The 136,697-nt window shown below is 37.4% G+C and overlaps 12 protein-coding genes and 1 pseudogene across 13 annotated transcripts; 7 read left to right on the plus strand and 6 right to left on the minus strand.

Moving 5' to 3' along the window:
* The first annotated feature begins 364 nt into the window (after positions 1–364).
* On the plus strand, positions 365–22,687 carry LOC131789904 (uncharacterized). The gene is made up of 5 exons (XM_059107087.2): positions 365–1,128; positions 3,326–3,519; positions 11,497–11,587; positions 11,987–12,934; positions 20,157–22,687. Exons 4-5 carry the CDS (start codon positions 12,002–12,004, stop codon positions 21,129–21,131), a joined length of 1,908 nt encoding a protein of 635 aa, XP_058963070.2. The 5' UTR covers positions 365–1,128; positions 3,326–3,519; positions 11,497–11,587; positions 11,987–12,001; the 3' UTR covers positions 21,132–22,687.
* LOC131789895 (allatostatin-A receptor-like) lies at positions 16,224–32,600 on the plus strand. Of its 2 annotated transcripts, none has more exons than XM_059107078.2 (2): positions 16,224–16,348; positions 31,364–32,600. In XM_059107078.2, exon 2 carries the CDS (start codon positions 31,379–31,381, stop codon positions 32,315–32,317), a length of 939 nt encoding a protein of 312 aa, XP_058963061.1. In that variant the 5' UTR covers positions 16,224–16,348; positions 31,364–31,378; the 3' UTR covers positions 32,318–32,600. The 2 variants fall into 2 exon arrangements, with proteins under 2 accessions (XP_058963061.1, XP_066030414.1); XM_066174317.1 differs by lacking the exon at positions 16,224–16,348 and adding an exon at positions 26,678–26,809.
* Positions 32,601–37,991: 5,391 nt separating this feature from the next.
* LOC131789896 (orexin receptor type 2-like) lies at positions 37,992–38,913 on the plus strand (annotated as a pseudogene).
* Positions 38,914–49,267: 10,354 nt separating this feature from the next.
* On the plus strand, positions 49,268–50,486 carry LOC131789894 (allatostatin-A receptor-like). The gene has a single exon (XM_059107077.2). The coding sequence runs from the start codon at positions 49,268–49,270 to the stop codon at positions 50,228–50,230; it is 963 nt and encodes a 320-aa protein (XP_058963060.2). The 3' UTR covers positions 50,231–50,486.
* Positions 50,487–52,389: 1,903 nt separating this feature from the next.
* LOC131789943 (allatostatin-A receptor-like) lies at positions 52,390–54,976 on the plus strand. The gene is made up of 2 exons (XM_059107126.2): positions 52,390–52,545; positions 53,368–54,976. The coding sequence occupies exon 2, from the start codon at positions 53,373–53,375 to the stop codon at positions 54,321–54,323; it is 951 nt and encodes a 316-aa protein (XP_058963109.2). The 5' UTR covers positions 52,390–52,545; positions 53,368–53,372; the 3' UTR covers positions 54,324–54,976.
* Positions 54,977–72,006: 17,030 nt separating this feature from the next.
* Positions 72,007–75,070, plus strand: LOC131789905 (small nuclear ribonucleoprotein F). Its single transcript, XM_059107093.2, has 4 exons — positions 72,007–72,117; positions 73,000–73,125; positions 74,180–74,244; positions 74,760–75,070. The coding sequence occupies exons 1-4, from the start codon at positions 72,112–72,114 to the stop codon at positions 74,824–74,826; spliced, it is 264 nt and encodes an 87-aa protein (XP_058963076.1). The 5' UTR covers positions 72,007–72,111; the 3' UTR covers positions 74,827–75,070.
* A 789-nt stretch (positions 75,071–75,859) lies between these two features.
* On the minus strand, positions 75,860–87,400 carry LOC131789893 (cilia- and flagella-associated protein 100). The gene is made up of 21 exons (XM_059107076.2): positions 87,091–87,400; positions 86,304–86,387; positions 85,413–85,513; positions 84,359–84,554; positions 84,060–84,127; positions 83,707–83,760; positions 83,130–83,239; positions 82,385–82,465; positions 82,126–82,201; positions 81,972–82,013; positions 81,812–81,854; positions 81,339–81,403; positions 80,584–80,612; positions 79,884–79,950; positions 79,278–79,429; positions 78,849–78,947; positions 78,405–78,441; positions 78,118–78,197; positions 77,462–77,558; positions 76,620–76,739; positions 75,860–76,195 (listed from the first exon to the last, which is right to left on the minus strand). The coding sequence occupies exons 1-21, from the start codon at positions 87,134–87,136 to the stop codon at positions 76,082–76,084; spliced, it is 1,761 nt and encodes a 586-aa protein (XP_058963059.2). The 5' UTR covers positions 87,137–87,400; the 3' UTR covers positions 75,860–76,081.
* A 110-nt stretch (positions 87,401–87,510) lies between these two features.
* Positions 87,511–104,254, plus strand: LOC131789899 (probable imidazolonepropionase). Its single transcript, XM_059107082.2, has 8 exons — positions 87,511–87,823; positions 88,729–88,793; positions 89,298–89,575; positions 90,050–90,275; positions 90,725–90,887; positions 91,707–91,762; positions 92,293–92,453; positions 103,195–104,254. Exons 1-8 carry the CDS (start codon positions 87,574–87,576, stop codon positions 103,286–103,288), a joined length of 1,293 nt encoding a protein of 430 aa, XP_058963065.2. The 5' UTR covers positions 87,511–87,573; the 3' UTR covers positions 103,289–104,254.
* On the minus strand, positions 94,624–102,669 carry LOC131796971 (uncharacterized). The gene is made up of 3 exons (XM_059114587.2): positions 102,654–102,669; positions 96,904–99,497; positions 94,624–96,828 (listed from the first exon to the last, which is right to left on the minus strand). The coding sequence occupies exons 2-3, from the start codon at positions 99,490–99,492 to the stop codon at positions 96,295–96,297; spliced, it is 3,123 nt and encodes a 1,040-aa protein (XP_058970570.1). The 5' UTR covers positions 99,493–99,497; positions 102,654–102,669; the 3' UTR covers positions 94,624–96,294.
* A 6,406-nt stretch (positions 104,255–110,660) lies between the features above and the next one.
* Positions 110,661–119,215, minus strand: LOC131789940 (allatostatin-A receptor-like). Its single transcript, XM_066174056.1, has 2 exons — positions 119,095–119,215; positions 110,661–111,626 (listed from the first exon to the last, which is right to left on the minus strand). The coding sequence occupies exon 2, from the start codon at positions 111,621–111,623 to the stop codon at positions 110,661–110,663; it is 963 nt and encodes a 320-aa protein (XP_066030153.1). The 5' UTR covers positions 111,624–111,626; positions 119,095–119,215.
* A 994-nt stretch (positions 119,216–120,209) lies between these two features.
* LOC131789924 (uncharacterized) lies at positions 120,210–120,754 on the minus strand. Its single transcript, XM_066174057.1, has 2 exons — positions 120,715–120,754; positions 120,210–120,580 (listed from the first exon to the last, which is right to left on the minus strand). The coding sequence occupies exons 1-2, from the start codon at positions 120,752–120,754 to the stop codon at positions 120,210–120,212; spliced, it is 411 nt and encodes a 136-aa protein (XP_066030154.1).
* A 199-nt stretch (positions 120,755–120,953) lies between these two features.
* Positions 120,954–123,322, minus strand: LOC136284210 (uncharacterized). The gene is made up of 3 exons (XM_066174058.1): positions 123,049–123,322; positions 121,886–122,856; positions 120,954–121,490 (listed from the first exon to the last, which is right to left on the minus strand). The coding sequence occupies exons 1-3, from the start codon at positions 123,320–123,322 to the stop codon at positions 120,954–120,956; spliced, it is 1,782 nt and encodes a 593-aa protein (XP_066030155.1).
* Positions 123,323–127,263: 3,941 nt separating this feature from the next.
* LOC136284350 (uncharacterized) lies at positions 127,264–130,970 on the minus strand. Its single transcript, XM_066174570.1, has 3 exons — positions 130,548–130,970; positions 130,098–130,442; positions 127,264–128,575 (listed from the first exon to the last, which is right to left on the minus strand). The coding sequence occupies exons 1-3, from the start codon at positions 130,648–130,650 to the stop codon at positions 127,806–127,808; spliced, it is 1,218 nt and encodes a 405-aa protein (XP_066030667.1). The 5' UTR covers positions 130,651–130,970; the 3' UTR covers positions 127,264–127,805.
* Between the last annotated feature and the right edge of the window lie 5,727 nt (positions 130,971–136,697).

Below are 136,697 nucleotides of genomic sequence, written 5' to 3' on the forward strand. Positions count from 1 at the left end.
CATGACAGCTGTTGTAATATTGATTTTTTTGTCATACTGCAGGCTTTTAATTGTGGCTGATTATGAAGTCTTCTTCCTGTATTTGCAGAAAAAATATAGGTCCTATTGAAACCAAGGTCGTGGTGGTTTCCGACGTGGCGCGCCGTTGTAAAGAGTACTGTTTCTACAAATTTCCTTATTTCCTTTTTACTCTTCTAACACCTGCGCCTAATTTTGCATGCCATACTAAATGATCTACAACGAAAAAACCGCCAGTCCGTTTTCATGTATTATAGAAGGCCCGTGTTTGTTCATTGACAGGGAAAATCTTTCGAAATAGTTCCGCACGGACTGATGACACTAAACCCCACGCCAGCAAACGCAACATACTGTAGTCTTCAACGCAGAAGCCAACTTTGATAGTGATTCCTGTGTCTTGAAGAGGTATGTGGTATAAGCTTTACTTTGAGCTTTAGAAAGGTAAACATCTGTTGTGTCGAGTCCCCATCACTTAAATTAATTCGTCCAACAAAATCGTGCAGTAACAAATGGCAACTCTTAGTTCCAACGTAGAAGATTGCCTTTATTTCTCTTTATTTTTCCGTCCTTCAGCATTCTTTCGTGCCATCCTTGACCTGTAATGTGATGGGATATTGCTGATACTATAACGTACAATTATTAGGGGCCCTTAGCAGTCAGGAAGACAACGCCAAGAAGAAGTCGCCTGAAAATGAATTTATATTTTTATGTAGATTTCGCGAATGCCTGCAGGTGTTCCACCGTCTTTTCTTTTCGGTGCCATACCTTAACTTCAGCGTATTGTTTGAGAGTAGCGTTACGTTCCAATAAAAACTCACATAGCCTCCGTTCTCAGACCACGCAAATTTAGGTGATTTCACATTCTTATTTTGAAAAGTTGAAGTTTTAAAACGCACGTGCTGAACCATTGTTCTGCCCAGTAGATCTTTCGCTTTGCCACTTTCTCGTTGCTGTTGTCGTTGTGGTTTGCAGGTCCCTGTCACTATCTCAACTGAGGGACTGATATCACATTTAACTAGATGATACATCAGAGATTGCGTCGGGTAGAACAGTGCGGGCTGAGTACGTAAGACTCTCACTCGACATAGATCTTAAACTAATTAATTTGAGGTAAGGAGGAGAAAAATAGAAACTATTGATATAGTAAGAACACCTTTTCAATCGATATAATATGGTGTTCAGTCAAAGTATTTAACTATTAAAGTAACAGAAAAAAAAGATGTCGATGTAGTTAATATTTTTAAGACAAATGCACCCATTTAAAGCAAAAAAGAAAATTTTGGGAAGGAGAGATGATAAATGTAAAGAAATAGATAAAATCTAAAAAAAAAACAAAAACAAAAGAAAAATTGTGGTATGCGAATAACCATGATGAAGAACAGTGTGAATGAGTGCAGTATAATTATTTTGGTATTGAATTGGAAAGAAACTATGATCAGAGGAAAATCACAAAAAATATATTTTTAGAAATAAAGGTGTAACACAGAAGCTCCCCAGCAAAGAAACTCCTCTTGAATAATTTATTCAAAATCAACAGTAGATCGATAGAAAGTCGTTCTTTAGCAGTTTTTGTGGGTGTCGTTTTTTATCTTTTTCTACCTATTGTTTTGTTCCTATTGGATAACACATAACTTTATTTTTTGTTCATTCACGTATCACGATGGTTTGTTCAGGCGATTAAGAGAAGAAAAAAAGCCAAAAAGTAAGCATCGAAATACGGAACTGTAACAGACACTCAAATAGCGACTTTGCAAGAGAGCCTTCTTTCCTCGCGTCAAAATTGTTGAAAACCTATTAAGGCAGTTTCACTTCTGCATTGTAACTGGAACATAGTTTTGTAGACATTCTAGAGGCATGCTGTGAGATTTGCGGTATTCCCAGATCGTAGGGTTTTTCAATCAAAGGCTTTGGAAGTTGAACCAACACTTTCGAGTTAAAAATAAATTAATTAAAAAACATGCTAATATCACAGAGGTTTCCAAAAAGAAAAGCAACTTAAATTGAAATTAAAACACACATCGCTTGTTATCAATAGAGTTATAAAACATTACTTTCATTCCATAAGTGGTTCGACATGAGTAACATAACAAAAAATAATTATGAGGATTTTTGATAACTTTTCAAGCAGCCGGACATTATCACGCAACGATGCGCTGGAAAACAAGAGAAAAGATTATTTTTTTTCATGACAGTAAAAATCTTGACTCCAATATGTTGGCTGATACTCAGAGAGTTCAGTATTTGACCTTCATGTGGAAATAGAATTTTTCAAACCAAATTGCAAGCGTTTTGTAGATAGGTTCGTGGGGAGAATTTTAAAGTTTAGGATGGGAAATTAACTAATACAAGTGTAATCGGACAAAAATCAATATTTGGTTTGCTTGATGCACTTGGCCAGTGTATGCATTTTGTGAGGTTAGCGATGTATTTATACGCGACGCGTGACTAAGTACAAGGTTTAAATATGACGAGAGAATTTTGCAAAACGGCAAGGTTTGGTGACATTTTAGGTTTTCCCTTTTCAAAACTCGTGACACGTGAAATACTGTTTAAAATGCAAACGCTGTGACAAATGAAGTTTTTGTTGCGAGCGAGCGTAGCGAGGAAACCAGTGAGTATCTGTGGAGGTAAGAGAAACCAACAATTAGTGGGTGAAAAATCCATACATTTCGCATGTTATATGTTTACGCCTTATTTTTGTACTTTTATATATTTTTCGTTATTCGGTTATTTTTGAAAAGCATTACATAATGAATAAACCACCCCTTGGTTTCTTTCCTTCATTAATATGCCATACCCCACAGGCTCAAAGTACATTTAGTTTACCTCGCAGCACTGCACTTTCTATCAGAAACTGCTAGTTCTAAAATTTATGCGTGAAGCCTTCTTTGCTGCCGTCTTTTGTTCGTCGTCTGCTCTTTTATTAGAATTTTCTATACTAAAACAGCTTGTTCTGTACTTTGTCCTCAAAAATACATCAGGGAATGCTCTAGCGACGACAGGTAGTGATTCGTGACCAGTTATTTTGGCGGCTTCCTGTCGTTAATCATGTCATAAAAATTGCTAATGAGGTAGTATGATATTTCATATTTCACTTACTTCATACCTCAGCGTGCGGTTTTGAACAGCAATGGGCATAGACAATTTGACTCTGTTTACTAACATGATACAGTTAGCTTACTAAGTTATTTACTACTAACGCCAAGCAGGTGATAATTGTAGATATTTCCGCTGAAGTGTGAACAACACCTATTTACCGAAGAGGTGAACGGCATTATTCATTTCAAATGTTGATTCCCCTCCACAGACGATACGTCAGTGCAGTTCTACATATCTCGTGCCGTGTTTAACACCCATCCTGCCAGTAAAACATCACTAATATAAACTCGTTGTTGTATTCACAAAGTGATTCGTGAATTATCATTGGAATTTGACGGAACTACAGCAAAAGGACAGTCTGGAAGTTATGCAACAAAGCTTCAATTGATAGTCAGCTGTACGGTAAGGAAACATTTTCATGTGTTTCTGTTTGCATGCCTTGCTAGTCTAGCAAGTTTCCCTCTTAAGAACACTTTCAACCAACGAGTAAGTGAAGTATGAATTTTATCGATGAAGCAATTCACCTTCTAATTACAATGTACGAGCTGTAAATTTAAACTATTGTTTCTAAATCGAACGCGCGTCTATGCGACTATGCTTCAATCTCTCTGTGTCTCAGGTCTTCATTAAAGAAAATATGAACTAATCGTGCCTATGCTTGTCGAAAATGTGGAAATCACGCACCTTATAAGAAAGGTAAACCTATAGCCTCAAGTACACAACTTTATGAAACTTTCTACCTGAAAACCTCATTTGTGAAATGCAAATTTTTGAATCAGTTCTCAGAATCTTGTTCTATTGTTAAGAAAAGGTTGTCATCGCATACCATATTGATTCTCTGACCCTGATATTGACCCTTGCAAACTCTGTGCCCTCAATTGCGTTACACAGCTTGGTTTCGTTTCGTTTCGATTAGTGCATCTTGATATGTTCTCAGTTTGAAAAATTGGGATTTTCTTCAAGAACTTTTGAGTCTTTGTGTAACACAGGTGTAATTTCTGGAGGTAATCCGTGCGTGATAAGAGAGTTTTGGGATCGGGATGTTTAAGAGTCAGGACGGCAACCGCTTAAGATGTCGTCGATCAAAAAATTAATTTCCCGAATAGCTGAATGTGTTAGGACGCCACACTTCAACTTCAGCATAACATATTTGAGCAGCGTTGAGTTCCAAATTAAAACTTAGATAATTTGTCGCTGAGAATTCCCCTCTCATACCACAAAATTTCACGTTACAGTTATGCAGATGAATTTAAACGCACGCACTGAGCTATTGTTCTGGGCCCAGTTGTATAAAGGGCGGATAACACTATCCAACGGATAAATCGCTATCCAGCGGATAAGTAATAGCATAACGTATGGCGTTATCCTCCGGATAGAGATTTATCCAGTGGATAGCGTTATCCAATCCTCGAACAACCGGGGCCTGTCCATTAGATCTCTTGTTTTGCCACGTCTTGGTTGCCTTCACCGCCGTGGTTGCTCAGGGTTCTTATCTATAATGGTCGCAATTGAGTAAAAACGTCGGTCGTCAAAAAGTAAAGATTTCTGCCGTAAGTCGTCAAAGATGCAAATCAGTATCAACCTTTAAGGCACAGCTGAACGAATGCAACATCTTGCAACATTGTTGCGCGCAACGTGATGCACACGTTTGGCCACTCAGTAGCAACATATTGCAAGATGTTGGATGGTGTTGGATCAAGTTTGAAAATTTTTGTGGCAACATTTTTTAATGTTGCAAGATGTTGTACGCGTTCGGTCAGGTCCTTCACAACATCTCACAGCACGATCCAACAATGTTGCACGATGTGTTGAAATGATACGTGCCTTTGACTGGGCCTTTAAATAGTTTAAAAAATCTCCATATTTTAGCCGCTTGCTAAACTATTCACAAAAATTTTGGATCTGGAAGAATGTTTACAATGGTAACTAGTCTCCAGACTTCAAAAACTGCTCAGTTCGTCGTCATTTTCATTGATTTTTGTCTAGAAAACTGGTAATTTGAAAATATTTTGATATTTAGCTTAATACCTTAAAATTAAAGATAGCTGACTTCATTAATGAAACGAATGAAAAAGAATCATAAATGCGCGTGAGAAACGAACGTAACATTCAGATAGAAGAAAATCCTAAAAGTGCGCGAGATACTAACGTAACAATCCAATGAAAGCCAAGAATCCTAAAAGTGTGCGAGGTACTAACACGTTAACGCAACAATCGGATGAAAGAGAACCTAATGTTGCACGAGGCATGTAGTAATTCAATGAAAGCCGAGAATCCTTAAAGTTCACAAGATACGAACTAACTTTCCGATGAAAGAGGCTCTTAAATGTGCGCAAGATACAAACGTAAAAATTGAATGGAACTGAATCCTGAATATGCATGGCATGGCGCGAGGGAGGTACAACGTAACAATCCACTAAAAGCTGAGAATCCTTTAAGTGTGCGAGGTACTAGCGTGTTAACGTAACAATCAGATGAAGGAGAACCTAATGTTGCGCGAGGCAGGTATTAATTCAATGAAAGCTGAGAATCCTTACAGTTCACAAGATACGAACTAACTTTCCGATGAAAGAGGATCTTAAATGTGCGCAAGATACAAACGTAAAAATTGAGTGGAACTGAATCCTGAATACCCATGACAATTGACGTAAAAATCGAAGGAAAGATAATCCTAAAAGTGCACGATATACTTAAGTAACAATCCAGTGACTGAGAATCGTTAATGTGCACGATATAATGACGTAATAATCCAATGAAAGAAAATCCTTAAAGTATACGAGATACTAATGTAGCAAGCAGAAGGAAGGGAATCGGAAAGTGCTCGAGATGTTAACGTAGCAATCCGATGAAAGGGAATCCTAAAGGCGTGGAAGGGCTAACGCAAGATTCCAATGAAATCCGGAGAATCTTAAAAGTGCACAAGATACTGACGTAACAATCGAATGTGATTCAATCCTAAAATGCGCAAGATACTGACGTAACATTCATTTTAATAATTAAAAAAACAAAAAACTTAATATTTGTTTTAATACGTAGAAAAATATTTTCAAATGTCAACCGTTAAAGGTGCTGATAGTTTGCCATCAATCGTCAAAAGCCTTAAAAATTAACCGTCAGCCGTCAAAGTTATCGATCCCCATTGAGGTCCTCTAGATTGAGTCTTGTGAAACCAAAACCACATTAATCACAACGGCTAATCAAAGGAGAGGAAAATTGATTGTTGGTACAATGGCGGTACTATTGATTTAGGTTCCTTTATTAGAACAAAAATACCTTTGGTTACCATCATTTTTCCTCAAGGTATGACGTAATCATACTACGTAGGGTGTTTACATATGGACGAAAGAATACATGTTATCAACATGACCCAAAGTCGTCTGTCGTATCACGGCCGTTTGCTAAAGTGATCAGTGTCATTTTTCCTTCTATTTCCTCCATCCTTGATGAAAACATACCTGTGTGGACCTCACAAACGAAGAGCAAACGTGTAGAAGGATACCCAACTGGAAAAGGATGGGCTTCAAAGTCTTAAATAGACGGTGACTTAGGTTCCAATGATAAATATGGAAAAATGTTATCTCAGTGGCGAAGAAATTATTTAAAAGTAAAAAACCACAAAAATCTGATTTGAAAACTTTCTGAAGGGGACTCATAACATGGATCCTTATGATAAAAAATATATTTGATCAGCTCAAAATTGTACAAGGAAAAGGCAGCTGTAAATTCACGTTCGGCCACTCCGGAAAAAGACCTATGTTTTTCTCCTCGGGATGGCCGTTGATGATAGAACTGTTCAACGGTAATTTCATCCCTTCCGTTTTGCCCCAGGCAATGTATTTCAAGGAGATCTTGTGGCCATATGGCCTCAAAATTTGAGGTTTAATTCGAATCTGATGACAGACACAACAGCGGTAATCTTCCAAAATCGTTTGCTGACCTCAAAACCCGGTGAGTTACCTGGTTCATGAGCACAACATTCGCCAATTCTCAAGACACGGATTAGCGGAGATGATAAACTTTTTTAAGCGTTCATGATCAGTTATTTAACCGACAGAATCTTTACATTGTTTATCACAAACTAAAACTCATCAACGGTAAGTACTCCATGACAAGTTTTGGTTAAACAGAGAATGGCATTAAGATCAAACCGAATCACGGTGAAAGTTCATTTTTTGTATTCGCAGCGAAGGATCTAGAGCGCTGCTCTTGAGGGCGTGAGTGAATTCTTACAATTAAACAAACATTACGTTCTTTCACGAATGACTCATGTAATTGCCATTTTTCCTGACAAGGACTTCCCCTTTAGAGGCATCTCTACAGGCATACATCAAAATCACTTCTGCTCACGTCCTTCCTTGAGCTGAGAATTTATCACATTAACTTCCGTGGAATGATAATCAGTAATGTTATATCAGGAAATTACTCAATTATTATGGATCCACACTAGATTTGGATCTTTTTTGCTTTGTAGAAAATTCCGCGTAAATCGGAATTATTGTTTATGAACTTCCTCATAATGAATCATATTTTTCATGCCAAACTTCCTCAGGAAATCGCTATTTTGAGGTTGAACGGAACCGATGGTTGCACAGCAAAGAACCTCTGTTTGTACCTAGCAATTAAAGTTAATGATCTGTGTATTTGCTAAAAGCAGTGATAATCAATGATAAAAGATTCCTTCAAGAAAAGGAAATGGTGGAAGAAAATCTTTGGAACGAAGGGACTCGACAATTGATTTTCAAATCTCTCTTCCTTAATTTTCCGAAGAGAAGATAGAAAGGTGGAGATAATTTTGTCACACCTCCCAGCAGTCAATTGGCTTAGCACCTCTGTTAAAACTGCTGAGAGGACTACTAACTGTTTTATTTGCTGATTGCATGTTTTTTCCTTCGGTCTTCGGGAACATATTTTGTTCTTCGATACGACTGACAAATCCGGACCTTTTTAATAGATCTCATGTTCATACAGCAGAAATTTCACATGGAATGAATAGAAGTAATTTCCAATTTTTTAAACTTGTTGAGGTTAAAAACGAGGGGAGTGACATGAAGATGACTCGTGGATGAATATACAAATAGTACGGACGGAAATGTAGCATTGAAATATATAACCTGGAGTCTTCTCGGTATTTGAGTTCACAAATTGAAAATGGAGTTGTTTATGAGATCATCTTCCGATATTTTCATCAGTTGTGGTTACTACTGTTTGTGTAGGAAACAGCTGCCTTTATTTTAAATACAAAATTGGCATTCAGCAACAATTTTCTGTACATTTTTTTAACTCATTTAAGTGTTCGGAAAATGAATGGAAATAATATATTACCATAAACTATTCAGTAAAAACAACTTATAATAAGGAAGTTGATCATTTTCTATTCCTTTTGGTGGTCTTATCCTTTTGGCAGTCTCATCTTACTTATTGCGATCGTGAACTTGACATTGAGAAAGATGTTTCTATGTAAACTACGATTTGCGGCTAAATATTGGAACATTTTCAATATATTGCGAAAAGATGTTCAATTACGAAGAAAATGACTTTACCTAATAAAAATTGATTCCGTACAGTAATTTCTTGGAAATAACCCTTCTCATATTTTTAGCCTCTTTCATATTCTTGTTTTGTTAAGTTAATTCCATGTCGAATTCCCGATTAAGAAAATAGTTATCAAATTTTTATTTAGCGCGCTCGACCGGTTCTTATTAGAGGTGACCTCAGATGTAAACAAGTGATACTTTTCATCCTCCGCCCTAAATTTATAATCAGGTAACTTGTACGAAAAGCACTTAGCTCCTTTAAAGGCAGTAACTTGGGTACGCTCTTTCTTCTCCGAATTTTATGTTGTTATGTAACAGTCTTCGAGTGCTATTTCCCTTAAGATATCTTTTTAAAGTATGATTCTGATTCTGTCAGTAAGTTATTATACTTTTTATATTGTCAATCTTGTTTTTGTTTTGCCTGACCTTGACCGTAAGAGTAAATAATTTAAGGTAGAAAATGATTTTGTAAAGCGTCAACATCTCGTAGGTACATACTTAGCATGCAGGAACTGTTTCTCCTAAGTTAACGTGATTCGCTAACTAAGTGAGAATTGATGACGATACATGAAGATTGACAGCTTAGTAAGTGTCACCTTTATAAGCTGGTGACCAGCATTCTCACTCAGATCTGAGCTGGTTCCTAAGGCAATAAGTTATGCATCTAACACCTTGGAAGCTCGTTTAGAAAAAAAAATTTAAGCAACGAACAGAAAACTGACCACGATAGAAAGATTGCTTCTATAAATTGTTTTGGTGTTCAGCGGTGTTTGCAGTTTGAAGATCAGATGGCCCGTTCTTGATCGTGATCAGGACATCAATGATTAAAATCCTAACGATGGGTAACTGAATGGTTTTGGCGAACTTAATAATTCAACTTACGTCACTTGCAACATTTTTTGCTTGGAACTGATGCAAGCAAATGATAACTTTCTCGCAATTGCGGAAATCCCTGGAAAAGTTTCTGCAAATGTTGTTTATTTCTCGAGAAACGACTATTTCCCATCGAGGATTATGTTAAATATTACCGAGATCTGAGATCGGTGAGGCAGCGCAAAAAAGTAAATTCCGTCAAAATAACCGGATAAAAAGGTAGTTTGTCTGAAATCAATGGCAAACAAGGAGGAAAATTATAATCATAGATATCGGACAAAAGAGAGCTCAAAGCTGCGTTCAGAGCAGTCAATCATAAGACTTGAGCGTTGTTACTTTTGGTACAGATTCTATAGAATTTTCTTCTAGTTCACCGCCATAACACGTCTTATCAAATGGTGAGCAGATAAATACACTTTATCACATAAAATACGGTGTTATACTAGGATTTCCACGTCACTCGCACAGCTCGGGCAAGTTAATGAATGAGTGTTGATAACAAAGTCGCCTTCACCATTCTCAATCCAAGGTTGTTTGTCGAAATATTTTTGGATTATGGCCACTGAAACACTGAAAAATCCGTATCGCTTACAGACAGTGACGTTCAAACTTTCCTAGGAGGGGAAGGAAACCAAAATAAATGCGAAAAGAAAACCGAAAATTACGTATTCAGTAGCTTTGATAATGGCATATCTCGCCGCTGAGAACGAAAATCGACAACTGGAAGATTTGCTACAGTCCGCTTTTGGCAGTTTAAAGATTTCTTCTGTCTGTAAGGACCAAGTCAAACACTGAGAATTTTATATATTGAAAATTAGGCCCATTGTTCGTTTTTGTAGTGATTCAAAGCACGTTTTCATCTTGAGTGCGCCAACGCACTTTACGATTTTTATTTGGGGATTGTCAATCCTTAGATTTTCAGCCATTGATAAAGTCAACTTTGCTTATCAGTTAACTGGGGGCTATTGTGTTTATATGATTAAGAAAATAATATATGCTTCCCATGTAGATATGAAATTACTCTTCTCGTGTTCAGCTAGAAATCTCACTGGTTTGGTATCAAGTTAAACGCGCGCCTAAGTATTATTTTCTATATCCACCACATATTTCAGGCCGCTGGTTATCGTTTAGGCATTATGAAAAGATATTTTACATTCGCAAAAAGGTGAACAAAGACTTTAGCTCGACATCTAATAAATAATGACCCATTAGACCACTTTCTGAAAATCAAAATTATTATTTGATTCTCACGAACTTTGCGTTTCTTGTATCAGAAGATTACGCTGTACCCGAGGCTCGTGAAAATTTTTCCAGTATAGAGAAATTCATTCCGCGCGTGGCAACAATACCACAAAGTACTCGCTTAACTATGAAAGTTTGTTTTATTTTTTAGGTCAGCGTGTTCACTTGTATGTATCTCATACAGTATGATTCTTCCAGGCGACCAATACGAACACTGTAATTGTAATTCAAACACATGCCAATATGCATTTGAAGAAAAAACAAGCACACAAACAAAAACTCAAAGGCGGCAAAATTATTCCTAACCGCACACTTTAAACTTTCCAAGTCTATGCAACCACCCGCAATAGGAGAAAAGCGAACTCTAGCCAACATAAATTGCCTAAGTAGATTTAAGTACGCTTGCAATTTTTACGCGCTTATAAAAAATATTCCATAAATGGCTGGTATAACTAGAATATTATTTTCGGTAAGTGAAAAAAGGAAACCCTCCAGGGTTCATTTTGCACGTTTTACTGGTTAAAAGTGTATTAAAAAAGAGTATATATGTATATTAAGATGTTTATCGCAGAAGAATAACAAGGCCTGGCATGTCAGAAAAGAGCTTCAATATTATTTATATGAAAGTGGAACTGATACAGACTTACACTTTCACTTTCGCTTTTACTTTCAATTTCTCTCTCGCTTTCTCATCTGGGTAAAATTTGACGAACACTTGTATTTTTTCCAGAGCCGAGACAAATTGTTTTCTTCCAAGGGTATCAGCATGAAATTCGTGCCCTGAGCGAAAAGTGGAACAAAATTTTTATGTTTACCTGCAGGTAAGGAAAAAGGATTTATCTACTTTGATTATACAGGGACGACAAAGCAATAAATGTAATGGTTTACAACTTGAATATTCTCTTCTATTTAGTGATAACGAAGAAAGGAAATTGCTAGTCAAGAAATTTGTATTAAATTTCCATTAAACCAATTTCCTGCACCACAACGATGTAATCGTCGACAGGTTGTTTCAGAGATTCTTAGATTATCACAATTAGAAAAAAGCAAACATTAACTGAAACTAAATTAAATGGAATTGCTAATGACACCATAAAAAGAAAAATTTTCTGTTCTGTCCCTTGAGAATAGATACACAAACCGTGATAGTTGTACGAAAGTGAGAAAGAAGCATCTCGAGGTTAAATAAGAGTCTAAATTTGTCATTTTTTTATACACAGAGCTTGGATTCAAATATGGAATTGGGTTTCACCTTGGTATATGTCGTTACAATGATCGTTGCTTTGCAAGGAAACATTTTGCTGATTTACATCGTCTGGAGGAAACGTGAGACAAGAACTTTGACTAGTTTCTTGTTTGTCAATATGGCGATTGCCGATTTACTGATTGCAGTATTTCAGATGCCCTTCTCCATGGCGCACTTCTACGTCTCTGAATTCACTGGTGCGGTCGGGAATCTATTCTGCCGATCTGTAATGTATCTTGTGAATGTGTCCATGACAGCCTCGATCTTCAGCCTTGTCGTGATGGCATTCGATCGATATTTTGCTGTTATACACCCTTTGAAGCGAATGATTTGGTTCCGAAGAGCCAAAATTATTCTACCAGTCATTTGGATCGCATCCTGGACCTTAATGGTCGTCACGCCATTTTCTTACATGGCCGAGGATAGCCTTGGAAAATGCTTTTATACAGAGGAACATATCCCGCGGGTGCTTTTTTGGACTTACCTACTGCTCATCAACTACATCATGCCTCTTGCCATCATCTCTGTCCTGTCCATCGTAATTGCGCGAAAGATATGGTTCCACGAAATTCCTGGTCAACTTGAATCTTCCAGACTCCAGCCAGATGAACAGATTCCAAGGAAAAAAGTTGTTCGAACGCTCATTATTGTCGTGGTGGTTTTTGCGGTCTGCTGGTTTCCCATGCAAATTCTTCAAATGAACATTGCAGTGACAGCTGGAATGACTTGGCACCCCATTGCTATCTACTCTATCTATTGGCTTGGTCAAGCTAACAGTGCCATAAACCCCTGGCTGTACATCGGTCTTAATGGGAAAATGAATGCAGCTTTCAAAAGAATGATCCGATGCCACGGGCAGGGTAACAATTTGTCACACAGACCATCTACCGCGACTTTACGTTCAAATACAGCCGTTACCACAGTATGAAATCCTCCAGCAGCTTATGATTGAGCTGATGAAAGCATTGCAGATGACATTTTCTAGTTAAACGATTGCAGGCTTGAATGCACATGCTCCATCCAGGATTAGATGAGGCGAAGGAGAAAGTGTATTAGGATCAGTAGACGAAGGCAAGGCCATCAATTGAGCGCTGCGCCTCAATATAGATTGAAACTTTAACTCCCTAGCTTGATATAATGGGGCAGAAAATATCATTTCCAGTGTAAGTAATTTACTTCATGAACAGAAATAGTCAAAAAAGAAGTCATCACTGTTAAATAAGAAGCAACATTAATTTGTTTTGACTAATGTTTTGACTCCTTTACCAGAAAGACAGAACCGACGAGATGGCTTTTTTTCTCTAGATAATGACTAAATTCAAATATAAAAATTGTATTAAGGTTATCATTATCAATGTCTGACAGTAATTGCCTGATTTGAAATGCAGATTTCTTCTTTCTAAGGTTAACCGTGACCTTTAATGCAACGACCATAACGATCGTTTTTCATTTAACAACGTTTATCCTTAAGCTGATTGACTACTACACCGCTTTTTTCAAAATTTTTCGTTTTGTTACAGAATAACGTCGTTTCCTAACGGCGTTCAACTTAGCGTGTTTATTTTCTTTTAAAAACGATATTGTCAAAAAGTGTCTCAGTCGCAATTCTAACTTAACAACTCATAACTTCATATGAGTCAGCAAGGATGTTTTGATTCTGCGGTTAAAACGTTACAGAAAGCTGACTAACCAGGACCACTTTGCCATCAACTGCTCGTTAGAAAGCAATATTATCTAGAACGGTTCGTTCGTACATTTTTAATTCTTAAAGTTCTGGTTTACCTTTATAAAATGAATTCAGAGTTTTCGAAAAATGAAACAAATAAGATATTTTGTTCAAATTCACACATACTTTTTATTGGGCGCTGTTTTTAGAGTAAATTTCGCGGATGCTGTTTACCTGTATCAAAACTTTACCACATTGTACGTCAAAAGTGCCCAAAATTCAGAATCTCGTGATATAAGCCGGTAGTCGAACGAGTGTAAATATGGCCGACATCTTCCCCGTAGCGACAATGCTTCTTCTTTGCTTTTTACATAACATTGTATTTTATAAAAGCGTGGGGTAAAGAAAATAAGCAAAATTTGTTCCAGAAAATGCAATCTTTTTACCGGGTACTGCTTTTTATTTTTAGATTCGTGAATGCTGGGTTAGTCTGCATTTAAAAAAAGTCATTCATTTAAAACGTAAAAGAAACCAAATATTGTGCGTCAGTGCTGCCCCGGATGTAGGAATTTTGCGTTTACTTTTATTTATTGGCCAAAATTGAGTATAGCGTGAAAGCCTTGTAGTTCACATAAACGTCAGCTGTAATAAACATGATCCGGCTTATTCACCCATGGAAATTACGCAAAATATGAAAATATATAAAGATTCAAATTGTTCATGCTGTGATCGCTCCAAGGAGGCCGGTATGCCAAAGAAGGGGCTAATTAGAGTGGAGAAGGGTGCTTATGAAAAACTCACAGAAAGCCACAATAGGAATCATATTTCTTTTGTTTCAATGCAATCCAAATTAGATCCAACTTCAATGAATACCGTATACAGCAAGCGTAGTTAAAACGGAACCGATGGAGGTTCTGAAATAGAGGATAATGAGTGCTTTTTGAAATGACCTACCCAAGTGCAGAGCCGCAATATGGATAACCATTTTCATACCATTATCATAACAGTATGATTTTGCAACATATGTTTATTTTGAAGTTTTTCTGTTTATATGAAAAGGGTACCGAGAGTTATTGCAGAACGGAGGGCTTATCAGAAACTTAACACCATTGACGGGAGGGTTATTATCGTGTTAGAAACTTGACAGCGCGTTTACAGTACAATAATTAACGAAACAGCAGTCAAAAAGCAAATAATACACACCTTTTATGAGATATCTCCTTTAAACCAGGCATATTCAGTTTCAGGTATAATGCGAGAAGAAGTTGTCCAGCATGACAGATATTAGGCTTAAATGTTTCTTATGTCGTTTGTGTTTAACGACCAATTCGAAATTCGTCCACATTTGGTCGTCATTTGGTCAAAATCGAGAGTTAACAGGGAAAATTACCTTGAAAATTTCCCTTCTACTGACCTTAATGGCATCAGTGTTTTTTAATGGTACTGTTTTATATAATCCGTTTTAACGTAAAATAAAATGGCTCTAGCCCAGATACTGATATTGATCCGGGAAATCGATGTGTTTTACCGAAATTCGGACGACGAGAAGGCTAATGACCCGTGTACCGTACCGTAGATCTAAATTATATACATGATGATACAATAATAATAATAATGGTTTCTTGAATGTGCTTCCACGAGGTGGCTCTTCGCCCTCCAATCACCTAACTGATAATCACATTTAATGAGCTTTATTTACAATAAAATGAACGTAACTGACAGATAATCCTAAGCCTACCGAATATACAAAAAGTTTGCTTAACTGTATATCTAAACTATAAGAGATCTCTGAATGATCATGAGACATTAAACTGTTTCTTTCGTTTTGCAAGAAAATTTTGTGCTCTAAAATTTTTCTTGCGTAAGGGATTACCTCAAAATTCCTTTTTTGGCAACTAATCATATGTGATATAGGGATATTACGATGTAAATATTGTACTTGTTATCGATCTATGTAATTATGTAAATAACTTTTAAATCAAGCGGCTCTTCAGAAGAACCGAAAGGTAATTGTAATGCTTGGCTTCGAATTTAGCTGTCCATGAGTTTCTGTCTTTACTGTTATTGTTAAGGTGATCAAATATAAAAAGAAAAATTAAAAAATAACGAAAGTTATGAGTCTCGAGAATTTCATGTTTATAATCGACAACGTTAACTTCTCAATCATTTCCTTCTTCTTTGTTTTTCGCTCCGACTTAGCCTCTTCCGATCACTTTTTCACGTCCGCTCCTGATTAGCTCAAAAAACGTGAGTCACACCGATCTATTGTCCGTATTCTACGACATGATTGGTACTCTCACTGCGAATTAGACAAATCTTAATGTTTATCATTGAGGCTGGGGAATTTTTTGCCTTCAGATATTGAAAGCTGATGTACTAATTCTAATGCATCTTGATACCTTTTCAAAGCGAAAAACACATGTAAGGTGAAGTATAGGTAAGCGATAAAATTGAATTTCAGGCACGATAGTAACATTTTCAACACCGAAGATCTATTTAGTAAACATTTAAGGATCTCGTCGTCCAAGAATTAGTTTAGAAAATTTGTCTCTAAATAGAGCCCATTAATCGAGGACATTATTGAACAGCTGCCTCTTCTCTGTACTGTGTGGTATGGTTTTGCATCTTAAAACAATTTCAAAGAGGAAACACACATCAGGTGAACTATAGGTAAGCGATAATTTTGAATTTCAGGCACAATGGTAACATTTTTAACACCGAAGATCTATTTAGTAAACATTTAAGGGTCTCTTCGTTCAATAATTGATTAACAAAATTTTAAAATAGAGCCAATTATTTGCAGCCATTCTTGATCAGCTGCCTCTTCTCTGTTCTGTGTATTTTGGTTTTTCATCTTAACATATTTTCAAAGAGGAAACCTCCTCAGGTGAAGTTTAAGTAAGCGATAATTTTGAATTTCAGGCACGATGGCCGGGTAACATTTGAAACGCCGAAGATCAATTACGTAAAAATTTGAGGATCTTGTCGTCTAAGAACTTGTCAATAAAATTCGTTTGAAAATAGAGCGCAGCAATCGCGCAGTTCTTGGTCACCTGCCTCCTCTCTGTACTTAGTAAAATGGTTTTTCTGCGTTTTTCAAGGTTCTTAGTTCTCTTTCCTTAAATATAAGGTCATTCGGTTTTATCAACCGATTTGATAATGTAAATTAGCCACCGTAAAGATTTGCTACAGGTGACTTTGTCACAAATATATCTGCTAACTCAGTTTAAAGGTTTTACTGCGAAAAGCCTGACAGAATGGGAAAACTATATTTATATGAAAGTATAGCTGATACAGACCTTCACTTTCACTTTCACGTTCTACTGTGGGTAAAATTTGACGAACACTTGTATTTTTTCCAGAGCCGAGACAAAACATTCTCTAAATATTTTTGAAATTTCGAAAAAGAACGTAATGTTTGAATATGATGTTGGTTTTCTCACTATTTTCTGGATCTAGGAACGTATTCTAAGCGTCCCTACTAGATTTGGTCTGCTGAAGCGAAAAAAAATGATATAAAATAATGTTTTTTTTGTTTTTAATTCAAACTGATAACTCATGATCACACCATTGAAGAGTTTTGATATCATGAGGATACTGATATAAGTTCGTCTTTCCTATTATAAACGTAATGGCAAATTTTTAGAAATAGATTTAAGACCTACAGAGCTTTTTCTATGCAATTATTTCATTCACCACCAAACATTGCAACTCTCTGATCAAGCCTAACAGCCTGCTTATAAATAAAATAAAATATTATTTATCATCTTTAATTGATAATGAATACTAACAAATTTGACGTTTCCATGACAACTTTATTTGAACAAGTGCTTTTGATATAAGCCAGGAAGTTGTGTACTCTGAAAATAGATATACAAACCGTAATAGTTGTACGAAAGTGAAGAGAAAGAAGCATCTCGAGGTTAAATAAGAGTTTAAATTTGTCATTTTTTTAACTCGTGAATTGCGCGCATGCGCAAGAGCGAGTTGTAGATGTGATGTGGAGAATGGCACTTGCTCGCTCGCTTGGTCGATTCCTGTAAACTTTTTTTTCAATTTTAGGCTTTTGAGTGCATTTGATAGTTTTTGGCGAGTAATAAACAAAAGAAATGACGACCTTTACTGCTAAGAATAGTGGTGAGGTGAAAAAGAAGCCAATGATAATCTTAAAAGAATTATTTTTTTTCGTTTTAGTTTCAACAAGCGGTGCTACCGACTGGCAGGCGTGCGAGGATTCACACTGAAATAAGAGAACAACTTTCGTTTTCCATAAAATTGTAATTTACAATCCTTGAACTTGAAAACAATCCGAAGATTCACTAAAAATATCACTTACTCCGAAGCGCTCGGAGTTTTACAGGTGTTCAAAAGCTTTTTCTGTTATGGCGTGAGATTGGGGACAAAATTGATCATTATATTTCGTATCGTGTGTTTTTCCTGTGTGAAGCAACAAAAGGTGCCGGCGACTGACGAAATTACAGGTTAACTCGAAAATCAAATAATACCTAAACAAAAATTTTGGCCACCGATTTCCAATGAATTTTTAAAGAACAATTATCTTTCTTTTTCTTTTTTTTTTTCAAGATTCTAAATAGATATTACGTACCAAAATGCAAAACTTATACACCACAAAATGGATAAATAGGCCTGAAATGAAATTCTATCTTGTTCTTGATGATACTTTGCCTAGCACGTGACCAAAACCTATCCAGGTGGAAATCCAAAATGACGGTGGCAGTCTTGGCTTAGTTACGTCACTCAAAACTCGTTCCCGTTTGTCTCATTTGATAAATAGGGAATCATTAATGTTTTCATTAAGACAGTATTGCCTTGATTTTCCAATATTTACGATGATAGACAGTAAATTTCACTTTTCACCCACATTTACTTCCAACCTTCTCTTTTGAACCAGAAACACAAATGATATATGTGTGTTATTTGCCGGCTGGGAGGTCCGTATGGTGAAAAACATTTCAAGACCGAGGTCACAGTTTTTCACCATACGGACCGACCCTTAGCTGATAAATAGCATATTTTTTTAAACTTGACGAAATTCTTTCCGAAAGAACACGAATGATTTGGGGCTGTAAATATGGCAAGATCTTTCATAAACTGAACAATTTTTGAGCGAGTAAATGGTAGTTAAAATAAAGGTGATGCAAATTAAAGAGAGATGCCTCACCGAAACATTTTCATTTCCGTAACGATAAAGGTGATTTAAAAGGCTTCCAAATAAACTTTGAACATTATTTTTACAAGTATCTGTCACAATCTGACACCTGTCAATTAGGGAGCGCATAAGAAAAAAAAAAAGCGCAAGAACATTTGAAAAACAACGGAACTAGTTTAGCTAGGACTGTCACGAAAATGTTTTCTTCAAAAACAGTTAATGATCTGACGGAAAGTATTATTCACTCTTATCGACGATTCATTCATGAACAGAGATTTACCTCTGTTCATTTAGTAAACGGCGAGGAAAATAAATGTGAGTAAATTCAATTTTTCTATTTTGAAGTTGTGAGAGTTTGTTCGTTTGTTTGCTGTAATGGCGTGTGTAAATCTGGTCTTTCCTCCACGAAAACTATATTCGAATGGCACACTCCAACGAAACAAACGGGGATTTAATGCGGCCTTTTCTCATTGAACTCCTTCAGTTTCTATTGTGCAATTTACGGTACAAATGTCCAAATTGAATGGACTTGGAAAGACTCACCGAGAGTGTAAATTTGTTGTAGAACTTAAATTAAAACTTCGCTCGCTCTTTTACTACGAACAAATTGTTTGAGAAAAGTCAGATATCAAATGAGTAAAAGTTACATCGTTCAGTTTAACTGTAACCAAATACTTCACGTTTCAACTTTCTATGTACTTTTTGTGAACGATTAAAGTTAACTGCAGACGGTTTTTAGGCCGCTTGTCAACCAACGTAATTGACACTATTTCTTCTACAAATTCATTCTGAAACCAATATTCTTCTGTCGACCAAAGTGGTTTGAGACAGAGAAAAGAGAGGATTCATAAGTTATTTATTGGTTTGAGGTAGTGACCGAAGTGTTTGCTTAAAAATACTGCCCAGCCGGAAAAACGAGATATATTTATGAAAAATGGCAACGAAAGTTGGGATGTACTTGGCGACTCACGAAAGCGTTACCGTGGCCCGTGGGCAGAGATAGGAAAATACTGACCGGGTAAAGAACCAATCAGATCGCAGGATTCGTTGTCGTTCCCTCTAAAAAAAAATAAATGTTTAAAACACATGACATCATTCTCCCTTGTCAAATGTAAAAGCATGATCATTTCAATTGTAATGCCTTCTTATCCCAACGTTACTTTGTTTCTTTGCTACATTAGCGAACACTGAACTACTGCTCGTACTCTAAATATGACAATCAACCACAAAATTCCCTATGCCAGATAACCTTAAACATAATCCAAAAAATTATGTAAGTCATCTGTCAATTCACAAGTTTGCTCACAGAGCACTTTGATTTATATACATAGCTTGCATTCAAATATGGAATTGGGTTTCACCTTGGCATATGCTGTTACTATGATCGTTGCTTTGCAAGGAAACATTTTGCTGATTTACATCGTCTGGAGGAAACGTGAGACAAGAACTTTGACTAGTTTCTTGTTTGTCAATATGGCGATTGCCGATTTATTGATTGCAGTATTTCAGATGCCCTTCTCCATTGTGCACTTCTACGTCTCTGAATTCACTGGTGCGGTCGGGAATCTATTCTGCCGATCTGTAATGTATCTTGTGAATGTGTCAATGACAGCCTCGATCTTCAGCCTTGTCGTAATGGCATTCGATCGATATTTTGCTGTTATACACCCTTTGAGGCGAATGATCTGGTTCCGAAGAGCCAAAATTATTTTACCAGTCATTTGGATCGCATCCTGGACCTTAATGGCCGTCACACCATTTTCTTACATGGCCGAGGATAGCCTTGGAAAATGCTTTTATACAGACGAACATATCCCGCGGGTGCCCTTTTGGACTTACCTACTGCTCATCAACTACATCATGCCTCTTGCCATCATCTCTGCCCTGTACATCATAATTGCGCGAAAGATATGGTTTCACGAAATTCCTGGCCAACTTGAATCTTCCAGACTCCAGCCAGATGAGCAGATTCCAAGGAAAAAAGTTGTTCGAACGCTCATTATTGTTGTGGTGGTTTTTGCGGTGTGCTGGTTTCCCATGCAAGTGCTTCAAATGAACTTTGCAGTGACAGCTGGAATGACTTGGCACCCCATTGCTATCTACTCTATCCATTGGCTTGGTCAAGCTAACAGTGCCATAAACCCCTGGCTGTACATCGGTCTTAATGGCAAAATGAATGCAGCTTTCAAAAGAATGATCCGATGCCACGGGCAGGGTAATACTTTGTTACACAGACCATCTACCGCGACTTTACGTTCAAATACAGCCGTTACCACAGTATGAAATCCTCCAACGGCTTATGGTTGAGCTAATGAAAGCATTGCAGATGGCATGTTCTAGTTAAACGATTGCAGGCTTGAATGCACATGCTCCATTCAGGATTAGATGAGGTGAAGGAGAAAGTGTATTAGGATCAGTAGACGAAGGCAAGGCCATCAACTGAGTGCCGTGCCACAACTGTTTCGGTTGATATCGACAAAATAGCTGAATATAGATTGAAACTTTAACTCCCTAGCTTGATATAATGGGGCAGAAAATATCATTTCCAGTGCAGGTTATTTACTTCATGAACGGAAACAGTCCAAAAAGAAGTCATCATGGCTAAACAAGAAACAACATTAGTTTGTTTCGACTGCTGTTGAAAATTTAATTTCTTATGTCTTTACTAGAAAGAAAGAACCGACGAGATGGCTTTTGGTCTCTAGATAATGACTAAATGTAAATAAATAAAATTATGTCAAGGTTTTTATGACAATTATCCATGTAGGACAGTTATTATCTGATTTGAAATGCAGATTTCTTAATTTTCTAAGGCCAACCGTGACATTAACTGCAGCGACCATTAAAGATCGTTTTTCATTTAGCAACGGATATCCTTTAGCTGATTGACTACTACACCACTTTTTTCAATTTTTTTTTTAGTTTTTATAGATCTACGAGTGCTTTAGTTAGCTAACAGTGACTGTTACCTTTCGAATTTCGAAGCAAGAGTGATTTTTCGCGGGCTTTCTGCTAAATCTCATGACATTTGTCAGTTCTCTGCACGTGCAAATGTGGTGTCGTTTAGTTGTTCAGCTTCCACGATGAAACGGCAGCAAATGATGCTGTCGTTTCTGTCCAGTAACAAAAGGTCATGAAGAATGGCTAGTAAGCTTTACAAGACGTTAAGGGGTAAACAAAACAAAGGTTACGTACTAGCGATGGAAAAGCAGTCAATTGCCAGAAATAACCGCCTTGACAGCTCTACAATTGCCGGCTGTATAACGAACACGTGGGGACAACTCTAGTCTTCATCGTGAAATCCTACTTGAAATGTGTTTCAAAAAACGATTTGAAAGAAGCCTTGGAAATAAAATCTCTCTCGACAGCGTAAAAGTTCTGAATTTGAGACGATTAGAACACGAATTCAGCTTTTCGATGTGATTCGATTTCGTGGCGATGGGATTCGTAGCTGACACCGCTGATTTTCCAGCGATATGCTATGTAAGTGACGCCAAAGATATCACCCGAAATCGAAGGGAGACCAGTTTACGTTATAAGCAGTTTGGAAAGTGCATAGTAAAATATAATGCTTTTAAACAAAATTTTACTTTGTTTTGTTCAGCCTTTGTTTTGTTCAACTTTGTTCACATTATGAATTTTTCGATGGAAAATTTTTGACAGGTGCGATGTACTGCATGCTTTAGGAAATGACAAAGTTGAGAATGACCAGCCACCTGACGCTGCAAATGTGCTTTACTAGTTTGAAAAGGTCCCTTACCTGTTGAGCTGAAAATTACAGAGAACCCTAAAATAATGCATTTTGTTCAATTCATGCATACTTTTTATTGGGTGCTATTTTTAGGGTAAATTTTTGCTGTTTACCTGTATCAAAACTCTAGTACATTGTGCGTCAAAAGTGCCCAAAATTAACAATCTCGTGATATAAGCTTATGGTCAAACGAATGTAAAATTGGCCGACATCTTCCCCGTAGCGATAATGCTTCTTATTTGCTTTTTACATAACATTGCTTTTTTTAAAAGCGTGGGTTAAAGGAAATAAACAAATTTGTTCCAAAAAATGCATACTTTTTACCGGATGCTGCTTTTTATTTATAGATTCGTGAATGCTAGGTTAGTCTGCACTTTAAAAAAAGTCATTTCGTTTAAAAAGTAAAAGAAACCAAAGCTTGTCATTTCTCACGATCGAACACGATTTGAAACATGAAATGAGCAGGTCTTATTTATTATTATCATTTTTTAATTTATCGTTAACACTATTATTAGTCTTCACGTAGAAAATTCGTCTGCCAAAAATCCCTTAAGGCATCTCCACACTATCTTTTAATTCTTCTTTATTTTTAGCTTTAGTCCGTCATAGTCTCTTGAATTGAAGCATTTCAAAGTCGACCTTGTCACTCTTCCCATAAAATTACTAATGAAAGACAAATGTAAATATCGCTGTTTCTTAAACACTGATGTTGGGAACCCAAAAAATGTGTTGTTCTCGCAGACGTAGCGCCTGCCACGTGAAGATATTGAACCGGGAGTGAAATTGCCGATTTGCATTGAGATAACGTAACTTGGAAACAACATACTGTAGTGAAAGCCATTAATACCAAAATGAAAAATAAGAACAATAAAAGTTAAACGCATTCTCAACCACTTGTTTTCGGGTTGTAAAAAACTTCAAATAAATAAAGAATTATAACACTTAAGTGCAATCTTTGTAAGAGCGGTCCAAGGCATTTTGCATTGGAAAAAACGTTTCGCCCCAAACTTTGCCCATTAAACTATCTTCGATAGTAAGTAAATAAAACCACATTGGTTTCTGGAAAAAGATTTAAAAAATTTTGAGAGCTATTAATAATCAAAGCTGGAAAAGGCCCTTTTTGACCTCTTGCGACATAATTTCCTTCGCTCTAGTGACTTCAAACTTTTGGTAATTTTGTTAGAGTGACCGCAGAATTATGCAAATTAGTCTGTTGACAACCTCCGACCGTTTATTTTGCTATCTTCATAAATCTTAGATTTTAACCATCTTAAAAAAGAAAAGATACTAGGGAAGAGCTTTTATAACATACTTATTGATTCTCTAAACATTTTAAACAGCTAAACTCTGGCAAATGATTCTGTCTCGTGACGAAAAAGGTGAACAAAACGTATCGAATATCATATTGATTAGCGTTTGTTCAGCGTTTTCATGGAAACTTTTAAAAAAAACTTGGTTTCTGTTCTTTTATATTTGAGTTCAGAGAGGTTAAGCTATTCAAACCTATATGAACATTTCAGAACCAAACTACAGGATTTTATTTAGTCTTCAATTTAAATAAGACAGCGATAACGTGATTTTTTGCTTGGAATTCAAGCCTAGTTCTTCCAGGCTGTCAGCCGTGTTTGCGCTTGATGGGAGCAGAGAAATACAGGACTTCAGATCAGCGAGAGGAAATATCCGAGATCCAGTGCAAGGTTTCAATGCATGCACTGACAGCGTTACTGACGCTGTACAAAAGCTCTGCTCTTATGCGTTCTAGTTCGTCTATAATTCGGAAAAAATCTTAAAAATCTACATTATTTTCTAGATTCCGCACTGATCTCCTCTGTGTGTCCTCTTGAACTTCAAGGACTCTCCACGTGGTTGATTTACTCATCGGTTGAAATTCAGCTTCTTTGTAATGACCATGTATAATTAATGATGGTACACTTGGCTACGGTGCGCACGACGTTAGGGGTGACAAACTCGTCACCGCTTTTAAGTTTGAGGGTGCAAGTGCCTCACGCTACGTCTTGACAGCAGTATGGCCTCATTGTGAAATCTAAAAGTGGTTCAGCTGAAGCTGTTCCATACGGATTGTTTTACAGCGGGACTTTTTCAATTGGCACTCCGCGCCTCTCACTCTTCGCTTGTGTTAAGTGCCTTCTTTATTTGTTTTTCAAAGAGGTTTTTAAATGACTGATTTATGTGTTTAAGCGCTTTGGCTGAGAATCTTTTGGCATAAATACTCAGGATTTTAAAGAGATCTTTCTGATAGGCGACGAGAGGGGTTTGAAGGCCAACATCGAAAGCTGTCTAACAATTCTGCTCATGATCTACGACCGCTTGGAATAATGTTTTAATAATGCTTTCTGAAGTCCTGCTGTTCTCTGCTCCCATCAAGTTCAAGCACGGTTGATAGCCCTGAATAACTAGGCTAGAATTCCGAGCATCACTGCCGTATTTAGATATACAAGACTAGTACATAATCGAATTACGTGACCGAGACGCTGGTCACGATGAATTTTAGTCACTTCAACCTCACTTGAACTCCAAAACTAACTTGAACTTGAACCTCACCAGTTTGATTTCGCGCTCAAAACGCAGGTTGCAAATTATTTGCTTACGCGGCTTCACATCCACTAGCCCACGTGAAACCCCTATGCAATGCCTAGCCATGTGCCCGCAGTACGCTACAATGAAGCTCGACACTCGAGTATGCGCACTTTATTGTCATCTGCCGGTGTTTCCAGGCGCACACTAATGGGGTATACAAGTTACGCGCGCAATCGCGCCTGCGCATTACCATCTCCCTCGCCCTTCCATTACGTAACGGCTAAGATAGTGCCCGTGGTACAGTTCGCCGCGCACACTAAAAGTAGCACCTTGTACGGTCGGTAGTACGGTCTCAAGTCCAAATTTTTTCGGCTTGATGCTATACTATTTCGTATAATTATGGGGCTATGCTGCGAGCTCCGCTATAATGCGAGAAAGAGTTGTCCAGCAGGATTCAGATGTTCGGCTCAAATGCTTCCTATGTCGTTTGTGTTGAACGACCGATTCGAAATTGGTCCACATTTATTGGTCATCATTTAGTCAAAATCGAGAGTTCACAAGCAAAATTACCCTAAAAGTTTCCCTTCCACTGACCTTAATAACATAAGTGTTGTTTAATGGTGCTGTCTTATATTGGCCGTTTTAACCTGAAATAAAATGGTTCTGGCCCGGATACTGATATTGATCTATGAAATCGATGTATTTTACCGAAATTCGGACAACGAGAAGGCTAATGACCCGTGCATTAACATGATGATAATAATAACTATAATAATGATGGTTTATTGAATGTGCTTCCACGGGGTGGCTCTTCGCCCTCCAATCACTTAACACATTAAATGAGCTTAACACTATTTACAATAAAATAAATGTAACTGACAAATCATCCTAAGCTTACCTTATACACAAAAAGTTTGCTTAATTGTGCACCTAAATTAAAAGAGATCTCTGAGTGATCGCGAGACATTGGACTGTTTCTCTCATTTTGCAAGAAAATTTTGCGCTTTAAAATTTTTCTCATGTAAGAAATTACCTCAAAATTCACTTTTTGGCCACTAATCAGATATGATATAAGCTAGGATATCAAAATATAAACAATGTACGTGCTATCAACTATGTAATTGTGTAAATAACATTTTAATGCCTGGCCTCGATTTTAGCGGTCCATGAGTTTCTGTCTTTACTATTATTGTTAAGGTGATCGAATATAAAAAAATAATAATTAAGAAAATTAAAAAATTAACGACAGATATGAATCTCGAAAATTTCATGGTTATAATCCTTTCTCTGTTATTCCGTTCCATTTTTTTATCAAGCTTTTTGTTTTTCGCTCCGACTTAGCCTCTTCCGATCGCTTTTTCACGTCTGCTTCTGAGTAGCTAAAAAAAAAACGTGAGCCACACCGATCCATTGTCCGTATTCCCCAACATGATTGGTACTCTCAGTGCGAATTAGACAAATCTAAATGATTATAATCGAGGCTGGTGTATTTTTTGTCTTCAGATATTGAAATCCGAGCTTCTAATGCATCTTGGTACCTTTTCAAAGTAAAAACACAGCTCAGATAAAGTCTGGGTAAACGATAATTTTGAATTTAAGGCACGATGGTAACATTTTCAACATTGAAGATCTATTAAGGACAACTTTAAGGATCTCGTCGTCCAAGAATTAGGTAAGAAAATTTGTCTCTAAATAGAGCACATTAATCGCAGTCATTACTGAACAGCTGCCTCTTCTCTGTGCTGTGTAATATGGTTTTGCATCTTAACACATTTTCAAAGAGGAAAATAAATAAATTGAAACTTTAACTCCCTAGCTTGACATAATGGGGCAGAAAATATCTTTTCCAGTACAAGTTATTTACTTCATGAATGGAAATAGTCCAAAAAGAAGTCATCACGGCCGAACAAGAAACAACATTAATTTGTTTTGACTGCCGTTTTGACTTCCTTTACTAGAAAGACAGAATCGACGAGATGGCTTTTGGTCTCTAGATAATGACTAAATCTAAATAAAAAAATTATATTAAGGTTATTATGATTATTATCAATGTCTGACAGTAATTGCCTGATTTGAAATGCAGATTTCTATTTCTATTTTCTATAAGGCCAACTGTGACGTTGAATGCAACGACCAGAATGATCGTTTTTCATTTAACAACGTTTATCATTAAGCTGATTGACTACTACACCACTTTTTTCAAAATTTTCCCTTTTGTTACAGAATACCATCGTTTCCTAACAGCGTTCAACTTAACGTGTTTACTTTCTTTTAAAAACGATATTGTCAAAAGTGTCTCAGTCTCAATTCTAACTTAATACAACTCATAACTTCATATGAGTCAGCAGGGATGTTTTGATTCTGTGGTTAAAACGTTACAGAAAGCTGACTAACCAGGACCACTTTGCCATCAACTGCTCGTTAGAAAGCAATACTATCTAGTACGGTTAGTTCGTACATTTTTAATTCTTAAATTTCTGCTTTTTTATTATAAAATTCATTCAAAGTTTTCGAAAAATGAAACAAATAATGTATTTTGTACAAATTCACGCATACTTTTTATTGGATATTGTGTTTAGAGTAAATTTCGCGGATGCTGTTTACCTGTATCAAAACTTTAGCACATTGTGCGTCTAAAGTGCCCAAAATTAACAATCTCGTGATATAAGCCTATAGTCAAACGAATGTAAATATGGCCGACATCTTCCCCGTAGCGATAATGCTTCTTATTTGCTTTTTACATAACATCGAATTTTTTAAAAGCGTGGGGTAAAGAAAATAAACAAAATTTGTTCCAAACAGTGAATAATTTTTACCGGGTACTGCTTTTTATTTTTAGATTTGTGAATGCTGGGTTAGTCTCCATTAAAAGAAAAAGTCATTTTATTTAAAAAGTAAAAGAAACCAAATATTGTGCGTCAGCGCTGACCCGGATGTAGGAATTTACGTTTACTATTATTTATTGGCCAAATTTGTCTACAGCGCTAAAGCCTTGTAGTTCACATAAATGTCAGCTGTAATAAACATGAACCGGCCTATTCATCCAGAGAAATTACGCAAGGTATGGAAATATATAAAGATTAAAATTGTTCATGCTATGATCGCTCAAAGGAGGCCAATATGTCAAAGAAGGGGCGAATTAGAATGGAGAAGGGTGCTTATGTAAACTCACATAAAGCCACGGTAGGAATCATATATCTTTTGTTTAAATGAAATCCAAATTAGATCCAACCTCAATGAATACTGTATATAACAAGCGTAGTTCAAAGGGAACCAATAGAGGTTCTGAAATAGAGGATAATGAGCGTTTTGTGAAATGACTCACACAAGTGCAGAGCAGCATTATGGATAACCATTTACATACCATTATCATAGCAGTATGATTTTGCAACATATGTTTATTTTGAAGTTTTTCTGTTTATAAGGAAAGGGTACCGAGAGGTATTGCAGAACGGAGGGCTTACCAGAAACTTAAAACCATTGACGGGAGGCTTATTAGCATGTTGGAAACTTGACAGCGCGTTTACAGTACAATAATTAACGAAACAGCAGTCAAAAAGCGAATAATAAACACCTTTTTATGAGATATCTCCATAAAACCAGGCATATTTAGTTTAAGGTATAATGCATAAATTGTCCAGCACGGCAGATGTTCGGCTAAAATGTTTCTTATGTCGTTTGTGTTTAATGACCAATTCAAAATCAATCCACATTTGATCATCATTTGGTCAAAATCGAGAGTTAACAGAGAGAATTACCCCGAAAGTTTTCCTTCTACTGACTTTCATGACATAAATGTTTTTAACGGTACTGTTTTATATAAACCGTTTTAACGTAAAATAAAATGGCTCTGGCCCAGATACTAATATTGACCCGGGAAATCGATGTGTTTTACCGAAATTCGGACGACGAGAAGGCTAACGACCCGTGCACCTGTCCTTCCGCAGATCTCAATTATAATCATGATGTTGATAATAACTATAATAATAATGGTTTCTCGAATGTACTTCCACGAGGTGGCTCTTCGCCCTCCAATCACCTAACTGATAATCACATTTAATGAGCTTTATTTACAATAAAATGAATGTAACTGACAAATCATCCTCAGCCTACCTAATATACAAAAAGTTTGCTCAACTGTATATCTAAACTATAAGAGATCTCTGAATGATCGTGAGACAGTGAACTGTTTCTTTCGTTTTGCAAGAAAATTTTGCGCTTTAAAATTTTTCTTACATAAGAAATGACCTCAAAATTCCCGTTTTGGCGACTAATTATATGAGATATAGCGATATTACGATGTAAACATTGTACTTGTTATCGATCTATATAATTGTGTAAATAACTTTTAAATTAAGTGGCTCTTCAGAAGAACCGAAAGGTAATTGCAATACTTGGCTTCGAATTTAGCGGTCCACGAGTTTCAGCCTTTATCATTATTGTTAAGGTGATCAAATGTAAAAAAAAAAAAAAAAGAAAAAAAACTACAGTTATGAATCTCGAGAATTACATGGTTATAATTGACAACGTTAACTTCTCAATCATTTCTTTTTCCTTTGTCTTTCGCTCCGACTTAGCCTCTTACGATCGCTTTTCACGTCCGCTACTGATTAGTTCAAAAAGCGTGAGTCACACCGATCTATTGTCCGTATTCTACGACATGATTGGTACTCTCACTGCGAATTAGGTAAATCTAAATGTTTATCATTGAGGCAAGGGAATTTTTTGCCTTCAGATGTTGAAAGCTGATGTACTAATTCTAATGCCTCTTAATACCTTTTCAAAGCGAAAACACACCTCAGGTGAAGTATAGGTAAGCGATAATTTTGAATTGAATTTCAGGCACGATAGTAACATTTTCAACACCGAAAATCTATTTAGTAAACATTTAAGGATCTCGTCGTCCAAGAATTAGTTTGGAAAATTTGTCTCTAAATAGAAAACATTAATCGCAGCCATTATTGAACAGCTGCCTCTTCTCTGTACTGTGCAGTATGGTTTTGCATCTTAACACATTTTAAAGAGGAAACACACCTCAGCTGAAGTATAAGTAAGCCATAATTTTGAATTTCAGGCACGATGGCCGGGTAACATTTGAAACACCGAAGATCTATTACGTAACAATTTAAGGATCTTTTCGCCTAAGATCTCGTCAATAAAACCCGTTTGAAAATAGAGTGAATTAATCGAAGCAGTTCTCGGTCAGCTGCCTCCTCTCTGTTCTTAGTAATTTGGTTTTTCTGCGTTTTCTAAGGTTCTTACCTCCTCTTTCCTCAAATATAAGGTCATTCGGTTTTATCAGCCGAGTTGATAATGTAAATTAGCCACCGTAAAGATTTGATACAGGTACATTTGTCTCAAATATGTCTATTAACTCAGTTTAAGGGTTTTACGGCGAAAAGTCTGACAGAATGGGAAAACTATATTGATATGAAAGTGTAGCTGATACAGACTTTTACTTTCACTTTCACTTTCACTTTCACTTTCATTTTCACTTTCATGTTCCTCTGTGAGTAAAATTTGACGAACACTTTCCAGAGCCGAGACAAAATGTTTTCTACAAAGAGTATCAGCATGAAATTCGCGCTCTGAGCGAAAGTGGAACAAAATTATTATGTTTTACCTGCAGATAAGGAAAAAGGACTTATGCACTTTGATTTTACAGGGACGACAAAGCAATAAAATTAAGTATTTACAACTTGAATCTTCTCTTTTATCTAGTGATAACGAAAAAAATAAATTGCTAGTCAAGAAATTTGCTTTTCAACTAAACCAATTTCCTACATCACAACGATGTAATCGTCGACAGGTTGTTTCAGAGACTCTTTGATGATCACAGTTAGAAAAAAGCAAACATTAACTGAAACTACTTAATGGAATTTCTAATAACTCCATATCTCAATTGTAAAGTTCTAACTGAGTAAAATACCATAGAAAACGGTTTTATTTCCAAAACGGACAAATTTGCTAAAGGAGAGAGTTTCTTCAAAAACCAGCTGCATAATATTCGGACTCTGATTGAAAAAGAAAAGTATAAGAAATGAATAATAACAGATTTGACGTTCCCACGACAACTTTATTTGAATAAGTTCTTATGATATATGCCAGGAAGTTATGTGTCCCGAAAATAGGTATACAAACCGTGATATTTGTGCGAAAGTGAAGAGAAAGAGGCATCTCGAGGTTAAATAAGAGTTTAAATTTGTCATTTTTTTTTTCTACAAAGGGCTTGGAATCAAATATGGAATTGGGTTTCACCTTGGTATATGTCGTTACTATGATCTTCGCTTTGCAAGGAAACATTTTGCTGATATACATCGTCTGGAGGAGACGTGAGACAAGAACTTTGACGAGTTTCTTGTTTGTCAATATGGCGATTGCCGATTTACTGATTGCAGTATTTCAGATGCCCTTCTCCATGGCGCACTTTTACGTCTCTGAATTCACTGGTGCGGTCGGGAATCTATTCTGCCGATTTGTAATCTATCTTGTGAATGTGTCCATGACAGCCTCGATCTTCAGCCTTGTCGTGATGGCATTCGATCGATATTTTGCCGTCATACACCCTTTGAAGCAAATGATTTGGTTCCGAAGAGCCAAAATTATTTTACCAGTCATTTGGATCGTATCCTGGACCTTAATGGTCGTCACACCGTTTTCTTACATGGTCGAGGATAGCCTTGGAAAATGCTTCTATACAGACGAACATATCCCGCGGATGCCCTTTTGGACTTTCCTACTGTTGATCAACTACATCATGCCTCTTGCCATCATCTCTGCCCTGTACATCATAATTGCGCGAAAGATATGGTTCCACGAGATTCCTGGCCAACTTGAATCTTCCAGACTCCAGCCAGATGAGCAGATTCCAAGGAAAAAAGTTGTTCGAACGCTCATTACTGTTGTGGTGGTTTTTGCGGTCTGCTGGTTTCCCATGCAAGTGCTTCAAATGAACTTTGCAGTGACAGCTGGAATAACTTGGCACCCCATTGCTATCTACTCTATCCATTGGCTTGGTCAAGCTAACAGTGCCATAAACCCCTGGCTGTACATCGGTCTTAATGGAAAAATGAACGCAGCTTTCAAAAGAATGATCCGATGCCACGGGCAGGGTAATACTTTGTTACACAGACCATCTACCGCGACTATACGTTCAAATACAGCCGTTACCACAATATGAAATCCTCCAACAGCTTATGGTTGAGCTTATGAAAGCATTGCCGATGACATGTTCTAGTTAAATGATTGCAGGCTTGAATGCACATGCTCCATCCAGGATTAGATGAGGTGAAGGAGAAAGTGTATTAGGATCAGTAGACGAAGGCAAGGCCATCAATTGAGTGTCGCGCCTTAACTGTTCGGTTCATATCGACAAAATAGCTGAATATAGATTGAAACTTTAACTCCCTAGCTTGATATAATGGGGCAGAAAATATCATTACCAGTGCAAGTCATTTACTTTATGAACGGAAATTTTATGCCTTTACTAGAAAAAAAAAAAGAGCCGACGAGATGGCTTTTGTTCCCTAGATAATGACTAAATGTAAATAAAGAAAATTATATTAAGGTTTTTATGATTATTATCAGTGTCTGACAGTAATTAACTGATTTGAAATGCAGATTTCTTTTTTCTAGGGCCGACCGTGACGTTAAATGCAACGACCATCAATGATCGTTTTTCATTTAACAACGGATATCCTAAAGCTGATTGACTACTACACCTCTTTTTTCAAAATTTTCCCTTTTTTTACAAAATACCATCGTTTACTAACGGCCCCCAACTTAACGTGTTTATTTTCTTTTCTGACGATAATGTCAATTCGATTATTTACTAGTCCTATATATTATATAGGACTTGTAAATAATCGAATTACGTGACTGAGACGCTGGTCACGATGAATTTCAGTATGTGCTCTTAAAGATTACGTGCAGTCCCTCCTTTTAAGCGGAGTTTAAAAAATCAGAGCTAATAAAAGAAAAAAAGATGTCAGCGCTGCCGGGAGCTCTTGGAGTGAGGCACCAACATAAATTTTTCTTCATTGATTTTTTTCGACATTCGCCATGGACTTCGCCGAAAAAGAGGGACTGCTGTTATCGCCGGTTACTCAAAATAAAATCCTATAGTTTGTTTCTGAAATGTTCATACAGATTTGAAAAGCCGTAGTTTTTAATATTCTGGTCTGGACTAGAGAAATATAACCCAAGTTCAGAAAGCAGCCTAGCGGGTGTTTTTAAATCAATTATGGTGAACCTCTGAATCAACACACATCAGAATTTAAATCCTTTCCAAACCCCTTATATATAACACAATTTAAGAATACAAACGATTTCTTGCTGCGTGTATTGTGTAGCGAGGAGCGAGCTTGTCAACTTTAGAAATTTTCGATGTCGCAAGACGTCAGAAAGGGTCTTTTGCAGCTTTGATTATTAAGAGCTCTCAAAAATGTTTTTAAGTATTTCCAGAAACCAATGAGGTTTTATTTACTTACTACCAAAGATAGTTTAATAGGCAAAGTTTGAGGCAAAACTCTTTTCCAATGCGAAATGCCTGGGTCGCTCTTACAAAAATCGCCACTGAACTCAGTGTTCACTTAAATATTTATAATTCTATACTATCGTGAAATGAGGTTGTGTAGTTCGCATAAACGTTAGCTGTAATAAACATGAACCGGCCTATTCACTCATGGAAATTACGCAAAGTATGAAATGTATAAAGATTCAAACTGTTCATGCTATGATCGCTCCAAGGAAGCCAATATGCCAAAGAAGGGGCTGATAAGAGTGGAGAAGGGTGCTTATGAAAAACTCACAGAAAGCCACAATAGGAATCATATCAGTTTCTTTTGCTTAAATGAAATCCAGATTAGATCCAAGTTTAATCATTACAGTGTACAGCAAGAAATGACTTACCCAAGTGCAGAGCATCAATATTGATAATCATTTTCATACCATTATAATAGCAGTGTAATTTTGCAAAATATATTTATTTTGAAGTTTTTCTGTTTATATGAAAAGGGTATTGAGAGGTATTGCAGAATGGAGGGCTAATCAGAAACTTAACACTGCTGACGGGAGGCTTTTTAGCGCGTTGGAAACTTGACAGCGCGTTTACAGTACAATAATGAAACAAACAGCGGTCAAAAAGCAAATAATAAACACCTTTTATGAGATATCTCCTTAAAACCAGGCATATTCAGTTTCAGGTATAATGCGAGAAGAAGTTATCCAGCACGATTCAGATGTTCGGCTGAAATGTTTTCCTATGTCGTTTGTGTTTAACGGCCGATTCGAAACTGGTCCATATTTACTTGTCATCATTTGGTCAAAATCGAGAGTTAACAGGGAAAATTACCTTGAAAGTTTCCCTTCTACTGACCTTAATTTGGACAATGAGAAGGCTAATGAACCGTGCATTAACACCTGTCGTACCGTAGATCTCAATTAGAATCATGATGATAATAATAACTTTAATAATAATGGTTTATTGAATGTGCTTCCACGAGGCGGCTCTTCGCCCTCCAATCGCCTAACACATTTATTGAGCTTAACACTATTTATAATAAAATAAATGTAACTGACAAATCATCCTAAGCCTACTTATTATACAAAAAGTTTGCTTAACTATGTATCTAAATTAAAAGAGATCTCTGAATGATCGCAAGACATTGAACTGTTTATTTTATTTTGCAAGAAATTTATCTCAAAATTTCCCTTTTGGGTACTAATCATATGTGATATAAGCTAGGATATTAAAATAAAAAAATGTACTTGTTATCGATCTATGTAATTGTGTAAATAACTTTTCAATTAAGCGGCTCTTCAGAAGAACCGATAGGTAATTCTAATGCCTGGCCTCGATTTTAGTGGTCCATGAGTTTCTGTCTTTACTATTATTGTTAAGGTGATTGAATATAAAAGAAAAAAAAATTATCGATGAATCTCGAAAATGTCATGATTATAATCATTTCGTTCTTATTCCGTTCCATTTTGTTATCAAGCTTTTTGTTTTTCGCTCCTCTTCCAATGGCTTTTTCACGTCTGCTTCTGATTAGCTAAAAAAAAACGTGAATCACACCAATCCATTGTCCGTATTCTACAATATGATTGGTACTCTCACTGCGAATTAGACAAATCATAATGTTTATCATCGAGGCTGGTGAATTTCAAGCACGATGGTAACATTTTCAACACCGAAGATTTATTAAGTAAACATTTAAGGATCTCGTCGTTCAATAATCTATTAACAAAATTTGTTTTTAAACAGAGCCAATTATTTGCAGCCATTCTTGACCAGCTGCCTCTTCTCTCTACTGTGTAGTATGGTTCTGCATCTTAACACATTTTCAAAGCGAAAACCTCCTCAGCTGAAGGTTAAGTAACCGATAATTTTGAATTTCAGGCACGATAATAACAATTGAAACACCGAAGATCTAATAATTAAAAATTTAAGGATCTCGTCGTCTAAAATCTTGTCAATAGAATTCGTTTGAAAATAGAGCGCGTTAATCACAGCAGTTCTTGGTTAGCTTCCTTCACTCTGTACTTTGTAATATGGTTTTTTTTCTGCGTTTTTCAAGGTTCTTGCGTTCTCTTTCCTCAAATATAAGTTCATTCGGTTTTATCCACCGAGTTGATGATGTAAATTAGTGGCCGTAAAGATTTGCTACAAGTGCTTTTGTCTCAAATATGTCTGCTAACTCAGTATAAGGGTTTTACGGCGAAAAGTCTGACAGAATGGGAAAACTATATTTATATGAAAGTGTAGCTGATACAGACTTTCACTTTCACTTTCACGTTCTACTGTGGGTAAAATTTGACGTACACTTTCCAGAGCCGAGACAACATGTTTTCTACAAAGACTATCAGTATGAAATTCGTGCTCTGAGCGAAAGTGGAACAAAATTATCATGTTTTACCTGTAGATAAGGAAAAAGGATTTATGTACTTTGATTTTACAGGGACGACAAAGCAATAAAATTAATGATTTACAACTTGAATCTTCTCTTTTATTTAGTGATAACGAAGAAAGTAAATTGCTAATCAAGAAATTTGCTTTTCCACTAAACCAATTTCCTACATCACAACGATTTAATCGTTGACAGGTTGTTTCAGAGACCCTTTGATGATCACAGTTAGAAAAAAGCAAACATTAACTGAAACTGCTAAATGGAATTGCTAATGACACCATATCTCAGTTCTAAAGTTTTAACTGTGTAAAAGACCATAGAAAACGGTTGTATTTCCAAAACGGACAAACTGCTAAAGGAGAGAGTTTCTTCAATAAACAGCTACAGTCTGATTGAAAGAGATAAGTGTTTCACTCTATCGTTTGCGGATATGGGAAAATAGTTAGTGTGCTCTGCTTTCTCAAGGAGGAAAAACTTTGAAATGACTGGAAGTTTAAATTTCAAGGCTTGGATATTTTTTTCTTTAATATAACAAAGATCTTTCCAAAAACTCGTGAAATTCGAGAAAAAGCTAGAGCTTACAACAGCGCTTCAGCTACGTTTAGCTTCTAATCTGAATGTATGTTTCAACCGTCAGTCCATTTACCAGGGTTTTTGCTCATGAAATCCTTATCTCTTAGGCTTTTATTGCAAGTAAATAATGCTAAAATGGTATTATGTTTATAGCCGTCTAGCATATGGTACCTGATTCTGACTTTTAAAGCCAGGCTGATGACTCAAAAGCTCTAGGAGAAAATGCTGTTTGATTTTTTGGCAGACACAAAAAGTACTCTTTATTATCATGTCAAATAAAGGTACGGCATGTTTTTTAGAGCATAGTTTAGAGATAACATTTTTTTTTTATGGGCAACTTCTGAGAAAATTTTGTCCATCCCCATTTTTAGCACGTTTTTCGAAATTTCTGAGGGTAATCTATATACACCCAGCTACAATAGACTACTTTGAATTTAACCTTTGCTGTGATGTTGATGTGCATTGCGATAACATAAGTCAAAATTGTGTCCAGTGGCAAAATTTCAAAAGTGAATTTGATCTATACTAAATGAATTTATGAGATTTCCATAATTAAACTAACATTTTTAACTCGCAATTATGTTTCTTGGTAATCTAATCTCAAGAAGATTGTAAACATATAAGAGCAAGCCGGGCACCATCCCAAAATACCCTAACATTACTTGGACTAAAAAAACCTAGATTCAAGTTTATTATCGGATTTGAAGAGAAATTTTAAAATCTCCGGAAGATCATTGAAATAAGCAAAAAGATTTTTGAAATTGCTCAAAAAAAAAGAACGTAATGTATGAATATGATGTTGGTTTCCCCAAATTTTTGTGGATCTGGGAACGTATTCAAAGCGCCCCTAGTAGATTAGGTCTGCTGAAGAGAAAAAAATTATATAAAATAATGTCTTCTTCTTTTTTTTTTTATTCAAACTGATAACTCATGATCACACCATTGAAGAGTTTTGATATCATGAGGATACTGATATAAATTCGTTTTTCCTATCATAAACGTAATGGCAAATTTTTAAAAATAGATTTAAGACCTACAGAGCTTTTTCTATGCAATTATTTCATTCATTACCAAACATTGCAACTCTCTGATAAAGCCTAGCGGCCTGCTTATAAATAAAATAAAATATTATTTATCATCTTTAATTGATAATGAATACTTACAGATTTGACGTTCCCACGACAACTTTGTTTCAACAAGTGCTTATGATATAAGCCAGGAAGACTAAACCTGCTCGAAGAAATGTTTTCTGTTGTGTATCCCGAATATAATTACAGAAACCGTGATAGTTGTACGAAAGTGAAGAAAAAGAAGCATCTCGAGGTTAAATAAGAGTTTAAATTTGTCATTCTCACACAGAGCTGGGAATCAAATATGGAATTGGGTTTCACCTTGGTATATGCTGTTACTATGATCGTCGCTTTGCAAGGAAACATTTTGCTGATGTACATCGTCTGGAGGAAACGTGAGACAAGAACTTTGACGAGTTTCTTGTTTGTCAATATGGCGATTGCCGATTTACTAATTGCGGTACTTCAGATGCCCTCCTCCATAGCGCACTTCTACGTCTCTGAATTCACTGGTGCGGTCGGGAATCTATTCTGCCGATTTGTAATCTATCTTGTGAATGCCTCCATGACAGCCTCGATCTTCAGCCTTGTCGTGATGGCATTCGATCGACATTTTGCTGTTATACACCCTTTGAAGCGAATGATTTGGTTCCGAAGAGCCAAAATTATTCCACCAGTCATTTGGATCGCATCCTGCACCTTAATGGTCATCTCACCATTTTCTTTCGTGGTCAGGGATAGCCTTGGAAAATGCTTTTATACAGACGAACATATCCCGCGGGTGCCCTTTTGGACTTACCTACTGCTCATCAACTACATCATGCCTCTTGCCATCATCTCTTGCGCGAAAGATATGGTTCCACGAGATTCCTGGCCAACTTGAATCTTCCAGACTCCAGCCAGATGAGCATATTCCAAGGAAAAAAGTTGTTCGAACGCTCATTATTGTTGTGGTGGTTTTTGCGGTCTGCTGGTTTCCCATGCAAGTGCTTAACATGAACATTGCAGTGACAGCTGAAATAACTTGGCACCCCATTGCTATCTACTTTATCTATTGGCTTGGTCAAGCTAACAGTGCCATAAACCCCTGGCTGTACATCGGTCTTAATGACAAAATGAATGCAGCTTTCAAAACAATGATCCGATGCCACGGGCGGGAAAATACATTGTTACACAGACCATCTACCGCGACTATACGTTCAAATACAGCTGTTACCACAGTATGAAATCCTCCAACGGCTAATGGTTGAGCTGATGAAAGCATTGCCTATGACATGTTTAGTTAAACGATTACAGGCTTGAATGCACATGCTTCCTCGAAGATTAGATGAGGCAAGGGAGAAAGTATATTGGGATCAGTAGAGGAAGGCGAGGCCATCGATTGAGTGCCGCGCCTCAACTGCTTCGGTTTATATCGACAAAATAGCTGAATATAGATTGAAACTTTAACTCCTTAGCTTGAAATAATGGGGCAGAAAATATCATTTCCAGTGCAAGTTATTTACTTCATGAACGGAAACAGTTCAAAAAGAAGTCATCACGGCTAAACAAGAAACAACACTGATTTGTTTTGACTGCTGTTGAAAATTTAATTTCTTATACCTTTACTAGAAAGAAAGAACCGACGACATGGCTTTTGTTCTCTAGGTAATGACTAAATGTAAATAAACAAATTATATTAAGGATTTTATAATTATTATCAATGTCTGACAGTAATTACCTGATTTGAAATGCAGATTTCTTTTTTTCTAAAGCCAACCGTGACGTTGAATGCAACGACCATTAATGATCGTTTTTCACGTAACAACGGATATCCTTAAGCTGATTGACTACTACAACACTCTTTTCAAAATTTTCCCTATTGTTACAGAATACCATCGTTTAATAACGGTGCTCAACTTAACGTGTTTATTTCCTTTTACTAAAGATAATGTCAAAAAGTGTTTCAGTCTCAATTCTAACTTAATAACTCATGACGTAATATGAGTCAGCAGGGTGTTTTTATTGTATGGTTTAAAACGTTACAGAAAGCTGACTAACCAGGACCACTTCGCCATCAACTGCTCGTTAGAAAGCAATATTATCTAGAACGGTTAGTTCGTACATTTTTAATTCTTATAGTTCTGGTTTTTTATTATAAAATTAATTTAGAGTTTTCGAAAAATGAAACAAATAGTATATTTTGTTCAAATTCACGCATACTTTTTATTGGGTGCTGTTTTTTAGGGCAAATTTCGCGGATGCTGCTTACCTGTATAAAACTTTAGTACATTGTGCGTTAAAAGTGCCTAAAATTAGGAATCTCGTGATATAAGCCTATAGTCAAACAAATGTAAATCTGGCCGACTTCTTCCCCGTAGCGATAATGCCTTTTTTTTTGCTATTTACATAACATTGCTTTTTTCAAAAGCGTGGGGCAAAGGAAATAAACAAAATCTGTCGCAAAAAATGCATACTTTTTACCGGGTACTGCTTTTTATTTTTAGATTCGTGTATGCTAGGTTAGTCTGCATTTAAAAAAATCATTTCATTCAAAAAGTGAAAGAAACCAAAGTGGGTCAGCGCTGCCTCGGATGTAGGAAATTTGCGTTTACTTTTATTTATTGGCCAAAATTATCTATAGCGTTAAAGCCTTTGATTCCAGACTCATTTCTAAAATATGTCACCAGGAATGTTTTTACGGTGATTTTACAACGTTACAGAAAGGGCATTAACAGGGACTACTTTCGATCAATTAGCTGTGTTTTGCCTACAAAAGCGACTGCAATGTTATCTTGCAAAGTTAGTGCTCATTTTTTTCGTATAGTTAGAAAGTAAAATGGAAGAAAATCATTATGCGTCAAAGGTGCCACGAATTAGAATTTCGTGACATGAGCCTGGCCAGACGATTGAAAATACGGCTTTCATCTTCCCTGAAGCGATAAAGCTCGTGTTTGCTTTACAAAGAAAGTGAAAAGAAAATCCGAGAAACACGCTTTCAAAATGCTAAAACCCATGGTTCCTTGTCGAACGAAGGCTAATTCACACTCAACCGCGTGGTAATGACTTGTCATTTCTCGCGATAGCACACGATTTGAAACATGAAATCTGCGGGTCTTATTTATTTTTTTTTTTAATTTATCGTTAACGCTATTATTAGTCTCCACGTCGAAAATTCGTCTGCCAAAAATCCCTTAAGGCATCTCGCCACTGTCTTTTTAGACCGTTGCTAGGGCAGATTTAGCTGACTGTAATCGGTGGTTGTGGTTCTTAATTTTTAACATTAGTTTGGACAGAGTTCTTAGAACGAGATAGCAAGTCCAACGATAATGTAACCGGGGCACGCCTAAAGTCACATGACCCATGACGAAAGAGTGAACGGTTTCCAAGAAGCAAACAGTTTTATGAATAGTTTTCAAAATCAGCACGTTTAACGCAAGAAATCAAGCATGCACTTTAATACGAATAATGAACACACAAAAAAGTGTCCCGTCCAACGGGAATTTTTTTTAGCATAAACTCCTTGTTTTATCTTCATGACATGACTTCCATGCTTGCATTTTAAACAAAACAACATTTCTTTCGATTACTCCAAACAAACATGCTGCATCTTTTTATTGTCGAGAACAGTGCGCGTGTTCGTATGCAGCGGAAGTAGTAAATTATGGCTGCTGATTGGATAAATATCATGTCATTGACAATTACGACGCCGAAAAGACTTCGCTGTTGCTCACGTACGCTTCATTTTTAACATGAATCTGAGCAAGAAGGATAGACTCCCCGTTTACAACAAGTCCCTCCACACATATCAGAAAAGTTTTAACGTGAGTATCGAATGAATATTGAATGTGCGTCTTTACTTTTACCTTTTAATTTGGTAAAATACGCGTTAAAAAGGTAATCGTCTAATTTCGAGCCCGAAATTTAGTTCGAATGAATGAATAAATGTCTTACGCTATAATTTTTTCGGAAAAATAGTTTTCGAAGCCATTTGTTTGATATATAGACAATCGCAGGCGTGCAGAGAGCTTTTCAAGGCTCCAGACAAACCTTTAATACTTACAGTTTGTGTCTAACCATCTTTTGCTGCCTGATTAAAAAATTTCCAACTCAGTGTTCGCTTTTCAGAAAGAGTCTTTCGATGTATCAGCGACTCTCAGCCATGACTGCAGTTCTTTCGTTCTTTTTAGCGCTTTCCCTTTGCCGTTAAAGACTGTCAAATTGAAGCATTTCAAAGTCGACCTCGTCACTCTTCCCATAAAATTATTAATAAAAGACACAGGTAAATATCGCTATTTCTTACAAACTGATGTTGGGACCCCAAAAAATGTGTTACTCTCGCAGATGTAGCACCTGCCACGTGAAGATGTTGAACCGGGAGTGAAATTGCCGATTTGCATGGAGATAACGTAACTTGGAAACGACATATACTGTAGTGAAAGCCATTAATACCAGAATGAAAAATAAGAACAATAAACGTTAGGCACATTCTGAACCACTTGTTTTCTGGTTGTAAAAAGAATTATAGCACTTAAGTGCGATCTTTGTAAGAGCGGTCTAAGGCATTTCGCATTGGAAAAAAAGTTTTGCCTCAAACTTTGCATATTAAACTATCTTTGGTAGAAAGTAAATAAAACCACATTGGTTTCTGGAAATACGTTTAAAAATTTTTGAGAGCTCTTAATAATGAAAGCTGCAAAGGGTTCTTTTTTGACCGCTGACGACATAATTTCCTTCGCTCTAGTGACTTCTAACTTTTGGCGATTTTGTTAGCGTGACAGCAGAGTTATGCAAATTAGTATGTTGGCAAACTCCGACCGTTTATTTTGTTCTCTTCATAAATCTAAGATTTTAATCATTTTAAAGAGAAAAGATACTAGGGAAGAGTTTTTATAACACGCTGTTTGATTCTCTAAACATTTTAAACAGCTAAATTCTGACAAATGACGGCTGATTCGGTCAACGTGTTTATGAGAAACTTTTTGAAAAAATTGGTTTCTGTTCTTTTATATTTGAGTTCAGAGAGCTTAAGCTATTCAAACCTATATGAACATTTCAGAACCAAACTAAAGGATTTTATTTAATGTTTAGTTTAAATAAGGCAGCGATAACGTGATTTTTTGCTCGGAATTCAAGCCTAGCTTTTCCAGGCTGTCAGCCGTGTTTGCCCTTGATGGGAGCAGAGAAATACAGGACTTCAGATCAGTGAGAGGAAATGTCCGAGATCCATTGCAAGGTTTCAGTGCATGCAATAACAGCATTACCGATGCTATACAAAAGCTCTACTCTCATGCGTTCTGGTTCGTCTATAATTTGGAAAAAAATCTTTAAAACCATCGGCACCCTCAGCTACATTATTTTCTAGACCCTGCACTGATCACCTCTGTGTCCTCTTGAACTTCTAAGAATCTCCTCGTGGTTGATTTACCTATCGGTTGAAATTCAGCTTCTTTGTAATGGCCATGTATAATTAATGATGGTACACTTGGCTACGGTGCGCACGACGTTAGGGGTGACAAACTCGTCACCGATTTTAAGTTTGATGGTGCAAGTGCCTCACGCTACGTCTTGACAGCAGTATGGCCTCATTGTGAAATCTAAAAGTAGTTCAGCTGAAGCTGTTCCATACGGATTGTTTACCGCGAGACTTTTTCGATTGGCACTCCGGGCCCCTCAGTCTTCGCTTGTGTTCTTGCCTTCTTTATTTGTTTTTCAAAGAGGTTTTCAAATGACTGATTTATGTGTTTAAGCGCGTTGACTGAGAATCTATTGGCATAATACTTAGGATTTTAAAGAGATCCTTCTGATAGGCGACAAGAGGGGTTTGAAGGCCAACATCGAAAGCTTCCTAACACTTCTGCTGGCCTACGACCGCCTGGAATAATGCTTTACCATCTCTTAGCGCCATGACATCGCACGCCCGCTGGCAAGCTTCTCTAACTTTTTGAACAAACTCAGATTCTAAGGAAAGGAGCATTTTTCCCATCAATCTACTTGGGATTCCAAGTGTGTAATCTTGGGCTTTTGTATAGCGTCGGCGATGCTGTCATTGCACGAATTGAAACTTTTCCTACCACTGATGTGAATTTCTGCTGTTCTCTGCTCCCACCAAGCGCAATCATGGTTTATATCCTGAATAACTAGGCTAGAATCCCGCGCATCGCTGCCTTATTTAGATGGGACTAGTACATAATCGAATTACTGACTGAGACGCTCGTCGCGATGAATTTCACTATGTGTTGTTAAAGACTACGTGCACTTCCTCCTTTTGAGCGAAGTTTAAAAAATCAAAGCTGAAAAAAGCATCAGAGCTAAAAAAAGAAAAAAAAGATATCAGCGCGCCGCCGAGAGCTCTTGGAAAGAGGCACTAACATAAATTTTTTCTTCACTGATATTTTTCGACCTGCGCCACGGACTTCGCCGAAAAAGAGAGACTGTTGTTATCGCCCGCCGGTTACACTAAATAAAAATCCTGTAGTTTGTTTCTGAAATGTTCATACAGGTTTGAATAGCTTGAGCTCTCTAAACTCAAATATGAAAGAAAAAAACCAGTTTTTTTCTAAAGTTTCTCATTACCACGTTGATCGAACGCTAAGTAATAAGATATTCGATAGGTTTTTATCACCTTTTTCGTCACGAGACAGAATCATTTGTCAGAATTTAGCGTTTAAAATGTTAAGAGAATCAACCCTAAAGCTCTTACCTACTATCTATTCTTTTTAAAATGGTTAAAATCTAAGATTTATGAAGCTACCAGTATAAACGGTCGGAGTTGGTTCAACAGAATAATTTGAATAATTCTGCTGTCACGCCAGCAAAATTACCAAAAGTTTGTAGTCACTAAGGCGAAGGAAATTAATGAGCGCAAGATGTTTTTACATTTCTATGCTTTCCCACATCTTATTAGAAGAGATCAACCTTAGTTTTCAATAGTCTGGTATGGACTAGAGAAATATAACCCAATTTCAGAAAGCTGCCTAACGGGTGTTTTTAAATCAATTATGGTGAACCTCTGGATAAACACATATCAGAATTTAAATGCTTTCCAAACTGCTTATGTATCACACAATTAAGAGTACAAACGATTTCTTGCTGCATGTAGTGTGTAACAAGGAGCGAGCTTGTCAACTTTAGAAATTTTCGATGTCGCAAGACGTCAGAAAGGACCTTTTGCAGCTTTGATTATTGAGAGCTCTCAAAACCTTTTTTTTAGTATTTCCAGAAACCAATGAGATTTCATGTACTTACTACAAAAGATAGTTTAATGGGCAAAGTTTGAGGCAAAACTTTTTTCCGATGCGAAATGCCTTGGACCGCGCTTACAGAGATCGCCTCTTAACTCAGTGTTAACTTAAATGTTTATAATTCTATACTATCGAGAGGTGAGGTCGTGTAGTTCACGTAAACGTCAGCTGTAATGAATATGAACCGTCCTATTCACCCATGGAGATTACGCAAAGTATGAAAATATAAAAAGATTAAAATTGTTCATGCTATGATTGCTCCAAGGAGGCCAGGATCAGGGTTCTTATGAAAAACTCACAGAAAGCCACAATAGGAGTCATATTTCTTTTGTTTAAATGAAATCCAAATTGGATAAAACTTCAATGAATACCGGATATAGCAAGCGTAGTTGAATAGTTGTTAATAGAGGGTAATGAGCGTTTTGTGAAATTACTTTACCCAAGTGCAGAGCAGCAATATGGATAACCATTTTCATACCATTATCAAAGCAGTATAATTTTGCAACATATGTTTATTTTGAAGTTTTTCTGTTTATAAGAAAAGGGTATCGAGAGGTATTGCAGAACGGAGGGCTGTAAAATTTTTCTTACGCAAGAAATTACCTCAAAATTCCCTTTACTAATTGTATGTGATATAGGGATATTACGATATTAATATTATACTTGTTACCGTTCTATGTAATTGTGTAAATAACTTTTCAATTAAGCGGCTCCTCAGAGGAACCGAAAGGCAATTGTAATGCTTAACTTCGATTTTAGCGGTCCATGAGTTTCTGTCTTTACTATTACTGTTAAGGTGATCGCATATGAAAAAAATAACGACAGTTATGAATCTCGAGAATTTCATGGTTATAATCGACAATATTAACTTCTCAATCGTTTCTTTCTCATTCCGTTCCATTTTGATATCAAGCTTTTCGTTAGACCTTTGTCAGAGCGAATGACGTTTCGTATGAATTTATTATCATGAGATGAATGTCGCACGCTCTTGTTTAAATTCTCAGTCGAATGAAGCGCCTTGTCTGACGATCACGTGATCAGCGTGCATGTGACAGAAACGCCAGAGGATTGTCAATTGCAGTGTTATTTAGAGGATGACTATATGTCGATCAACATCGGAGTAATAGGGGATGGAACGTGCTATTGTGAATTGAGTGACTCAGACCATGTTTTACATCCTCGAGATCTCGAAAATCAGAAAGACATTATTTACATATCAGTACAGGTGAGAATTTCTCGATTCAACTGACGGATCAATTTTTCTGTCAATCTTATTCCGTAAGGGAATGCATTCAGATTAGTTTTAGAACTCTTTCGTTTCCGAAGGCCTGCAAGGATTAAATATAAATCTAGAAAAATGAACGAACAATCCTCTCTCGAGAATTAACTCATAGAGCAAACACGAGTTCTAGTTACTATTTGTTTACAGTATTTTGTCATGAACAATCGAGCAAATCTGCTCGCGATCGAGGCATCGGTTTTGCATCACTGAAAAAACATAGATACTACTGGTCTTCAAACAAGCAATGGCCAGTCTCAACCTCTTAGCGAGATTGTCGCTCGTGTGAGTTCAGTGGACTTCTGATACAGAAACCTTCGATATGATAGAAGAACCCCCTCGTATGAAATGACGACTATTTTAGCCTCCTGATTGTAAACATACATGCGGTATCAAAAAAGCCCCTACATAGCCTACTCCGGTCTGCCACAACGGCAACGTTTACTTCCAAAGGGCACATAACGTTGCTAATATCGGGATTTCAGTCGACTGAAACTTGAATGACAAGTAGCTTATGGGTGTTAAAAGCATAATACAATTGTTGACTTGTAGAGAGCTCTGAACGCGACATTTATGCAATACCCAACTTAAAAACGTCTTTTGATTGGAGGGCTGAACATGTCGCGAGTCGTGAATTAAAATACACTTACTTTCTCGGATAAACAAAATTCACTAAGCCCCCGGGGAAACAACGACTTGACTTTCGACTCTCACATGATGCAATGCCCAAATTAAATACGTCTTTTGATTGGAGGGCTGAACATGTCGCGAGTCGTGAATAAAAATACACTTACCTTCTAGGATAAACAAAATTCACTTGGCCCCCGAGGAAACAACGACTTGACTTACAACTCTCACATGATAAGGTCGTTCACCGTGAAACCGCAGCAAATACGTGTGCCAGCCTGCGTATAAAAATTACCTTTTGCAGTCATTTTCGAGTTGGGATGTATGAGAAACACTTTAAAAAATTAAAATTGAAGTGACTGGCCCCACAGGAAGCAGTGAGGATTGCTTTACCTTGCCCTGCCAGGGCAACAAAACTCACTATATCCCTTGGAGTCGGTCATTAGTCACTTATTTTACCAACTTTGCCAGGTGTCTGCATTATAATTGTCTGGAAGCGAAAGTAAACACTATTAGTAGAGTAGCTAGAGGGCAAAAGATGAGAAAATAATTAGAGCAATAAATAAACTAAGTGATGAGAACACGAAATACGATTGTGTTGTTTTTCAAGGATTTGAGCGCTCCGACTTAGCCTCTTCCGATCACTTTTTCACGTCTGCTTCTGATTAGCTAAAAAAACTTTAGTCACACTGATCCATTGTACGGCTTGTTGAACATGATTGGTACTCTCAATGCGAATGAGACAAATCTAAATGTTTATCATTGTGGCTGGTGAATCTTTTGCTTCAGATATTGAAATCCGACATACTCTAATTTTAATGCATCTTGATACCTTTTCAAAGCGAAAACACACCTCAGATGAGGTATAGGTAAGCGATAATTTTAAATTTCAGGCACGATAGTACAACATTTTCAACACCGAAAATCTATTAAGCAAAAATTTAAGGATCTCGTCGCCCAAGAATTAGTTAAGAAAGTTTGTTTCTTAATACACTACATTAATCGCAGTCATTATTGAACAGCTGCCTCTACTCTGTACTGTGTAGTATGGTTGTGCATCTTACACATTTTTAAAGAGGAAACACACCTAAGGTGAAGTATAGGTAAGCGATAATTTTGAATTTCAGGCACGATGGTAACATTTTCAACACCGAAGATGTCTTAAGTAAACATTTAAGGATCTCGTCGTCCAAGAATGTAGTAACAAAATTAGTCTTTAAATAGAGCCAATTGTTTGCAGCCATTCTTGACCAGCTGCCTCTTCTCTGTATTGTGTAGTATGGTTTTGCATCTTAACACATTTTCAAAGCGAAAACCTCCTCAGGTTAGGTTTAAGTAAGCGATAAATTTGGATTTCAGGCGCGATGGTAACATTTGAAACACCGAAGATCTATTATGTAAAAATTTAAGGATCTTGTCGTCTAAGATCTTATTAATAAAATTCGTTTGAAAACAGAGCACATTAATCGCAGCAAATGTTGGTCAGCTGCCTCCTTTCTGTACTCAGTGGTACGGTTTTTCTGCGGTTTTCAAGGTTCTTACATTCTCTTCCTTCAAATAAAAGGTCATTCGGTTTTATCAACCGAGTTGCCAATGTACATTGGCCACCGTAAAGATTTGCTACATGTACCATTGTCTCAAATATGTCTGTTAACTCTGTTTAATCAATTTTAATCAATGCGACCTACTGATATTAATTTTTTCATTTTGAACTGGGCAATATCAACATCTGCTTTAATAAAGATCCCAAACTAACGAGAAGCATCATATTGAATATGAAAGCGATTTCCGCAGTAATGAACATTACTTTACCAGTAGAGAAAAAAAGGCCTGACAAAAATTAAGGCCCGCACGAGATTTAAACCCATAACCTGTGCGACACCGATGCCGTGCTCTATCAACTGAACTAACAAGCCATCTGTGAGCTGGTCATTATGTTGTTTTATAATAAGCCCGTGAAGTTGACAATAATCCGCGGTTCACTAGGATGATTTTCGTACATTCACAGTCATTGAAACATTGTTAACTGCTCTAGTGCTCAGCGGGACCATGAATTGTTTCCTGTTTTTTTTTTTTTAATCTCTCTGAATCATACTTTAGAACTTGCCTGAAACGCCATTAGCGCTAATCATTGATTTATTGAAGAATGAGTCAGACATTATCATAACAGTGTCGGTAAGAATTGGAGATACTCTCTAGCTACGAAAGATCACAATCATTTTTCTTTTTATAATCCTCATTTGTCAATCCTAAACCATCCTTGTTCATTCTCTTTGTTTGTTATCATCGTTTTAGATATCGAAAACCTCGCATGTTTACAATGGTTGGTTATGGTTTACTCTCATGGTGATAATTAAAAAAAAAAAAACGAGTCAGTATCAGGCTGAACATGTTGAACTACAATGTTAAAATCAACACTGAAAAGTTGTTCGTTTTTTTCACCCACAGAGCATGGAATTAACAACAGAACTGGGTTTTACCATAGCGTTTTCTATATTCATGATCTTGGCATTGTTTGGAAACCTGTTGCTGATATACATTGTCTGGAAGAAACCTGAAACGAGAGGTCTGACAAGTTTCTTGTTCGTCAATATGGCCGTGGCCGATCTACTAGTTGCAGTATTTCAGATTCCTATCTCCATGGCTCATTTTTACGCAACTGAAATGACTGGTGTAGCCGGTGACCTGTTCTGTAAGTTTTTTAACTACATTTTGCAAGTGTCGATGACAGCCTCCATTCTCAGTTTGGTCGTGATGGCATTTGATCGATACTTCGCTGTCATACACCCTTTGAGGCGAAAGATCTGGTTCCGAAGATCCAAGGTAATTCTACCTGTCATTTGGGTCCCATCCTGCACTTTAATGGCGGTAAATTTAGTCTCTTACGAGGCTCATTATGGGAAGTGCCTTTATACAGAGAAGCATATTTCAAGCGTTATCCTATTTACCTACTTACTGGTCATCAACTATGTCTTGCCTCTCGCCATCATTTCTGCCCTTTACATCAAAATCGCGAGGAAAATATGGTTCCACGAAATTCCTGGTCAAAACGAAATCTCTCGAAACCTGGCAGATGATCAGATTCCTAAAAGAAAAGTCCTCCGAACGCTCATCATCATTGTGGTTGTTTTTGCAGTCTGTTGGTTGCCCGCCCAAGTGCTCCAAATGGACTACGTGGTGACAGCAACAATAAGATGGCATCCTGCAGTCATCTATTTTTCCTCTTGGCTCAGTCAGGCTAACAGTGCTATTAATCCCTGGCTCTACATCCTGCTCAATGGTAAAATGAATGGAGCTTTTCGCAGAATGATCCGAGGCCAAAGTGTGAAAAGCAAGGCATCCAGCAGAACCAGCCAATCGACCACGGCCGTGAGCTTACTCAAAAATTCCTTTCTTGACAATTCCGTAGTTTAAGGGATCAGCGCAGCGCTCTACTGACTAAAACAATAGAGGATTGGGTTTAGCCTTAGGATATATGTAGGTTTGCGTGATTGTGTTTTCCTCCTAGTAAATAGATCGATGCTGCAACAAGAAAGTGCCTTGAGATTGGTAAGGTCACTAGATCAGTCCTACAAGAAAAAGTATTTAAGATCATCACATAACAAGTGTAAGGGATCTTGATGTTCCGCCATAAGATTACAGGTTTTCTTAAATGTATTACCCTTAAATAGTTAGCTGCCGCCGTGAACAGAGCTCCTAAAGACCATAAGGCAATACCACGGTCATCAGATCTGGTCTATGGGACATTTTGTGAACAGTACACCACAATAATTAGCAGCCTTGATGGCACTTGCATGAATGTATTTACCCCAGATGTGTGTTCGTTGCCTTTATCTACCAGTTCGAAAAAAATATTAAAGTGAGTTTGTTAGTAGTCCTGGCAAAATCCTTCTATTTCTATGAAGTAAAAAACCCAAGAGAACTCACATTTATCCAGTAGTAGATTGATGGTAAATAATGATATCTGTGCTTCTCACCGGAGAATCGCTTCATGGTAGAAGCGATTGCAGCTTGTGGTACGCCATTCAATCGTCACTTTTTGTTTTTGAATTCGTAGTGGGATCCAGCTGAAGTTGATAGCTAGTCAATTTATGCGACAAGTTTTAATTCAGGTATGTGAGGCACCGAAGTACATGTTTTGTACACTGAGTACTTTTTATCAAAGAGGAAAATTTATTTCAATCTGGGTGATACTGGATAAAGAAAGAGAACGGACTAATCATGGAAAAGGTTAGAAAAAAGAGAAAAAAATAGAAAAGCATAATCAAGATACGTTAAGTCGTGGTGGGTGGCAATGTATAAATGCAGTTGCGAAAAGAATGTATCTCATTAGTTACGTTTTCCTCCATATTTTCTAAGTCTCCTTTCATAAACACGGCGGTAAAACGTCTACGCACCTGCGAATGTTGTAGAGGCTCTATGAAATACTTTCAGAGTCTTCAAAACCAAGTTGTCTTTGAGATAACTACTCGAGCAAGCAAGTAGCGGCGTTCAAAAACCGTGTAAATTATTTTATAATGTTCAAAATAAGTGTTGTGAAAAATTGCATACGAAGTATCGAGTTTTCCTTTCTTCTTCCTTTTTTTTTTATTTTCAGATTTATATGAAAAGATCAATGTTTTTGTTTTTGTTTTGTTTTTTTTTTTCGCATACCTGTGATAACACTTGGCGATTTAGAAGTTAAACTTGTGCGATTTATATATGTCAAAAGACTTTGATTCGGGGATTAATAAATCGGTAGTCGACAAATTTTGCTATTCCGTAGGTAACAATTATCTTATGCATAGAGAATAGGAACGGTTAAATGATTGTTCAACACTTGGCGCCTCAGATACAGCATACTGCATTTTGTCGAAATTTAAAAGAAATTTAACTTTCCAAATGCGACTGAAAGGCGACAATTTTTTAAAATAAAAAATGACCCACCACAGCGTTTGACTCTAATATTATCATTATACTATAATTAAAGCTAAGACTGACATATTTAAGTTCTCTCCGTAACACAATCAGTGAAAGGTAGAATCCTAATGGCGAGAAATATTTAATAAAAAGCAACAGTTAGAAGTGAGTTCCCAGGATTATGTTTCGGTCAATTCCATTTCAACAAAACAAATTATAGCTAGATAAAAACTTATCATAAAAAATGTTAATGGCGAGAAAAATTAAGTAAAAAAGCAATAGTTATAACCAAGCTCACAGGATTATGTTTACGTCAATCCATTTAATCGAGAACAAGATAGATTTGAAGTTATCATAGGATTTTGTAACGAGGGAGAAAAAAGAGAATTAAAAAATAAATGGTAATCATCGTGTTGTGGTCTCACTTCAATACTTTGTATTCCTCCCGGTCTAGCATGAGTTCTAGTTGGCCATGTGGTGAGAGAGCTTTAGTTACAAATGGAAAGTCTTCAAACTCACAACTCAGACAACCAGGCTGTCTAATTTTCGTCCCATATTACCTTCAAGCTAATGCATTCTAATGGTAACCAAAACGTCAAATACGTAACATTTTGTGGTTTCAGATAAAAAAGCGTCACGTTGGTGGAAAAATCATTTTAACACATTGCCTTTTGAACAAGATTAGCGATTCGGTGGATTTGTTGTCGTCCGCACTGCTCCTTAAATTCGGAAACGGAGAATTAAGCCTTTAAAGACAGATTCGCTGTTCTACACAACTCAAAGAAAAGAAAAGAAAAGGAAAAGCAATTTTGCTTCTCCACTTTCAACTGGTAAGTAATTTATTATTTATCGCTGACTGTTTTTCCGCCCTGAATATTGTACGATCATCACACGATTTCGCTAACATTATCTAAAAACCTAAATTGTGATATTTCTTAGAGAATGCAATTTTATTGCCCTTAAGATCTGTTCAAATATGATTTCAAACTAAGCCATCGGCTTTTGAGATCATGATCGTGTATCTCTTAAATAATTCATATGAAAGGTTTAAAAACATAAACAAAAGGGGAATAAAATGTGTTAGCGGTCAATGATCGGAGGCACTGAGAGAAAAAAACCTCTGAAAGCAACATGCAAGTTCTACATTGATCAGAAATATCTTCAGTTTGAGAAAAGCTTCCAGAAATGAGCTAAAAATTAGTTAAACAGGAATATCGCGGAACTCTTTCAACTTCTTTCCATTAAGCTAATATTTTCAAGGCTTATTCTTACAAATGAAGGCAACATCTGGGAGTTGAAATGCACGAAAATAATTTAAAGGTTTCGACCTTTTAGACTTAGGATTTAGCTCGAGGAAAAGGAACACTAATGGTTTTTAAATATTTAGGGTGCTCGTCTTTACGGTTAAGATAATTGGAAATCGTTTGAAAATACCTCTACGGCATTGGTTTAAATGAAACAATGAGAAAAAAGTTATAACATTATACCAATGGAAGCAGAAACAGGAGGATTGACTTCCTTGGTGGCGACTGGGGTCGAGTCCAGACCAACGACACTAGGCTAGGACGTAATGAGAGCAAAACTGTAGAAAAAGTTATCTGAGGTTGGGAAAACACCGTTGTTTAAATTTTTTGTTTTCCTCCTTCATTTAGAGAACATGGAATTCACCGCTGAAGTAGGGTTCACCATACTTTATTTCATAACAATGGTCGTGGCGTTGCTTGGCAACACGTTGCTGATATACATTGTGTGGAGAAAGCCTGAGACAAGAAGTCTGACAAGTTTCTTGTTCATTAACATGGCAGTGGCTGATCTAATGGTTGTTGTTTTTCAGATGCCAATTAACTTCGTTAATCTGCATGTATCAGAAATTCCCTCCGAGGTCGGTTACTTTTCGTGCAGATTCCTTTACTACCTCGTCAACATTACGATGACGGCGTCCATCTTTAGTCTTGTTGTCATGGCATTTGATCGATACTTTGCCGTTGCACATCCTTTTAGGCAAAGCATTTGGTTCAGGAAAGCCAAACTAAGTATTCCGTTCATATGGATCTCATCAGTAGCTTTGATGGCGATCACTCCTTTTGCCTTTAAGCTGGAGAATGGACGGTGCTATTTTGCAGAGGACAAGATGCTTCCACTGGCCTTCTGGACGTATCTCCTTCTTATCAGTTACATACTTCCTCTCGCTGTCATCTCTGTTCTGTACTTCGCAATTACCCGCAGAGTATGGTTTCACGAAATTCCTGGGCAACAAGAAAGCATTCGAGACCAGCCACAGGGTCAAATCCCAAAGAAGAGAGTCATCCGAACGCTCATCATCATAGTGGTGGTGTTTGCTCTTTGCTGGCTTCCCCTTCAAGTATTCCAAATGGACTTCGCGGTGCGAAACATGCTCACGGACTGGCATCCCATTTCTATCTACTTCTCTTATTGGCTCAGTCAGGCTAACAGTGGAATAAATCCCTGGTTATATATCGGCCTGAATGGAAAAATGAAGGCAGCCTTCAGCAAAATGATTCGATGCCGCCAAGGAGAGAGTGGTCGGAGATACAAGGCATCCACTTCAACTTTACCTCGTGAGTCAGCAGGAAGCACACGTTTGTAGTCCAAGTTGTGAAACCAGTTCGAAACCTGCAGAATCAAGTCAAGCCTAGTGTAGATAGCGTTATAAATGCTAAGTTGTGTATATACTAAAGAAGGTTTCGAGCTGAAGTCATCATATTGCAATAGGTGCTAAAAGCTACAGTAAATTACGGCATAGATATAATCAAATTTATCTGATTTGCAAAATCACCTTTAGCTTCTGTAAGATCTAAGCGCTTTTTCATCAGTTTTAGAATTATTTATTTTTTCTTTTCTTTTCTCATAACGCCTTGTTAGTGTTTTTTGTTCAGTTTGTTAGATTTTTCGTCAGTTACACTTTCAGTTTTGCACGCTTTCATACCACACGTAATTACCCCAGTCCTCTTTTCATTTGCATGAGGACCTATAAACCCAGTTTCTTTATAGCTTGATCGCTTTTTTTCTCCGTGAGTTTCTTCCGAAGTCATACTAAGCGCGGTTTTCTGATTAAGAAGTCTCTATCATTTAGTTATTTGCAGTTGCAGTTATTTTTAGGCGCTATTAATTTTAGTATTTTTCCGTTTCATTTTGTTTGTATTTCTTTGTTGTTGTAATTTTTTTTCCATCCTATGTGAGTTACCTTTTCTCCACCTTTTTTAGCTGCAGCTTGTTATCCCCTTAGCTCGTTTAGGTTTAATAAAGTCAGTCATAGAGTAACTTTGGGGTCTTGTCTTCGCCTCAGTCCATTAAAACACGCTCAAAAAAGAACTCGACCAGTATACCGCCATCCTAATCTCATACTTCGTCAATAATGCACGAGAAGTGGGGAATACAGATCTTTGCCGCCATATGTTAATGCAAAAGCTTGTTTACCATCGCAAATTTCTCTCATCCTTAAAGCTTTGATTGAAATCTTTTCCCTGTATTCAACAGGATCAAGCGTTTCTTTTGGACATATTAGGCAAAGTATGTCAAAATGAAGCCTATGTTACAAAGAAAGCCTAAAACAGGAGAAGCTGGTAAAAAAAAACAAAAAAACAAAAACAAAACAAAAACTCATTAAGCGGCTGCAGACCCCAAGTGGATACGGACATGACAGGTAATAGACATTTTATCTACAGAATTAAACTGAAAGTATCTTTTCTTACTTAAGGGATGACCACCTTTAAGTAGTTATAACATCATACAATATCCCTACCTGTTACGCATCCATTATCGTGAGTGGTTTTACAGCCAAAGGTACATATAACAAGTCATTGAGACTGGAGTAAGTAGCCTTACACCTGGTGAGAAAATAAAAATGGTTTAATTTCACACCTTTAAAAGTATTTTGACGATGTAATGATATAAAAGAGACATTCGCGTTTAGCTTATGTCATAAATCAGAACGTGTCCTTGATAACCGGCCGGTATGACAGACATTGTGCAGGTTTTCTGTGGTTCCAAATATTTTCAAAATTCATCCTACATTTTTAACAGAACACAATTTTAAATCGGTCAAATCATGAGGTGAGATGCATTACGTGTATTTGATGGGGTTGTCGACTCTTTTCACAGACTAACTTTGTATGATACTACAAATCTTGGCCCAACTACTTTGCTTTTTAGGACGCTGTTTCGCAATTTTGGTCAGAGAGGATGTTGAGGAAAATTTGCCTGTGAATAGATAAAATAACAGCTTGCTGGGGGAGATCAGTGATACAAAAGAGCCGTACGGATTGCAAATGACGAACTCGTACAACTTCGGCCGACTTTAAAGTTACTTATCACGTTTACATACCTCGAGGGTCGTCTTGCTTTTCATTGTCCTCCAGAAATAAACCTTGTTTAGATTTCTTTTCAGGCCGGGCAGGTTTTCTCTGTTGCAGTATTCCCATCACATTGAAATAGAATTTTAAGTAAGAGCAGCCTCGTCCATCAAATTTAAACTTGAATGTGTCGTTTACACCCTCAGATAACCAGTCCCGGACACATGTATAACTAAACCGGAGATTACTTTTACAAAGCTCGATGGGATTGTTTATCATGAATATCGGGGGAAAAATAGAAAGATGAGGGAAACCAAACCTTGTTGGTCAGTTCTTAATGGAACATTTAGCTTGCACTGTAAGTCCGTTGACAGTGGGCAAACTCTGGAAAATTTTCGGCCGCCATGTTGGATTTTTTAAGGCGGTGGGAAGTCGGCGAGAGGAACCAATTTCTACCAAGGGGGTGTTCCAGGGTGAGATGAAGGAGGGAGATTGCTCACCTATGCACGTAAAACTTTGGGCAGTTCACACGGAGTAGATAGCTTGGTTATAATGGAAAAGACTCAATCTGACAAAACACATCAATTAAATCAACATTTGCAGCACGCTAATTAAATTGACGTGTATTCTGGAAGATAACTTGACTGTATTTTATTGAGTGCTGGATGTGAGATATAAAAGTGGACGAATTCATTGAACAAACCCTACAGAGTCTCAAACTGTTGATTGTTAATTGTAAATTGTCTTCGACTACGGAAAAACAAGAGTATGCTGCACACGTAAATACATAGAAAACGCGAGAAGGTTGCGTTGCGTTTTGAAACGTAAGGGAGGGGGGATGGGAGGAGGGAAAGGAGGCTCATTAGACATCGAGCTATATATTAACTCCACCTTAACTTTACAAATTTTCTTTTGTTTAATTCGTTGGCTCAAGCAAATCTCTATGCAGTGTTCACATTGCCCAAAGTATCCGTGATCGACTCTTCTGACATGGGGACTCATTTTTTGCTTTCTCCGTCGCTCGTGAAACGACTAATATAAGCTATATACATCCCTCTATGCATAATAGGGTGGTTCGTAAAAATTCACTGAACACATCATTATGTCCGCCGCCTAGGGGATCGAGTGGCTTTAGGGCAGCTCTGCTTTTCCTTTAATTATATTATCTAATTATTAAACCGATTCATCGTGCTGAAAATTTGTAAACTTTTCCTAACTTGGAGAATTAAATTTTGCTTGTTAAACTACACATAGTGTTTGGGTGATGCCATAATGCTGTGATCTACCACTAAAAATTCCTTACAAGTATATCATGAAAATCTCCAGCCACAGGAAATAGCAATACCTTGCTCATTGCAAAAATCGTCTATAAAATTCCTAGATTCGCAACTGCAATGATGAAACATCATAAATGTTTCCGTCGACTGAATCCAAAGGAACAGTACCGCTTCACTCGTCCAGGCTTTTGCGAAATCTTTCATTCGTAATTCGACATAAGCATGCTGATCTTATGTGGGGTGAATCATTTATTAATCACTAAGTGCAAGAGATATTTTAAACTTCAGTTTATGATATCTTGCTATGATGATGGTATCTACTCTCAAGCTAGTCCACAAAGCTGTTGTTACAACAGTTCAGTGGGGCAGGTAACCGAGATCCTGGTCAAATCAAAGAACTTTCCTGCCATCTAAGTTTTTGCTAGTGGGAAAACATTGACAAAATACTTTCTTTACAACTCAAATAAGGGGGTAGCACTGCATCCCAGTGCAGACCAAAGTATTGGGAGTTTTTCAAAGTGGCAAAAATAACAACCTAAGCAAAAACGCTTCGGGAGTACTTGTCGGTAATAGCTACACAGTTATGGCCAACAGGTCTACAGTCACAGAGTGCAAGCAGGTCGAACTTTTCTCTGTGTCATAAACGTACATCTTTGAATCTGGGTCTTGCGTGAGCGCCACGTCATAAAAACAGCGCCACACTTTTCCAACTTGATTAAATTTTCTGTCAAATAAGGCCATTAGGGTCGTACCACATGCACTTTCCGGGTTACTGGGATATCTTTCGTTACAGAGTTGATCCCTTTTTGCCTGTATTACAGCGTCTAAAAAAAGAAATACAACATCATTTTAAAGATTTTGCGTCCCCTTAAGAGTACGTCGAGAGAAATCTGAGATCACATTGGGTTAATTCACTTCGTCTTTTGATTGGAAACTCAGGCGACCTTCTCAACCAATTAGCTGCAATTCTACAGCCGTTAGTGACTAGATCACTTGCGAATTCGCACACTTCAAGCTCTTTACTTGTTTTTAAATTGAATTCTTACCACCATGTTTTGATACCAATCTACTGCCCTCTAGTTGTCGTATAATTGATGCCTTCCCCCTAATTTTTGCTATCATAGTCCAAAGTGAACCGTACAACCTTAGTCTCTGTTGGTTTACAGTTAAAATATTATTTAAAAAAAAATGAAAAAATTAATCGCTTTGTAGAACTATCACGCAGATCTCATTCCCACCTGCCAATGAACATGACGAGGGCGTGACAACTTCTATATTTCCATAAAAGTTCTTCCTAAAATTATACCAAGCAACTGCATCTCCATTCCATGCTCCACACCCTCTGTACATCTCTTTTATCTGTTCACCAGATTGCGCAAAGCTCCATACATTCACCCTACTCATCGTCCCTTCAAAAGACTGAGCAGTTTGAAAGGAACCGCCTTGAGAGTGAACAAAACATAAAATGTCGTGAGTTGAATTAAACATACATTTTGATTGGTTCTTAGAGGACAAACGCAAATATGACGTTACCAGCAAAAACTTCTGTTCATTCATTCATCAGTGATACACTTTTTTGCTCTTGCAATAGCCACATTTTAACGTCATCTGTGATCTATTACTGAACACATGTACGGCAAGTTAGATTTTATTGACACAATCATAAGAAAGAAAAGCTGAAATACCATGAGAATCTTGCTCTTGGCCAAGAATGAACTTCCCATTCCCGTCGACAATCAGTCCGGTTGCGTAATTATCGTTGCACCTGACAGAAACGCCATTGTGATACACACAAAACTTTCCATTTGAGTTTTTCCAGGTCATGCAAACATGATGCCAGCCATTGTCGTGTAAAGGATTACTTAAAAATGTTTCTCTAAACAAGGAACACGGGGAACAGAATTATTAACGCTCAAATGTACCATCAATCTTCATATAACTTATCATATTTCGAACTGGTGACAATCATTTCAAGCTTAGCTACTCCTGAAGAGTCTACCAGTTTCTTTAATACTTATAAAAAAATTCGACACTCGAAAGATGAGTAGGTTGTGTCGGGAAATCAGTTAACTATTTTGCTTCATGTACAGTATATTCCTCCAGATTTCCGGTTATGTCTCTTTAATAACCTTCGAGCGTTTCCAATCCATTTATTAAGATGCATGCAGTGTACAAAGGACTTTACTCAAAATACACCGACAAAACTCTTCACCCTACTGAATTTTATTCCCATGGAAGTTTTGGTGCCCACTCTTTCGCATTGTTACCCATGAAAAATATGATCCGTAACTAATAACTATCAATACAAACAGGTTGTCGGCTCATTTCGTCAGGGTGACTACAAGCAATCTGAGGATAAGTATGGAAGACATTCAGGCTTGGATAAATTTGAATGACAGTGATATCAGGGGTTAAACTAAGGAACGCGTCCTCAAGCTTAGGAAAACAAGCTATGAGAGATTTAAGACTTTAATAGATTTAAGGCTGTAATACAATAGCAGAAACAAAACACAGGGCCTTCTGCTTTTAGCCAGCGAGAAATTTTTGAACATTTCAGCCGTGACTTGTGATCTGTGACTCGTGGATTAGAACTGCAGACAAAATGATAACATTTGAGCTAAAGTATCTGATTAACCCACTAAGTTGAGTGTTTGAGAACTCAAGCCAATCAACTGTTATTGTAGACTACGGAATTACTCGCTTATTCCTTTTCATGAAACTACCTTACTCTCGACAAGCAAATATCACCTTAGCTTTTTAAAAAAAAAAAAAAAATTAATAACATCGAAACATTGAACGTGTTTAATAAGGGGCATTGGAAGAGTGACCACAATCAGAATCAGTTTTTGTTCCCTTTTACCGTTACCGTATACGTCATCCTTTCACTAACTGTTTTGGATGTTAAGTATGATCAAGACTCCTGTGTGACGCTTATCATTTGTTACTTACTTCCAACCGCCTGTGGCGATTCTGGTCCATAGCTTCGCTTCTGAAGTTACATAGCCCAGTGTGAGGGCTTCATTGTTTGCAGAGCTGGCTGAATAGGTGAAAAAATAGTGGATGTTTTCGGCAGAACTCGAAAACATTCCCCAAACACAGGCAGTCAATGCCGTAAGTGACGGCATCGAAGTGTACTCAGCATAGTTTGCAGTCGATTTGGAATTGAATTTCAAATCAAAATCACTCTCTTTGGCTGGAAAAAAGAGACAAGAATCATTAGCAAACACAGTTATAAATAATGAAAAATCATCAGTTTAAATCACTGTTTAAGAAAAGAAAAGAAAGAAAGAAAGAAAGGAAAGAAAGAAAAAAGAACAAAAGTGATTATTTGTATCAATCAGTGTTAATATGAAACAATTGAAGAAATTTCAACCTTTCCAGTCGGATCAAATCGGATCTTGACGAGTCTTACTCGGCAAAAGAGGCTGACCCCGACTTGAATAAACTTCCTTCTCATAAACGCTTACAAACTTTTTACTTTAAAAGGGTTCCTTTCATGGTGAGTCAGCCTAGTTTGCAAACCAAACAGGCTAACATAAAGAGGCACTTGGAGCCGAGACTCAGACTCATTCCTACCTGACAATGAACAAGTTGAAGGAGTAACGACATCTATATTTCCATAAAGGTTGCTCTTGAAATTATACCAAGCAACTGCATCTCCATTCCCGGATGATCCACACCCTGTGGACATCTCTGCTATCTTGACGTCAGTCATCACAAAGCTCCAAACATTTACTCCGCTAATCCTTCCTTCAAAAGACTGATATTCTTGAAAGGATCCTCCTTTAAGAAGAAAGAAGAAAAAAAATAGAGGATTTTTCAATTCTGATTGCTTTAGTCTATCACCCACGACACAATAACTCGATGCCATGCCTATGAGTGCAATACCGAGGTCATAGTAAAGTGATTACGAGAGAAAAGCTGGAGTACCGAAAGAGTCCTGCTCTTGGCCGACAATGAAGTTCCCATTTCCTTCAACAGTTTCACCGGTGGCATAGCCAGCAAAGCACTCGATCTTGATTCCGTCAGAAAAAACACATCTCGTTCCATCCAAATTTGTCCATGTCATGCAAACATGGTGCCAGACATTATCATGCAACGGTTTTCTTAATGTAGCAGATCTAAATGAGGAGGATAAGAAAAGGAATTTATTTCTGTCATTTCTTATTATAGGAATGCTCATTATCTATCACCAGAGGCAGAGGATTATGGGATGGGATCACATGACAAATGATATTCAGGGGGAACGGAGGGGAGGGGGGGGCGCGGAAAATCAGTCATCGATTAATAGCCAATGAGGGGGAAGGTGGAAATCATGCAATGTTACAGAGAGTTACAAGGGGGGTGAGAGAAATCAAGTAAAAAATTCTATCGTGACATAGTAAAAATTCTCCAGCCCCCTTCCCCCCCCCCCCCCCCAGGAGATAAGTTATGACAGGTTCGTGAGTCTGATTAAATGATGCTTCCTATGGCGACTATTTGTGTTTCCTCATCAGATTCATTAAAAAAAATTGAAAAAATGTTTGATTGCGTTGTCACCAGAAGTCTCTCCAGTCAGCAGACTTAGAGTTACTTTCCCTAAGCAGTGCTTCTACCTAATAGGAAACAGAAAACTGTCTGGGATACCTGACGAGTTGCTGGTGGAGGGGAGGGGAGGGGTAGAGTGGGTTTGGGCTACCCTGAGGCGGATTAGCATCGCATTCATGGGATAGTAGCAATACTTCAGTTCACTTCATGCGACTAAATTGATTGATTTCCAAAACAAACTTTCTTCTACCCTATTGCCTCGATCAAGAATGCTAATTGATGGAAAGGAGACTTAGGTTAAAAAAGAGGATTGGGACAAAGGGCGTTATAACTACATTGATATATTGCTGATTCAGTTTTTAAATAGTGGGCCCACCGTCACTTACTTCCAACCAGTTGACAAGATGTTAGTAATGATTCTCTTATCTCCAACGTGATAGCCCAAGACAATGCCTTCATTTTTGGACCTGGTAGCAAAGCTGAAGAAATAACTGTACCCCGTAGCAGAACTTGACAGCTTTCCCCAGGCACAGGTAGTCAATTCAGTTAACGACAGCGTGGAAGCGTACTCCGCATAGTTAGCAGTGGACTTGGATTGAAATACCAAATCAAAATCACTCCCTTTTTCTAAAACTAAAAGAAATTTAAAACCAACAGAAATTAGTAAGGAAATCAGTTGATAGACAGAGAGACAGATAGACAGACAGAAAGATAGACAGATAGACAGACAGACGGACAGACATAAAGATAGACAGACAGATAGACAGATAGACAGACAGACGGACAAACAGAAAGACAGGCAGACAGACAGAAAGACAGCCATACAAACCAACAGATCGTCAGAGAGAAAGACAGACAGACAGACAAACAAGTAAATAGACATAGGCAATTTGCCGCGAGACCTTACCTACGTCCATAGTTACGGCCTAAACTGGAAAGCATAAATCCTGGCACGCTGCCAATGAGCATAAAAGGAGATGTCTAAAGCACTGAGGAGCTCTTAAATCGCAGACATGTTATAAAAGTTTACTCTCTAGAATTTAATATTCCATTTGTTACCCAACAGAGGGCAGGCCTCAAAGAGGACTCTAACTAACTGTTTCCCCCAAAGTCTCTGTAAAACTAGATTAACAATTTACAAATATTGACGTTCTCGTTCAATTAGGGCGATCTTACCTGTGAACGGAATGGTGGACACGTTTTCAACTGATATGTTGCCATGAATCGGTGCATTTCGTATGTTTCTCCAAGAGATTAGGTCCCCAATCTCTGCACCTGGACTTCTAAATAATGCAACTATCACATTCTCATTGAGCACTCTACTCCACATGTTAATTTTTGCCAGCTTCCCACGGAAGCTGTATTCAGGTTCATAGTCTCCGTCTATCGATTTCAGGCGCTGCCCGATACGTATACTTCCCCCGCCAGGGATGCCAACGCCGACTTTGTGTTGTGATAGAGCGCTTGTCAAGATACCATCCTGGAAAAACTGCAGTTTACCGTCCTCGTTTGTCCATGTGATACCTAAGTGATGCCAAAGATCATCGACTGCTAATGGTATCTTGTGGCCGTAAGGGGATTCACTAAAAAGAAAAAATTACATTTGAGTTCAAATCACGTTCCTTCGTTCTGGGTTGACAAACAAAGAGACAGTTGGGACAAGACAGACACACTGACTGATTAAAAGGTGATAGGGAGGGGGGGGGGGTGGGGTTTTATAAGATGATTTGGTTTCATCAGCTTATTTGATAATGTAAATTGGCAACCGTACAGTTTTCATAAATTGACATGCCGAACATAAGCTCATCGTCAGAACGAATACAGGAATTGTGGGTTGCATGTGTTTTATAAGAAGAAAATGGACCTACGCTTTTGGTGGGACATTGATATGCAGGCAGCTTAACATACAGACACACTTTCGAAAGATCGATAGACAGACAAATAGACAGATAGGGAGACCGAAAGAGAGACGAACAGACGGACGGACAGACAGACAAATAGATAGACAGACAGACGGTAGGGCAGACAGACAGACAGTCGGACAGACGAACGGACGAACGAGACAAACCGAAAGGGCGGACAGACCGGCGAGCAGAAAGACGAACAGAGAGACAACAAGATAGACAAACAGACAAGCACATGGATGAATGATCACCTTGACAGCCGAAGTAACACTAAACTTACTAGTTTCTTAAAAAACAGAAACTCTTAACGTATTAACTACATACCTATTTAGAGTCATAATACGTAAGTTCAGAGCTCCTTGTGCGTGACCTCGATAAAGGAAGAGTGCTTGTAAAATGTCTGCCGTCGAGTACGAAAAAATTGCTTGAGCCACACCACCGTCATAGCTTCGCTTCATCCAAAAGGAAACAGTAAACTTTGTCAAAAACGGCAACGTGCCGGCGTCTATGAAGTTGCTAATTTTTCGTTCAGGGAAATCCAAGACGAACTGACTTTCATTAACTGAAATAAGATCAAAAAGCTAGTTCATTCAACAAGTTTTCTAAAATCAATATGACTGTCAAATCATTGCTACAACCTTTATCTGGTAGGAATATCATTGGGTTACAACACTCCACGGATTTACCAGTAACGCTGCATACGACGTGAAACAAGGTGGAAATAAGACTAAAAGATCAGAAAGCTGAGAAACACGTTAACACAACGTAGGATTAAAATAGAACAACGACTAACCATTGCAAAAACTGCTTTGAAGTGAGATGATTGTAGCACTCCCATGAATACCATGCCTAAACATTCTCCAGTCTATTACATTCCCTAATTCTTGATTGCATGACGTCGACTTTTTCTCCAAATCATTGTTGTTCATTTTTCTGTCCCACATGTTAAAGGACGCTATTTTTCCAATAAATGATTCCTCTATAAGATATCCCCCGCCATACTCCTTCTGATGCTGACCGACAACTAGTTTCCCAGGGCTAATGGTTTGGGACTTGCCCCAAGCGCCTTCGTAAGAGATGAGAACTCCATCGACGAGAAAATCCCAGCGACCGTCAATGTTCTCCCAGCTCACAGAAATATGGTGCCATAGTCCGTCATTGATGGGAAGCATGGAGAAACTCCTCGAAATAGAAAGATGTTGGTCGGATTTTGTTACCATTAATTCACAATTGGAAATAATGTAATCAAAATTGCTGGATTGTACCATCTGCAGACAGCAGACGGCAGACCGTTGGATACTAAATGCTGACTGCCGACTGTTCACAGCTGACTGCTGCCTGCTGTTCACTGACTGTCGACTATCGTCCATCGACTGCCACCTAACGACTGCACACTGACGACTGCCAGCTGCCACTTACCTCCTGTTACCTGCTGACTGTTGAATGCTGATTGTTGACTACTTTTACCGCCTGTTTACAGCTGAGTACTGGCTAGTGAATGCTCATGGTTGCTTCAAGGCGACTGCTGACGGCTGGCAGTAGATGGCTGACTGCTAGCTGCTGACCGCCACATGGCAACTGCTCCCACCAAACGACGCATTTATTAACGCTTATTACTCACAGCTACCTAAAGCTCTTTGCTGACTTTACATTTAGAGAAAGATGTTTTTCGACTCGTCACGAGCGTAAGACAAAGAAAAATTCTGAGTCCCCATGAGGAATCGAGGCTCAGACTTTCGGATTTCGTGCTCCGATGCTCTACCACAGAGCCAAAGAGAGTCTCAGGTGAGCAAGGCCCATTACGAAGTTCATTATGACACGCGTCCTGCATACTGCTAGGATAAGCAAACGCGATAGTGTCATGTTTTATGAATAGAATAAGAAAGATGGCAAGTTTTATGCTCGGTAAAGAAAAGGAGAAAGATGTTTCTCGTCTTGTTACGGGTATGAGTCGAAGAAAAAACTCCCCATGACGAATCGACCGCAGACCTTCGGATTCTGCGCCCCGATATTTTACAACTGAGCCCTGGAACTCACCAACTTACCATCTTTCTTATTCTGTGTAATTCATACTGCTTGCTGACTACTGCTTATCATAGAAGGCAAAAAAAAGCAAACAAACGAACAATATTAAGAAACAAACCTACTTGCTGTTATTATTGATAAGTACCAAATTACAATTATCCATAGTCTCTGTACATCTTAGTTTCAAGTCGCTCTTTCCATTTGGACTTATGTGAGAAAAGATGGTACTCCAGCCAGAGGATTCATTTACATTTATCCAAAAACTCAGAGAAAACTGCGGCAAGCTTTTAGCAATTTCAGTTTCAAAGTAATCTGTGGTGCTTTCTTGGGAGAAGAAAACTTCGTAATCTTCAGCGGTTTCTAGGATAGTTTACAAACAAAATATTAAAGCAAATGTAGAAAACGATTCTTCAAACCTTCATCAGTATCGGGGGTAAGTTCCTAAAGAAACTGTGGTGCTGCGTCGATGGGAGAGTATAACAAGGTAATTTGGTTTTATCAGCTGAGTTAATCACGTAAATTGGCCACAGTTTCAAAGAGTTTCAAAGCTGACATTGCGAACGTTAGCCCTTCGCGAAGGGCTAACGCTCGAAACGTCAGCTTTGAAACTCTTTATAGTTGTTAATTACGTTATGAACTCAGTCGATAATGCTAAATTACCCTGTTTCAGCTTTAAAACTGTCAATAATTTGCACGACAATTATATATATTGCTAAATGATCCTAATTGGACCATTCACTATGCATGGTTGAGGTATTAATTATAAGGGGGCAGAAAAGAGTATCTTTAAATTTGTGTGCTGGATTTTTCCACCCATTGGTCTAGACCTTTATGAACTTCTATATACTGCTTTGTTTTCAGACGAATCTCCCTCTCATTTAGACAGAATCAAGACAGGAAATTACAACCTTTCAACTCTTATGGTAATTAAAAAGGTATTGAAAACCCAATACATGTCTTGATGGCTTAGAATGCAGGAAAAAGAAACGTTTCAGTTAATGATTGGTTGAATAAACTACCTTTTCTTTTGAATTAACGATAGAAATATTTTCAAGGATTAGTTCAATATTGTTTGATAATTTAGTTCTTTATGATTCGTAAATTCCTTGTTGTTTCCTCTTGATTTAAAGTGGTACCCTTCCACCACAGAATATCCCATTTATATAGAATAACCTCTCAATAAACGGGATTATTTTTTTTGGAAACTTTTTAAGATTCTGATGGAACCTTTTTAGTTGCTGTGGCACGCGCATATTACGAGTTACTGCCATTTCTCTTAATTTAAGATTTATTACAGGTATTGTCTGATGCATATCTTGTGTATCTCCATTCTATTTAAAATTATTCATGTATGCCGTGACTATTTATGTTTCGGTTGAATTCGATAATTGACGGCACTTTGTGATGTCTTGCCTGCGAAAATTTGATCTCATAGACTGTTAATCCTCGACATTTCTCTACTTAGTTGGTGATCAATTGAGAAGTTTTTTGCCATAAGTTATGGAAGAAACAGGGCATTCACCCCTCCCCTGTCAGTATTTTAGGACTCCGTCACCCCTCCTTTCCCTCCCCAACCTGGCTTCCTTTGTTTACTTACCGCTCCAACTCTGGCAGTTTTCTCCGACTCTGCCGTCAATACAGATGCACTGGTACTCAGCCTCTTTTGAACAGGAGTCCACGCATGTCCCATCATTCAGACAAGGTGAAGACTGGCATACAACAGAACCCTAAAAAATCGTTGGGTCCAATGCAACAAATAGGAATAAGATTGAGGAGTTAGTTGATCCAATTTTTTAGATTTTAAAAGTTTGTACTGAGATTTGTTTTCCTGGTATAAGACTGTTGGGCAATGCTCCCTTTAATGACTCTTTAAGTATTCCTGGTTTCAATACGGCATGATGGTTTTTTTTTTTTAACAAATTCACTGAGGTTTTAAGCTTTATCAGGAAAAAGACCCACAATAAATTGATTTTCTGACACATTTTTGCTCGGTAGCTTTCTTTTGCTTGTAGAGAATCACTAGATTTCTAATTTTTTTTTTTTCTGTACGACATACGAAAGTCAAAGGTTAGTGGTTTTAATTCTTATTTGGAACATCTTCACATATGGGACTCTCACTATCGTTTATGCTATAATTTATTAAAATACAGTAACTATGGTCCAACCACTTAACGCCTGTTTATCTAACTTAAAGAACGCTGAGGGGATGTCCCTCTCAAGGACACCAAGGAAATTCCTTAAAGACGATTGAAATATTCCTCGAAATTCCTCATACATGATTTTATTCGTTGGTAAGGGGTTCCAAAAGAAGGTAGAACAAGATATTAATTCGTTTAACGTCATTGGAAAAAGAAATATGTCAGTTGAAATCATAATGATTGTTATGTTATGTAATGTTATGTAATGTTATGTAATGTTATGTAATGTTATGTAATGTTATGTTATGTTATGTAATGTTATGTAATGTTATGTAATGTTATGTAATGTTATGTAATGTTATGTAATGTTATGTTATATTGTGATGTTTTGTTATGTTATGTTATGTCAAGGGAAATAGGGAAATATATGGATTTAAAATATGTACAAAAAAATAAAATCTAGTTGTAGTTAGAGAAAATTCTAATTGTAGAAAAATAGTACAAAATTTTCATCTAAATGTAAAGAGATCTGATAGTATTTAAAAAAAATTTAAAAATAAAAGAAAATAAATAAATATAAATAAAAATAAATGAAAAGTAATATATTTAAATACAAATATATATATATATTCAGTTAGTGACATAAACATTCACGAGATATTGACTATGAGCTGACCTTGTCCACATCAAAGACATTCATTAAAAGAGACATACAAATTCTTATACAAATTCTTCAAATTCAGATTACTCACTCTTTTTTCATAGTAAGAAAATCCCTCCTTGTTTGTAAAATTATCTGGTTTATTTCCCTTATCTTGATTGTTTAATTCACATCCGTGAAGTGCTTGATTTTCCTCTTGGTAGTTGTATGAGATGCACAGCTCATTCTTCAGACACTCAAACGCACAGTCAAAACGAGAGGAGACCTGGAAGCTGGAAATGACGTGACCAACAAGAACAGAACCTAAATGAAATAAGAAACTTGGTAAATTGAGAGCTTGGTAATGATGCTCAATCACTGAGTCACAGATTCTTGAATGGCAAGCTAGCTGGGCCATAACAGGTTTTCATGTGACACGCGTCCCGCGAAGACAGGACAGGGGCGGAAATTGAGCCTATCACGTCAAATTCATATGTAACGTAAGTCCTGCATACTGCTATGATCAGCAATATCGAAAGCAGAAATCTTCAGTCGAGTACAGTATATGACCTGATTACTTCGTTCATTTTTATTTTCTACGCCAGTTATAAAATGAATTTGTATTTTTGGTTAGAATTCCGCGAATGGCTGAATGTTTTTACCATCTCATAATAAAGCCCAACCTCGATATAAGGACTATGAACAGCGTTGAGTTCCATATATAAACTATAATGTTTTTAACTACAGACTACGCAAATTTTTATCCTTTAGGGACCTAAAGCAGTTAGGACGGTAATGCCATGGAAGACTTAGAGTAAAAAATGAATGTCGTATTTTAAGTTAGAATTTCGAAAATGGTCGCATGTGTTTAGTGTCTCTTACGGCGCCCCACCTCGACTTTAGCATAACGTATATAAGCAGCATGGAGCTCCGAATGGAAATAAAAACAATTTTCCGAAGCAGTTTCAGTTCGCAGACGACGCAAATTTTGGTGATTTCACGTTGCTGTTTGTAGAGGATGGCTAAGAAATATAGAAAGTTTTAAAACGCATATTCTGACTATTGTTCTGCCTAGTATAGATTTTTTTTTGCTTTGCGATGTCCTCATGGCCTTTACCATCGTGGTTTTGTGTAAAGAGAAGTTTCACAAAAAATTGAACGTCATTAGTTTTTGCGATGTTTGAGGTAATCAGCTTCAGTTGGAGGAAAAATAAACTCAAATTTTGCCTTAAACTCAAGGAATATATGCACATCAAGCGGCCCTTGATAAGCCCACACTGTATCAACAACGTAACCGCATCAACTTAATATTTAAGGCCGGCTATGTAAACAAAGTTTAGCCGTTGTTTAACAAAACCGCGTTCTATGCCATCTTCAATTTAGCCGAACCTTCCATCTGAACATTTCTTTTTGTGAACAGTGTCAAGAGAGCCGAAAGCTTGTAGTAGAAGGAAATTTTATCTCATTAAATCAGTCCTCTTATAAAGAATCCCTGAGGCCCACTGCTTGCGTAAAAACCGCAGTTTTGTGTTGGACGTCATGTCAATAACCGCCTATTTCTATCTATATGCCATCGGTTTTTATTTATATGTGTAGGTAACGATTAGAATCAATTATGTATGCATCTCCAGGTTGTCCTATACTCAAACAGTTTTAATTTTTTTTATTCATATAGTCGGCTGACGAAGCTGAACGCCACATCGAAAGACGTTCAGCAAAATTACTCTTCAATTCCTGTTTTCTCGACCATGTTTTTTTTAATCATTTTTAAAACGCAATGATTATTCGCATGCACGCTTACCTATACAAGTTTTACAACTCTTTCGGCAATTTTTTAGCATGTATCCAGGATTCCGTTCACACTCACCCACCCTTGCCCAACATCCGCAATGCTGGCTACCATCCTGACAACCTGAAGGCAAAAGATCTCCCTCTCTCTCTTTCGAACTGACAGTTTTCACGCGAATTTTCTACGCGCACCGAAACAGCTGCCTGTTCCAATTTGAAAAAGTTTGTTTTGAGTAATGCTGTTAATGATGTGATCAGTTTCGATCAGATGTCGCCATTAGGGGGCCAGCTGACGATTAAGTCATCAAAGCTTCATATTCTTCCAGGAGATATTCACCTCATTCGTACAATCTCGACGCGAACGTACACTGTAACATCAAATCTGACTTATACGAAACAAGTTTTAAGCCGAAATTTTTTTTTCTCCATAGAACCTGCCTAAGCCTATGTTTGTTGACTTAAAATTTAGCACGATGAAAATGAAAGTCAAAGATTAAATAAAAACCCTATGTTAAGTTTAATCCTTCGATTTTCTGGTGCTGATTTTTTTTTCCAGTTAAACCTGGTTTAACTAAATATGATGGTTTGCTGTTGTAATCGGGGCATCATAATGAAGGTTACGGGAGTCTGACACATTAAGTCAATCACCTCCAAAATAAATCTTTTAGTTTCGCTTACTCCTTGTTTTAATACATTTTTTAGAACGCACATATAAAGCACATAGCAAAGCTTTCTTTAGGTTGTCGCAGATATTGCAAAAGACTTCTATAACTCAAGCCAAAATAGCAGTTTCTTTTTTCAGGAAGTTCTTGTCTCTTCTTGGCCTACTTTTCTTTCTTCTTCTTTTCCTTCATGTATTTCTTGATATTCATTCCCTACATACCTCTCATAAATCAGGGGGAAACTCCCCTGCAGCATCGTAAAATATCAGATAGTGCTGGCTCGTTTGACCCTGGTGCTTGCGAATACCACCTTAATTTAAAAAGAATACGATTTGGAAATCGTATATTTCTTCTACAGAGATAAGTTAAGTCAAAACACCTACCTGTAGCGTAAGTTTTGAAATTTCCAATCTTAACGCAACCCTGTCGCTGTGACGATAATTCAACGAGACGGAATGATACTTGGATAAGAAATAATACAATTATTCCCTTCATGAAAGATATTTGCTGCGTTATCATGAACATATCTACTCGAGGATTCCATACATTTTCATTTTCATTCTAATTTTTTGTGTATGAATTCGAAGATAGGTGCGGCACAGAGTCAGAAACTTAATTAGCTTAATTAGCTTTAACTGTTTGATTATGAAACCGAACGGTATGACCAAATCTAACAATAAGATTGTTTAAAAGTTTTGCACTAATCAAAAGATAGCAACCGGAAAAAAACATAGTTACGTAAAAATTATCGAGGAGATTCTGCCAAAAAAATTGGCAGATCAAAAGCTTAGAATGCCAGTTTTAATTAGCCATATCATAACTTTTAGATCTATACTTTGCAACTAACTGCAATAGCTGTTGATCTCTGGAAAACAAATAACAATATTATTAATAATAGATTACAAGAATACTTACCAAGCGTGAAATAATTACCGATTCAAAGAACATGGACTGGAACCAGGCGCCGACTACCCACAGTCCCTCACTCGTCTATGTCCTGACCGCTGACCGATACGTTTCTCAACGTTGACAACGAAGAAAGAAGCGCGTGGCTTTTGCTGGAGTTTGACTACACTATTTTTGTCGTTTTTAACAGCACCAGGTTGTCTCAAATCTTCCATCATGGCGGTTAGTAAGCTATTTTTGGTTATTTTTCGTTGAACTGATTAGCTATTTCGAACTCTGCACGATTTAAAACCGGCATAGTCTCGGAGTCTCGTGGTGTTTCCTGTACATGGCATACAGATGCATGCTAAGATAGCACATCACATTACACGGCTAGATCGCTTCCTAGTTAGGTTGTTCCACGCTGTGGTTACTCTTTCTAAGTGTTAGGTGGCTAGACTGAAGGTTTTCACAGTGGGGACACAAGGTTTATTCACCTAAACCAGATTAAACTCTTGTGGTAACAGATAACCAGTCTTGATTTCACTCTCGCATTAAAACTTTAAGGACTACCGCTCTGACGAATTATTAAGTGCTTGTATGTTCATCATGGATATGTCACTCACTTATGGTGAAATGCCTGTGGTCTTAACTGAAGTTTACAGGTCGTAATTCCCTAAGAATTACTAAAACGCAAATAAAGAAAAACAGAGATCTAGAGGGATAGTGAATAAGCAAAGAAATTTACATTAACTTGGTTGTTCTCATCACTTTGACGATTTGACTTGTTATTAAAAAATACCAAATCTACTTAAATCTGGTGTAAAATGCTGTTTGAACATCATTGATTACAACACAGAATTGGTTTGAACCCAGGATTAACATTTTATTGTATTGTTTGATCATCTCTGTAATAGAAGTCCTTGTTATGGGTATTAGTGACTGATTTCTAGGCAACCTTAGGCTGTGTTATTATCAGTGTTAAGTGACAATCGTGGTTGTTGAATTGTCAGTTGCCATCACAGACAACAGTCCTTCCTATAGCAACTCTCATCAGAAGATCAGACTGCACGATCGAAGTATTTATTGTAAAAGAACTGATTTTACATTAAATTGCCTACTCAGACTATGCCCTTAAACCCCAAGCCCTTCCTTAATGGGCTCACTGGCAAGCCAGTTATCGTGAAACTAAAATGGGGGATGGAATACAAGGGTTACCTTGTGTCTGTGGATGGATACATGAATGTTCAGGTGAGTTTATCTTCTGCGAAATCTTCAGTTTTTCACCAACTTGACTTGTTTTTATGGGCTCAAAAAAGAATGCTGGTTGGAGAAAGTATGGTATATTTAGGTGGATGCTTATTTATGGTAGATGCCTTATTTATGGTAGGCTTGATTTTGGCAGGAGAATCTCAGTATTTTCTTCAAAGCTTAGCAGCCAGCTTTGATTTTATAGGACCAAAAAGCTGGGGACAGAAAGAAGCTTCTAGCAAGAGGGGGGGAGGGGTTATGTTAGGGTTAGGGGGAGGTGAGTAACAGTCTTTAAGAAGGAGAGGGGGAGGGTTGGGGAAATATAAATTATGCCTGCTAAAGACCATTGATCTTTTGGAAACTCTGTTTGCATATGAACAGAGCTTCCCATTGGTACAGTTTAGCCATGCCTTTCAGTCACAAGCTGAACTGTTTCACTTTGCCCTTGCCTGACAAAAAGAAACAGATGCTGAATTCTGCAAAGGAGAAATTGATAAAAAAAAAGAAAAGATGTTTGAAAGTATGAGTAACCAGGAAACTTTTTGTCAAAGACAGTGAGCCACTCTCACTTCTAGTCAAAGATATTTCAAATAAACAAAACACCAAGAGTAATTGTTATTTCAACTGTTTTGGCAGAATCCATGATGATTTCCCATAGCATCAAGATGTTTATAAATACAGTTTGTAATATCCCCTTTCCCCTTCCTTTACTATTACCTTGACTAGTAAGACACACATGATAATTTTTCTCTCTCTTTTATGTTATACTGTTACCTATAAGCCTGACCTTACCGGGATGTAAATAAGACAGGGTGCCTCAATATGACTTTCTTGAGAGGTCCAAAACACAAAATGCCATTCATAGTCCCAACTTTGTTATAATGCAAATAACCACTTTGAGGGATTTGTAAGCACATGTAATCTACTTCTTTAATGCTTCCACTTACATGGGCTGTGAGCAAATTTGCTTTAAGCACATGCTTGTGCATGTTCATGTACTGTAGTGTAATTTGTATCATATACAATGGTGAAAATGTGTTTTTTGTTTTTACAGCTTGCTAATACAGAAGAGTTTATAGATGGTGCATTGACAGGCAATTTAGGGGAAGTTCTAATTAGGTAAGTTGTTACTGTAAGATTGTACTCATGTGATGTGATGTTAGTTGAAGTGGCACTGTCTTTTCCTAGCAGCACAAGGTTATCTTTGGAATAGATCCTTTTAAGAATGTCCAAAGATTATCATGTTCATTCTCCTCTTTGTACTGTGTCCTTTTTTATAAATTTTTTTTTTATTAATTTTCCACATTATTGCTAGATGCCAATCCCAGATATTTAAATCTTTTACTCTCAGAAGTAATTAACATGTAACTTCTCCTAAGAGTATCCCTACATCATCCCAACTTACAGCTAATAAGAATACACTAACTAATCAGGCAGAAGATGTTATCTTGATCGAACAACAAATTCTCATAAGTAATTTACAAGGTAATGTGTAGTTGCAAGAGGGGAGAATTGACAATCAGATTGTGGGAGCTAAAGGGTTAAAGAAACCATGAGTAACAACTTAGGACCTCTTATAATTTGCTGAAGGTGAATACATTGCTATTATGTTGTTGTTTATTTTCTTTGTGTAGGTGTAACAATGTTCTTTATGTTCGTGGCGTAGATGAAGAGGAAGAGGATGGAGAGATGAGAGAGTAGCCTCTTAGAACTATTTACAGTCAGCTTTTTTTGTATTATATTTATTACTATGTAAATTTAGGACTTTCCTATAAATTTTATCCACTGAAAAGCCTCTCACGTGCGAGAGATGTTGCAAGGTTAACTTGTAAACTGGCGTTTTCTCATAGAAATTGGAGATCAAACTTTATTCTGATGGTTGTCATTTGTACGTTCTGCAGTTTTGAGCTTTTGAGTAGAATAAAAAAATATATATTGTTGGTAATTTAACATACAAACTAGTCCCAAAGAAATGACACAACTATTCCTCATGTAGTTTGTCTAAATAGGTCATTTTATTTGTATTGAGGTAACTGTCGTTAACATACTTTGCTTCAATTTTTTTTTAAAATATAATAACAAAAAAAACTTAAAGAAGTAAATAATACTTGTTTTCTCTGAGATTATTTTGTGCTTTCATACGTGATATTCAAACTTATTTTACTGGCCTTCATAATCGAATTTCGAAAAAAAGGAGAAGAGTTCTGTTTGAATGCGTTCATTTGCAAGTATTCTATTTTTTAATAATACATCAATGCGCATTGGTGATGGTTTACCGGGTCACCTCAAATACTCTCCTCAAATTAACACCGCGTTCACTTTAGTCTGTGGTCAGCAGTCCAGCCCGCCACACGAGCGGTTAGACAACACGATGGAAATCTACAGTTGTCACGTGAAAACCAATTAAGATTCAAAGCGTTTGACAGCTCCAAGGCACTAGTTTCCCATCGGCTGCGCGCAAAGGAACTTATCTTTTTGGGAGCACTCCTGGGAATTACTTTCGTGAAAGTGTTTCGAAGGCATGTTTTTGGAAATGTATCAGTTCGAGACGTGTTTGTGGACAACATGATTGGGGAATCTTAGCGTTTTCAACTCGTTTCACACCGGGATTTATCAAGTACGATCGCCAAGTTCATGAGTTCTTCACGGACCCAAAGATAGAAGCCCAAAGTAAGCTCAAGGTAATCGGAAAGCCCTATACCAGCAGATGTCACACGATTTAACGAAGGAATTTTGTAATGGTGCAATAGGACCATAGATTTGCTTGTTGTTTATTAAACATTTCACATGCATGTATATACAATTTACAAAAGTTTGATTTAAATCAAAGCCAGTGACAAATTATCTCGAACTCGTGTGACTTTGTTTTGTTTCGCGTCCCAGTTGGTTCAATACAAACAAAAATTTATTTTTTTGCAAGAAACAAATTTCAAGGAGTCTACAGCTGTTGAGAGTTTTATGTAAAAAAATATTTCAGTTCCTCTTCCTCTTTGTCTTGTTTCTTGTCGGCATCCTGCTGCTTTCTTCGCGTCTGCGGTGGTTCTGAGCGGAACATCAGTGGTTTACCAGTCTGAAATGAGAACAAGCCAAAACAGAGCAATTTTTAAAAAGTTTAAAGAACTTTGGGATTGAATAGTTTTTCCTTCACTGAGCTTTACGATTAGACTAGAAAACCCACACCACACTTTCAACCAATCAGATGCAAAAGTTAAAACCAACTGTGACACCGTCATACGTTTTCCCGCGCTAAGGCCGTTATCTGTGTTTACATTAAGTGTTCACTGGCTCTGTGATATTTCCTATTGTTACAATTGGCCCTTGTTTTTACTTTGGTTTCGTAATTGTAGTCTTCCTTTGTGAAATATCATAGGGCAAAAGACCATATTCTCTTATTCTCGGGTCTAAACTTCTGAGCGAAGCCAATGACAAGCTTCAACGTAAGATTAACAGCCCTGTAGATTTTAGGGTCATGTGACATGGCATGTATTGCCCACCTTTTTCTTCGGCTCAGCTTGAGCTCGTTCTAGGGCTCTCCTCACACGGTCCTCTTGATGCAGTCTTTGTAGTTCCATTTTCTCTTCACGAAGACGTAAGCGTCGATCTTTCTCTTTTGCCTATGACAGAAAAGAGAACAGTGCACCAGTCAGGGAAAGTTCCATGTAGTATACACGGATCACTCTTTGATCTTTCATAATTTACTTTCGTAATTTTCAGTCCAAGTTGAAGACTTTTTACTTTCGGTTCCCCTCCAACTACCAGCTTCAAGGATTTACTCCATTTGCCTCAGATAACTATCGTTTCTGTGTTACAACGAGGGTAATTGTGAAGCCGTTGAATGAAAATAACTACAATTCTACAGATCTTTGCAAATAACAGTCATCTTCATAATAATATTAAGCAGCTAACCTTCACCAAATGTGACAGTTCCTTTAATTTGGAAAAGGCATTTGAAGATGACAAAGCAGAGCTTGCAGTTAAAGCCTTCGAAAATGTTACATCAAGAACAATGCCGATTTTAAATCTTCATGTGAGTCACGTTTTCATTTTAAACAAATCATATTCCGTACATATAAATAAGGGCGTAAGTTTCTACAGAAACTGTATTATTACGAGAAATTTTGGTGAAACAACTGAGTTGATAACTATGATGTAAATTAGCCACCGGAAATAGTTTCTAAAGCTGACGTTTCAAGCATAGGCCCTTCATTAGAACCCTAACGCTCAAAACGCCTCAGAAACTCTTTGTGATGGTCAGTTTACATCATCGACTCAGTTGATAAAGCTAAATTATCCCCTATTGCGTGCCTACAATCGTGGTTCTAAACAGGCCTCGTACCTTTTCTGCCATTTCCACTCGGTCCGGTGGCATAACTTCGATTTGTTCAAAAAGCTCTTCCAGGCGATTTTCAATATTGGTCAGCATCTGAAGGGTGCTGATAGGATCAAACAAGTCAAGGGATCAATCAAAACAAACAGACAAACAAGTGACAACTACAGTCACAGCCTGTTTGAAACAAAGAGCGCCAACAAAATACAAGAACAAATCAATAACCAACAATGAGACGCGACTGAAGTAGTCTGCTACCGCCGTTCGATTAGCAAAACTGGGCGGGAAAAAAAGCCCCGTGATAGTGGCGGCGGAGAGAAAAAACTAAGGAGGTTTGGGTCGGGTACATTAAGAAACCCGACCCACACCTCCCTCGTTTTTAGCTCAGACCATCATCGCACAACATTTACCAAGCGAATGCCTGGAACAGGCTATAACTAAAGCGAAGAACAGCTTTAACAGAAGAATGAATCATCGCATTCCTGGCGATTCGTGTTGACTTGAACATCTTAAAAGGTAAAGATGGGAGAACGGACTTCTTGTTTCTTTGTTCCTTTGTTTCGATTCTATGTCGCAGGACTGGTAATGGTTGGGGCATCAAGAGAATTTATTGAGCACATATCAGGTGCAAACAGTTTTCACACCGACAACCACCCATAGCATACCTTATGTTGGCCTCGTTATCTCCTATACAATTCCGATAAACCTCTTCGACTTTCTTGTTCAACGTTTGAAGCATTTTTTCCTGAAAAGAACGTAGTGAAAAAAGGCAGTAATATAAAAAGCTTATAAAGGAAAAGGAGAATTGTAATCAGGCCAGGCAAGATTCAGCTACATATCACAAAAATCCCTCAATCAATAGCTCACGCTGTCACGAAATCCTACAGTATAACGTGTACAAAAAATTATCTGAATACAGTTCCACGGGTCCAAAACAGAGAGGGCGTGTTACCTGGTCTTCTGCTTTAAATTCTCCATATGAGAACATTCTGCAAGGAAATAAAAATAAATAATCAAATAGATGAATAAACATTTATTTAATTATGAAAAAAAAAATGTTATGAACAAGAGTAAACGTACATTAGAGACGACGGGAAACTAGGACATCGAGACATTTAACACTTTAAATCCTATATTCTCCCTTCTAGCTGCTACACATTTCCTTGTAAAATCGTTACGAGAATATGGTTTTGGATCAAGATAACAACTTTGAGTATTCTAATCACCTGTTTGTTGGATAATATATGGTTATTTAAGGGAGCAGTTACATGTTAATCACTTCTGGAAGTTAGAGGGTTAAGTTCCCCTTACAAAAATGCAAATAAACTATAGTGTATTAATGTTGACTCTGTGCAAAACAGGAAATGTGGAATAATGGAGATAGAAACTACCGTACTTTGATTTCATTTCCAGTTCCTTTGCTCTCTCTTCCTCTCTGTTTATAGCATCATTCAAAAAGTCTATCTGGCCCTTGAGAATTTCTGTTTCGCGGTTCCTGTAAAGAGAAAGAAAATCAGTTAAATTACGACATAAAAGATTCCTGAATCTGCCCCTGTGAAGCAACTTCAAGTCTAACCCTAGGAAAAGGTCGAACAGGTCCTTATTACTAACGCATCAGTATGAAGGTTTCTTCGCTGGTGAGAAAATTTGAGGCTTTGAGCAACGCGAATCGCCGTGATGCCTGCAAGTGGTTCAGCTGAGACACCCTGTAACTCTCTTCCCCGACTCGTTCCAATTTTCCTGCGGGCAGAGAAACGCTCATCCAGCCGCGCTAATCATGAGGGCATACTTGCACGCTACGTCAAGTCCAACTGAGGGGACTTACATTCGTTCCTGCGTCTGTTTAATTGTCTGCCGAAGTTCCTCCAGGGCTTCTTCGGTTTCTTGACTGTTCTGAATCAGAGATAAATTTTGTTCTTCTAGTTCGGCAAAGATGTCGAGAAGCTGCTGAGGATCGCCAAAAAACAAGTCTGGCTCCTGTCAAATGAAAAAGGGACAATCTTAAAATTAATTGTAATCAACACAGCTACTGGACAAAAAGTAAGGAATATTAGCAAAAAGGTCATTCAAAAAGTGTTTACATCGGTTCAGAGAGTGTTTTTAGAAGCTCAAAAGATAATTGATCATCAAGAAATTCTATAACTTGGATTCCCTCCATCTATTAATTGTTCATTTTTATTCTCTCTCAGTTTCCAATAACCAAACCTCCATGCTCTAATTGAGCGAGAGGACTTTCCAGATCGTAGACTATCAACATGGACAAAACAGCTTCGCGAAGACAAGAAATAAAAAGGGAAAATGAAAAGTAGCAACCTCGTGCTTAGGCTCTCCTTCCCGACCCCTGAGGAGAGAGAAGAATCGCTCCAGGGGATGAGAAGAAGAGAGAGACCTAGACACGAGGTTGAAAAGGCGCTGTGTTCATTTCCCTTACAGTATCGCTCTCCTCTTCGTCAGTTTCGTAAACAGAGGCTGGACTGTCTTCTGCATCACTCCTTTGCCTATGGATTAAAGAAACATAACAGTTAAGATTTTATTCTCCTAATGAAGATATTAGGTGTTATTATAAGCTAGTGGTGAGTGCACATTGAGCGGTTCGTGTTGTAGGCCCTGATCAGGATCACTGAGGGAAATTTTTATTTTGGACATGTAACTTCGCTCTCGCAATGCCTCTTCCTACCTAAGCAAAGAGCTTCAGTTGTAAACGTAGGAAAAAAAAACAAAAAATTTTCGTGTTTTTATTTTTTTTACGTTTACAAGGCAAGCGAAGGCAAATGCTGGCAAGCCCGAGGTGCGAGATTCACACTCCTGCCATTGCGCGTCTCTTCCCTAACACGCGTCACCACTCGCCCGGAAAAAAACGCAAAAAGGAAACAACACCTGTTCTGCATGTATTTTTTTTTTCGATTTAACCGGCAGCAGCTGATATAAACGTCAGCAGTCAAGGGAAAAAAAAAACCTATCCTTTTCTAACAATCTTTAAATATTTCCAGAAGAACATGCGGATATGCACGTTTAGATGTGACTCAACAGATATCGACGTAATGGTGTCTATAAAATGCTCAAGTGGTTGGTGCGGTTGTGAATACGGTAGAATCAAAAATAATAAAAATACATACTGTTTGTACACTTACATCTTCACTAAAGGACTTCCCGCTAATTTCTGTATAGGTAAAATGCATCAAATACAATCATGTACATTGTTTAATTGAACCAAAAGAAAAGTTAAGATACACCTTGAGCTGATTGAACGATGTCAAAAGGGAATTTACGATGTGGCTCAACTCCGTTTGGTACGTATGGAGTCAAATTTCTGGGAAGAATTATTTTGTTTTCCCTTTGCCCCAGAGAGGAACTAGCATTTCATTGTTGGTTACAATATTTTCTGGCAATCACAAGTTAGGGTCTCAAGAATAAAGGAAACGATCACCAACTAAAGAAGCCCTCGATTTTCAAACAAATCTTTTTATCAGCACCTTAGTATAAGAAATGTACTGAGAACGGAATGGAGAAAATGCCTACCAATGTTGGGGAAAGGATGAAATCATTGAATTCACCATTAGGCTAATACCAATTGATACACTGTGTAAATGCTTGAATAACAGTATCGCACAAGTATCCTTGTGCAGGTCATTGGCAGGCAAGATATTGATTGTCAAGTAGACAGAAAATAATCGAATCGCGATTAGCCATTAGCCTTTTTACTGGGGCCTCTGTCAGAGGAGATGAGCTAAAAGGCGAAAAATGGCCAGCAAACAGGTGAAACTGGCAGCTGGGGTTGCACCCAAATTATAGCCTGTCTCTTGAATAACAGAGTCCCTTGCATAAGCTAAATAAGATGATCTGGTACTTTACAAGGTTCATATCAGCAGCATGTACATGTACTTACAGAGCTGGCCCTACTTTCTTTACGGCTACCACGACTGGAGTTTCTGTCAGAGCTGATTATGGAAACTAAACAAAAGGTTTTTAAGGAGAGGTAAATCATTTGCTTCTGCTTGATTCATGTAGTATACATATTGTATTATGCTAAAACGGAATTTCAAAGACTCAACTCCAAACTGAAAACTTATTCCCAAAAGGTGCAATAAACTGGGATCAAGTTGAGAGTCTATAATTGAGATTTGAGGTGCCAAAGGTCTTTTTTGAATACATGATTGAAATTTCAAAAGCATATTATAGTAGGGCTAGACATAGCAATTCATGACCAGCTTTCTTTCTTTGCCCTGAAGCCACCATAAACATATATAATTATTCCCAATCTCCAAGAGCTCAATTTGGCACTTCTGATAACATACTGTACAAAACATACACACACATCTAGGATACATAATTATATAATGTCCACTAAGATACACTCACTTCTCTTTTTTGATACTGAGCTTTTGTCCCTCTGTTTTGCCTTCTGCGGTGAAGAAAGGAAAACAAAAATAAATAAAATATGACCACCACACCAAGAAATCAATTTTTAAAAAAAATTTAAAAAGGAATACCTTTATATAGTTTTCCACTTAAATTTTACCTTTTTCTCCTCTTTGGCTTTTCTCTTATCATCTTTCCACTCCTATACAGATGTTGAATTAAGCCAAAATTAATGCAATCACAGACTCACCACAGAGATGAATTAATGATTAATTAATAATTAATAAAAAATAACAAGCATCAAAAACATGTACCTGTGGAGTAAGGGAATCCAGGAACTGTTTGTACAACATATACTCTTTGAGAGTGTCCTCATTTTTAGATATTTCACTGAAAAATTAAGGTTAAAAACCAACTAAAGTTGACATTAAATATTACTAACAGTAACTGTAGCTTAATAAGTGCAATAATTTTTTTTGATACTACAGTTAATTTTGTAGCATTGTAGGATTACTACAATTATACATGAACTGTATATTCAACAAATGATTTCCAATATCACTGTCATCTCACCTCTTTATTGCCATCATTTGAGCATTGATTTTCTTAATCTCAGCCACTTTTTCAAGTTTAAGCTTTGTTTCAGCCTCAGCTCTGTTAAGAAAAATACCAGTGGTGGATAAGCTTTGAATTGATTAAGACTTTCAAAAGTACAACGTATCTGCACATGTAACACATACATTGGATTTCTGGAAATGTAGGAATTCTTTATTATGCGTTAGATGCAGTACTTTACATTAGACAATTCTAAAAACAACAGTGTTTAATATAAAATTTCTTGATTTGCAGCTAAGTTGAAGACTGACAAGTTATACACAAACAAACTAAGATTATTGAGGTATGTTTCTTAAGAAACTGCGGTGCTGCATTAGTGGGGGAACATAACAAGATTGTTTGGTTTTAGCAACTGAGTTGATGTAGTTTCTGAACTGGCCACTGTAAAGAGTCTCTAAAGCTGAAAGCTGCATTGCTGGGGGAACATAACAAGATAGTTTGGTTTTAGCAACTGAGTTGATAATGTAAGTTTCTGAACTGGCCATTATAGAGAGTCTCTAAAGCTGAAAGCTGCATTGCTGGGGTAGTATAAGAGGTAATTCAGTTTTGGCAACTGAGTTGATGATGTAAATTTGTGAATTGACCACTGTAAAGAGTCTCTAAAGCTGACATTTTGAGTGCTAGCCCTTCCTCAAAGCAAAGATATGAATAGCAAGATATAAATTATTTCTACTAGTAAATTATTATTACAAATAGTACTCACATTTTGATAGCTTCAACTGAGTTTTTGTCATTTTCTTTTAAAAACTCATCAAACATTGCAGCATCTTCTTCAAGGTACTGCTCGGCAAGTTCAAGCTTCTTTTCTTCTGCCTATTAAGTTAAACATATGAAGATCAATGTATGAAAACTTTACTTAATAACTGAACGTGTGTACATCAAATATGATAATTATCATTAAATGATTAACTGATAATTTCTGTGGCTCGATTAACCTGAAGCTAGTGACCAGAGCACTAAATATATCTACTTCCCTCGATCTCCTTTTTAGATACTTTTAAATGGGATAGATTGCTAGGTTTTAAAAAAATTCTTTGACTCTTAAACTCCCAGGATCTGATTGTTAATTCTCCCTTCTAACTGCAACACATTCCTTGAAAATTAAATAGGAGAATTTGGTGTGAGATCATGATAACAACTTCTATGCGATAAGTTTGGACATTCTCATTACCTGTTTGCAGGGTGGCATAATAAAGATATTATGGGTAGAAGTTTCATGTTGATCACTTCTGGTAGTTAAAGGTTAATTCAATAATTATGGCTTGAATGTGATAACTAACCTGGGCAATTTCTTCCAGTTTCCTCATTTCATCACGCTTCACACCTAAAGAATACTAAAAGGACACAGCCATGATTTATAAGTACTGAAACCATTTAAAAGGCTAGCACTGGGGACTTCTAAGATTAGTCCATGATTCAAGGACATTAGACACCATGTAGACTCCTTTCCAAGCCTGTCATTTAAATGTGCCTTAACCCAATTGGAAAGCACCAACAAATAGAAATTTTATCCTTAATTAGAAAACAGTCACATCTCCCTAGCTATGACTTTTGTTAGTCCATACGGATAATAAGATGCAAGGTCAGTATTATGTACCACCCCTAAAACTGTTACTGTAGGATTAGTATTTACCTGGACTAGAAACATCTCCCTTTTCTTAGAAATGAAATCTGCCAGATTTTCTTTCTCCACATGGCGATCTGAAAGTGATTTGAAAGCATCATCATCATTATCATCCTCATCACGGGTAATTTACTTGTTTGTAACATACGAATATTCATTTTGTTTAGTGCACAACCTACTGTAATTGCAACTAAACACCAACCTTTTGTTTTAGTAACAAAAGGCTGACAAAGAATTGAGTCAGTCAATTTAAATTATTGATATACCACATTGCAATTGTTGTTCAAGATCAAATACCACAAATCTACCTCTTGTAATTGCCAAGGTAAATTGAGGGTCATCTTTGACTGCAATCACTCCATCCTTGTCTTTCTTTTTCTCCTCTTCAACAAAGTCATCTTCATTGTCGTCACCTATTTTCCTCATTGCAGCTGTTTTGGCATTGACGCGTGATGTATATGTTGTCTTTTCATGCACCTTTAAACGTCGCTGCTGGATTCTTTCCTGCCAGTGAAGAGAATTGGAATACTCATTTTACCTTACCAACTAGGCTTGTAGAGAAGAAAGTTAAAAAAACTTTCCTTTTTTCAAATTTTACCAGGCAAGCAGTGAGCTTTTCCTGTGTCACAAACTGGTTATTAATCAAGTAAGTATTTCACTTACATGTACCAGCAGTCACCCATGGGGAATGGCACAGTGACCACTTAACCCCTTACACCCTAAGATCAGTTTTCATGTTCTCCATACTGTTCTCTATACATTTCCTTAGGTGCTGACAAGGAGAATTTGTTTAACAATCAAAAGCCTCTTTAGTTGGTGATCATTTCCTTTATTCTTGTGACCTTTATTTTTGAATCAGGGGAGATATTGTCAGGAGAAATTAGATGCTAGTCACTCGTAGGAGTCAAAGAGTTAATACAGGGTAAGTCACTGGTTACTGTAATTGAGGTTCCACAGAACACCAATGATAAAAAAAAGCAGCAAAAAGTGCCATTTTGTGCCATAACTGACCGCTTCTTAAAAAAAAAAAAAAACTTTCTCAAAAACACTGCTAAGCACTGATTTCAGGAGAGAAACATGGATTCAATTTTATCTGCAATGTTATTCATAGTTTTATTGGCTGGAGTGATTCTGTTCAAAGTGACCCATACAGGCTGGAAGAGTCAATATAAACAGGTCGTTGGGACTCATTCAAAGGTGACCACAACTGCTTAATAGTGGTGGCAGCTTCATAGAGGTGAAAATTACCTTGTTTAAGGGGAAAAATTTGGAACTTAGATAACTGACTACTTACAACAAGGTGAGTACTTAATACAGTGCTGCTTAATACCTGTAGGTTCAACTGTAATTGCATGACATTACCTGTTTCTTTTTCTGTCTCTCTTTGTCTCGTAGCATAAATACATCATTATCGTGTGGAATGGTGAATGGATTATGATTTGGATTTACAACAGACTCAACCACTAAAGAAAAAAAAAATACTTGATTGGTTATTCTTCATTCAATAACTTAGTTACAATAAATGCAACTTTCACCCCAATCACCTAAGAATAAATTATCTTCTCACATTTCCATTAAAAATTCTTTACAATTTAAGCCATGAGAATGTATTGTAAAGGAAATAAAATACTACCCATTTATTGGTTGTTTACTTTCTTCATTAATATAGTGTTAGGAGAAATTACAATCTGGTAACTCCAGTGAGTGAGAGAGTGTGTAACCAAGATTTACACATCTTGTATTTTAACCCTTTAACTCCCAGATCAAATTTGTAACTCTCCTTACTGTCAACCATACAATTCTTATAATGTTAGTTCAAAGAATTTAGTATTGGATCAACTAATTATCCTCAAATTGATATTTTTCTTTATTCTCATGACTTATCTGGTTGATTTTGTATTGATATTGTAAGGAAAAATTCTGTCTTGATCACTCATGGGAGTAAAAGGGTTAAAGAAAATGAATAAAATTACTTCTGTCAACCTAATCATGTGTGACTGTCAAATACAAAATTAAATAACAGTTCCAGAAGCCAAGCAAGTTTAGAATTCTCAGGTAAGGAAATGTTTCCACACTTCACCATGGAAGGTAGATTTTCTTGTTGTCAAGCATTTTCACCCATCCTGATGACAAAGCCTCAGATATACCAGATTTCTGTCCTGAGTCTCTCAAGAACAAGATGGAATTGTATTTGTTTGTCTTATGCTAGTTTTTAACTTTTTTTCTCACAAACATTTCAGATATAGTACTTACCTGATAAAGCTGAGTGTTTACCAGAACTTGATTTTGCAGATTGCAATGCCACTTTATCAGATTGTCGAGAGGCTGATTGTCCCCCTAAATGTACATAACAGTGATTAAGCTAACATCGTCTAGGTCTCTTTATTGATTATAAGAGTCTTCAAACTAAAATCTTGGTTATCACTGACACCTTTTTAAACATTGTGGTGTTTAAAGCAAGAATCCAGGTTAAGAAATCAATCTAAATCACATTGAATTGCTTCAAAGGAAAATACTGGTCACCAATTGATGATTGGCTTTCGATTTCAGTCTGAATGGATGTAAGGTGGGTGTGAATTTCTTTTATAACCAGACAAAAAGATTAAACCTAAGGAAAAAACAATCTAATTCCAGATTTCTCTTGATTATCTCAATAGTTCCATGGCTATTCTTAGCTTGCAAGTGTGATGAAACTCGAGTGACCTGTCAACTGACTCCAATAATATGCCCTCTAACAGGTATTAGATTTAAAATTATTTCTCGTCTATTGGTTTGCAAACCGAAGTAAGCTGACTCCAATAATGTGCCTTTCCAACAGGTATCAGATTCAAGATTATTTTGTGTCTACTAGTTTGCAAACCGAAGTGAGTTACCAGTACATTTACAGCCATACACCAACTTTAACGACTGCCAAATGCCAGAGCAATTGCAAATCACCACTTAATCTAGAACTGCGATGTATATATATATAGACTGATAAAGTTTACGTAAGTGTACGCCTAGAGAGAAATGATCTAATCATAAATCTCTGAAAACTTACCACTCCGTGGTGGCTTATTTGATCCTTGAGAAGGCGATCGAGACATTTTGATCACGCTGTTGCAAAGGAGTTGCAAAGACCCCGGACTACTTTGTAAAACCCTACTACACTTGTATAAAAGTTCACAACAAGAAACACGGATTCTGTGGTGGGGAAAAACTGTTTAGAGTAGATTCAAACCCCTTAAAAAGACAAAAGCTCCTTATTTACAAACAAGAAAAAATCAATCCTTGCACAACGTTACTAGATGTCTGAGTTTGCCTCTTAGGTACATTAATGTTGTCAGAGGAGTTTCAGCGGAACATCAGCCATCTTGTGTTTAGATTGATAACGAGGTTATCTGTTGGCATGGAAACTCCAAGGCGAGCAGCGCATGCTAATGCGTGAGTAACAGCTGACTATTGAGAAGTTTGTGTAAAATTCACGGGTTAAAGCGCAGAGAATTCCTTTAAAATTATATATTTAAATTGCCACAATTTTATCATGTATAACCTCAGAATTCGACATGCGAAGCAAGTAGTTTTAGTCTGTAATAATGGCGAACGAATTTTGACGGGAGACTCTATGAAAAAGCTGGCTATTGTCGAAGGAACAAAGGACAGAGGTGTGTCTGTTGTTGTCGATAGCGCGGGAAAAATCGAATGTATTGATTTGGACGAGAAGGTAGATCGAGACTATAGCAATCATACGTTTACCGAGGAAATAGATGCTTCTGGAATGTGTGTCTTGCCCGGTAAGTTGAGCTCGTTTAGGTTAATTAGTTTTGGACATAACAACGAGCGCAGGTAAAAAGCTGATCGCGAGAGGGGAGAGTGTGGGAAGAGTTGTTCAACCTTTAGTTTTGCGTCTAAAGCTTAACCATTCATATGCGTAACGTTTACAGAATCAATTAGGTGGTATGTGCGAGTGCTGATATGCTAAGTACATGTTGGTGCGTGTGCATTCCTGAGTGCTTGTGTAAAGGTGCTAATTACATTAGTTGGGTACTTGCACAAATTTGTCCTGAACAAGCAAGGAGATAAATTTTGACCATCCGTGCGTGATTTTCCCGCACAGAATTTCAAAGGGAAGCATACGAAATAAGGGCTTCCATGCAAGATATGAAAAATAATTGAAATGTTCATAGAAATCTGTGCAAGGAAACAATTGTGGGGAGAAGAAACATGTGGGACTTTCTGAACAAAAAGTGTTTCCAATTAGGGGTATGCAGTAGATTTACCATGTATGACTATGGACTGACCCTTGCCATAATTGGAAAAAATTCCTTATTAGGGGTGACACACCAGTCATATTTGTGCACATGTGCAAACCCTATAATGGAGAGTTGTCTCCTTTCAAGTTGTCAGAACTGACATTTTATCACTTGTCAGAACCAAGTTGTCTAATAGGAGAAGTCATACATGGCATACTGGCTAGTGTGACTTTTTACAACTTCTATTAGACAACTTGGTTCTGACAAGTGATAAAATGTCGGTTATGACAACTTGAAAGGAGACAACTTGCCATCATAGGGTTTGCATATGTGCACAAATATGACTGGTGTGTCACCCCTAATAGGAAATTTTTCCAATTATGGCAAGGGTCAGTCCACAGCCATGCATTAGGATTCATTTCTAAACTTTGTTGCCTTTATTTTAGGCCTTATTGATGGTCACACTCATCCGGTATGGGTAGGTGACAGAGTGCATGAGTTTGCCATGAAGGTAAGTCTGCCAATCAGAATGCTTATTCACCATTCTTTATACATTTTCTATGGTAAGGAAAAGGGGAATCAATTAACACTCTAAAGCTTTTTAACCCTTTAACTGCTATGAGTGACCAAGAAAGAATTTCTCCTTACAATATCAAAACAATATCAATCAGATAGGTGATAAGAGTAAAGAAAAATATAAGTTTGAGGATTTTCTAGTTGATCTAGTACCAAATTCTCAGAACTAGCATCATAAGAATTACATGGCAGACAGAAAGGAGTATTACTAATGATATCTTGGGTGTTCAAGGGTTAAGTTGGTAATCATTTCCATCATTGCCATAACCTTACGGTTGGTTTAATCATGGATAAGAGAGTTAATCCTTACTTCAAAGTTCAAAAGGTGATATAATTTAAATTTTCAAAACAGGGGTGTGGTATTTATCTCTCTTTTTGAACTAATTAACCTCTGATGCTCATGTCATACTTGTCAATGACAATCTTTTTTCATTCATAGCTGGCTGGAGCTACATACATGGACGTACACAAGACTGGAGGAGGAATAGGTTTCACTGTGGAGCATGTGCGCAGGGCTAGCAATGAAGAACTATACACATCACTTAGAGAACGACTTCTGAGAATGTTAAGATCAGGTACAACTTTGGTTGAAGCCAAGAGTGGTTATGGTTTGGATGTAGACTCAGAGATGAAGATGCTACGAGTTTTAGAAAAAGCTAAAAAAGAGCTGCCAATTGAGATATCCAGCACATTTTGTGGAGCACACTCTGTACCAAAGTGGGTAAAGTTCATAAGAAAATTTACTATTTGCAAGGTTGAAGAATATAGAATAAGTTGTGTGTAGTGCTTTACATTTCTTTTTATCACCTTTTTTTTGCCTGTGTTACATTCTAACTGAAAATATTTGAAAATCATATTTGTGAGTTGTGGATTTAGAAATGAATGTGAAAGTGATCTTCTCAAGAATAAAATATCCTGCAGAGTCCTTAAAAGAATTCAGGCCGGTGTGGGACTTGAACTTGTTAGCTCAGTTGGTAGAGCACTGCACCAGTATCAAAGAGATTATGGGTTTGAATCCCATATAGGCCTGAACAATTTTTTTTTGGCTTTATTGTCACTGCTGCTTAAGTAGTGTTTATTTCTGCAAAGATTGCTTTCATGTTCATTTGAGTTACCTTCTGTTACTGATCAGCCAGGGAAAAACAGGATTTATTTTCCAATTAAAGATACTGCTGATTTTTCTAACCCTAGAGGAAGTACATTGGAAGAGGCAACTGATAATGTGATCAATCACCAGATACCTAAACTTCAAGAACTGATGAAAAACAAAGAAATAGTTGTTGACAACATAGATGTATTTTGTGAGAAAGGTGTGTTTGGTATAGAAGAAACCAAAAGAATACTCAAAGCAGGAAAAGCTGCAGGACTGGCAGTCAATTTTCATGGTGATGAACTACATCCAATGAAAGCTGCTGAGGTACACAGACTAAATGATGGCATGTAATTTTTAGCTCCTTTTGTTTACTACTTCCTTTTTTTAAAAAATAAAACATTTCATAGATTAACTGAAGAGAACGATATTTTGATCTGAAGATGTGTGCGCAATTTCTTTGCTTTTCTTAAGCATCTTAGCAGGCAGGAATCTTAAATTCTTGAATCTCATTGGTTAATGACATGCTCGCACCCAGCTTTCTATAAAGCAGACCGTGTGGAAAAGAGAAAACTGGAAGGAAAAAAAATTTGAACAAGTCATTTACCAGTCTTAAGGTCGGTCCCTCCTGAGAAAACTGTGCCCTTGGTCTTGAGTACTCAGTACCTGGCAAACATTTTTTTTTTTGTTGTTGTTGGTTTTTTTTTTCGGCATAGAGACCACCCATCTGGTGTATGAGTTATGTGTTTTTCTTAGATCATCATTCTCCCCATCAGCTAGGGGCTGAACTCAAGGCTAGAGCAATAAGCCATCTTGAAGAAGTTAGTGATGAGGGAATTCAAGCCATGTCTGCAGAATCAGTTATTGCTGTGCTCCTTCCTACCACTGCATACATCTTACGACTTAAATGTCCTCCAGCCAGAAAGATGATTGAATCAGGTACATACATTAAATACGAGTGACTGTCTTATTTCCCTCGAAGATATGATCAGTGGTGCAAGAGATCAATGATTTGATGATCCTAAAAGCAACAGTTCAAGTGATCTTGTACTCTGATCATCATAGTAGGAGAAGTCTTGAGAAGGGCTATTGTGTGAAGCATTGACTGGAGTTTTCACATCCTGGATGGAAATCACCATGAGATTATGAAGAATTCATTGCTCTCAGATGACCTGCCATCAGACTAACAACTGGAGCAATGACTTCTGTGCAGGTTGTAGATTGTCAGTCACTACAACAAACAACAGGTGATCAGACTAAATGATCAGACAAGCACCTTCTATTCATATCTACAGTACTGTTTTGCAACATAAAGGTGTACTGTTCAAATTTGGTTGGAAAATAGCAAATCCAAGAGCAGTGTTGATCATTCAAAGTTTTCATTGAGAAATGTGGTCACATGAAAACAGTGTAAAGAGTGAAAATGGCTCCACCATCAAAAACTAAGCAGAGAATTTTGCTTTACAAAGAGTCCTCTTCTTTATAATGAACAGGGTAATTTAGTATTATCACCCACCTGAGTTGATAACATGAATTGGCCACTATAAAGAGTTTCAAAGCTGACATTTTGAGTGTCAGCCTTTCCTCAGAGTGACAAAAGGTTAATGCTTGAAACATCATCTTTTAAACTCTTTATGGTGGTCAATTTAATCAACTCAGTTGATAATACTTAATTACCCTGTTAATTACTCTCCCACTGAGGCAGAACCACAGTTTATCTCCTTTATATAATAAGCACCTTGTTTGTTTCTCAAACAGGTGTACCAGTGGCTCTTGGATCTGATTTTAACCCCAATGCCTTCTGCCTATCTATGGTAAAGTGCTGTTTGTGGTAGCACATTATTTTTTTTATTTTGAAAGAATTCTTGTCTAAATATATATATATCTGAACACCTAAATTGTATGGGATATCATATAAATTTTGTTTCGACATAATTGTAAATAATGTTAACTTGAGACTTGCATTGAGGAAGGGTAAGGGTCAATTTACTGGATGCCACTAACAACTTATCTTGCAGTTATCAAGTCACACTTTGTTTTAAAATCATAATATTATACTGATGATAAATGTTTTGAAGTAATTCCCCCTTCCTGAGCATACAGCCTTTGGCCTAGTTTTTATGTGCAAGGCATAGGAAAAAAAAAAAAAGATTGATTCAAACCAAAAAAGTTTTAGCAGGTGTTGGGTGCTATTTTTAAGATGTCATGTACAATGAAGTACAGTGTTAATGAAGACTTGTGGTGTAAAGTTAGTCTAATGAGCCCACTTTTCGTGCCATAGAAGTGTTGCTCTGAAGACCAGAGATGTGTTGACATACAGGCTTTTTGATTGATCTCTGAACAGCCTTTAACAATGCACCTTGCTTGCGTTAATCTGGGCATGACAATGGAAGAAGCTCTGGTAGCAGCAACCATTAATGCAGCAGCGTCTCTGGGTAGGTCACACACTCATGGATCACTGGAACCTGGAAAAGTTGCTGACATGTTGATTATTGATGCTCCAAGGTAAAAAAAACGTTGATGATACTGTTGCATATATATTTGGCACCTATGAAAAGGTTCAACTCATAACATCTAGAATTTAGAGTGATTTTTAATAGGTGATGATAGAGAAATGAGTGTTATGATTGGGCGTATCATACAATTACTTTGTATTGTAGTTATCCCTAACGTGTGGTTCATAATGCTGATTGATTTACTGTAATTTATGATTGAGCACCAGGCATTTTTTTTTTATATATTCCTGAGGAAGGCAATGAAAAAAGAAAATGGAGTTGTACACTCAGATAATTACTCCTTAGGCTAAGAAAGTATTGTTGAAGAATTCATGCAACTTCATGCTGAGATAATTAGCGAGTATTAAGTTTGCCTTTGGCAAATAGTTATAAAATTTGATAAACACATGCATCTCCTCTCTCTCTCTCTCTCTCTCTCTCTCTCTCTCTCTTTAGATTCATCAGTGAGTGTTTGCTACGCGTTTTCTCTATGCCTATTTAAATTAAGTAAAAGTTTTTTTTAAAAGTATTTAACAATTCTAGCCAAAAGAATATTGCTTTTTAGCTCTCTTCTATGCAAAACCAACGTTATTAAAGTTTAATTGTTGTTCGCATTTCGTCACTGAAAAGTCAGAAGGTAGCAAATACCCAAACCTAGGTACATCAATCATTTTTTTTATAAAATTCAAAAACTTTTCCGGATATCAAAGGTCTTCTAAATGTTCTTCTTTGCCGTAAAAGCCTTCTGAGTTCTGTCGTTTTAAAATTTTTTCTGTGAAGACCATTTTTAGCAAAAAGTGCGCTTCTGGGTATGTAGGTGTACAAGACTTGAAACTTTGGAACCCAAACATTTCTAAAAATGCGTTTTTCGCATTATTTCACTTTTAGTTCATTCTAATGCCATGATTTTCGCATGCATGGATGACGCATTATTTTTTAAGAATTTACAACGTGTTTACAAGCTATTCCATTCATTTTTATCAATTTTACGAGCGAAATTCTGCATGTAGCAAATACCCATTTTATGTAGCAAATACCCACTTGTAAGTAGCAAATACCCACTTTGCCAAATTGATGGGACATTTTTACTTATAAAACTTGAATAAAGCGGAATTCTGGTAATTTGTTTGCATAGCTAAAAGACGCCTTGTGAAAGGGAACATGGAAAATAATTTAAACATTTTTTAAAAGTGTTATTATTTGAATTAAAGCAGAAATATCGTGACTGAGCGACATTCAAGTTAAAAAGAGAAGCGGAGCAATATTGACAGTTAAGATGATTTCCCTGCCTAGTGTACTAATTGAATTAACAAAATAAAGCTTTTTTAGACCATTTTTTACTGATCACGTGGACAACAACAATTTTTTTCACGTCGGCAACGTAGGGGGTGGTTACCCAATCCCCCGAGCCTAATGGCTCATGTTAAAAACGCTCGACAAAGATGATAAAAACGCAAAAATATCACTTAGCTCCCGATGCTGAACTTCCCCTGAAACCCTACCAGCCCTAATCACCTAACATTATAGCCCTAACCCCAAGCCTAATTACCAATTCATAACCCTACCTCTACAATTGTATACTAATACACTTATAGGCTTACAGCCAAGCGTAGTTATGCGAGATAGGCCAGACTTAAATTCCGATAAAGTGGTTGCTGATTTAATTGAAGATGGTAACTGGTTCCAAGAATGAGAGATAGTGTATGAAAAGAGCTCTGAATATGGCTAGAGGTATTTACAGGCTGGGAAACATTAAGAGCAGAGGAGCGCAAATTGTAATGACAGACTCTAGGTGTAAAAAAATTAGAAATATACGAAGCTTCCTGTCGCTTGTATACCTTAAACATGATTAAAGACGCAGTAAAACGTCTTGGGTTAAGGTGTCCATACTAGCAGGCCTGAGACAGTCTTTGTACTCAGTAGATCTACTTAAATTAAGCACAGTTCTTAACGCGTAAAAATACATTTTTCCAGCTTATTTTTTCAGGGAAGTAGATTCCCAACAAAAGAGGGGAACAGTAAATGATACCCTTTCATGTACAGGGATTCCACCTTAAGTTTGCTAGCACAAAATTTAGATACTCTTACTAAATGCGCAAACGGCTAATTTTCAGAAGAGACATGACGCTTTACTTTACAAACATGGCCACTGGTTTTTCGATAGATTTTATTGCTGTTAATTGGATTTATGAGCAAAACTCTACACCTAGCAAATTCCCATTTTATGTAGCTTATCACATACAGGGCAAAATTACTAAGTGCTGATTGGCTGAGACAGAGGGCATTTTTTCTTAATCACGAGGGTACTTTTGGTAATCAAAAGGGCATGATTACTTGATCTTGATTGGTTTAAAGTTGCTTTGTAATGAAGTTATTGCTTAGATTTGTTGCCGATTAAAATTTTCTGCAACAATGGCTTCCCATTTTGTTGAAGAGTTTATTGAGGAACTACTAAACACAAGTGAGCACAAAAACACAAAAAGAAGTACGGACTACTGGACTAACATTTTCCAACAATGGGCAAAGACAAGAGGAAAAAATGAGCAATGTCGCGGCATTGAACGGGCTTCCTAAAAGAATAACGTCGCGCGTGAATGGATTCCCGCGATAATTTTGCCCTTTATGTGATAAACAAGAAATCGCAAGTGCCCTCGGGCAATTAAGGATTAATTTCACTGGTGTTTTCAAAGTTTGGAAATACGCGTGAAATTAATCCTTAATTGCCCGAGGACCCATGCGATTACATATACATATCCTATTGACAGCTCGCATACAAGTTTGGGCGTGCGTGTTGATCATCCTTAAAGCTCTATGACAATGGCGATTTTAGCTGCAATTTCACCGGTTTGTGAGGTTTACAGAGCGATATAAATATTTTTAAAAGCAAGTGGATATTAGTTAAAGGTTAATGGACATCGTAGAAAGACAACAATAGATAAAGTCTTAAGTATTCTAATGTTATCTTTGTATTGGCTCATTTAGAATAAAACACCAATATTTAGGAAGGGGGTTATGCGATATCGCTCTATTATGACGACAAAAGTTGCACTAGGGTAAAGTTAAACCCATAAAAAAATATTTAACTGTTAACATGTAATAGTTCAATAGACACTAAAGGAAACAACGAAATTAGTGGTTAATAAAGTGTGTTAGTCTAATATGTATTTCACGGGCTTAGTGACTTCACCCTAAACTTTTCGAAAACGTCATGAAACTTCCACAAAATCTCAACTGGAACTGCACTTAAAAAGACAATATATTGCAGGTTCATGACAACGAGTCTCAAAGTAAACTCTTTTAATTCCAGATATAAGCTTTATCACTTGGAGCTAAGTTTTTAAACGACAACTTTTGCTTTATGAAAAATTCAACTTTATAACACCTCGCAACAAGACCAAGACAAGTTAAATCTTTTTCATAGAAGTCGATGTCCTACACACATCAGTCACCAAGACAAATTCTATGACTCTTAAGGCCGATTTCCACGATGCGATTGTAGTATATGACTCTTAAGGCCGATTTCCACGATGCGATTGTAGTATATGACTTGATGCCTGTGACCCGAATCATACCATATAAACGGTCATTCGTCAGGTCGTACACGACCCTATGACTTGTCGTTCGAACCTTAACACACGAAGAAATTGCATTGTGTAAATCGGCCTTTTTAGGGAATATTGACTTACTTGAAATAAAACGATCAACCATAAAATGACTGGCAAACGGTTAAAGAAAATAACATGTTAACAATATAGGACTCAATTATGTTGTAACCCTGAATACATAAAGACAAGAAATGTTCAATGTCAACTAATGTTCAAATATAATGCAAGAACCACAGGATCAAACTACTACTTTCTCTTCATCTTTTGACGTTTGACTTCTTTTCGTACCTTGTCCGCCAAACGTTGTTTTTGCCTCAAAAGAAGCTCCTCATCATCGGTTCCGAAGACCAACCCGGTTTTCCATGCTTTCTCATCATTTATCACCCGTTCCCAAACGACCTCTCTTTTTACTGCGTTGTTTTCAATCATATCCTGAGTTAACGATAGGAGATGGTCTGTTTGTTCATCGGTGAACTTACTCCATGATGGCTTTGCAGATTCAGATGCGATGGATGGAGCTCTGGAAGACATAAACCGTTCTATCTTCTGTTCAGGAGACTCAACTTCAGTTGGTGGTTCTAAGTTTTTGGTAAATTCTGATCGAAGCCTTCTCACTTTCAACACAATTGCCTTCATGGAGTGTGTTTCCAACAGGTTGGAAGCACCAAGTTTATCTCTGACAATGTTTTCAGTTATGTTACCAGTCTCAATTTCAGACTTGAATAAATCTTGAAGTTTTGAGGTCTCTTCCTCGGTCCACTCGACAGGAATTATTGATACCTAAAAGAAATCAGAATTCGTATGCCAATTGTTATTCAAATTACTACGATTGGTATGCATTATAAGAGTACTTACCTCTGTCTTTGCGCAGTTCATGGTGATAAATTTTCTGACAGCACGACGCCCAATATCTGTTTCTCTAACTTTGTCATTGATGCGGTAATATTGAGCTTGTGTTTGAGGTTTGTGCTGTGCAAGGGCAGCCAGTTGTTCTTGATCTTCAGGCAAATGGACATGCACTCCTGATGCCAGAGATTTTCTTATCAAGGTTGCGGAGATGCGACCGTGAAACTTCACACCCTCCCTTTGAAATGTACGAGTCAGACACGTGGATACTTGCGATGAAGTAAGTTTAACGCCATTGGTTGAAACGAACATGTTATCTGTGGCATCTTTGACGTACTTAGGCCTCACCCTTGAGATATACGTATTCACCAGATTGTAAACATCAGCATGAAACCATACAATGGCTGCCCCATAAACACCTCCTGTCTTGTGATTCTTAACTGATACGCGGTATCTCTCTCCATCTTCTTCTCCAGCGTACAGTTTAGCATCTTTGAATTCCTCCACTGTTATATTTGCTGCAATACCACTTCTTCCGGAGTTGTCAATTATTAATCTTGTAATCAGCCAATCCCTTACTTCGCAAAAGGTCTGATCGTTGACCAGCACAGGTTCTCCACAAGCTTTGCTTTTCTCCGCAGCTGTTCCAAGCGCTTTAATTATGTTTATTCGCTGTTGTCCATTTGACACTTTATATAGATCTTCGCTAGAAAGGAGTTTTGCAAAGTCCATGTCATGTTTCTCTAATTTCCTTTTCAGCACCTTCTTTCTTTGAGCAGATGACCACGAAGTTAAAAGATCTCTCCTTGCATGAAGTGTGTCTAATCTATCTTGCCCTTTCTCTTCTTGCACAAGGAATTTAAGGAATAGCCTAAGGCTCATTAGGTATGATCTAATGGTTCCAGGTTGATACTCCTCAGATAGTTGACCCAACCACTTCCTCAACATTACCACTCCGTCATGCCCCTCGACAGTAACAAGATCTATTTCATTTGCTGCTTGAGGGAAATCTTCTGAAAGAACTTTCATGATGCGTTTTACCTGTGACTTGTACTGACCAGCCACTTTTGCGCAGCGATAACCCCCGTCTACGTCTATCAACCAGGAATGAAACTCGTTAAGCAGTGGGCTGTCATCACTACTATCATTGTCTTCAAAACTGACATCATCTTCCATCTCTTCAAGACAGTCGTCATTATCATCATCATCGCTATCGTATACTGATGATTCATCATCATTCATAACTTCCTTAGGCACTTTACCTTGTGAAAGATTGCTTTGGGAGTCAGTATTACCAGCGTTCTTTTTTCTTTCAAAAACAACATCAACCACGCTCTTCCATTCTGGTTCCACACGAAGAAAATCGAGATTATCTACGTTTTCCACGAAATCAGTTAAAATGTCATCCCTTTCTTGCAACGAGCAGTTATCTGACAAGCTTCCAGTGCTACACTCTGATTCGGAGTCCAGGGAAGGGTGATAGTTTGGGTCTAAAATTTCCTCTTCTTCACTGTCGCATATAACTATTTCACTAGATTTGGTATTACCAGCCGTCACTGGTGGTTGAGGTGGTTGGATTACTTGGTCAGCATTTTTGCGGTTGTTTAACTCTTCAGATAGCTCGGCATCGCTTTCACACTGGGAGGACATCATAGACACTAACTGTTTAAAGCTTCGCTTCTTGCACTCTTCATTTCTTTTCCACACGTTATCCACAAGTTGATCATACTCCAAATCGCTGTCATGGTCATCATGTGTATCACCTACCTTTGATTCCATTTGATCCATTACTTTTTCATACTCCAAATTACTGTCATGATCATTGCCTGAATCTCCACTTTCTTCATTATGTAGCTTGTGTTCCACTTTATCAACTTGCTGATCATACTCTAATTTGCTGTCATCATCATTGTACGTCTCTCTTACCTTTGATTCACAACTTTCTTCATTATGTAGTTTGCGCTCCTCTGCATTACTATTGGAGGAGGTCGGTGCGAGGTGCCCAGGGTTACTCACGTTTCTGCTGATAGTTGCTTCTCCTTCAGGATTTTCTAATAATTGATCATCCGAGTCATTTTCAATTTCTTCCTCAGCTTCGATTCTATTCACCAAACTATACTCATTTTCCTTGTCACCCTTGTAAAATTTCACCCTTTTTGCGGCCTTTCCACGTACAGGTGATTTTGATTCGATTTTTCTCTTTTTAGGACCATCTTTAGTTGTGGCGCTCTTTGCTTTGGATTTCTTTCTCTTGGCAATGTGATCTCGTAGCTCTTGAAGCCCAATTCTCGGAGCAGATTTAAGCGCATCTAAGTATTGGTTTGAGTTGGGATTAAGCTTGTGGATATTTGACTGTAAATGATGATGAAGTTGAAAGACACCTTTCTTTGAATGCTTGCATGGAGATAACGGACAAAACTTTATCTTCCTATTAGGCGCTTTCTTGTTTCCATTTATATATACATCTACCTGACGAAAAATCTTATTCACTTTATGTACATCCTTCTGATGACGAGATAAATTTATAACTGATTTCCCACATCTCGAACACACTTTAGATTCCCGAGACTTTTTCCTTATTTCAGAACTACCTTCCATGGTTACTATAATACAAACAAATAGAAAACTGATCTCAATGATAGAGTTGACAATGGTTAGCACAGCATAACAGATGAGTAGAATGATCTGACAATGATCAACACAGCATAAAAGATAATTAAAATGATTTGACAGTGATGAACACAGCATAAAAGATGATTTCAATGATTTGAAAGTGATAAACACAGTATAACATGATTACAATGATTTGACAGTGATCAACAGAGTATAACAGATGATTTAACAGTGATCTACACAGCATAACAGATGATTAGAATGATTTGAAAGTGATCAACAAAGCATAACAGTTGATTAGAATGATTTGACAGTGATAAACACAGCATAACACATGATTGCAATGATTTAACAGTGATCAACACAGCAGAACAGATGATTAAAATGATTTAACAGTGATCAACACAGCATAACACATGATTGCAATGATTTAACAGTGATCAACACAGCAGAACATGATTAAAATGATTTAACAGTGATGAACACAGCAGAACAGGTGATTAGAATGATTTGACAGTGATCACTAGAGTATAAGAAATGATTGCAATGATTTAACAGTGATCAACACAGCATAACATATGATTAAAATGATTTAACAGTGATGAACACAGCAGAACAGATGATTAGAATGATTTGACAGTGATCACTAGAGTATAAGAAATGATTGCAATGATTTAACAGTGATCAACACAGCATAACATATGATTAAAATGATTTAACAGTGATCAACACAGCAGAACAGATGATTAGAATGATTTGACAGTGATCACTAGAGTATAAGAAATGATTGCAATGATTTAACAGTGATCAACACAGCATAACATATGATTAAAATGATTTAACAGTGATCAACACAGCAGAACAGATGATTAGAATGATTTGACAGTGATCACTAGAGTATAAGAAATGATTACAATGATTTAACAGTGATCAACACAGCATAACATATGATTAAAATGATTTAACAGTGATCAACACAGCAGAACAGATGATTAGAATGATTTGACAGTGATCACTAGAGTATAAGAAATGATTGCAATGATTTAACAGTGATCAACACAGCATAACATATGATTAAAATGATTTAACAGTGATGAACACAGCAGAACAGATGATTAGAATGATTTGACAGTGATCACTAGAGTATACGAAATGATTGCAATGATTTAACAGTGATCAACACAGCATAACATATGATTAAAATGATTTAACAGTGATGAACACAGCAGAACAGATGATTAGAATGATTTGACAGTGATCACTAGAGTATAAGAAATGATTGCAATGATTTAACAGTGATCAACACAGCATAACATATGATTAAAATGATTTGACAGTGATCAACACAGCAGAACAGATGATTAGAATGATTTGACAGTGATCAACACAGCATAACAGATGATTAGAATGATTTGACAGTGATCAACACAGCATAACATATGATTAAAATGATTTAACAGTGATGAACACAGCAGAACAGATGATTAGAATGATTTGACAGTGATCACTAGAGTATAAGAAATGATTGCAATGATTTAACAGTGATCAACACAGCATAACATATGATTAAAATGATTTAACAGTGATCAACACAGCAGAACAGATGATTAGAATGATTTGACAGTGATCACTAGAGTATAAGAAATGATTGCAATGATTTAACAGTGATCAACACAGCATAACATATGATTAAAATGATTTAACAGTGATCAACACAGCAGAACAGATGATTAGAATGATTTGACAGTGATCACTAGAGTATAAGAAATGATTACAATGATTTAACAGTGATCAACACAGCATAACATATGATTAAAATGATTTAACAGTGATGAACACAGCAGAACAGATGATTAGAATGATTTGACAGTGATCACTAGAGTATAAGAAATGATTGCAATGATTTAACAGTGATCAACACAGCATAACATATGATTAAAATGATTTAACAGTGATGAACACAGCAGAACAGATGATTAGAATGATTTGACAGTGATCACTAGAGTATAAGAAATGATTGCAATGATTTAACAGTGATCAACACAGCATAACATATGATTAAAATGATTTAACAGTGATCAACACAGCAGAACAGATGATTAGAATGATTTGACAGTGATCACTAGAGTATAAGAAATGATTGCAATGATTTAACAGTGATCAACACAGCATAACATATGATTAAAATGATTTAACAGTGATGAACACAGCAGAACAGATGATTAGAATGATTTGACAGTGATCACTAGAGTATAAGAAATGATTGCAATGATTTAACAGTGATCAACACAGCATAACATATGATTAAAATGATTTAACAGTGATCAACACAGCAGAACAGATGATTAGAATGATTTGACAGTGATCAACACAGCATAACAGATGATTAGAATGATTTGACAGTGCTCAACAAGGCATAACAGATGATTAGAATGATTTGACAGTGCTCAACAAAGCATAACAGATGATTAGAATGATTTGACAGTGATTAACAAAGCATAACAGTTGATTAGAATGATTTGAAATTTATCAACACAGCAGAACAGATGATTAGAATGATTTGACAGTAATCAACACAGCATAACAGTTTATTAGAATGATTTGACAGTGATCAACAAAGCATAACAGTTAATTAGAATGATTTGACAGTGATCAACACAGCATAACAGTTGATTAAAATGATTTGACAGTGATCAACACAGCATAAGAGATGATTGCAATGATTTGACAGGGATTGAAATAGGATAAGAGATGATCACAATAAATAATAGCATCGAAAATAACTTATCCAAAGTCCTGAAACATCGATCGATGTTTTGTTGCTATCAAGGGAATTTCTGTTTATAAAAAGCAATTTTATTTTTTAAGTAAGAGCTTTCACCCACTTCATTGTTAGAACAAAGCAGAAAAAATGCATTCTACGATTCATATCTATATGATTTGGAAGTTAAATATAAGTAAACCGATAATTATGTAAGATATTACGAAGGCCAATCATTCTTCAAGTTTATCGGCTTTTTTCTCAAATATTGTAAAAAATATATCGACACTTATACCTTGGATGCTTGCAAAGCGTATTTCGTTGATAACCACTTGCTTAAGGGACGAAATATAACAAGAAACCTATGTTGATCTTATTTTCTTACCGTTTGAAAGTTGCCGTCATCGACGAACACGTGAAACACGAAAACGAAAGTTGAAGTGTGTGAACGCTGACCGCTAATGATGTACTTCTTCGGTAATAAACCGTAGAACCAAAAAAATAGTTTTCTTTAATATGAAACCTTGAAATAGGTAAAAAATTTGTCAAATACCTATTTTGAGTATTTGCTACGGTAACAAAAACCCATTTTGAGTATTTGCTACGGTAACAAATACCCACTTGGGAGTAGCAAAGACCCAGATGAGTATTGGCTACCGTAGCAAAAACCCATTGAACGTATCAAATACCCACATGGGTATTTCCTACCGTAGCAAAAACCCACATGGGTATTTCCTACCGTAGCAAAAACCCTCAATGGGTATTTTGTACCGTAGAAAATACCCACAAGAATCTAACCACGTAGCAAATACCCAGATCACTCTAGCTCTCTCTCTCTCTCTCTCTCTCTCTCTCTCTCTCTCTCTCTCTCTCTCTCTCTCTCTCTCTCTCTCTTATTAAATCATCGATTTGTTTGAATGTTTCAGGTGGGAGCATCTTGTTTATCAATTAGGAGGCCATGATGATGTCATCAAGTTTGTAATTAAGAATGGAAAAATTGTACATAGCAGATCTTATTAGAATATTTGCGCAAAGAGTGACCCTCTTCCTCGCTGCCACGAGACCTTCCACATCAAAAACTAAATTAATGTAGAGTTTCAGTAGTCAAAGAGAGGAGTTGAGTTCATAACGGGTGAAAGACGTAGTAATAACAGACAATTGTAACTGATGATTGTTACATTAGGAATATATTTTCATCCTATGAATGAAGATCTTCACTACTTTACTTCTGTATTTGAGAAATTTAACAAAGGGGTCTCAACATCCATTGAGAAGTCACTGCATAGGTAGCATCCAAAGGCCAAACCAGAAATTGATGAAACTGAGGTATAGGTGGGGCATGAAATGAGCCGTAGCAACTGATCTGAAGACTTTGCTATTTTTAACCTCATAATTGCTTGACTTTTTACCGAAAGAGAATATTTGTAGAGTTGTTATTCACAATAATGTAATAATGGCTGTTCAGAGGTTTAGTCTTTGAGCCTTGAAAACATCAAGTTTGCTCGCTGACATGCTATTAGTTATCTTTTCAGAGTAAACCTGCAGAAACCCTTTTTAATAACGATCCATATAATTTTTTCATTATGATCCATCCAAATACCAATGTCTTTTGGTCATAGACTATAAGCGCACCTAGAAACCTTAGCTACGTGTTATAAAGAGAATAGGGACTTTTAGCAAACCACGACGGCGACGGCAACGAGGACGTGGCAAAACAAAAGATCTAATGAGCAGAACAATAGCCCAGCACGTGCGTTGTAAAACTGTGTACATTTCTTAGCCGTCCTCTGCAAATAACAACTTGAAATCATCAAAATTTGCGTGGTCTCAAAAAGGGAACCCGAGGGAAAATTATTTAAGTTTCCATTTAGTACTCCACGCCGCTCTTATACGTTATGGTGAGATTAATTTTTGGCGCCGTAAGAGATGATGAGCACATCCAGTAGTTCGCGAGATTCCAACTTAAAATATATATTCATTTTTAAATCGACGTCTTCCATGCGTGGTCTCAAAAAGGGAACCCGAGGGAAAATTATTTAAGTTTCCATTTAGTACTCCACGCCGCTCTTATACGTTATGGTGAGATTAATTTTTGGCGCCGTAAGAGATGATGAGCACATCCAGTAGTTCGCGAGATTCCAACTTAAAATATATATTCATTTTTAAATCGACGTCTTCCATGGCGTGGCCTTCCTAACTGCTAAATAGAGAATAATACATGGGCGCGCGTAAATAAGGAATTTTTCTTCGAGTGTTTTACTCGATAGCTCATCACGAGTGAGGGCGGTGAACGAGTGAGATGTCGAGTTAAGAACGAGAAGAGAAATTCCATCATTTTGTTTATCTTCTAAACACAATAGCTCTTCAATGACAAGAAAGGGCGACTTTATTAATAAATGAAAATAAAGGAATCGAGAATTCCCGAATAAAAATTGCACAGTGGGTTGATGCTAAAGGCTCAAGATGAAAAAAAATTGTAATGAAATATGAACACAAAAACAGTTATGGGCGCAATTTTCAATTTACAAAATTCCTATTCATTGACTTTTTCCTTACCGACAGAAGAAATCTTTCAGATACACGGGCAAAATTGGCCTGTGGCAAAGCTTCCAGTTGTCGATTCTCGTCCTCAGCCGCGAGAAATGTCATTACCAAAGCCACTGAATACATAACTTTCGGTTTTCCTTTTCGTATACTGGTTTTCTCTGCCTTCTAGTAAAGTTTGAACGTCAATGTAAGCGATACAGATTTTTCAGTGTTTAAGCAGCTATAATCCGAACATAATCCTACAAACGACCTTGGATTGAGAATGGGGATGGCTTTGCGTTTCGTTCATCAACCTGAACGAGTGGCGCAAAAGGCGAGTGACGTGTCATCAGCTGATTGGGGATATCTAATACACGTGAAAAATATCTCATTTTTCCACGGGTGTTGTTTCCGGCTTTCCTCGGGGCTGAAAATCCTTTTATAACACCTTAGTTTACACTATAAAATACATTCCAATCTATGCTACAAACGTTATGAGTTTATAACAATCCAACTCCTAAGAGCTATGACTTCTTTCAACCCATACCTCAAATGCATTAGTGCATGCCGATGTAATCTAAAATAACTCTTCCAACCCATCTCAATAATATTACAGCGTGATTCATTTCAAGCTACAAACTATGTTAATGCATAACATACAACTTACGTATGTCATGAAGTCTTCCAATCAAGCCTGCCTGTCACGGATTTTCCGAGATACAACAATCAGTGAGTGGCTTAAGCGGAAAATCAAAGAAGTCTAACGTGGTACACGTTTGAAACTAGTAAACGTGATGATTTATCTTGGTGAGTGAATTGAGTGGAGTGTAATTTGTCTTAGTAATCACATGATTTCGATTGCAACTTAGAATAAATCAGCACGAGCAAACTTTCAAGGACAAACCAAACTGCGGGCGAGTGCAATTTGTAGTCTTTGAAACATTTTTGAAAGCTAATTTATCCCAAAGTGCACGAGACAAATCATTAGATTGCTACTTAAAATGATATAACCAAAAATATGAATGTTTTCTGTTTTATCTTAATTTATTGTCATTGCTCAGTACTTCGGCTGCTTGCCTTTGCCTTTTGTTGGCGTATTCGAGCTTTTCCCTCAAGAACTCGCTTCAAGCTTTTAAGCTCTCGATCACAAATAATCGAGGTTTTGTATTCTTTCTCTTTTTGGTATCAGTCGACAGCAGTAACCATTACATGATAGCTGTCGCGTTGGTAACCTTCCCCCCGTCTTTCGTACCATAGTTAGTCTCCTCTACTAACTATGTTCGTACGAACTGTTGCATAAAACTCCTCGAGAATTTTACTCAGGCCTCCGGTACATACTTTCGTAGCTTTCTTTTGGAAGACCAAGTCTTACCGACTTTTTACAATTTTTTTCGTTCCTTTGGGTTTTTCGATTTTAGCATTCTCTCCCAAACTATGAAATTGTAACTTTTTTCTTCACTTTGCCGTCATTTTGTTTTGTTGTGCATTAGCGACTTACCTGTCAATCAACTCAACTTTCTAAAGTCAGTTTCAACTTTAACACTCGATTTTCAACTTTCGGCATTGTTTGGGAATAATTGACGTGTTCTCGGCCAATGAACATGCTGAAATTTTTGCTTGTATATCATTACAGACCGAAATCGCACGACACGATGCATAAAATATTTGAAGTTCAGTTACCACTTTATTACATCCATTTTGAAATTGCAAATTTCAGTCGCTCATTTACAGGATTTTCTAGTCTCTTCAAACATTTTATGGATTCAATACTGAGATGGTTGATAAAAATTTGTTAAAGTTGTCTTTCATTTCCAGCACTGTGGTAAGTTACTTTAAGCAAGCCTTAAAGTTTGATTGATTGTGTTATAGTAAAGCTTTTTCATTAGTTTGGAAAATGCGATTTAGAGCAAAAAGTGGTGCGATTCGTGAACCAGTCGCACCGGTGAGAGCCAATCAGATTACAAGGATCACCGGTGATGTCAAAATGGATGTAATAGATTGTAAAATGAATGTGGGAGCATATTTCTGTATCGACGAAAAGATTCTCTTGGGTACAAAAATTTAACGAAGGTTAAATTTTGAAAGGATCGCACTGATTTGAATAAGATGTCAATCACTGGGAAAAGTTTAAAAACAGAACGATCTGCAACTTGAAATCTTCCTCATTTGGAGCACTGAATCAAATGAGTGTTACAACCTTCAACTGCGACCATATAAATTTAACGAGGTACCTGAGTGTAATACAAGAGTGAAGCAGGTAGACAAGCAATTAATTTATGCCAAAACAGGGAATTGCGAAATTTCCTTAGCATGTGACTCAGAACTAGTACTAACATTCAGTAAGAACGAAGATAAAAATTCACAATTTGTTTATTGAATTCTTTTCTAGAGCCGGTGTAGAATTTACTTATTCTAAATTAAAACACTTCCTGAGTGATTATCCCAAAAAATAAGATCCAGTTTCCTATTGAGAATAATTGAATAGTTTTGTGGAAGGTTATCTTTAATTAGCCGCATGTTGCTCTGCTATATTGATCTGTCTTTCCTCTCAGATGATAGAGAATCCTTTCAAGCCTTTCAGCTCGGGTTTTACTTCAAGAAGCAGTGAAAAATGCATTAGATTTTTCAGTTGGGTATCGTTTGCACTAGATCAGTAACAAGGTCAGTATTCTCTAATTCAAAGCCTTCATACGTTACAATTTTGGCACCACAGATTGAGGTAAATGTTGCCAACAAATTTTAAAAGATACATTATAATAATTATTTATTTACATTGATTTAGGACTTATACCAACGGGCAAGCGAATCTTGTCCCCTCCTACAGTTTTATTTCAAGACAAACTGTAGAGTTTAAGAGAATGTACATGTGGTTATTGTGATTACCTTGCACTTGTTATGTTTTACCAGACGAAGATCGCCAGTTCGAGACTAGGCGGTGAAGCTGCTCCATTCTTAAAAAGAACTCCGTTACGAATGAAAATGGAGAGAGAAAAAAAGTACTCCGGTGAGATCAGTCTATTGTATCCACTGATGCAACAAGTTAAGAATTAGAAAATATTCAAAAAGAAAGATGTCATTTGTAGTGAAGAACGTCTGACCAAAGAAAGATTTCAGTCGTCGAATTTCCGTGCTCTGCCGCTGTACTGAGCGACAGAGAATTCGAACTCAATGGTGAACGATATCATTACAAGGTTCACATCTGATAAGTTTCCAGCATATTGCTTGGATCAACACTTTCGAAATCGAATAGGGACGATATCAGGCTGTCAGTCGTTTAGTCAGAGTGACGGTACGGTCAGTAAGTTGGTTAGTCAGTCAATCATTCTGTTGCACTATGCAATTATCATCTTCGCACTCGCACGGCACACACAACCATGCAATCAGCATAAGCACGAGCACCGCACTTTGTATTAATCAAAACTATAACAAAATTTTCGAGCGCGACTGGTTATTACCAGCCCGATTTGAGCAGCAATAGGACAGTGTACGCATCATGCTTGTAATTGGACGGTTTAGTAGGACAGTTAAAGGGACAGTTCATACGTCATGCCTGTGTAAGTGGACAGAACCGTCACGTGCACGCGCTGTTGTCTCGCATTTCGCCGAGGTAGCTGTTGTTGTTGTTGTTGTTTTTTTTTCTGAAAACTTGTAACCGATTCTAGTTTCTTTCTCATTAGTTTTGATTAATTGGTAACAGGACTTCGTGTCCTACAATTCTGTCTGTGGTCATACTCGTGATTAACAAATCGAACTTCTGCTTCGCGGTCGTACGATTTTGTTAATCACTCGTATGATTACTGACCGAATTGGACTCCACTTGTTCCTATTACCATTATCAATTATAATGATTTCGTAATGAATAAGGTTTTTGTCAGTTTTTACATGGAACTGAGCAAGTAACAACTCAATTAGTCTGTCAGTTAGTCAGCAAGCTTTCAGTTAGTCTGTCAGTCAGTTATTCATTCAGTCAGTCAACCAGTAGGTCAGTCTGTTTTAGCCTGCCAGTCTGTCTGTCTTTTCTTGTCTGTCTCTTTGTTTTTCTTCTAATACTACTTGTAGTTAAAAAGAAGAAACGTACCTCAATGTGCCACTAACAGTCGGTGATCTTTGACATCACGTATGTGTCACGTGAACAAGCATGGGCGGTAAAATACAGCTTTTCTTGACTGGTGTCTTTGCCTCACTGAACAGGCTAGAGGGTCGAAGTTGTCTTCGCAGGAAGAGGAAATTTAACTATCGGACAGCGCCTAAACTCAATAAAAAAGCCATAAACCTGAATAAAGTCTCCGTGGGAAGCAGGCAAAATTTAGGTCGTGGAGTATGGTGCTAAATGAAAAAGACTGATCTCTATTCTTGAAAGTTTGACCAACTGTACACTGATTGAAGTCCATCAGTCAAGCCTTTACCTAAAATAGCATGGTAGGAGCCCTATGCAAACCATTACGACGACGGCATAAAGGACGTGGCAGGACAAAAGATCTCATTGGTAGACTGGGAACAATAGCTCGGCAAGTGAGTATGAAAATTTTGTACATCTCTTTGCTGACCTCTGCAAAACAGTCACGTGAAATCAGCAAAATCTTCCACTTTATTACATGAACTGTAAAATGGCAAATTCAGTCGCTCATTTATTTTAGTTTGGTCAAATATTTTATGGATTCAGTACATTGAGCTGGTTTTTGAAAAGTTGCAAAAGATATCTCTCATTTTTCTGCAATTTGACTGATTTCTTTAAACAAGCGCTGGTTGTTGTGTGACAGTAAAGCTGTCTCATTGGCTGAGAAAAAGATACAATTTAGAGCATAAAACGAAAGAATAATTATGTAGCCGGACACATCGTTGAAGGAAACGGACATTCTTCTTCTTGGCTAAGAGCAAGACTCTCACGGTAGTCCAGATTTTCTTTCTCATGAATAAATCAATAAAATATAACTTGCTGTACATCTGTTCAGTAAAAGATCACAGATGACGTTAAAATGTGGTAAGAGCAAAACAATTGCGGGGCGTAACCGAGTGTATCACTGATGACACTTTTATATAATAAAGGAATATAACTTTTTCCTGGTGACGTCATGTATGCGTCTGTCCTCCAACTGATCATTTGTAAGAACCAATCAAAACGTGTGTATAATTCTGCACACGCCAATATATGTATTTTCCTCTCTGAAGGGAGTTCCTCTCAAACTATTAAGTCTTTTAAGGGAACGATGAGCAAGATGAATATTCATTGGCCTTGTATAACTTTTGGAGGAACTTTTATGGGGATATGGAAGTTGTCACGCCTTCGTCATGTTCATTAGCAAGTGGGACTGAGATCTGTGTTATGATTCCACAGAGAAACTGTTTTTTTTTTCCGAGTAAACCAGCAGAGACCGGAACTACTGCGGTTCGCTTTGGGTTTTGATAGGAAAAACTGAGGAAGGTACATCACATTAACGACATCCAGTTAACAAATATATACCATGTGTCCGTGCGTCTGTTCAACTATAGATAAAAGGATTTAAAAAATCGAAAAGCTTCTGATAATGATAGTAAGTTGTTTGCAAAATACCCTGCTCATAATCGTATCTTCATCAAACGGTCTATAAGCATTTTTTCTCGGTGGGAGCTATGTATTTGGGGGACTGACACGTTAAATTCATGTGATTCAGCCATCTTATGGTTGAACGTCAGGATCCTCGATAATTAATATGTGTGGATCTTCAATTGCCTTCCACATGAGACTGATCTAATGACCTCATTGGTCTCTACGCACTATCTTCTTTGTGGGATCTATATACTCGGAGGAAACACAATCATGTAAACCTACATATATCGTAAGGCTAAACCTAATAATTTATTGTTGTATTCAGTACAGCTATGACCCTTAAACTGCAGTATCTTCCAAGCAGTCATTTCTGAGAAAGCTTACGGCCATGGTTGATTGGCTGGTATTGCTGAATGTACTGCTTCTCACACTCTGGCTTCCGATCATTCTGCGAAAAGCTCCATTCATTTTACCATTGAGCAGGATATAGAGCCATGGATTAATGGCACTGTTAGCCTGACTGAGCCAAGAGGCAAAGTAAATGGCTGCAGGATGCCATTTTATTCTTGCCGTCACCACGTAGTCCATTTGGAGCACTTGCATGGGCAACCAACAGACTGCAAAAACCAACACAACGATGATGAGCGTTCGGAGGACTTTTTTCTTGGGAATCTGATCATCTGCCATGTTTCGAGAAATTTCGTGTTGACCAGGAATTTCGTGGAACCATATTTTTCTCGTAATTTTAATGTACAGGTAGGAAATGATGGCGAGAGGCAAGACATAGTTGATGACCAGTAGGTACGTTAGTAGGATAACGCTTGGGATATGCTTCTCTATATAAAAGCACCTTCCATAATTAGCCTCGTAAGAGGCTAAATTTACTGCCATTAAAGTGCAGGATGGGACCCAAATGACTGGTAGAATAATTTTGGATCTTCGGAACCAGATGTTTCGCCTCAAAGGGTGTATGACAGCGAAGTATCGATCAAATGCCATCACAACCAAACTGAGAATGGAGGCTGTCATCGACACTTGCAAAAGATAGTTAAAAAACTTACAGAACAGGTCACCCGCCACACCAGTCATTCCAGTGGAGTAAAAATGAGCCATGGAGAGGGGCATCTGAATTACTGCAACCAGTAGATCGGCTACCGCCATATTTACGAACAAGAAACTTGTCAGACCTCTCGTTTCAGGTGTATTCCAGACAATGTATATCAGCAACAAGTTTCCAACCAATGCCAAGATCATAACTATAGCAAACGCTATGGTAAAACCCAATTCTGTTGTGAATTCCATGTTCTGTGGGTGAAATAGACGAACAACTTTTAAGTGATAATTTTAACACTAAAATTCAACATGTTCAGCCTGCTTGAATTTCGCATTATTTGGGTTTCTTTCTCACTCCAAATAGAACTATCGAAATGAAAACAAGCCACAAATTATAGATATAAGGAGCTCACAACATTTAAAGCAATGACAAACAAGGAAGCAAACAAGGAGTAGGTCCAAAGATTGTTTAGGATTGAGAAAAAAAAAAGTTAGGAGAGAATCTCCTCGTTGCATTTGACCAGTTACTCTTTATTCGATTATCGGTTGCATGCGAGTTTTTCATAAATAATAAGTTTCTTAACCCTTTAAGTGCTGGGTTTTAGGGGAATATGCAAAACAACTTTGACAAGATAAACTTAAGGCATATTTAGTGATTTAGATATCGGAATATCTCTTCCATAAATCTCTTATAAAGTGCTCTATAAAGTGACTTGGTAATTTAGATATCAGAATATCTCTTTTATAGTGCTCAGAAGCAAATTCCCTCTTCATTGAGGTTTCTATGTTCCCTTTTGTTCATTATGGTTGATTTTTTTTCTTCCATTTGCATCAGATCTGAGTTCAAGTAAACGATAGCGATCCAAGCAAAATATTAAAGTACGAAGGAAACATTTTATTTAAACAGGGGAACGAAATCATTAACAAATTTGTATGTGCATCACGTACGTACTTTTCTTAAGTAAGACACACAAATATCTTAATTGAAATCTTCGATCTCGATCTCGATCTTTTGCCACTTTTAGACGTTTTCAGTATCACACGCTTATGATTGTCCCTTTTCTTTGCGACAATTTACCTGAAATGAAGTGGAATTTTAACAGGAGATCTTCTAATGTCAAAAGAAAGAGTCATTGTAACTTGAGTCAACCGGTAAACTTTGTGCTGTTCTAATTTTACAAATTCTCCGATATGAATCTTCCAGCCGAGATCCATTTCTAATCCTTTTCTATGAATTTGAATTTTCACAATTACTTTTGTTGAATACATTAAGGTCAGTTATATTAATTCCTACTGGTTACAAGCACGTCACCAATTCTAACTGGCACTGTTAGAAAATGTAATTCTTCAATGAATGAATGATTATCGATAATGATGTTTCAGACAATTTCTATTCTATTGATTAGAGAAACCTGAAAAACAAGAAACAATTCATGGCGCTGTTGTGAACTAAAAAAATTAAACAGGATAATAATTCTCGTTAGCTTATGTTAACATCTATATCAGGAGGTAGAGGTTGATGAATGCCGGTGAAAAATATTCCAATTGGTCCTGAACTTGAAGTGTTGATTGATGCGATACGATAAGCGTTGAGAAGTAGGAAGACATCTTATTTTAAAACAACTTCCCTTCCGTCAATATATTTCCAATCTAATATGATTTTTCGGGATTACAGAACAATTAAAACGGTCTTTTTTTTTATTTTTTTAGACTCGTACGATTGTTTCGCGATGATAAAACGGAACGTTACAATAGTTAATATGGTTAAGAAGTGAAATAATGGTATGTCGTACTCTACTTGCTTTTGCGACATACTTTGAGGAGATTTTATCTGGTCCATCACAGGAAAGTCTAGCTTTCAAAGACTGTGGCTCTGCGTCGATTTTTTCTTCGCTTTGATTGCCATTTCCAACAAATTTGACTTTTGCGTTTTTTTTTTTTCATTTTTTTTCCGGAACCGTGAACTGAAAAAAATGTTTATTCCATTTGACTTTCTCCAAGGAATGAAGAAAAAGGGCCGATCTATAGTTTGAAAGAGGAAGAAACCTTTTAGGAAAAATGCACATGTTTGGAAATTATCGACTCTCCCCATACTATTGGATTTTCCGTTTTAAAACCGTTTAACTGAATCAGTAGACAATATTCAAGGAAGGTGTGTGAGCAGGAACCTTGCTAGATAGGGGCTGGCTGGTCGGGAATAGCTTCGATTTTTGTTGACAAATAATCCACAGCGACATTCGTTTCTGACTTAAAGTAGATCTCCAGTTTTTAAAAGTTTACCTTGATGTCCGAAATTAAACATACGCGCTTACCTACTTTCAGCTCGGGTGTGTTTTCGCTTGGAAAAGGTATCAAAATGCGATAAAAATGATACGTCAGAATTCAACATCTAAAGGCAAAGAACTTATCAGCCCACTGAAGCATGACATATGTTGTGATCGTTTAAAAATATATAACTAGCAATGAGAGTACCAATCGTGTTCCAGAATATGGATAATGCATCAGTGTAACTCTCAGGTCTCTCGAGCAAATGAAGAGCGGGGGTGAAACAGTGATCAAAAGACGAATGTTATGGCGTGAGATTGAGGACAAAATCGATCATTACGTTTCGTATCGTGTGTTTTTCCTGTGTGAAGCAAAAAAAGATGCCGGCGACTGACGAAATTACAAGTTATCACGAAAATCAAAAAACACCTAAACAAACAATTTCAGTTACCGATTTTCAGTGAATTTTTGAAAACAATTTTCTTTTAAGTTTCAAGACAATTTGAAGATTCAAAATAAATATTACGTACTAAAATGCGAAAGTTATACAACACAAAATTGATAAATAGGCCTGAAATTAAATTCTATCTTGTTCTTGATTATACGTTGCCTAGCACGTGACTAAAATCTACCCAGGCGGAGATCCAAAATGACGGTGACAGTCTTGGCTTAGTTATTACTGGGATACCTGTGGTAGCCCAGTCATAAAATGCCTTTGTTTTTACTGGGATACCTGTGGTAGCCCAGTCATAAAATGCCTTTGTTTTTTTGTCGTCTTTTTTTTTTTTTTTTTTTTCCTCCGCAACAAAATGGAAAAATTGCGCAATAGTACCCAGAGGTCATTGGGCCCTCAACACCATGACAACTAACTGCGATCCAATGAGGTGTTCACATGCTGATCATGCGTGTTATCTTGATGATGATTGACGTTGACATACACGGACAGGGCCGGGTCACATGACGAATCACGTGATTTTTGCTTATAAAACTCTTTGGTCAATTGTTTTGTATTTCAACGTATTTGGATTGCGATCTCCTGGAGCATTATGGCGCAAACGAGCAAAATACTTACAGACGCATATACAAGTTGCATTAATCCCAGCTAATCCACACTGAAAGATGTTATTGAGCGGTAATTTTGGAACGGATTGAGTCGCGAACGCTTGAAAGCCATTAAAGCCTTGAATGCCTTGTATGTTAAGTATGCCAATATCGTAGTTGAAAAACGTTCACTTGATGTAAAAAGCAAAATCTGAAATCTGAAACCAAACTGCATATACTCTATGCAATCTATTGAACAACACTACTACCGTGAGACTGAAGAACATAACTATAACGGATGCAAACTGCTTGTGAAGAAAGACGACATGTTGGATTCACTTGATGGCAAGAAACGTAGCTACGATAACAGTACGAATGGTATTAATTTCACGATCAGAAAGGTGAATCTTATGTTTGTTTTCATTGTAGTTGTATAGATATTCTTTTTTAATAAATAAGTGATCCAAAACCCTGTGTTTTTTTTATATATAATGTTATTATGTCAAATATTGTTTACGCAATTGTCTTGTCACAGGCGGCCCAAGCTCACGTCTCGATAAAAAGCCAACGATTAATTCATGAACGCGTCACGCGTTGTGTGACTTGGTGTTAAGTTACGAGAGGAACTGTTGGAAATTTGAATACGTTATAAGGAATAGTATAGGGAACGAAGTACGGTCGATTTACAACGATAAATATTTCGAAATATGAACATTTTTCTCGTAAAATCAATAAAACTTACTCATACCCTGTGTATCCGTTGTATTTTCTGGCGATTTCTGCCGTTTTAAGCTTGCTTTGCCATCACTGTAATTCACGTCATCTACTTTTATTACGTTGGTAAAATCTGTACAGACATCACACCAACCAACTATGTTGAAGGCTTGAAATTCTATTACGATCGATTTTCATCAAGAAATGGGCCAGGAATATTCCACAATAGTGCAAATAATCGTGAAGGCTGATCGCGGAAAAGCGATTGCATAACGCTCGGTAAGCTGTAAGATGACATGTTATCATATACCAGACGTAAGAACTCTTCAGATTCTCAGTCTGCATTTTGTACCCACTCTGCAGTCTATATTTTGTATCCGGTCTGCAGTCTGCTGTCTACATTTTGTACTAACAGGTATCCGTGGCACCAATACAGTTTATTTTTGGTTACATTTATTACTGAGATACCTGTGGTAGCCCAGTCATAAAATGCCTTTGTTTTTTTGTCGTCTTTTTTTTTTTTTTTTTTTTCCTCCGCCACAAAATGGAAAAATTGCGCAATATTGCAAAACACACATAATCTACCACAGATTACCTGTGTGTGAGGTAATTCGACATTTTCGTTCTTTCCCACATAAATATTCTTCTCTCCTTTTGTAAGAATGTAGACATCACTCACAATGTTTCAAGTAATCCACCCACCCTACAAAAAAGGAACTCTTGCACGCATAGCATGCCTATGTTTTGAAATAGGTGTATGCCCTTGGCCAGACTTGAGTGCACTATTTCAGTATACTAATCCGACACCCGTAGTATCACTACGCTTGATTCCAAGGATCCGGTACCATCCAGGTATCCCAGTTACCCTGCTCACAGTGTCTAGTTTTTTTTTTTCCTCCGCCACAAAATGGAAAAATTGCGCAATAGTACCCAGAGGTCATTGGGCCCTCAACACCATGACAACTAACTGTGATCCAATGAGGTGTTCACATACTGATCACGCGTGTTATCCCTCAACACCATGACAACTAACTGTGATCCAATGAGGTGTTCACATGCTGATCACGCGTGTTATCTTGATGATGATTGACGTTGTCATACACGGACAGGGCCGGGTCACATGACGAATACGAGATTTTTGCCCATAAAACTCTTTTGTCAGTCGTTTTGTATTTCAATGTGTTTGGATTACGATCATCTAGAGCATTATGGCGCAAACGCTCAAAATACTGAAAGACGCATACACAAGTCGTATTGTTCGCAGCCAATCCACACAAAAAGATGTTATTGAGCGGTAATTTTGGAACGGACTGAATCGTGAACGCTTGAAAGCCATGAAAGCATTGAATGCCTTGTATGTCTTGTATGCTAAGTATGCCAATGTCTTAGTTGAAAACGTTAACTCGTTGTAAAAAGCAAAATCTGAAATCTGAAACCAAACTGCATATACTCTATGCAATTTATTGAACAACACTACTAACGTGAGACTGAAGAACAAAATTCAAATGGATGCAAACTGCTTGTGAAGAAAGACGCCATGTTGGGTTCACTTGACGCTAGGGAACGTAGCTACGATAACAGTGCGAATGGTATTAATTTCACGATCAGAGAGGTGAATCTTATGTTTTTTTTCATTGTAGTTGTATGGATATTCTTTTTTAATAAATACATGATCCAAAATCCCGTGTTTTTTGTGTATAATGTTATTATGTTAAGTATTGTTTACGCAATTGTCTTGTCACAGGCGACCCAAAGTCACGTCTCGAGAAAGAGCCAACGATTAATTCACGAACACGTCACGCGTTGTGTGACTCAGAGTAAGTTATGCTAGGAACCGTTGAAAATTTGAACACGTTATAAGGAATAGTATAGGGAACGAAATATGGTCGATTTACAACGATAAATATTTCGAAATATGAAGATTTTTCTCGTAAAATCAATAAAACTTACTCATACCCTGTGTATCCGTTGTAGTTTCTGGCGATTGTTGCCGTTTTAAGCCTGCTTTACCATCACTATTATTCACGTCATCTACTTTTATTACATTGGTAAAATCTGTACAGACATCACACCAACCAACTATATTGAAGGCTTGAAATTATATAACGATCGATTTTCATCAAGAAATGGGCCAGGAATTTTCCACAATAGTGCGAATAATCGTGAAGGCTGATCGCGGAAAAGCGATTGCGTGACGCTCGGTAAGCTGTAAGATGACATGTTATTATATACCAGACGTAAAAACTCTTCAGATTCTCAGTCTGCATTTTGTACCCACTCTGCAGTCTATATTTTGTATCCGGTCTGCAGTCTGCTGTCTACATTTAGTACTAACAGGTGTCCGTGGCACCAAAATATACAGTTTATTTTTGGTTACATTTATTCGCACAACACACATAATCTGCCACAAAATACCTGTGTGTGAGGTAATTCGACATTTTCATTCTTTCCCGCGTTAATAATCTTCTTTCCTTTTGTAAGAATGTAGACCACTTACAATGTTTCAAGTAATCCAGCCACCCTACAAAAAATAACTCTTGCATGCATAGCATGCCTATGTTTTGAGACAGGTGTATGCCCTTGGCCAGACTTGAGCTCACTATTTCAGTATACTAGTCCGACACGCGTAGTATCACTACACTTGATTCCACGGATCCAGTACCATCCAGGTATCCCAGTTACCCTGCTCACAGGGTCTGGTATCACTCAAAACTCGTTCCCGTTTGTCTCATTTGATAAAGAGGGAATCGTTAATGTTTTCATTAAGACAGTATTGCCTTGGTTTTCTAATATTTACAATGATAGACAGTAAATTTCACTTTCCACCCACATTTATTTCCAACCTTTTCTTTTGAACCAGAAACAAAAATGATGTACGTTTAAAACACATGACATCATCCACCCTGATCATTTCAATTGTAATGCCTTCTTATCCCAGCGTTACTTTGTTTCTTTGCTGCGAACACTGAACTACTGCTCGTACTCTAGATATGACAATCAACCACAAAATTCTCTAAACCAGATAACATTAAACATTATCCAAAAAATGATGTGTCAATTCACGAGTTTCTCACAGAGCACTTTAATTCATCAATATATCTCGTTTTTCCGGCTGAGAAGTATTTGAAGCAAAGCCGTCGGTCACTACCTCAAGTCGATAAATAACTTATTAATCCTCTCTTTTCTCTCTCTCAAACCACTTGGTTGACAGAAAAATATTGGTTTCAGAATGAATTTGTGTAAGTAATAATGTCATTACGTTGGTTGACAAGCGGCCTAAAGACCGTCTCCAATTGATTTTAATCGTTCACAAAAAGAACCCAGAAAGTTAAAACGTGAGGTTTTTGGTTACAGTTGAACTAGTCGAGAGAACTTTTATTCATTTAATATCTGAATTTTCTCAAACAATTTGTTCGTAGTCAAAGGGCGAGCGAAGTTTTCATTCCAGTTCTACTACAAATATACGCTCTCGGGGAGTCTTTCCAAGTCCATTCAATTTGGACATTTGTACCGTAAATTGCATCACAGAAGCTGAAGGAATTCAATGAGAAAAGGCCGCATTAAATCCCATTGTGTCTTGTTGGAGTGTATCATTCGAATTTAGCTTTTATGGAAGAAAGACTAGATTTACACACGCCATTGCAGGAAACAAACGAACAAAGTCTCACAACTTCAAAATATAAAATTTGAATTTACTTACAACTTTCCTCGCCGTTTACTTAATGACCAGAGGTAAATCTTCCAGCGTACAAAAATTAATCGTCGACGAGATTGAATAATACTTTCCGTAAGATCATTGACTGTTTCTGGAGAAAACATTGTTGTGACAATCCTTGCCAAACTTTCTTACGCGCTCTCTAATTGACAGGTGTCAGATTGTGACAGATACATGTAAAAATAATGTTTCAAAGTTTGTTTGGAAGCCTTTTAAATCATCTTTATCATTACGGAAACGAAAATGTTTCGAAGATGCATTTCTCTTTAATTTGCAGCACCTCTATTTTAACTACCATTTACTCGCTCAAAAATTGTTCAGTTTACGGAAGATCTTGCCGTATTTACAGCCCTAAATCATTCGGGTTCTTTCAGAACGAATTTCGTTAAGTAAAAAAAAAATAATAAATATGTTATTTACTGTGACCTCTGTCTTGAAAATGCTGGACAAAGGTCACAGTTTTTTACCATACAGACCTCTCAGCCGGCAAATAACATATATTTCTTCGTTTAGAAAAATTTGAAAGCGAAAACCAATCTCTTTTCTTGCAAAAATAATAGAAAAATATATTACAAAGATATACTGTACGGCAGGTGTCAATGTAACACATCTTTAGCCTAGCTCCCAATCATCAGATGGTTTTTTGATTGATTGAGCACGTAGTTACGTTCCAATTCTTGCCAATTGTGGTCAAGTCCGTCAATTCCACTGAACTTTTTTATTAAATCTGATCAATGGGAAACATTTTTGGGGTGATTTTCAACATTATCCCTAAATTTTGACCAAATATCGACCCCTGAAAAAAATATCGACCATTCGACACCATTAAATAGTTAAATGAAACGAACAACTTTTTTTATGGTGATACGCCGTGTGATCTTGTATGTGTTTGTCTCTTCTTTCTTGAGGACCACTAGATCAACTGTAGGAACTTCAGTAACCAGGCAAATGTGCGAAGAAGAGCGATCCAGCTAGAGAATTGGGTTAGAAGGCAGTTCAAAGAAGCTGTAGGGCTAACTGTGGTCACATACACTTCCTTCTTTATCTCAAGCTTCTCTAATGCGATGTTCTCAAACTTGGGTTCTGGTCAGTGATCCTCGCTACTGTACAGGAAGGCCTTTCAGCCAGTGCTCGTCCTTAAGAAATTCATTCATTTTAAGGCCTCGACTGACATCATCAGCGGGGTTCAGTTTGCCAGGACAATGTCTCCACTGTTGTGGTGACGTGAGGTCCCTAATCTCTCCAACTCGATCAGCCACATAAGTTTGAAATCGCCTGTTCTCGTTGTGGCTATAGTCTAAAACGATCATGGAATCGGCCCAAAAAACCATTTGTTCAAACTCAAAGTTCAGTTCTCTTCTCACTGCAAGATCAACACGTGCTGCTAAAACAGCTCCCTGTAGCTCAAGACGGGGAATACTGACAGTTTTGATTGGGGCATTTCTCAACTTTCCAATAACGAATGCACATTCTACAGTTCAATCAGAGTAGACAATTCGGAAGTATGCGGCGGTACCATATCCAATTTTGGACGCTTCGCAGGAATGATGAAGCGGTAGAGTAGCTCCTTCATGGTTAGAGGGTTATGGTTAAAGGGACGTTCACCTTCGCCAGAAGAGGTAGGTAACTTTTCCACTGCAACCATCTTTGGGGGAGTTCTCCTTCGAGAGTTTGATCCCACGCCCTTTTCAACCTCCACAGTTCTTGCATGATTTGCTTCGCAGATAACATTACAGGCGCAACGGGGTTCAGCGGGTCGAAGACCGAGCAGATTGTCGATACAACTCCTCTCATGGTGTTATTTTTTTTAGACTCTAAGACCTTGAAACCAAACGTGTCCGACTCTATGTGCCACCGTACCCAAGTGCTCTATCGACGGGTAATTCATCAAGATTAACATCCAGAGACGAGTCAGCTCTCTTTCCCAGAGGTATAGAAGCCCAAACCTTGCGGTTGTAGCTGACAAATTTCGTCAAGTTAAATTCACCCTTAGCACAAAGTTTAATCAAATTTTCCGTCAGCGCAATTGCACTTTCCGGTGTTGGTACTGATTTCAAGAGGTCATCAACACAGAAGATGTGTCTAAGAGTGTCTATCGTAACCGGATCAAAATTTCCTTCATTGTCATCAGCAGTTCTCAATAAGGCAGAGTTAGCTGAGCAAGGTGAGTCGGCTGCTCCGAATATGTGTACTGTCATCGCGTACTCTTGCGGTGTTTCGTCTATGCCTTCTCTCCACCACAGAAATCTTAGTAAATCTTGGTCTTCTGGGCGCACTTTCACCTGGTGGTGGAACATACTTTCAGTGTTCTCAACCAGAGCCACATTCTCCTCACGAAATCTCAACAAGACTCCAGGTAAATTGTTCGTGTAATCAGGCCCCTGTAATAGATTCTTATTCAAGGACGTTCCCCGATGTTCTGCGGCAGCATCAAAGACTATCCTAACTTTGTTGGGCTTCCTGTTGCTAGTGACTGCAAAGTGAGGAAGATACTACGATCTGGGACCAGATTTGGAAGCTTCTTCATCTGAAAGCTTGCGAGCATATCCCTTCGCTATGTAATCTTCCATCGTGGCACGGTATTTCTCTTCAAGACTAGGATCTCTATGGAATTTTCCTCTCAAACTCTGCAATCCTATTTCTGCATCCCTTCAGTTATTCGGTAGCTGAACATCGTCTCTTCTTCACAAGAGCCCTGTCTCAAAGTGATTTTCGTCGTTAAGTCTTGTTGTCATATTTAGAATGTTCACTACTCGTACATCCTCTGTGGACAGACCTTCAAAGTGCTCTTTGTTCCAAACCCTTCCACTTTCCAAAACTTCTCTACTTGGTCATTTAAATTCTTTTCACATGTGACAAATTTTACTGAAATGTCCCTATGTTTCTGTGAGCCGTGAATCGTTCCAGTTATGCCCCAACCCAGTGGGCCACGCAGAGCTTGCAATTGGCTATCAGGATTATTTGAATTTCGAACTTCAAAAACTTCATGTGCGTCACTAACATCCTTTCCAATGAGTACTTCCACTTTTCTCAGCTTCACGTCAGGTACTTCAATGTCCGCTAGGTATGGGTGAGACTTCTTGTCAATATCTTCTGGAAGGCACTTCTCTGCGATATTGAACTTCGCTGATACAGGGCCTTCTATCACAGTGATGACTTCTCCTTTTCCATTAGCGGATTGCAACCCGAATTCTACAACTTCAAACTCTTCATCTTCTTGTTGCAAGAGGGTGCTGACAGACACCACTTTCTGCCGACATTTCAGGCCTAGTTCATTAGCAACATAGGAACCGATCACGGCTCCACGTGAGCCATCGTCTAGCAATCCGTAAGTGGTGATGGACTTCCCATCGAACGATGAGATCTCCACTGATATCACATGGAGAAGTATGGTCTTCTCCTTGGTCGGCTCTATTGCGGTTGCGTACTGCACTGTACTCCTAAGTTCAGTAATGCTCGGATGCTCACCATTCCTTGGGTTTGGCTGATTCTCCGCAGGTTGTTGTTCTCGTTCACGGGTTTGGTTGCCTCGGTCAGTGTCTCCAATGTCTCTTCTTAAGGGGTTGTGAAGAAACCTGTGGTATCGTTTATCATTTCTACATGGACAGAACGTTTGGGATTCACACATGTCTCTACAATGTCCTGGTCCCATACAAACGTGACACAACCTTTGGTGTTTCACAACACCCCAGCGGGTTTGCAGATCTTTGTTTTGGAACTCGAGGCATGAGGCCAGTTCGTGCGAACCTGAGCAACACAAACAGCTCTGTACTCCGATTTAGGGCTTACTCCGTCCATCACCTGTTCCTGGCCTTCTGCCTGAGGCAGAGAAATCAGTTGCAAAGCTGAGGTCTACCTTGGATCCAGAGGAACTTTAGTTCTATTGGGTGTTTGTTTGCTTGTTTGCTCTTGTCTCCATGGTTGGCATGGCGAGTACACCTGCAAATCCTGGGTCATTCTTAGTTGCAGCCTGTCGTTTGAAAAACTTGGCAAGATCTTCCAGACCTAGTCTCTGTCCTTTTTCTCTAATGGAATACGATACGTCAGCCCACTTGTTGATCAAGTAGTTGGGCAGACGTCCGGTGATGAGCTTCATATTCGCAGTTGTGCTTGCTTTGCTTGCTTCGCGTTCATAGTCCCTCTGTAATCTTTTGGTGGCACACTGGAGTTGTTCAGCAAAGTTACGTAGACCTTTAAAATCTATATTTCCCATTTTCGGTCCCACTGTCAGCTTTTCAATGCAGGCAGCCGCAACTGTAACTGGTTGACCATAGCGATCTTCTTAATTCGCACCCTGCAGATCTTGCTACAACATCATATGCTTCACCTGTCACAAACTTCGGTAGAAATTCGATTTTCTGCGCATCAGATAATAGGCCATCTTCCAAGTCGTCTCGAATCCTTTTTCTAAAGACTGGAAAGTCTGCGGCACTTCCACTAAATTCCGGCTGCATCGCTTGAAGCCTGGTGACTCTCAACAAAACTGTCCGTGTTGAATTTGTGCCTGAGTGTAGAATAAATTCAGGGGCTTTGGGGTTCAGTGGCTTAGTCTCCTGCTGACAGTTGGCATTCTAATTGGCTGTCTTGGCTGTTCTTGTTTGGCAATGAGGTTCAAGAGAGAATCTGGGTTAATTTTCGTTTCTTACAACCGAGTTCTCTACATTAGATTCACTGTCATAATCCTCTAAAGCCAGCAAATCAACCTCCTTTTCTTCTAACTGAACTTTAAATCTTATTTCCTTAGCAATTTTTTGTTTTTGCATTTCGATATCAATTTTTTTTCTTCTCCATTTCTGCCTCATACTGTGCTATCTCTGATGCCTGTTTTCTCTTCAGTTCCTTTAGTTATGAAGATCTCAAAGATCTGGACGACTTTGACTTAGTTGAAGTTATCGGTGACAATTTTGGTTCCCCATTGGAGGATTTTAAACTATTCTTTGAAGAATGAGGTGAACTTGGCCGTAAATAATCGTCAACTGTCTTTTCACATCGAGAGTAATCGTTATAAATTTTACTCTAACGCTGTTCGACGCGCTCAAATTCTTCAACAGACAAGTTCTTGAGAATATAACACTGATACACGTCACTATGACGGCCCATGGATGCTCAAGGTTCCTCACAGCTTCACGAACTTCCTCATATTCTCGTGCCTCGGCAATACTGGTTTTAAATTGATTTATGACTGTACTTACTCGAGCCAAATAGCCTTCAAGTGAGCGCCTTGCCTGATACATTTCTTCCGCTGCAACATCTTCACGGTCTGTCATATTAACCCTTCTCGTTCGCACAGGATCCGAACTTCTCTCTCTAGGGATCCAATTCTACATCGTCAATCTCACCACCATGTACATCAATCTCTGTGTCGCCTTTATCCTTCTTTTCCCGGCTCATATCCGAATGAAATATAGTCGCTAATTCACAATTTATTTCTAAGCTCCAAAACAATCGAGATCAGTTATATGATTCAAATATGTACGTGCTTTAGCGAATCCGCCGTAAGGTTAAATAAAAACTACAACAAAAAATATGTCCTACTCATTTCTTCCACGTGTTATTTGAGCCCGCTATGCCTTATGGGAGGCACAGGCCTTCCAACACTAGAACAAAAAATTCCTTTTCTTTTTAAATAAAAATGTTCAATTAAAGGTGAAAACACGTATGTCTTCGTAAGTGTTGAGAATCGAGACTGAAAATTTAGTATTATTTAAAACTGTTTCTCTCAATTTCAGTCTTATAAATGTACGTTAACACTCCAACGATGCGAAACTTTGGCTTTGAAATTCGAGTTTACTGGCCATCGCGGCAGCCATCTTTTAAAATATTCTTTTTCGAGCACAGGCGGCCCAAGCTCACGTCTCGAGGAAAAGCCAAAGATTAATTCATGAACGCATCACGCGTGGTGTGACTCGGTGTTAAATTACGAGAGGAACCGTTGAAAATACTTACCCCATCCCCACAGAGACACCTCGCCTTAATCTTTTATCCTGATCAGATTCCGGATTCCGACGTCAAACTTGCGAAAAGCTATGATACCTAAATATTTATCTCGGGTTCGCACTTGAAAATTTCTTGTCTTTTAATGCAAGCTTTTCGCCCGTGATTTTAAAAGGAATAATCCCTCCTCAAAGTTCCCAAAATGAAATATTAAGATATTGACCTTGAAACTTTGCCACTCCTAACTCATTTATGATTCGCTTCGCGGTCAATTTCACTGCATCTCTTCCCTTCGATAGCAATTTAGCGAAAATAATCCAAGCTTAAGTGCTCACAGCAAACCCCGCAGAATATTCAAATTTGGTTCGTTGCTTGGCTGATCAGGACAATAGATCAAGGCGAGGTGTCTCTGTGGGGATGGAGTAAGTATTGTACGTTGATCGACCGTACCACTCGCGGTAGAGAGAAAATTAACCTCGTACCCAAGTTTCTTCCGCGGCCGTGTCCAGTTTGCTTGTTCAAAGCATAGCCAAAAAGAAGCGAACTTGGAAATTCAGGTAGAAAACGCTCGCTTTCAGCGAAATGCGCGGGGAGTTTTGGTATTGAGACATGTCTCAGGGTGCAATGATCTTAGATCGTAAAACATGGCTGAGAAAAATGCTGATCGGCTGATCGGGAGGATTTTCGGTGCGCAAACCACCTCCGCGTGGACAACGGTCAAAATCGGAGTGTGCAGCCTTGACTCCGTCTTTTGACAAGAATAACAGTGATGGTAAAGCAAGCTTAAAACAGCAGAAATCGCCGGAAACTACAACGGACACACAGGATGCGAGTAAGTGTTATTGATTTTACGTGTAAAATATTCATATTTCCAAATATTTATCGCTGTAAATCTACCATATTTCGTTCCCCATACTATTCATTATAACGTGTTCAAATTTTCAACGGTTCCTCTCGTAACTTAACACCGAGTCACACAACATGTGACGCGTTCATGAATTAATCGTTGGCTTTTTCTCGAGACGTGAACTTGGGCCGCCTGTGGTTCGGGTGGAATTGGTTTGTGATTGGTTTATGAGGAATTATCGATCGATTTTGGCAGAACGATTTTGCTCCAAAATCGACAGATAGCGTGCAAAATAGTTTGCGAGCTCTTCTTGAGCCCGCAATAGAAATGACATTCTCAAAACAGTAGTCAGAATTGTATTGTTTAAGTTTATTATCTTTTGGTAGTCTGTGAGCCGCCGTAGTTGTCAACATCATAAAAAGGAAATACGTTGAGTAAACCAAAAGCTGACGAGCCCTTCCATTCTAAAGAACAAGGTTCCTCTAAAAAGAGGAAGGAAGGTCAAGTTCACCTGTTTTCTGTTCAAAATATTGAAGAATTTTTGTCAAATGACAGTTTAGCAGAGGTCATTTCTTCTGGCTAAAGGACCAGTAATCGATTATAGACGAGAGGGGCGGGGTGAAGGGCGAGAATTTTGATTGCGAGACGTTAAAATTTACCTCATCCCCCATAAGGCTCTGCCCCATCAGCGGCAGTTAATTAGTAGTACAGTCGAACCTCGATTATCCGGACTCATCAGAACCTCGGTGAATAGTCCGGATAATCGAGAGTCTGGATAATCAAAAATATGAATATTAATGAGATAGAAATGTGAGATAATTATCTGCTCATCTTTAATCAATAGAACGGCTAGCTTTCGCTTCGTAGGCATGTTTTTGATTTGAGTTTACGATCGATCGCTCGTGTGTTTACATAACCCACACGGAAGGAACTAAATAAGCATGAAATTCCCTTGGCAACAAAACAATTGAGCTAACCATATTTCAGCTGAACGCATCAGAATATTTCTTTGTCTCGTCGCACTTTCGAATTTTGAAAAGCGCATAAGATATTACGCTGTTTCAACAGTCTTTTAAAAGGATTACTGGGCTTTTTGCGACTTTGAGTTTTCAAGATCACAACTAATTAATATTCATGGAAAATTGGGACCTGAGAAGAAAGTCCGGATAATCGAATAGTCCGGATAATCGGGGTCCGGATAATCGAGTTTCGACTGTATATTTTTCTATAGTCCCCCCCCCTCCCCCCCCTTCTATACTCCGTTGGCAATCTCCCCTTCATTCCCACTGAAAACCATCTGATCCTCATTAAATTCTTCGAACGACCCTACCCCTGGCGATAAATGATGGTTCCTAAATGCCACTAAATTCTCTATGGCTTTTATTGTATATCTCACACACTTTATATCTTGAAATAGATAATAATTATTGAAATTCTGGAAACTTATGCTTAATTAAAGGATAAAAGTGATACTCACAAAAATAAAGGAAAAAGAATTATCTTGGGCCTGCATGGTACATCAAAGAAACTGTATTGTAATTACAAATGTATCGTAACCAGACCCTCTCGACACAAGTCGAAGGTTCTTGTATCTTTTCTTTGATGCGCGTCAAATTATAAGCAAGGGAAAAGGATATATGGAATATTTCTTTCTAATCAAATTACTTGAACAATTATACTGAAACAACTATTCACCCCAGGTTCGGTATATATTAACTTCTTACTGACCGAGTGTTAGGGCCGTGATGTGGAATATTAGCCGAGGTCACACGAAAACGAATGAGGGCCAATATTCTCCAGTAACTGTTAAAAAATCACGTCTCTTTGTTCAAATTCTTCAGATGCAGAACATTACTCCGACCCCATTTTATTTTCCTCCCTGTCTTCCTATTTCGGTTTTTTATTTATTTTATTTTTATTTATCGTCTTTATCGTTTTTATGGTTTTTGTATTTTTTTTCCTTTTTTATCATTTTTATCTTCTTCGTTACTCCTACTTCTTCTTCTTCTTCTTCTTCCTCTTCTTCTTCTTCTTCTTCTTCTTCTTCTTCTTCTTCTTCCTTTGGATCCCCTTTAACATACTCGGGTAACTTTGCCAAGTTGTTCTCTAAACAGCCTGGATTTTCAGGATATAGACTGACTTCTTCACCTCTGAAGTGGTCCTGCTCAAGAATCTTTTGGAGGATTTTAACTGAAATTTGTTGCGTATGCATTTCATTTCGTTCGTTGACATTGTTGCCGATCACTGCAAAACTTTCCTTAGCATAATTAGGGAAAGAAGAATCAATACAACATCCGGCAGTCCACAGTGACGTAGGAACATATATTTTATCGCCAATATTTTCCCCAGGCCGTGTTTCTAGATAATTCTCTTTCCTTACACCTTTAACCTTTTCATTTTCACCTATCTCGACCAGATCATCAACAGAAACAAATGCGGTGCCACTTAAAAGATAGAGCACTCCTTTGTCATCGTTAGTGCACACTTTTGCATACTTTCGTATTCTTCTCTCAAACTTGGACCATTCACCAGCATTAAAAGATGGACGCTGTGGCACGGCGTTCGTGTATCTAAAAGTAGAACGAAAGGCCCATTTGTCACTTGATAAGGTGTGTGCTGGGGCCATGTGACCTCGTTGCCAAGGTGCCTGTGGGTATGTGTCTTTTCCAACTTGGTTCCTGATATCTTTAAAATAAAAAGAAAAAGGTGGTTGATTTAATGTCCTCTGTTTACTATAATATTAAACGAGGATGAATAAATTCATAATGAAAACTTCTTTGTTTCATCATCCTTTTCATCCCCTTTTTCCGTTAACCTAGCTTTGTGAAAATCGTTTGCTTTTGGTAAAGCTCAGCAAATCACAGGAATCAAATTTTCGTTACATTCTAGTTGCAGTTAATATCCGTAAGTTACTAATAGTGCTTGCTTCAAATCAATCATCTGCCATCATCATCATCGTCACCATCACGCTATTTTCATCAAATTCAAGATCCACAATTCTAGATTATTTAAGGCTTGATTCATTGCTGATTATAAGCTTTCTATTAGGGAAAGTTTTCTCTTGTAGTGGAGAAATTATGCACTCATTGTGCATATGATTATTTTTTGTGAGATAAGACGAGATTGCCTGCGAGTCCCGTGGCGAAACTAGTTGTCAGTATGGAAAAAACGATATGAGATTAAAACCCAGGATCACGAAATCGTGTTTGTTCGTGCTTTTCGTGTTGTTTTTTTTTTTTGGTTTAGTTTTCGCGTTCTAGTAGCTTTTGCTAATTAGTTATCTCTTAGGTTTCTCTTTTTTTTCACATTTTAGGTCTTATTTTACATATTTTGGTTTGGTCGGTTAATTTTTGTTAGTCATCACCATCATTTAGTGGTTTAAATTTAGCAAATTAGAGAAATACACCACCCGAATATAACAAAGCGGTTTGTGTTTCTTACAATCAAATGTTGCAAAATGGATCAATGGTAAATTAGGTAAAATAGCTAAAATAGATAAATAAGATAAAATCAAATAAAGAGGTATACACACACTCACAGATAGCTAGCATTTACATGAGTATAGCAATACTCCATAAGAAGACACAGAGCAAAGGGAAGTAATAATAATAGCTCGAGATTGATTAACGATAATAAGTTATTGTTGAGATTAACGGTGAGACATCAACGTAACCATCCTCATCACCAAGAACCGCAAATGATAATTGATGAATTTTGTTTTTGAATGGTTTTTATTCAAGTTTACGCAAATTAGTTCAGGTTTAGTTCTGCGCCTTTTTAATCCATAGTGTAGTAGTGGCGTGTTTTAGTCACAATCGTTTGTTAACCGCTTTGCATTGCCTCGCTTCGTTTCACTTTGTTCTGTACCGATACGTTTGTTTTCGCATAATAGGTAAAGTTAATTAGGCGCGTACAGACAATGAGAAATGGTCATAATCTGTGACCAAAATATATATGCTAGTGATGTCAATACGCCACTAACTTGTTGCATTGCCTCTAATAACAATAGGCTTTATTTAGAGAGGGTAAAAACACTTAACATTAGCCCTAAGACACTGATGACTCTGTAACCCTTAGCCTCTCATTGCTTCCTTTATTTCACCCTGTAGGGCGCAAGCTAATCGAGAACCAGTCGTGGTACACGAGTTGGGAGTTGAATGGAGCCCTCCACCCTCATCTGGTAGTAATTAATTATTTTTCGGAATACCTTTGTTTTCTTGCCATGTTGGGCGAGGTCTCCGTTCATATTTCGTGTCTGTCGATGTGACTCTGTAGGCTGAATATACTGGAATTCCCAAACCTTGGTCGAAAAGCGTTGAGTAGTAGGTTTTTGCTTTCTGGTTGAAGTTGTATCGGCTTTTCTGTTGGCAAATGAGGACTATATTTTCTTGGTTCCCGCGTAAACCCTTTGGCGGTGTCCAACTGGGAAAGAACAGCTTGAAATGAGTGTTCTGGCAATCACCTTTTTTTGTTTTTCCAGTAACCCGACGGAATCCTGGCATATCGTGTGCCCTTAAGCTGTTCTCAATGAGAAACCGACCGTCCCTAGTACCTAAAGATATGAGGAAAATGTTATTTTAGAAAGATCCTTACCATATTTATATTAGTTTCGAAGTTCTTGCAGTCTCTGAAAAATAAAGAGAGTCTTGGATCTCACCGTTTTTGTTTTTCTTCTGGTGTGGGTCCCCTTCCACCACGTTAGACTCTATCAGTCCAAATATTAGAAGGAGGAGCAAAGTCTTCACAAGTATGACGTCCATCTCAGCCGTAGAGCCAAGTCAGGCAAGGCGTAGTCTTCGCAAGTTGACAATAACGAATGGAATAGTTAACATGCAACAATTTTTTTTATGGTCAAAACTTTTTGGTAGACTTTTGCCGGTTGAATGGACAGTCCAATCACACGGCAGAATAATAATTATCTCGCTACACAGAGTGCACTTAACTAATTCTTTAGACATTGAGAGAATTTTTTCTGATGTTAAAGTTATGACCCCGCCCTTAAAAGGGCTTTGAACACCTCATATTTTAAACATTTGCTCATGTTTAATTCATTACCTCGGTCAATTGCCCTTTGAACTAACTTCACTTAGCTCTTTACTCGAATGTACTCAAAAACTATATCGTAAAACCTATTTTTACAAGAAAGAAGCAAGTTTTACGAGGCGTGAAGGTGGATCTCAGTAGAAAGAAATAAAAGAAGAGAAACTATAGAGAAAGTTTCACGATAGGAGTGTCAAGGCAACCGATGTTTCACACAAACATGTTGTTGCGTTTCTTACCAGGGTGTTACTGTCACCTTTTCTTTTCTCTTTTTACTCTATTTCTTGGTCTTGCAAAATGTATTTGCGTTTACATCTTAATTTTTTTTCTTTTAAATTTGCTGAGGTTTTCAATGAGGTTAAATGTTAGCCTAAAAACGGCCAAATAAGGTTAAGTGGTCGTTATGCGTTAAGGATTGACAGATTTTAACCGTAAGTCGTTAGAAAAATTAACCGTAAAAACGTTTTTTCTAATTGTAGTAGAAAGAAATCAACCGATATCCGTAAAACGCACCACATTTTGACCCTTATGCGTAAAAGCCATCACCCCGTTCGGAACCTGTTCACTGAGAAGTCCGAGAAATATTTCCACCTTTAAAGTTAACAGGTACTTGATCTATTTCATTGAAATTAAAAAAATTTATCTAATGGAGGTTGAGGTAAAAAAAAAATTCATCGCATGAACTGGAAATAATTACAAACTGTAGATAATAACCCAGATGCGCCAACGTTTGATACAAAGCTGGGTGCCATGGAAAAAATATATTGCATAGGTTTTTAAGCACCTTTGTTAATAGACTAAGCTACCATTCAAGGCATTCATTTTCATTACAATAAAATTGAAAAATTCCACTTTACGAGTTTATGATGGCCACCTTGAAACTCCTTACAATTGTCGTTTTTTTTTTTGACAGTATAAGTTATCTACAAAATCACTCATGCAAAATTTTTACGAAGCCGACATTTTCTCCGTTTCTCCGATAGTTTACTTTGTTTCGTTTCGTTAACGTTGTATTCTGTTAAGTTGCGTCGTCTAATTACGTCAACTCCGAAAACCTCCTGGTTACGATGAATTCTTGAAATATTCTACTCCACCTCTTTAGATCTATTGAGAGAGTCTCAATGGGATGACGCATTTTACGGCTAATGGTTAACATTTTGGCCAAGTTACGGCTAATGGCAAGAGAATATAGACTTAATAATTTCTTGCTAACGGCTAATGTCTTTGCATTGTGTTTACCAGAAATTTTTTATCAGTTAACTTTTTTATGATCAACGGTTAAAATTTGTCGATTTTTTCGCCTAACGGTTAATTTTTTCGTCATTTTACGGTTAACGGTTAACGTTATTGAGACCCTCTATTGATCTTTATTCTATAATTTGAATTATATTGGATTGAAAATTAAAAAAGTCAGTAACTTTCAAAAAAATTTTATCTTTTTCCCTGTAGTCTCCTAATGCTTTCTTTGGTAAGTCAACGATTTTATTTTGCATATAAATAAATGAATAAACTTTCAAGATCATGTAGTCTTTTTTAATTTCTTTGAAATAATCTAACTAATATCGAAGAAATGACAGGAGGTCAAGAATCGACAACAGCGACGCCATGGACAACGTCGATTTAAACAGTGAACTTATATTTTACCTAAGAATCTCACTATACTGTAAAATCATTTAGTTTGTTTCTCACTGTCAAAACTCGAGACTGAATATGTAACGCAGCGTCTAATTAAAATATAAATGTAAAAAATTAGCCGTTTTCGTTCACGTCCTCCCGACAACGCAGAGATTAATCAATGTTATCCTTCTCAGCCTTGTGTAGCGCTGACTGTCGATCAATTTGTTGGACACGGTGGTGCCCCGCTCGAACGAATCGAAAGAAACAGGATAGCCACGTTTATTAAAAAACTGGCACATTGCCTCTGATTTTTCGGAAAAATTAGAGTCGTCAAAAATTTAGATACCCATAATAGGTAATAAAAAAAATCGTATTAAGGTCCGCCCTGAAATGTTTTCCTGTGGAACCTGATGATTTCTCAAGGTAAAGGTAAGAATTTATGATTAGAGTCCAATGATTTTGAAAACGATCGATGCACAAAAGAATGAGAGCCATCACCTTGAATAGAAATTAGTTGAAAACGTTAACGTTGTTTAAATAAATCACCAACTGAGTGATATTATTCCTCATAAATTAAGACTTTTTTCCTTCGTTTAAGTTAAAACTAGTTCCTAACTATTGAATACCACATTAAATACCCTCTAAAGAGCTCTTAATTTTTAAATTATTCAAGCCCTTTTGAAGTATTTTGAATACTTCAGATTTTAAAATATTGTTTGGTCGAGCCTAATGAGTACACAAGGCGCTTTTACAACTTTGACTAATAAAACTATTTCAGAGAAACAAACGACCCAATTTTTCTCCTCAAAAAACAGTTTCAAGAAGGTAGGAAGGCGCCAGGTTTATTTAAGAGACAAATTTAGAAGCCTTTTAAACTATCAATTTCAAATGACATGATATCTTAACGGGTGCTTCTTTCGGTGTCTTTTATTTGGGTACCAAACCGACCACCGTATAGCTCCGTTCAAAGTGTTAAGGGTTTCTTTACTTAGATGTTACGTGGTCTATAGAGGATTTGTAGTTCAATTGACTAAAATACCAGACCTAATCTAAAAAATTAAGCCATTCTAAACCCAACGAAATTGAATATCAAGGTGAGGTACTTTTATGGTATGGATATACATGGGTCATTAGCTTCGACCCTTGTTTAGCAAAAAACGTGACGCTCTCGTACGAAGGAGAACTGATTTCAAATCGATTATTGGCGAAAGTGCAAAGGAGTCATAAAAAATTTTCCTGGAGGGCAAAAATCCGTTGATAACTTTAATTGCGACAGCACAGAGTTTTAAACTACGGGTCTAGATTTTGTTAATGAAGTACCTGTTAAAAAAAAAAAAAAAAAAAAAAAAAAAAAAAATTTTTAAAGCAGGTGAATTCAAAATTCACATCTCGCAAAAGTTACTAAAAATTACAGTTACCGATTTTTGCTTACAGCTACGAATTTTAACTGTAGCTTTTGTTTTCAGAAGATGAAATTTCTTTTCTTTAGAAGATTTTGGAATGCCTTGTTTCAAAAGCCCAAAGAATTATTTCGTGGTCCTTTGAAGAGTGTTATCTTGGTACCTATTAAAATTTGGTAAGTTAGTTAGAGGAGTTTTCGCTTCCCCTTTGATATATCTAAGTTTGGTATAAGTAACTCATTCGGAAACAAGATAGATCATTGCATTTAAATGTATGACCAAATTTCGCATATGACCGATAAAATAACTCTTACATCTCACTTTAACGGCACTGAACTCTTACACTAAGCCCAGTTTAAAGCAGATAAAATTATCTCAAAGTTGTTTTTCACAGGATATTGGGTTATTTTAACTGAGATTACCTGATACTCTGTTAAAATTGAAGTTGGTACCATAGTAAAGAAGGCGCTCTGGGCAAGTGGCAATCAAAAGAGCTTTCCCAGAACTGTTCAATGCGTTCAGAGCTGCAGTGAACCTTTCATACAGATTCAACACCAACGGATACTCCGCCAAAGATAGAGCACAGAAGGTGCTCTGGGCTAGTGGCAATTAAAATGCGTTCAGAGCTGCATTGAACCTCGTATCTCACGTTAAGACTGTTACTATCGTTTAGCAACCTCCACCTACTTCATTCAATCGTGTCAAAAACATAGGCAACTTTTTGATCAGATGTTCATTACAAACTAATGACCGAGCAGTTATTATAGAGCCCTTCACGTGTACCTTCGCTATGTCATCTATTGCACGAATTGCACTTATAATTTAAGTTCGGATATAATGTGCGCTGTTATAGGTTGAAACAGCTTGCCCTATAAAAATATAGAAAATAGAGCAAGAGAGCTAAAGCTGTCACGCTATCTCCCAAATTATAATGTGTCCGACCATTTTCCGCACCTGTCTTTAGCTTTATTTTCGTTCATTAAAGTGAAATTTCGAAACAAGCGAGACGGCAAATAGCAAGAGAAGAACTAAACAAATATTTGTAATAATGTCAAGCGCCGTAATTGACGTTACTATAACGTGAGCAGAAACGAGGGTTACTTTGTTGGTATCATCCATGCAACCCGGAAATACTGGAAAAAATTTGACCTCGGTTGGTTTACCACTGGCTATATCCTCTTTAATTACCATATGCAATTTACCTAATATGGAGACTTGTTTAGTATACGTCTCCTTTGGATCTATCCTGTCGTTTCCAAACGCTGCAAAACTCCCCACGGCAGCACCACCTTTGACACAACAGCCGGCCGTCCACAAAGAGCTGGGGACTGTTTTAGCTGAAACTGATTAAGGAAGATCTTCATAAGCCACTTTAGGTGCTCCGCTTGGATCATTGATGGCATTTCTGTCTGTATCTGGATCCTAATTAACAAATGAAGTTCCAGTAAGGAGATATAAAGTTCTATCATCCTCAGTGCAAGGCTCTAGTGACTGTTAAAATATTGTTTATCTGGTAACAAGGGGAAAATGGGTACTTCTTCAACAATAGAAGTCGATTTCTGGCAGAAAACGTTGCAAAAAAATCGTAGAAAAGGTTTTGATCAATTCCACGGCGATGAAAGAAGAGAAGAGCTAGTCAACGATCTAATGGTAAGGTTAACCTCTCTTCAATCTGGGCTTTGTTTTCCCTGTTATTTCAATTAGCCATGCAATTTTGTATAAGATTTCATTTTTTTGAAACATGAACAGTTGCTCCTCTTACCCTTTTTCAGTTTCCTTTGCGAGAGGCTACTGTTCACGACATTGGCCGCTATCAGTCCAAACGTTAGTAGGACCTGTAAAATCTTCACATAGAATGCTTCCATCTTAGCATCAGAGTCAGCAGGGGAGGATAAGAATCTTCATCAACTGCCCTAGCGAATGGTAAACACCTGGCTGTAATAAGTTTCTAATGGATACAACTTCCTCATGGAAGTTTGCAGGTTGAATGGATTGTCCAATAGCACAGCAGAAGTCTCAATATAGCCGGTATTGCCTGAGTGAAGCCACCTGAATGATTTTATTCCCCATAATTTTCTTTCCCTTTGTGCAAATTTAAACCAGTTCTTAACTATTGATTAACACCTTCGAGCTTCGAATTTTTAGATTTTTAGAATGTTCAAGATATTTAAAAGGTTTTTTAGAAGTATTTTGAATATTCAGATTTTAAAAATTGTTTCGTCAGAGCCTTAGGAGAGGACAATACACTTCAACAAAACCATTTTAGAAAAAGCAAATGATCCAATCTTTCCCTTAAAAAACTGTTTCAAAAGGGAAGTAGGGTACCGGGTTTATTGCAAAAACAAATTAAGAGAACTTTTAAAATATCAGCTTCAAACCATATGATATCTTAACGGGTTCTTTTATTCGGTGTTTTTTTTATTTGGGTACCAAACCAATCGCCGTATAGCTGCGTTCAAAGTGTCAAGGGTTTATTAATTTAGAAGGTACGTAGTCTAAAGAGTATAATTAAGTTGACCGAATGCTAGTCATAATCCAGAAACCAGAAAATTAAGCCATCCCAAATTAAACTGGATATCAACCTGAGTTATTATTATTGGATCGATATACATGTGTATATCATTTGCCTTGACCCTTGTTTACCCTTAAAGACTTGACGCTCTCTTATGAAGGAGAACTGAATTCAAATCAGGTAAACACGAAATTCACTTCTCGCCAAACTTACTAAAAATTAACAACCGATTTTTGCC

This window comes from Pocillopora verrucosa, chromosome 11 (assembly GCF_036669915.1).
Source record: "Pocillopora verrucosa isolate sample1 chromosome 11, ASM3666991v2, whole genome shotgun sequence".
Lineage (NCBI taxonomy): Eukaryota > Metazoa > Cnidaria > Anthozoa > Scleractinia > Pocilloporidae > Pocillopora > Pocillopora verrucosa.

Bases quoted from the DNA above. Each gene is read 5' to 3' on its own strand.
- LOC131789904 (XM_059107087.2), top strand. From the start codon at position 12,002: ATGGAATTGGGTTTCACCTTGGTATATGTCGTTACAATGATCGTTGCT. The intron at 12,935-20,156 runs GTATGAAATCCT...GTTTGCTCACAG, and splicing joins CAAATACAGCCGTTACCACA to AGCACTTTGATTTATATACA.
- LOC131789895 (XM_059107078.2), top strand. From the start codon at position 31,379: ATGGAATTGGGTTTCACCTTGGTATATGTCGTTACTATGATCTTCGCT.
- LOC131789894 (XM_059107077.2), top strand. From the start codon at position 49,268: ATGGAATTAACAACAGAACTGGGTTTTACCATAGCGTTTTCTATATTC.
- LOC131789943 (XM_059107126.2), top strand. From the start codon at position 53,373: ATGGAATTCACCGCTGAAGTAGGGTTCACCATACTTTATTTCATAACA.
- LOC131789905 (XM_059107093.2), top strand. The intron at 73,126-74,179 runs GTGAGTTTATCT...TTGTTTTTACAG, and splicing joins ATGGATACATGAATGTTCAG to CTTGCTAATACAGAAGAGTT. The intron at 74,245-74,759 runs GTAAGTTGTTAC...TTCTTTGTGTAG, and splicing joins TTAGGGGAAGTTCTAATTAG to GTGTAACAATGTTCTTTATG.
- LOC131789893 (XM_059107076.2), bottom strand. From the start codon at position 87,136: ATGTCTCGATCGCCTTCTCAAGGATCAAATAAGCCACCACGGAGTG. The intron at 85,514-86,303 runs GTAAGTACTATA...TTTTTTCTTTAG, and splicing joins TAAACACTCAGCTTTATCAG to TGGTTGAGTCTGTTGTAAAT. The intron at 84,555-85,412 runs GTAATGTCATGC...CTTCACTGGCAG, and splicing joins AGAGACAGAAAAAGAAACAG to GAAAGAATCCAGCAGCGACG.
- LOC131789899 (XM_059107082.2), top strand. From the start codon at position 87,574: ATGTATAACCTCAGAATTCGACATGCGAAGCAAGTAGTTTTAGTCTGT. The intron at 89,576-90,049 runs GTGGGTAAAGTT...TTCTAACCCTAG, and splicing joins GGAGCACACTCTGTACCAAA to AGGAAGTACATTGGAAGAGG. The intron at 91,763-92,292 runs GTAAAGTGCTGT...ATCTCTGAACAG, and splicing joins ATGCCTTCTGCCTATCTATG to CCTTTAACAATGCACCTTGC.
- LOC131796971 (XM_059114587.2), bottom strand. From the start codon at position 99,492: ATGGAAGGTAGTTCTGAAATAAGGAAAAAGTCTCGGGAATCTAAAGTG. The intron at 96,829-96,903 runs GTAAGTACTCTT...GATTTCTTTTAG, and splicing joins TGAACTGCGCAAAGACAGAG to GTATCAATAATTCCTGTCGA.
- LOC131789940 (XM_066174056.1), bottom strand. From the start codon at position 111,623: ATGGAATTCACAACAGAATTGGGTTTTACCATAGCGTTTGCTATAGTT.
- LOC131789924 (XM_066174057.1), bottom strand. From the start codon at position 120,754: ATGGTTGCAGTGGAAAAGTTACCTACCTCTTCTGGCGAAG. The intron at 120,581-120,714 runs GTGAACGTCCCT...ATTGAACTGTAG, and splicing joins ACCTACCTCTTCTGGCGAAG to AATGTGCATTCGTTATTGGA.
- LOC136284210 (XM_066174058.1), bottom strand. From the start codon at position 123,322: ATGGGAAATATAGATTTTAAAGGTCTACGTAACTTTGCTGAACAACTC. The intron at 122,857-123,048 runs GTGTACTCGCCA...TGTGTTGCTCAG, and splicing joins GAATGACCCAGGATTTGCAG to GTTCGCACGAACTGGCCTCA. The intron at 121,491-121,885 runs GTCTGTCCACAG...AATCTATTACAG, and splicing joins GAACAAAGAGCACTTTGAAG to GGGCCTGATTACACGAACAA.
- LOC136284350 (XM_066174570.1), bottom strand. From the start codon at position 130,650: ATGGACGTCATACTTGTGAAGACTTTGCTCCTCCTTCTAATATTTGGA. The intron at 130,443-130,547 runs GTGAGATCCAAG...TCATATCTTTAG, and splicing joins CCAGAAGAAAAACAAAAACG to GTACTAGGGACGGTCGGTTT. The intron at 128,576-130,097 runs GTATTCCGAAAA...TTTATTTTAAAG, and splicing joins AACATGGCAAGAAAACAAAG to ATATCAGGAACCAAGTTGGA.